Source organism: Hoplias malabaricus, chromosome 13 (assembly GCF_029633855.1).
Source record: "Hoplias malabaricus isolate fHopMal1 chromosome 13, fHopMal1.hap1, whole genome shotgun sequence".
Taxonomy (NCBI): Eukaryota; Metazoa; Chordata; class Actinopteri; order Characiformes; family Erythrinidae; genus Hoplias; species Hoplias malabaricus.
In genome coordinates this window covers 23,320,406-23,462,320 of record NC_089812.1, presented here as the reverse complement: position 1 = coordinate 23,462,320, position 141,915 = coordinate 23,320,406, and the positions used below count along the sequence as shown (strand labels likewise).

General features: G+C 41.6%; 8 protein-coding genes across 19 annotated transcripts in view; 5 read left to right on the top strand and 3 right to left on the bottom strand.

Annotated features, from left to right (window-relative positions):
- Positions 1-41,748, top strand: part of si:dkeyp-72e1.9 (syntaxin-binding protein 4) — a 45,471-nt gene extending 3,723 nt beyond the window's left edge. Inside the window, exons 1-22 of one of the 7 annotated variants that reach the window (XM_066642960.1) lie at positions 7,861-7,979; positions 11,689-11,762; positions 14,818-14,913; positions 21,652-21,721; positions 22,227-22,301; positions 23,825-23,904; positions 25,511-25,634; positions 26,453-26,594; positions 27,997-28,103; positions 28,203-28,344; positions 28,587-28,653; positions 30,324-30,412; positions 32,407-32,503; positions 33,053-33,180; positions 33,935-34,027; positions 35,080-35,145; positions 35,691-35,879; positions 36,699-36,815; positions 37,186-37,235; positions 37,323-37,453; positions 38,412-38,469; positions 38,946-41,748. In XM_066642960.1, the coding sequence (XP_066499057.1) occupies positions 7,933-7,979; positions 11,689-11,762; positions 14,818-14,913; positions 21,652-21,721; positions 22,227-22,301; positions 23,825-23,904; positions 25,511-25,634; positions 26,453-26,594; positions 27,997-28,103; positions 28,203-28,344; positions 28,587-28,653; positions 30,324-30,412; positions 32,407-32,503; positions 33,053-33,180; positions 33,935-34,027; positions 35,080-35,145; positions 35,691-35,879; positions 36,699-36,815; positions 37,186-37,235; positions 37,323-37,453; positions 38,412-38,469; positions 38,946-38,997 (2,094 nt within the window). In that variant the 5' untranslated portion in view covers positions 7,861-7,932 and the 3' untranslated portion in view covers positions 38,998-41,748. Of the gene's footprint in view, positions 1-7,860; positions 7,980-8,225; positions 8,267-8,486; positions 8,608-11,688; positions 11,763-14,817; positions 14,914-21,651; positions 21,722-22,226; positions 22,302-23,824; positions 23,905-25,510; positions 25,635-26,452; positions 26,595-27,996; positions 28,104-28,202; positions 28,345-28,586; positions 28,654-30,320; positions 30,413-32,406; positions 32,504-33,052; positions 33,181-33,934; positions 34,028-35,079; positions 35,146-35,690; positions 35,880-36,698; positions 36,816-37,185; positions 37,236-37,322; positions 37,454-38,411; positions 38,470-38,945 lie in introns of those variants that run through there. The other 6 variants (XM_066642959.1, XM_066642961.1, XM_066642956.1 and 3 more) reach the window with 6 other exon arrangements.
- Positions 41,749-50,355: 8,607 nt separating this feature from the next.
- rrn3 (RRN3 homolog, RNA polymerase I transcription factor) lies at positions 50,356-62,406 on the bottom strand. Its single transcript, XM_066642963.1, has 18 exons — positions 62,111-62,406; positions 60,935-61,059; positions 60,065-60,121; positions 59,893-59,982; positions 59,270-59,399; positions 58,782-58,841; positions 58,452-58,515; positions 58,299-58,368; positions 58,053-58,151; positions 57,456-57,542; positions 57,108-57,237; positions 56,625-56,755; positions 56,288-56,418; positions 55,287-55,471; positions 54,926-55,034; positions 53,604-53,756; positions 52,435-52,519; positions 50,356-52,165 (listed from the first exon to the last, which is right to left on the bottom strand). Exons 2-18 carry the CDS (start codon positions 61,025-61,027, stop codon positions 52,013-52,015), a joined length of 1,827 nt encoding a protein of 608 aa, XP_066499060.1. The 5' UTR covers positions 61,028-61,059; positions 62,111-62,406; the 3' UTR covers positions 50,356-52,012.
- Positions 62,407-68,830: 6,424 nt separating this feature from the next.
- Positions 68,831-71,605, bottom strand: si:dkeyp-72e1.6 (transmembrane protein 238-like). Its single transcript, XM_066642992.1, has one exon. It carries the CDS (start codon positions 71,570-71,572, stop codon positions 71,135-71,137), a length of 438 nt encoding a protein of 145 aa, XP_066499089.1. The 5' UTR covers positions 71,573-71,605; the 3' UTR covers positions 68,831-71,134.
- Positions 71,606-71,794: 189 nt separating this feature from the next.
- mpv17l (MPV17 mitochondrial membrane protein like) lies at positions 71,795-82,000 on the bottom strand. The gene is made up of 5 exons (XM_066642990.1): positions 81,953-82,000; positions 80,405-81,304; positions 78,154-78,224; positions 77,419-77,448; positions 71,795-76,789 (listed from the first exon to the last, which is right to left on the bottom strand). The coding sequence occupies exons 2-5, from the start codon at positions 80,706-80,708 to the stop codon at positions 76,604-76,606; spliced, it is 591 nt and encodes a 196-aa protein (XP_066499087.1). The 5' UTR covers positions 80,709-81,304; positions 81,953-82,000; the 3' UTR covers positions 71,795-76,603.
- Positions 82,001-82,095: 95 nt separating this feature from the next.
- pdxdc1 (pyridoxal-dependent decarboxylase domain containing 1) lies at positions 82,096-104,399 on the top strand. 4 transcript variants are annotated; one of them, XM_066642951.1, is made up of 24 exons: positions 82,096-82,270; positions 84,108-84,178; positions 84,692-84,760; positions 85,333-85,407; positions 85,708-85,854; positions 86,635-86,824; positions 87,404-87,472; positions 87,561-87,639; positions 88,340-88,424; positions 88,521-88,569; positions 88,676-88,777; positions 89,073-89,198; positions 89,387-89,437; positions 90,092-90,136; positions 92,653-92,713; positions 92,932-93,002; positions 93,589-93,694; positions 95,200-95,371; positions 95,612-95,730; positions 96,280-96,401; positions 97,767-97,859; positions 98,128-98,224; positions 98,441-98,539; positions 99,266-104,399. In XM_066642951.1, exons 2-24 carry the CDS (start codon positions 84,108-84,110, stop codon positions 99,484-99,486), a joined length of 2,319 nt encoding a protein of 772 aa, XP_066499048.1. In that variant the 5' UTR covers positions 82,096-82,270; the 3' UTR covers positions 99,487-104,399. The 4 variants fall into 4 exon arrangements, with proteins under 4 accessions (XP_066499048.1, XP_066499047.1, XP_066499051.1 ...); XM_066642950.1 differs by having other exon boundaries at positions 85,705-85,854; XM_066642954.1 differs by lacking the exon at positions 90,092-90,136.
- Positions 104,400-104,553: 154 nt separating this feature from the next.
- Positions 104,554-120,816, top strand: gspt1l (G1 to S phase transition 1, like). 2 transcript variants are annotated; one of them, XM_066642964.1, is made up of 14 exons: positions 104,554-104,986; positions 107,768-107,809; positions 108,727-108,948; positions 112,043-112,076; positions 112,235-112,312; positions 113,188-113,368; positions 114,339-114,493; positions 114,721-114,861; positions 115,561-115,654; positions 115,769-115,849; positions 116,286-116,459; positions 117,392-117,481; positions 118,349-118,517; positions 120,631-120,816. In XM_066642964.1, exons 1-14 carry the CDS (start codon positions 104,806-104,808, stop codon positions 120,681-120,683), a joined length of 1,695 nt encoding a protein of 564 aa, XP_066499061.1. In that variant the 5' UTR covers positions 104,554-104,805; the 3' UTR covers positions 120,684-120,816. The 2 variants fall into 2 exon arrangements, with proteins under 2 accessions (XP_066499061.1, XP_066499062.1); XM_066642965.1 differs by having other exon boundaries at positions 104,556-104,986; positions 108,730-108,948.
- A 1,927-nt stretch (positions 120,817-122,743) lies between these two features.
- Positions 122,744-125,181, top strand: LOC136665383 (phosphoinositide-interacting protein-like). Its single transcript, XM_066642993.1, has 2 exons — positions 122,744-123,336; positions 123,933-125,181. Exon 2 carries the CDS (start codon positions 123,953-123,955, stop codon positions 124,322-124,324), a length of 372 nt encoding a protein of 123 aa, XP_066499090.1. The 5' UTR covers positions 122,744-123,336; positions 123,933-123,952; the 3' UTR covers positions 124,325-125,181.
- Positions 125,182-126,806: 1,625 nt separating this feature from the next.
- On the top strand, positions 126,807-141,606 carry nde1 (nudE neurodevelopment protein 1). 2 transcript variants are annotated; one of them, XM_066642981.1, is made up of 10 exons: positions 126,807-127,006; positions 127,684-127,809; positions 129,098-129,251; positions 131,011-131,159; positions 132,175-132,311; positions 132,427-132,609; positions 133,402-133,487; positions 135,380-135,525; positions 136,360-136,432; positions 136,796-141,606. In XM_066642981.1, the coding sequence occupies exons 2-9, from the start codon at positions 127,724-127,726 to the stop codon at positions 136,406-136,408; spliced, it is 990 nt and encodes a 329-aa protein (XP_066499078.1). In that variant the 5' UTR covers positions 126,807-127,006; positions 127,684-127,723; the 3' UTR covers positions 136,409-136,432; positions 136,796-141,606. The 2 variants fall into 2 exon arrangements, with proteins under 2 accessions (XP_066499078.1, XP_066499077.1); XM_066642980.1 differs by having other exon boundaries at positions 136,360-141,606.
- The last annotated feature ends 309 nt before the right edge of the window (positions 141,607-141,915 follow it).

The following is a 141,915-nucleotide window of genomic DNA, read 5'->3' as shown; positions in this document are numbered from 1 at the left end:
CAGATCACCTTTATTACCATTTTTTACAACTATCCACATGGTAACATGTAATAAACAGCAGTTGTACTGATGGTATTGCACTCTACTAGCAGTAGGGAGACTACGAGAGCCTTTGACATTTAAAACAAGTGCTTTGAATGCACTTTTAAGCTGAAACTCTTTCTGCTCTTTTAAGAAGTTGTTTTTGAACATTGCTGTGATGATTGAATGGCAGTTAGCCACATGACCATCAGTGAGGTGAGGCTCTGATGTTTGACGGTGAGTTCTCGATCACAAACACTGCTCCAACTTGCTCCAAGGACACTATTCCAGTGCTCCACACTCTAGACTTCGGCGGCTTTAAACTCCACAAGCTCAGATTTGGCACTGGGCAATTTTGCACCTTATAAAATATTTGTTCCACCACATTCGCCAAGACAAAATTCAAATGTCACGAATGAAAGTGGTGGCCTTTGTTCAGCATCAGTAATGCTTAAAATACATTCAGTAATATATATCTTCATAATTCTACAGTCCAGCATTTATTGAGCACTTCAGAGTGCAAGGAAAGAAATCTGAACTCTTAATCATTTGGTATTCTGGCTCATAACACCACTTTTGTAATTATGCTTGATACTATCATGGCATGGGCGGCATAGTGGTGCAGCAGGTAGTGCTGCAGTCACACAGCTCCAGGGACCTGGAGGTTGTGGGTTCGATTCCCGCTCCGGGTGACTGTCTGTGAGGAGTTGGTGTGTTCTCCCCGTGTCCGCGTGGGTTTCCTCTGGGTGCTCCGGTTTCCTCCCACAGTCCAAAAATACACGTTGGTAGGTTGATTGGTGACTCCAAAGTGTCTGTGTATGTGTGTGTGAGTGTGTGTTGCCCTGTGAAGGACTGGCACCCCCTCCAGGGTGTATTCCCTGCCTTGCGCCCAATGATTCCAGGTAGGCTCTGGACCCTCCGTGACCCTGAATTGGATAAGTGGTTACAGATAATGAATGAATGAATGAACTATCATGGCATAAGCTACCTTATATTTTATATTTATGAACTGCAGTTTTTGTTTACTGAAACTGTTGGTTACAGTTAGTGGATGTGACATTTATTAATAAATTTTATCGCCCTCTTCAGGTTCAGATGAGTACAGCAGGACTAAACAATTGAGCGGCTGACAATCAATTTTTTTAACAATCAACAGCAGAACAGTTAAAAAGAGGTAATGTTGTGTTTTTGGGTGAAAATGAGACGGTCATTGAAGTATTTATTATGGACGGTCACAGTATTTATTACAATAGACAAATCTTAGTAATTAGAAATGCAGTACAATTACTTCAATAATTCAGACATCTGTGTTTTTACAGAGAGCGTCTTACAGAAAAAGGAGACCACAGGTGTCACCACTACATTATGGGAAAATGTCCCCTTTTAACTTGTTCCTCTTCATACGTTATTCTTCTCTCTGCCTTTGGGGGGCAGTGTGAGGCTCTGAATGGATTTGACTGTAAGCGGGTCATGGCATCTCTCCCAGACCACACACACAGAGTGAGATTAACCCATTTCAGCAGCCCTGGGTGGGCCAGGATGGAAACTGGGCATTTCTCTAAAGCTTTCCCATCAGGACCGTGGTGAATAAAGTGGGTGGGGGCAGGGGGAGGGAGAGGAGAGAGGGGCCGGAGTGGGCGTTCGACTTCGACACTATGCTCCTGTACAGAACTCTGTGCTGTGATTCCTCAGTGTGGCCTGGATTATCCTCTAATCTGATAACAACCCACTGTGCAGATCTGCTGATTAAACTTCTGATGCAATGTGTAGCTGCTATGGCTGGCAGTAGGAAAAAGGACGGCTTGCAGTCTGTGTGTGTTTGTGTTTTGTTATTCAGTTTTTCAATCCTAATTCCCCATTTCAGTTGTGAAAAAGCAGTCTCCATCATCATCAAACTTCCATCATCCAACACACACCCAGCATTTTATTCCCTTCCCACCTCCACCCTTTACAGAGCCTCTATGGAGTGATGATGATGATAATGATGATGATGGTGGTAGAGGACAATGGACTGTTCCTGTCCCTCACGTCCATCTCCACCACCATGTTCTCCAAACCATGGTCAGGCATTAGCCTTGTGTCCACCACCGTTTACCCGTCTTCACTTTCTGTGAGGTGCTTTTAGAGGAGGACGTCTGGTTCCATTCCCCTCCACTGTCCACTGCTCTACGTGAGTGTGAGTGTATGAATGACTGGGTGAGTTTGTGAAACTGTTCACAGGTGTGAGTGTGTGAGTGACTGGGTGAGTGTGTGAAACTGTCCACTGGTGTGAGTGTGTGAGTGACTGGGTGAGTGTGTGAAACTGTTCACAGGTGTGAGTGTGTGAAACTGTCCACTGCTATGAGTGTGTGAGTGACTGGGTGAGTGTGTGAAACTGTCCACTTGTGTGAGTGTGTGAGTGACTGGGTGAGTGTGTGGTGTTCCTGCCTTGCACCCAATGATTCCATATGCTCCAGACCCACTGAGACCCTAAACAGGATGAAGCTATTACAGAAGATTTAATCCATTTGGAGTGTGGACTGAATGATCAGTTTCTCTCCTGGTGCTGGGTGTTGTGTCGAGGATGTCCCCGTCCTGTTCTTTTCTGTGATGACATCACAACCAAACAGAGAGGGCAGCATTAAAAACACAGACAACATATTTACCCAAACACAAATTTGTGTAACACACATATATATACACACACACACACACTTGCCTGCTGATTTCAGGACAGTGCTTTAAAAGTGAATTACCCCCTAGTCTTTATACAAATATTATTTTTACAAGACAAAACAGACATAAAAGAGTGCCATGTCTTTAACGATAAACAGACCGTGGAATTCTGAAGTGAAAGGCTTCCTAAGGAAAGCAGTGTTAAAGGATATCACCTCACAAACATGCAACTTATCCCACACTTCCAGGACTTATCCCATGTTTCCAGCAGCTGGAAATGGATATGTATATACAAAGGAGATTTTTCTGATAAAGTGGCCAGAAGGAAGAGCAAAAATAATAATTTCCAATAATGTGGCCTGTGGGAGGAGCTATAATGGAGGTATTCAGATAAAGTGGCCAGTGGGTGGAGCTATAAAAGACATTTTTGTGATCCAGTAGCCAGTGGGAGGAGCAAAAGAGACAGGTTTCCAATAATGTAGTCAGTGGGAGGAGTTATAAGGACAGTATTTCCAATAAAGTGGCCAGTAGACACTTGTTTTGAGTCTCTGCTTTGAAGTGTGGTGTCTGAAGTGGTCTGGGGGCAGGTTTCTGGTCGGGACACCCTCGGGAAGGTCAGCGCAGATTGTCCTGGGTGTGATGGAAATAATGAGGAACAGAATTATACCATTCTCCTTCAAATTAAAGCCTCCGTTCTCTCTAATCTGTGTTAAATACCGGAACGAGCTCTTGAGGAACGTGGCAGTAATCTGAGTGCTGAGAGACGGCCGGGAGTCCAGGAGATTTACATCACATTAAAGTCCCACCGCAGCTTTACACCAGCCAAGTTTAACACTCATGAATATTTATGAGCTGAGTTCATTTTTATCTGGAGGTGGAATGTTTGTGTTTACTCTTATTCTGTTCATTTCCTTTGATTTGAATGAACTCCACCCTTTTATTAATCCATATAATAAACTGTCTGTCATTTACACACTGACACTGTCATATTCATTCTCCTGGGGTTTACTGAAGAGAATTAGAGAATGATTCAGGAAAAAGTAATTGCTCAGGAACTACGCCGACCGCTTACAGCTGTCTACACATGTTGGACGTCTATAACGTGTTTATTTATTGTCACAATCAGAATAAGACTTTCTTCAAGCACTGTGTCCACACACTGTCCACTTCTCCATCATGTCGTACGTAGTCTACTCTGCTTTTCTGCTTCTCCATCAAATCAGTTTGGTCTTGGCCTTGGAACTGAGTTTTATTTCTCTCGTGGTTCAGAGCGAGCACCAACTCTCCACCTGTAAAATCTCCAGCTGCAGCAGAGATCACATTTGTTTTTATCCGATTCACGACGGCAGCTCGTAAAATTACACCATGGTATTTTGAAGAGGTTCAAATGCTCCTTGGATCAGTGGCTGATGAAAGAATCCAGCAAGAGCTGGATGCTTCAACAAGGAAGAAACATACTCTACTGATCTGTCTGAACTGATGATGGAGATGTGTTCAGTACCAAATAACGACAACAACAACAATGCACAGATATAAGATGAGTAAACAACGTTTAACGTTACCACTGCCATTGTTGTAGTGTCCAGAGCATGTTGTTCCTGTTAGAAATGGGGTTTTGAGACAACACTGGATACATTTCTGGGCGTGGGTTTTAAAGTGGAAAAGTTACCAGGGACGAAATGAGCAGAGTCAAGTTGAGTAGGTACTAGGGTTTAAGGGTTGAGTAGGGTTTAAAAACTCCAGCAACACTGCTGTGTCTGATCCACTCGCACCAGCACAACACACACTAACACACCACCACGTCAGTGTCACTGCAGCGCTGAGAATGATCCACCACCACATCACACCTGCTCCGTAGGGGTCCTGATTACTGATATAGATACAAGGGGCTGGTCATCAATATATGGCTGATATATATTATATATATATAATTATTCATTCATTCATTCATTAGCTGTAACCACTTATCCAGTTCAGGGTCGCAGTGGGTCCAAAGCCTACCTGGAATTTATGTATATATAGTTACTACCTAAAATGTTAATTATTAACAGTCTTTTGGGTCAAACTACAGATTAAAGGGTCTATGTCTATAAATGGGTCTGTGTTTGTGAACCTCTGTGTCCACCTGTTTACGCCAGTGTAGGTCTTTGTGTGTGTGTGTGTGTGTGTGTGTGTGTGTGTGTGTGTGTGTGTGCATTCAGGTGACAGTGAAGATAAAGCAACATGTCAGTCAGGCTGTGTATATGTGTGTGTGTGTGTGTCATCCAGACTGAAACTGGGCCAATGCGAGAGTGTGCAGGGCTGAAACTGAAGTGACATTAACGTGTTATAACAGCTTCTGTCATGTCATAAGTTTAGGAACACGGAGTCTGAACTGGAGTCTAAAGGGCAAATCACCATCTCTCTGCCTTTTTTCAGCACACACACACAGGCTGGGTGTCTCACACACCTCCCGAAAGACAGGTGAACACACAGGTGTGTAGAAAGAAGTGGGGCATTAGAATACTGTTCATTCCAGATAATTATGGACTGACATTAAGATGAAAGTTTTCATTTAAAGCCCTACATGCCACAGCACCCAGCTACTTATCTCACATCCTCGGTTCGCATTGCCCCTCACGATCATTTTGCTCCACACACCAGCTGCACCTGTAGGTCCCACACTGCCTGGTAAACCTCAGGGGTGATTGAGCATTCTCTGTTGCCAGAGAATTTTTAAGACAAACGTTAAGAGATGTTGCATTGGATGCTTTGTTGCCTCAAATGTCCAGTTGCCTCATTTTTACCATTTTAAAAGACTGGACTTTGCTTTGATTTAATTAGATTTTTCAATTAAACAAATAATTTTGTTTTCATTCTTACTGCTTTATTGTCTGTTTCTTTTATTTTAATTTACTTGATCCAGATAATAAACAGATGGCACAGTGGCGCAGCAGGTAGTGTCACAGTCACACAGCTCCAGGGTCCTGGAGGCTGTGCATTCAAGTCCCGCTCCGGGTGACTGTGAGAAGTTTAGTGTGTTCTCCTCGTGTCTGCGTGGATTTCCTCTGGGTGCTCTGGTTTCCTCCAACAGTCCAAAAACACATGCTGATAGGTGAATTGGTGACTCAAAAGTGTCTGTGAGTGTGTGTGAGTGAATGTGTGTTTGTGTGTGTGTGTGTCGCTCTGTGAAGGACTGGCCCCCCCTCCAGGGTGTGTTCCTGCCTTGCCCTCAGTGATTCTGTGTAGGCTCTGGACCCACCGCGACCCTGAAAAAGCGTTTACAGACAATGAATGAAGTCTAGCGGGAGCCCATGAACAAAAATACCAAATCTAACCTTGTGTTGCTTTAAGCTGCTTTCACACTTTACACAACAGTGTGAGCTCAAGTCTGTAGTGTAAGGGAGAAACTGATAACACTAGCCTTATGTGCAGGCTGGAAGGGACTACAGAAACAGATCTGTGCCTGCTTACCACATCCCACTGAAGGATTTTCCAACATGCAGCAGTAAACTTTCCATATTTTGTGTAAAAGGAGTTTCAGTGTTCTCCTCTGAGTGTGCTGAGCTGTCCTGTGGCGCTGAGTTAGCAGCAGTTCTAAAGATAGCAGTGAATCTTTGTAGGAAACACACGCACATCACCCTCCCAGCTTCAGCATCATACGATTGGAGGAGACGCAGTTAATGATATTCAGTATCATTATGTAGGTGTTATGACGTTCTTACACAGTTGTCTGTGATATACTTGCGCAAGTATCAGTTTTGATATGTGTTAATGAATGTATTTTTTAAATTTAAAAGTCTTAACACTTTACATGAATTGCACTTAACTCTAAGTAATTGTGAGTAAACATTTCTATTTATATTTAAATGTAAACATTGTTTACATGTGTTTACCCTCTGCAGTCGGTGCATGTTGCACATTAACTAACTCATGTTTGACAGCCAATTCTCTAAATATCAGAAGGTAAAAATATAGGATATAATATTATATAAATATAATAAAAATGTAAAACAGTAATATAGTAGTAATAAATATTTATTTACATTTACTTACTGTATGAGCACAATAAATTAAATACTATAAAATTACTACTAAATAAAATATAAAAGGTAAATAATATGTTAACCATAAAAATATATGTGATCAAAGTTGCACTACTAATTCTGTAATATTCAGATATTACTGAACGCAGTGGATTTAGTGAGTTTAATGATGAGTGAAGCTGTGTGCTGCAGCTCTGCTGGAGACAGACAATGGCTCTCGGCTAAAAATGGAAACACAGCAAATGGTTTGTGGATTAAATACATTTGGCTCAGGGTGGATTTTGGGTTTCCGGCTTTCGTGCAAATGCTGCTTTCCTCCAAAAAGCTCAATCTGCTGATGATATTCCACCTCAGGAAGACTGCAGGAGGAAGAGACCCTCTGCTACTCCAATATTTACTGTATTATTTACTGTAATTTCAAGTTACACTCAGACACATGTCAGAAAAAAACACCATTAAACTGTTATTAAAAAAGAGTATAGAGTAAGTATATTTAGAGTAGAGTGGTAATAACTGAGTGGTTATTGCGCCCCCATGTGGAACACATTTGACCTTCCAAACATGAGTTAGTGAGTGTGATACATGCAGGAAAAGAGGGAAAACGTGTAAACAATGTTTAACTTTTTTATATGTTAGTGTTTTTTTTATTATTTATTAGAGTTTATTTTATTATTTATAAGTGTTTACACATACAAAATTTAAAAAATACATTAATTAATGTATGTCAGAACTGATTATTTTACAAGGCTACACAGTTTCTCTCTGCACTTTGCAAATAAACTATTCACTTGTGTGTTTCTTTTGTTTCATAACTTTGTTTTATAATTTTGCGTAACAAAAAATACAAGCCCAGGTTTACAAACAATCCCCATAGCAACAGTAGAAGATGATCAGAACATTAAAAACAATAACAATAAATAAATGGGAGAATAGACATTGAATGCAGAAACAAAGAGGTCATTTTAATATGAACTAGGCTGTTTGTTGTTCAGGATAAAATCAGCAGAGATGTAAGAGTGAGAGCTGCAGGGTTGTAGCCATATTGCATAAGGTTTAATCTGGTGGTGTTGGGCTGCTGTGACTGAGAGTTTAGTGTGTGTGTGTGTGTGTGTGTGTGTGCGTGTGTGTGTGTGTGTGTGTGTGTGTGTGTGTGTGTGTGTGGTTATAGTGTGTGTGTGAGTGAAGCTGCAGAAAGGATCAGGAATGCAGGACGTTCACAACAAACTACACCATGCCCACGTTTTCTGTCATGTATAAAGGAGCAGTCATTATAAGCAGGTAAAATATTGTTTATTTCTTATACTTTTAACCCATAATAATATGAAACAGCTTAAATCAACAGCATATTATTTTCTCAGAGTAATTCTTCACTCTTTTCTGTTGTATTCGAACTGTAATAATACGAAGTGGACTTTAAAAATATGAATATGAACTTGGCTAAAATTTCTTATGCAAATGTTTCATTCCACCTTAAATTCCGCAGCTGTTACATTCAGGCGCTTGAAATTTTCGCCATCCGTTCTTATTTCAATTGACCTAAGGTTCCACCTTAAATGGTGAAGCAGGTACATTCTGGTACTCTCATCCAATTGGCGCTTTAAATTTGTTCTAATTCTTCATACCACATTAACATCTGCAGGCGTTAACGTTATTCTGATGTTTAAAGTATTTGGCAGTTTAAAATAATTATTTCGTTCCCCCTTAAATTGAGCTTGGGGTTTCATTCTGGACATTCAAGTTTTCGCCAAGCTTTGTTAGTTCTCCGTTCCACCTTAAATAGAGATTCTTCGCTTGCAGTTTTCGCCAATTATTATTAAATGTGCTACTGCACCTTAAATGGAGGAGCAGGAAAGTGTTCCCCAAAGATTTGTTCTAATTCTAGATTCTACCTTAAATTTTTCAGAAGGTACGTACGGGAAAGTTTCTTGCAGTAGTTTTTTTCCTCATTCCACCTTAAATCATGCAGCAGGTATGTGGATATTAAAACTTTATTTTTCCAGGTTTTCAGCTTTAGTTTTTCGATTTCTCATTTCCACCTTAAATTGTGCAGCAGGTGCATTTCTAGCGCCAGAGAAGGAATGAGAAGCTGGCGAAATAAAGAATAATGAAATTTTAAAAATCAACATAATTAGTAAAATAAAGAATAAATAATAATGTATTATTATTATTATTATTATTATTATTATGCTAAGCTAACATTTGCAGAAACGTGGTTCATGTATCCATACCTTAACTCCCTTTACTCCTGTTCTTCAATGGTCAGGACCCTTACAGGGCAGGTGTGATTTGGTGGTGGATCATTCTCAGAGCTGCAGTGACACTGACATGGTGGTGGTGTGTTAGTGTGTGTTGTGCTGGTACGAGTGGATCAGACACAGCAGTGCTGCTGGAGTTTTTAAACCCTGTGTCCACTCACTGTCCACTCTGTGAGACACTCCTACCTCATTGGTCCACCTTGTAGTTGTAAAGTCAACAGTAGCTCATCTGTCGCTGCACAGTTTGTGCTGGTTGTTCTCTAGTTCTTCAGCAGTGACACAGTATGCTGTCCACAGGACGCCACCCCAGGACACTGAATGTTTTTGGTTGGTGGACTATTCTCGGTCCAGCAGTGACACTGAGGGGTTTAAAAACTCCAGCAGTGCTTCACCCCTTTAGTGTTTCACTTTTTCAATCTTCACTCTTCTCTTTTTCATTTTTAACTTCTTCATTCTTTCACTCCTTCATTTTTCTCTCTCACACTTCACACGTGTATTTCTCCTTCACGCTCCATTCAATCCCCTCTTTTACTCTTTCACTCCTTCTTTTCTTATCCACTCTTGTCTTTCACTTTTCATTAGTGTGTGTGTGTGTGTGTGTTCACTACAACAGATGGGTTGAATGCAGAATCCAGATTGAATTTCAAATTACACTTCATTTCCAAGTCACCAGTCTCTCCACCTGAAGCCCTCCCCAGTACCAGACCCCAGCACACGCGGCCCATGACTGTGAGGAGACTGGCCTTTTCGGAGACTGACTGGAGACGCGTCTGCCCCCCTGGTGTAAATGGATGTGGTTGAAATCTAATCAGAATGTGCTCCACACACAGGTCTCCTGAGACTTCCAGGGCACATGAGGTCTTTGGGACAGTTTCAGAAACCCAGATTAAGTCTAAACCATTGACTGAAGTGTCTGAGGAATTTAGTCTGAGATTAGGCCTAAACTGTGAAGCTGACAGTAGGTTTAAGACCAGAAGTTCATCCAGGGATCTCTTTAAACCCTGTCCACTGCAGCTCGTTCCCACTCAGTTATTGATGGTCATTATTAATTAATTATTCACTCCTTTATCTTTTCTCTCCTGGTCTTTCAATCCTTTCATTCTTCACTTATTTATTCCTTTTTCCTCTTCTCCTACTCTTTCACTCTTTTGCTCCACTCTTTCATTTATCACTTTTTCACTCCTTTATTCCTTCTTTCCTACTCATTCATTCATTATCTGTAACCGCTAATCCAGTTCAGGGTCGCAGTGGGTCCAGAGCCTACCTGGAATCATTGGGCGCAAGGCGGGAATACACCCTGGAGGGGGCACCAGTCCTTCAGAAGGCAACACACACATTCACTCAAACACTCACACCTACGGACACACCTACCAATGTATGTTTTTGGACTGTGGGAGGAAACCGGAGCACCCGGAGGAAACCCACGCGGACACGGGGAGAACACACCAACTCCTCACAGACAGTCACCCGGTGTGGGAATTGAACCCACAACCTCCAGGCCCCTGGAGCTGTGTGACTGCGCCACTGTGCCGCCCTTTCTTTCCTACTCTTTCCCTCCTATTCTCCTCCATAGTTTTCTCATTCTCTCTGTTTCATTCTTTACACTAGTCTTTACACGTTTACTCCTCCCTTATTTCCCCCTTTTGATACTTCACGCCTCCCCTCTATCAAAGATAGATAGATAGATAGACTGATGGATTGATACAGTAGGTGGATAGAATAAAACCCTATAGCACTTTCAGCAAATCAGTTTCTGATTGAACATTTTGAAAATTATGCTTTAAAGGGGACATCTACGATTGTCAGGGAAGGCTGGTCTCTGATTTGTTTATGTTCAGAAGCTCAGTGATTTTAAGATGGAATCGTATATTTGGGGAAGAAAATAGTTGTTTGTACATGGCTGAAGTTTGTACGTTTTAATTTACTCTTTGAAATACCACATAAACTCATTTGCAACTCAAGCTGTTTAGTTTTATAACACTTTCACTCTGTGTTTACTTTCATGCAGTTAGTGCATTCTCCCGAATTTCGAGTCAGTTCCACCTACAACAAAAAATAGATCAGTGTTGCCAACCTAAGGAGCAGGAATAGAGCAATATCATCGTCTCATTATGCTTTTCAGCATTTGGTCTGTTTGTTTTCTAAAATTCTCCAAAAAGAAGTTTTTCTGCCACAAGCAGAGAGAGAGAAACCCTAGCATACCGGAATGAGAAATTTTAAGATTTCTATTTGTCATACACTCTACTGAACTCTACTGACCTCTATTATTTCAGTATTGTTGGGATTGCTGAAACTGACCCCTGGTGTAATCAGTTGTAAATGGTGGTTTGAATGATACTGATCCTGATGCTTATAGTCTAGTGTTTTTCGTTAACAGAGGCATTGATTTGTCCATGTCCTCTAATGAGCTGAAGGGTATTAATCACAAGTTTGTTCCTCTTCACTGCAGTAACAGACTCTTCTCATATGGGAGTATGGAGATTGAGATTGTAACATTTCTGTGAGGATTTGATTGCACCCTGCCACATAATCATCAGTGAGGTCAGGGGCTGGTGTTGATGATTAGTTCTAGATCTCACACACCACTCCAACTCATCCCAGAGGTCTTCCATCACTCCAGAGAACACAGTTCCCCTGCTTTAAAGGGCTTTATACCCCTCACGCCCACACTTGATCTCAACTGTGCGTATCGGACTGAACCTCTCTGTCTTTCTCTCTCTCTCTCTCTGCAGGACACTGATGGGTCCGTACGGAGTTGATCGTGCTGTGCATTCTATGGAGTTTACGGACTGTGAGAATGGGTTAGGTAAGAGCTGTTTTTATTTTCAGACACAATGATGATTTGATTTTAATGGAATAATAAAACTGAATCAGAGCCATTTTTAATTCAGATTAGTTCATAAACCCTTGAGATCAAAAATCAGTTTAGATTCAGAATCCCTGAGAGTCAAACTCAGAATCACCTTGATCCAAATCACTCAAAATCAATCATGGTCAGAATCATTTTACAACTGTCAGACCTGTTTTACAATTAGTTTTAGAATTAGAATCTCTTTAGTGTGAATCAAAATAAGTTTGGATCCAAATCACTGACAGTAAGAGATTAGCTTTTGAGTCGCTTATGGATCAAAATGTCGGTTGAATCATTAATAAGAATCATTTTAAAATCACAGTCAACTCTGAATCGATTCCATAAATACATTTGAATAAGAATCAGAATCACTTTACAATTAGAATCATATACACTTTAGAATCAGAATGACTGAATTCAAACTCACTTTTGAATCAAAATTAGAATCACTATAACATAAGAATACGAAACTTTTCATGAATGATCTTTGACACGGACAGTGTGTACAGGCTGTTTCAGACTTCTATTTTAAAAAAGGACGAGAACATCTTCCACGACAAGGGTGGTTTAAAGTCCTAAAATGTGTGTGTGTTTGTGTGTGTGTGTGTGTGTGTGTGTGTGTACTCTGTAGTGCTGCTAGATAAAAGAATGGGAGCTTATAGAGGACAGGGTTCCAGTGTTGACAGAAAGTGAAGTTATTTCTCGGCTCTGACTCTTAAACCTGCCTCTTTGTTGTGTTTGTTCTCCGCGGCTGTTTTGGAAGAAGCTCTAAGCTTCTTAACGCTGTTCTCCTTTAAAACCAGCTTCACCAGCAACATCTCGCTGCTTTCAGAACGCTTTGATGTGTACACACACACAGGCTAACATCAAAACCCCTTCAACCCGAGTACACACGCATGTGTGTGTAGCGGGGGTGTTAAATTGTACCTGGAGGTGAATGTGCAGAAAGTGTCAGACTATTGTGTTCCTCCACAATGCAGCGAAAGTGTCACCAACACAAACAGAAATAGAGAGCTCAGAAAGGTAACACACACCGAGTCCTCATGCAGAAACTGTTCATCCTAAATGGGACTTATTCTTCCCCTTTTCCACACAACCTTGAAACCCACACACTGTGAAACAAGACGAGCAGTTCTGATTCTGCTCCGCTTCTGCTGTCAAGTGCAGAGACTTTAGAATGACCCCACCCCCTCGCAATGACCCGCATTTATGTGAGAGCGGAAAGACTAAACACAAGTTCAACACAAAACAACACACACAATGTGCACAGAGAAATAAGAGCACTGAATAAAAACAGAAAACGAGAATGGAGAAGAAAAAGAACGAGCGAAAACAGCTAAAAACCATCTTGTTTCTCACTGCTGTGTGCTCTGGTCGGGGTGAACAGCGAGCGGCTCATTATCATTTAAAGGAACAGGCGCTGAAAGTGGGCATTCTGAACAGGGCTGTTTAGACAGGGGGAGTGCACTGCTTTGAGGCTTGTGGGATTTTGATTAAGAACCAGAACTGTGTTGCACTGTGGAGAAGAGAGTATGTCACTTTTAAGTTCAATGCTGACCGAGAATGGCTGTTGGCATGGAACACATTGAGGTCATAATCTGGTTATGGTTTTAATTGTCTTGCTCATACGACCGTCATTCTGTGCGTGCTTGTGTGTGTGTGTGTGAGGGGGTCCACTAATACAACAATTAGACTCTCCCTTGGTTTTTATCCCGAGACTGGGCTGTTATCCATAAGGTTGCCTCATTCAATTACGGTGAACTTTTGTTGAAATCCTAAACCCATTTTAAAGCAAACTGACCAGCAGAGGTCAGATTGAATGGTTTATGTATGGAATCCCTGTTGCTGCGTGTGTTTGTTGGTCATCCTCTAGTTCTTCATCAGTGGACACAGGACACTGTTGGCTGGATGCTTTTGGTCGGGGGACTATTCTCAGTAAAGACACCGATGGGTATGAAACACTCCAGCAGCACTGCTGTGTCTGATCCACTCGCACCAGCACAACACTAACCTCATCAGTGTCACTGAGAATGATCCACCACCAAATCATACCTGCTCTGTGGGGGTCATGTGGGGGTCCTGACCATTGAAGAATAGGGTGAAAGGGCGTAAACAAATTATGCAGAGCAACAGATGGACTACAGTCTGTGATTGACTGTGTGGTCAGTGAGTGTAGACTCATGGAAGCCTGTGACCTCTGTATTTTTCCCAAATCATTCAGCCCTGGATATATATTTGTTTTGTTTTTCTGCTGCTCTATCACTTTAATTCCTCTAATGAAGTTTAATGGCTGATGTATTCAGACGGATTATGTTATTCCCGCGTCACTAATGCTGACTTTAATGCTGGCTGATAGAGATGTGGTAACTGTTATTGAATGTGCTTGTCGTTATTGAAATGACACACCACTGACCTAAATCACTGTTTAGCATTCTGGGTCAGTCTCAGTTCCTGTGAACTCTGTCTGTGACTTCACTGCTCGCGTGCACAGCGCTTTAAAGGAGCTATCAGTCATTTATACCATCAGAACTTAGCAATGAATATGCGTGCAAATGATTATTATTTTTGGGGGTGAAAGATGTCCTTTAGAGGAAATCATTCTTCATTTTTCCTTAACGTGCACTGAAATACATGTTAACTTTTACACTGTGCTGATACAGTCAAACTCATATGAGATTAAGTATCAAACTGCTCTGTCATTTCTATATTTATTTGTTTAGATCCACATCTATGTATTTATTTTTATATTTCTATATTTGTTCCTATTTATTTATTTCCACAATTTTGTTACATTTATTGATTTATACTCTTGTGATTTGATTTAGTCATTTTGTATTTTATTTTGGCAGCTCTCCTTATAGGGGTGACCATGTCTGAAACAGGATTTGTTATAGAAACTGACACATCCAGGCCACTGGGTGTCAGTATAATATCTGTTTCATGTTGTGATGAAGTCGGTGATCGCATCTTTAATGGTGAATGACACACCTGTTATTTTTTTCTCTTGTAGGAATTAAAGTCATCGGAGGAGTGAAGGAGGGCTCAGGGGAGGAGTTTGGCGTGTACGTGAAGAGGATTTTACCAGGTGGTCTTGCCTCCAGCGACGGTAGGATGTTTACTGCTGCTTATATTTAATTCACCTGAAAACTTTAGTCTCCCCCTAAGGAGCACCACAGACCACAATGGGCCTCTCTGGGTGAGTGGGATGCCCCACCACAACTCTCTCATGGTTAGTGCAGTGCCAGCCAATTCGGTTTCCTATTATTGGGTGGTTAGTGCTCTCCTCCAAGCGTGTTGAGCTGTCTAGTGACACTGTGTTAAATTTCACAGGTGTTTCTGATAAAATGGCCAGTGTGTGTAGAGAGGTCAGGCTGAGAAGGACACTGTAATAACCTGTTCAGACTGTTGTGAGATCAGATTATCAAACACTATCTATTTTGGTTTGTTGTTGTGGAAGGTTTAGTCTCTTCTCCTAATGCTGGACTTATTTTCCAGATCCACGTGAACACAGCAGTGAAAATTGCGTAATGACTGGCTAAAGAGTAAATGGTCAGTACTTTTGGTAAACATCCTCTCACAGTGATTACAGACTTTGCAACCAGTGACAAGTCCAAATCTGCTTGGACAGGCCTTTTTTAATCAAATTGCTTTGATCCGTCTGATTGTGTGTGGTTTTTCACTAATGAACAACGAGCAGCAATCGCATTATTGTGTGTTAATGCACTTCTGATGGTCTTAGCTGTGGTAAACAACCAAGATTAGAATCAAAAGAAGCAAAGCCTTACAAAAATGAACTGAATTCAGTCCTGAAATACACCTTGCGTTATATGTGAAGTGTATATTACTCAGAGAAACACAGTTCCACAGCAGTGTTCTCGCCCTTCCTTTAAATGATAATGAGTCTCTCGCTGTTTATCCTGACCCTGAGCGCACAGCAGTGAGGAGCAGAAGCTCTGGTTTTTAGCCGTTTTTCGCTTTGTTCTCTTTCTTCTCCATTCTCCGTTTTTTCTCAATACTCTTATTTCTCTGCGCTCGTTTCATCAGTTTTGTTGCGTTTAACCTCAACCGTGGTTCCAGCGCTGTGATTGGACAGACTCAGACAAGTGGGTGGGGCAGTTCTCTGCACTTGACGTCAGAAACGGAGCAGTTGATGTTTCCAGACATCTCACAAGCCTGAATTCACCCAGTTCTGAAGAATACACTCAGGACTGGACGTCCAGTGTGGGCATATCTGAGAGGAGTCAATGTTTAAATGGTTTGTACATTCATTTATTCATTAATTTCCTTTAAGCACTTCATCCTGAGCGGGTCTAGAGTCTACCCAGAATCACCGGGAGAAAGGCAGAAATGCATCCTGGACAAAGCATCACACATTCACCCAGTCACTCACACCTATGGATAATTTCACTGTTTTGTCTCTTAAAGACAACGTGCTCCTTGTTGTTCTCCCCAACCCCGAGTAGAAGCTGTGTTTTTTTAGCCGTTTTTGCTCTGCTCTCTTTCTTAGTTCTCCTTTTCTCCGTTTTACTCCATACTCTTATTCTCCACGCTCCAGCGCTGTGATTGGACAGACTCAGATGAGGGGGCGGGACAATTCTAAAGTCTCTGCACTTGACGTCAGAAGCGGAGCAGAATCAGAACGACTCGTTTTATCTATGGAATCAGATTTGTGCCAAAAAAAATCGCACAAAAACATTTATCTCAAACATAAAACTTATAACTTGCAAACAAAATATCCAGCTCTGACGTCTGTGCTCCATGACTTTTGCGCGTGCTCTCTCAGTTTTTTGTGTGAGTTCTCTGAGTTTTGTGTGCGAGCTACACAAGTTCTGTGCACAAGCACTCCGAGTTTTGTGCATCTGATCAGTTTTGGCACAAACCTCTCGCATGGTCAGGTTTTCTCAGGGGTGCCTTTGAGTGACAACTGAACATTGTTCACGAGCGAGTATTATTCAGCTTTTGGACTCCGCATGTGCCGAATATCACGCATATGAACGTTTTTGAATAGCTCTCATATAATTTCCCCTTTCCTGATATTTAAACATATAGCACTTTTTTTTGCTGCATACTATGAGAATATTTTTACATTTTATGTCACAATTCACCTGTTCTTGTTTATTAATATTAATGATACTTATTATTATAATAATTATTTATTGTTAATAATGATACATTTTTTTTTATTAATGATTCACATTTTCTCACAAAATGCGAAAATGACAATGGACTTTGCAGAAGTTTAATACAACTTTATTAAATTTGCATTCATTAAAGGAACAGGAACATCTCTCACACTCCGACTTGGTTCTCCGACCTCATGTAACACAAAATGCACATATGAAATTTGTTAAAAAAGATTAACTATGATCATCAAAATAAAAATTGAGCATTTAAAACATAACAGCAGTTGTGGAATAGGTTCAGTACGTTAGTACCTACGAGAGACAAACAAATTTTATTATTTTTTTTGACTGAACTATCTCAATATCTACATTGATATCGTCAGAAGGTATTTCAGCGTTTTAAAACAGTAAATCACAGAGAGTGTTCGTGTTTATATAAAATCTCTCCTGTGTCTCTCCACTGCTGAGCAGCAACATGGAGTACGCATGGGCACTGAGTTGTTACTCAAAAATGCATTAGGCATTATGAAGGCACCCCTGAGAATACCTGCCCTCGCGAGAGGTTTGTATGCAGGTATATTTGGTACAAAACCCCTGAGCACCTGTGACAGTGAGATTTGTAGTTGTAGAAAATAGTCACACACGTGTATCAGTAAATTTGAAGTCACAGAGAAAATCACTTCAGGAGTTACAAACCTGTAAATTTTTTTTCCTCTCCCACAAGTACAGCTTAAACAGTTACACCTTCACACACTCTTCACTGCAGGTGCACAAATCCGGTTCTACACACACAAGTACAAAAATATCATACGCTCACAGTTTTGCTTCGTTTGTAGCGGTATATATGGTGCATAACACATTCGCACACTTGTATAAAACGTGCACATTCGCAAACCAACATATGAATCTGTGCAGTGGGAGTTACACACCTGTAGAAAGCCTGTTCAGAAATATATATATTTTTTAGTTTTTTTGGGGGTGATATTTTTCTTGCACAAACACAAGTCAGTGACTGCACCTGCTCAAATCTGCGGCTACGAGTCTCAAAAGCTGTCTTCTTCGCTCACACGTGACTTCTTCCGCGCCCTCTCACATTTGCACCAAATATACCAGATGTAGTGTGGTGCAGAACTAATCTGTACCTGTAGAACTGGGAGGCGGGCACTGTTTGGGGAATAACCCTTCTGACCAATCAGAGGAGTGCGTTTGTGCGCATGTCCCTTGGCTCCAAATACAAAGGGGAAAAAATCATTATATATTGCTGCTGAAACCTACGACGGGGTTTAAGGGCTAGGGCAAAAAATCAGAATTAATGCACTGAACAAGGGTTTCATACCTTTAGGAAAGAGTTGACTAATAGAATGGGACGTTCTGCAGTAGCCATGCTCAATGCCAAGTGTGGTTTAAAGACCCCAGCACTGGTTTGGTTTGTGGAGCAGTTCAACTGTGCTCTCTGGAGTGACAAGGGCTCCATCCAGTATCTTTGAGATGAGTTTGAGTGGTGTCTGTGATTCAGAACTACTCCAGCATCCGATTTCACTGATGATTTTGTGGCTGAATGCCATCAGATCCCTCTCTGCAGAATCTGGAAAAAGTTTTTTTGTTTTTTAGTTAACACCTGTGAATGTGATGTGTCCCTGTCTTGGACTTAGATGGCCTAAATGTGTCCTGGTCTCAGTTTTGACCCTGACTTGATGTGTCCTTGTCTCACCCTGTGTCCCTGTCTCAATCATTACTTAGACTGTGTTGTACTTGGCCACAAATCCTTAATAAAATAAGACTGCAACATTTTTCAAACCTCAAGTTGAAAAACAGCGAGTTTGATGTTAATGTTAAATAAAGATGAGCTAAAAGGCGGTTTGTTTATTTCAGAGTCGTTCGTCTCACCATGTTTGTGTTTACAGGCGGTAGATAATGTCCCTCACTGTGTTGGAGTCACGTGTGGAGAAGAGCTGAGCTTAAAACTAAAGCTGCAGGAATTATAGCTCGCCATGTGCTCTGTTATCTCCACAGCACTGCAGTTAGTTAGCATGCTACGCTACATTACAGATGTCAACACACTCAAACTGTGCTGTTGCTGTGCAGAAAATCCACTGACCTGTTTTAACTGTGTATTTTATACACTTCTGGTGAAATGTAGCTATTACAGCTGCAAGGCCCTTAGCCTGGGCATAGACCACTGAAGACATTCATCCATCCATTATCTGTAAGCGCTTATCCAGTTCAGGGTCACGGTGGGTCCAGAGCCTACCTGGAATCATGGGCGCAAGGCTTGAACACACCCTGGAGGGGGTGCCAGTCCTTCACACACTCACACCTACAAACACTTTTGAGTTGCCAATCCACCTACCAACCACACAGACACGGAGAGAACACACCAAACTCCTCACAGACAGACAGACAGTCACCTGCAGTGAGAATCGAACCCACAACCTCCAGGTCCCTGGAGCTGTGTGACTGAGACACTACCTGCTGCCCCATTGAAGACATGTCTTTCTTTAGTCAGTGTCATGCCTGTATTAGGAGTTCCTGGCCCACTTAAGGAGCTGTGGGTGTGGCTGGATGTCCATGGAGTTCTGGGTCAGATCTGGATTTCTTTTTGGTGTTTTTTTTTTTTTTTAAACGCTGTTCAAACCCAAGTGTCCACATATTTCCTGATGTTTTGCAAACCAAAACAACCGTGCCAAGACCCCTGTGAGGAGTTTATCTCAGTCTGTTCCCAATGAACCCTGGAGTGGTTCGTTTGTGGTGAGAACGTGATCTGAAATGGATTCGACTGGACATTCTCATGGGGTTTGTGGTGATGCGTTTTTGTGCTTGTCCACTGCTCTGTCCAGGGTGTGTTCCAGCCTTATACCCACTGGTCCTGAGACTCACTGCTGTGCGTTCGGGTTGGGGTGAAAAGCGAGTGGCTCCAACATTGGGGGCAGCCGTAGCCTGGTGGTTAGGGTACTGGGCTCATAACCGGAAGGTCATGACTTAAGTGCCCTTGAGCAAGGCACCTAACCCCCAACTGCTGCCCAGGCGCCGTGGCTAGGGCTGCCCACCGGTCCGAGCATGAGTGTTCACTGCCCCCTAGTGATCACTAGTGTGTGTAAATGTGTGTTTCACTGCAAGGATTTTATATACAACAAGAATGACAGTTATGTGAAATAAAAATGAACAAAAACTGCAATCATGCATTTTTTATTTATCAGAAATCATTAGGACTGTCTCTCAGGAGGCACATAGAGCCAGGGTTAGATACATCATTAGTCTGGATATAGTCTAAGTTCTAAGAAAGACTAGTTGACCTGTTCTGAGTCTGAGAGACTTCCAGTAGGTAGGAGATTTGACTTCGTCTTGAGCTGCTGAGTGATTTATAGGAAGGGTCCCTGGGGTATGATGTCAGCTGTCACTGGGAACCCTCAAAGCTTGCCCCATTTCCAGCTCTGGAACAAGCGCCGTGATGCTGATGTGCTGAGACAGCATCTCACTTAAGAGCTAAGAAAAGCACAGAGCCACAGGTAACAGACACCTGATCCACATCAGGAGAGAAAGGTCTGCATCAGGACCCTCATGTGCCCCTCTGAAGTTTCTACTTACGACTTCAGAGGTCATAAGTACGACATTGTTTGTGTTCAGGTGGGTTTGGTTGAACAGGGTAGGAACAGAGCTTTTTAATCTCGGTTTTAACTCTGGAATAGCCTCCTGTTACTGCCCAGACAGGGTCTCAGTCTTTAAATCGAGACTGAAACCTACCTTTTCACACAAAGTTCTGTTCTGTATAAACCCTCTCTTACTGCCATTGTTACAACGTTTTAGTTAGTTTTATGGCAACCATCATGCAGACTGCTCTCCCTCAAACTTGACATTGTAACAATTGAAGAACCCTTTTTAGAGCCCTATAGAACCCTTCTCTAAAAGGTGCTATATAAAATCATATATAACACATTCTCCATCAATCTGAAGAACTTTTTAATTAAGCAAAATATTCTTCAGGTGTTCATGGTTCTATATAGAACCTTTTCCTTTAATCAAGAACCCTTGTAGAACCATAATTTTTAAGAGTGTATTTTCATACAATATATTTACTTTTATAATAAATTACATTTTAGCTTTTAGTTTCAGGTTTAAGCATCTCACCATTCACAGATGCGAGTCTGGTTTAGAACAAGGTGACCACCACTAGAGTGGGTGGATTTCTTTGTGGCTATTAAGGAGTATTCTCCGCAGCGTAGATCCTCTCTAGCGCCCCCTATGGGCAATTAATGAGTTCTTCTGGAGTTGTTCATCAGACCACATTTTGGAGAAGGCCATTATTATATTCAGAAATAAATTTTAGTGTAATGTAAATTTTTAATCCAGAATTCAAACATTCTCCTGCTCTTTTGTCATTTTATGGTAACTGTTGTGTAGGATTAAAAATGTTAAAGGTCATTTTTAATATGACATAAGAGTTACAATAAAATGACAAAAGAGTGGGAGAAAGTTCAGCTACGATTATACACAAAAAATCATCTTTGTACACCTAATATTACCATGGATCCACTGCAATACTATGATGTTTCTTAGAAAACAGAAAGAAAGGAAGTGTGTGCTGCTGGAATATTCCTCCTCTTTGGTGCTTCAAAGTTGAGTAGAAATGTTTTTGAGAATCCTGAATTTGAAAACGCTGATGTTAGGAGACTGATTTTGTGTCTCCATTTATTCACTTTTCCCTCTTCTTCGTGTTTGTTCAGGACACTTACAGCCGGGAGACCAGATACTGGAGGTTAATGGAGAGAGTCTGATTGGTGTCACGAGTGAAAGGTACATTTTTTTAATGATATTCTAAAGCAGTGATGTTTCAGTGTAGTCTTGACAGTGATACGAGGTTAATTTAATGTAACTTTATCATTTAACAAGTCTACAGAAAGTTTGTTGAATGTCTTACAAGCTTCGAATGTTTGTATTTAGTAGTTAGATACGTGACTTTGTTATGGAAATTCAAACAGAACACTGGAACACATATAGATGTGCTACATAACATTTTCATTAGATAAGCTCATATTAAAATACACTGTGAAACCAGACATTATGAAGTCCTCTAATCTCGTATGTAGTTATTACAACAGATAGACAGCTGCTTAGGAGGCATTGTCAGGAATTGTAAATTATTAATAATATAATACTTTATAAAATATTTATTCAAGATTCAAAGGAGGTGTTACCTTTATATCACACTGAATAATGATGCAGTTTGACATGCGATGGTGTGTTGTTGTTGTTGTTTTTTTTTAATAATCATGGGTGTGTTATTGACTTTTGGTTGTAGAGCGGTGGACATCCTCCGAGCAGCTTCCTCCACCAATCACATGAGACTCCTGGTTGCCCGAGACGAAGAGGCCAGGTACTGATCTAGAGAGAGAGAAAGAGAGAAACAAGAGAGAGAGAGAGAAAGAGAGAAACAAGAGAGAGAGAGAAAGAGAGAGTGGGGAAGGTTAAGCTGGGACTGTGAGGAGATGAGCTCTATGCTTTAATCTGTGTTCTGTTCTTAACCTTGAGTGTGTGCAGAGGATTACTCTCTTCTCTCTCTCTCTCTCTCTCTCTCTCTCTCTCTCTCTCTCTCTCTGTCTCTCTTTCTCCTCTCCTCTCTCCCTCTGAATGAGAAAATCATGTTTTCTTTCCTCTACTTGTCTGTGTGGCCATATGTTTGTGGACTCCTGTTCTCCAGCATGTGTTCTGGAGCATCGGTCAGGAGTGTGTTCCTCTTCGTTGCAGTAACAGTTTGTGCTGAAGGCTTTTACAGTGAGAATTTGATGGCATTCAGAAATATAAAGAGTAGTGAGGTTATATGCTGGTGTTGGCCGATAAGTGCCAGTGCCAACTCGTCTCAAAGGTATTAAATGGAGCTGAATCTCTCCAGAAAACAGAGCTCCACTGTTCCTCAGCTGGGGGATTGGGGTGGGGGTGGGCTTTATACTTCTCTGGCCCACACCTCGCAAACATAGACTCATCTGCAGTTATTACAAATGACATTGTCCAATGCTTTTCTACGGAGATGAAAGGGAACATGTTTAGAAAGAAATCCCTTGTTCAGTGCCTGTTCAAATTAATGTGTGAATCTGGGGCCCACCAACCCACACACAATGAAACAAGACCCCCAGTCAGTTTTCTGTGTGCTGCCTGAATTAGAAAACACAGGATTAAATGAGCCTCCTCATCTGAGTCTGTACAATCACAGCACTGGAGTGTGTAGAATAAGAGCATGGAGTAAAATGGAAAAAAGGAGAACTAAGAAAGTGAGACGAGCGAAAACAGCGTAAAAATACAGCTGCTTCTCCTCGCTCCTCACTGCTGTGCTCTCGGGGTTGGGGAGAACAGCGAGGGGCTCGTTGTCTTTTAAAGGAAGAGACAAAACATTGAAATTATCCATAGGTGTGAGTGACTGGGTGAATGTGTGATGCTTTGTCCAGGATGCGTTTCTGCCTTTCTCCCGGTGATTCTGGGTAGACTCTAGACCCGCTCTAATCAGAATAAAGTGCTTACAGAAAATTAATGAATAAATGAATGAACGAACCATTTAAACATTGGCTCCTCTCAGATATGCCCACACTGGACGTCCAGTCCTGAGTGTATTCTTCAGAACTGGGTGAATTCAGGCTTGTGAGATGTCTAGATATTTTCTGATCGCCTAAATTGATTGATTTGGGTTCCAGATTCCACACAGAGCCGTGATTTTGTGATTATTTTCCGGACCCTGTGAGCGGCTCTTAGGTAACCTAACGGCATTAACTCGGGTTATGTCACTTAAACACAGGGACGCTGTGGATTTGTCAGGCTGTGATTTTGGGAGCTCATCTGTAGGGGGTTTCTCAGGGTTTTGGTTTGTGCTGTTTTTAATGGCATTTTCCCTTTTAATTTGTCCTAAAGGCGGGAATTCCAGGAACTCCTGGAGAAATGCAGCTCCAACGGCAGCACAGGCTCCACCAGGAACTCCCCCATCCAGCACGGTGAGTGCATTATCCATCACCCACTGGAAAACACACTTCACACACGATCAGACAAAACGTTCAAATGACCTCCATGATTCTATATTCACTTTCCATTCTCTCAGCTGCACTGACCAAAGGAGCACTCTGTAGTTCTATAATTACTGACAGTAGTCTGTGTGTTGCTCTGCATACTTTGTTAGCCCCCTTTCCCTCTGTTCTTCAGTGCTCAGGACCCCCACAGAGCAGGTGTGATGTGGTGGTGGATCATTCTCAGTGCTGCAGTGACACTGACGTGGTGGTGGTGTGATAGTGTGTATTGTGCTGGTGTGAGTGGTTCAGACACAGCAGGGCTGCTGGAGTTTTTAAACCGTCAGTGTCACCGCTGGACTGAGAATAGATGAGCCACTGTCTCTGACTTTAGGTATACAAGTGGAGCAATCAGGTAAGGGTGTCTAACAGAATGGACAGTGAGTGGACACAGGGTTTAAAAACTCCAGCAGCACTGCTGTCTCTGATCCACTCATCAGTGTCACTGCAGCACTGAGAATGATCCACCTCCACATCACACCTGTTCTGTGGAGGTCCTAAATATCATTCAGTGCTGTTCTAGGAGACTACCCTGATGTGCATAGTTTATTCAGAGCAGAACTGGAGAACGCTTTTCTAAGGATATGTTCATCATTAGAAATGGCTCCATTTCATATGCATTTACCTAATCTTACCCTAACCATAATATATTGATTTATTCCTGGCACACACACACACTCATTTATGTTGGAGCTTGGTAGCACTTTGTGTGTTGTTAAATGTGTTTGTATGCCAAAAGAAATCTGTAGACTTTAAAGCTTTAATCCTTTAAAGTTGGAAGGGGGAATAAATGGAGCTTTGAAAATGGCTTATGACAGCGCTCTTGTCCATTATGCAATTGCGAACATCTGTTTGAACTGGAGGAAAAGACACTCCGCTGGCTGAAGTGTTTAAGAACGGAGCGCAGGACCGCAGCTTTATCCCCCACTCAGGCAAATCTATTCCCCGCTAAGTATAGAATATTCTAATGATGTAACTCCTCTTAAACAAGTTTGATTTTAACTGTTTCGATTCAGAGGTCACACCGGGATCTCTGCGCCTCTTTTGGCCGTCTAGACTTCACAGGTGTTATTGCCTGGAGCACTGTCTCAGGCAGTGAGTTGAAGTTGATGTTAGAAGCTGAATTAACTGTTGTGTTTATAGGGTTTTAGTCAGTCTCTAAAACTTTTTTGTGGTACGTACCCAGTGTGCAGTGGTCAGTACTGACTAAAAAGCTCACAGAAGAGCTGTCTGCGGTTTTAATCTTGTGGCTAATCAGTGTATATTTCTTCATTTTAAGGAACAGATATTGGTTCATTAAAGTCTGGTGGATTGTGAAATAAAGATTCAGCTAGACACTTTTTATAAGGCTTAAATGCACAATAAACACACACAATTTTCCTCCTAGGACTGAAGGGAGTCCCTTGTTAGCTCCCTACTTAGGGAATAAGGGTTGATGTAAGACATACCCAATGTATGTAATTTAAGTTGCTAGAGTGTTGTATAAGCTACCCATTTCTTATCTCTCTCTGTGTGTGTGTGTGTGTGTGTGTAAAAGCAGGCAGATATTTGGACAGCACGTCTTCAGGGTCCTCGTCCAGATCCCAGAGTCCACTGCTGTTGAGTCCTGCGGGGTCACAGAGCAATTACAACAACACAGGACCATTACTCAGGTCACTCAGGTAACACACAAACATATAAAACGACAAAGGCCTAAGTACAAAACTTATTTTGTACTCAGTGATTAGAAACACTTCCGGTTGTGTTCCCTAAAGGTACATTCTCTTCTTCAGAAGGAGAGGGGGATATGTGTAATCTTTCATTATAGAATTGTGTAAAATAAAATAACAGAATAAAAGCCCTGGAGATTAAATGGGTCGCATGAAATCAATACTACTCCAAAATTCATTCATTTTCTGAAATCGCTTATCCAATTCATGGTCGCGGTGGGTGCAGAGCCTACCCGGAATCACTGGGCGCAAGGCGGGAAAACACCCTGGAGGGGGCGCCAGTCCTTCACGGGGCCACACACACACACACACATTTTTAAATCGCCAATCCACCTACCAATGTGTTTTTGGACTGTGGGAGGAAACCGGAGCACCCGGAGGAAACCCACGCGTACACAGGGAGAACACACCAAACCCCTCACAGACAGTCACCTGGAGCTGGACTCGAATCCACAACATCCAGGTCCCTGGAGCTGTGTGACTGCTACACTAACTTCTGCACCACCGTGCCGCCCTACTCTAAAATGAACAATTAACATAGAATATTGCACAATTATATTCCCTAACTACTGAATATGTTCGGGAGGGTGCCACCACAGTGATAATTTTTTCTGAGAGTGTGGTTGTTAGTTCCTCTCCCTCTTCTAAAGTAACTTTGTCTGGACTAAATAAGTGATCAACAATGACTACAGAGCAGGGAGTGGAGTAATCAAAACCACTCCATTCATATGCTCTGACATCAACATACCTGTGTGTGTGTGTGTTTTCAGTCACCCAGGTGAAGGTGTTATTCAGCTGATCACTATAGCTCGATGCTCCACTCTGGGGATCAGTATCGGAGGTGGCTCCAACAAACCTGACGGCCCAGCGGTGTTCATACAGGAGGTTTTATCAGGAGGAGACTGTCACAGAGTGAGGAATACACACACACACACACACACACACACACACACACACAAACAACCTTGTATATGTGAATTGTGGGGGCATTACATAGACTTCCATTCATTTTGTTAAACTTAGCATTAAGTAAGTACTACTCTGTTAACACTCGTTTTAACCTTAACATATCTTAACCTTAAAATGTAATGATTTACTTTGTGGGGACCAGATGGTGGAGCCCACTTGGAAGAAAATTCCCCATAATGTCAGTGTGTAAGCAGGTTTTGGTCCCCCAAAATGCGATATCCTCCTGGTACACAACCACACACACATTCCTCCAGGATGTCCATTTGCCCCTGCAGTGTTAAGCTGTGGAAGATTCTGTATGTATAAGTCTGTCCACATTGGCTCCACTCCTGGTCAGTTATTTCTGCTCATACAGGACTAGGCTGGTATCTCAACAACAGGGAAACCCACTGGCCCTCCAGAACCTGCTCTTTCCTCACCATGAGCTATGGGTCAGAAATAATCGCACAAGGTGTTTCAAGGTGTTCACGCCACGGGGTTCCAGGAAGGGTTAATCTGTATCACTGCATTACCACAGTGTTAAGTGTTTAACTCACAGGGGGTCTGACGTAAACACAGGGGTCTGATCTCTTGTCCAACCCCTGCTGCTGTTTTGGCTGTGGCCTGGGGGAAGAGCTCTCCTTTGGGAATGTGAATGTTCTTACACTGCTCTAATCTCGACTCAATCAATCACCAGCTCCGCGTCAGCCTGGGGACGTCCTGTCTCCGTCTGGAGGTTGGATTTCCTCCCCATTCCCTTTGAACGAAGTCATAAAATAACCTTGCACAAATCACAAATGTGGGCTTAATGTATCTTCATCAGAATGCCTTCCTCTGTAGAGAGCTGTCGCAGGGTCTGGTCTGCACTGGTCTCAGATCCAGTCCATTGGTCTGTGGATTTGACTGGCTTGGGTTCGCATGCAATCCCTCACGAGTTGATGGTGGTTTCTTGATATAGTAGAGTATGTACAGAGAGGTTGTGCATAGAAAGAAACTAGACTTTATAAAGGAGGAGGTCAATTGCTGATCAATCATGGGGATAATCATCTTTTTTACAGGGTAGCCTTGCCCCTCATTGAAAAGAGTCAGTGAGCTCATCAGAGAAGACCACTCCCGTCCTCCAGCGCAGAGCACCGACCAGATCAAGATTTTATTCTGTTTGAGTTTTTAAGTCTATCTCCGAGCAGAGGTGTGAGTCTGGTCTGTATGAGCTGGAATAACTGGCAGTGTTACAAGACTTTCCAGGGTGGACTTTGGTAGATTGTTCTTTTTCTGCTGTGTTCCAGCCAAAAGTAGTGCTTCTGACGCCATCCCAAACTCTCTCTCTCTCTCTCTCTCTCTCTCTCTCTCTCTCTCTCTCTCTCAGGATGGACGTCTGAGACCTGGAGATCAGCTCATCGCCATCAACAAAGAGTCTCTGATTGGAGTCACATACGAAGAGGCCAAGAACGTTATCAGCAAAGTCAAATTCAGGTGGAGCAACATTTTGTTTGGTGTGTGTGTGTGTGTGTCTGTGTGTGTGTGTGTGTGTTGGTTACATTAAAAACTCTGTGTGTGCTGTGTTGTGTCCAGTCAGGACTCAGTGGTGGAGGTGGCCTTTATTCCTGGGAAAGGCTCGTTCCCGTCCAGCGCCTCGTTACACAGCGGAGTCCAACGAGCTGTGGGCAATGGCATCAGCTCCGGGAGGTTAAAGGTCCACGTCCGGTCTCCTGAGGTCAGTACAACACACATACACAGACACACACACAACTTTGTATCGCAATTGACACACAATTAAATAAACACAGGCAGAAGAAAGCATCCATGGGTTTATAAAAGGCGCTATATAAGTTGGACTTATTATTATTATTATTATTATTATTATTATTATTATTATTAATAATAATAAACGTATTCTGTATAATTTAAATGTATATTGAATAATTCAAGGTAGATACTGGTTTGTTTTTTCCTCAGAGTCGAGCAGATGACCAGGCTCCTTCCTCCTCTCCAGACGTCTGTCCACCGGACATCCACATCTCGGGTACTGTGTTTTATTCTGTTCACACACGTCTATGTGCTGAGTGAGCTCAGCCTCTTTAAGCTGCACCCATTTGTGTAGCGGGTATATTAGGCAGACAGTGTGTATATTATAGTATACTGATTATAGGGACAAAAGTAAATTAAATTCCAAGCTCTGTAGCAGCTGCACATGAGTCTACAGTCACCATGCCCAGTGCCAGGTGTGGGCTAGAAGGGGTTAAACCCCCCCAGCATTGGACTATACTCTGCAGAGAAGTTTGAGCTGCATCTTTGTTTGGAAAAGGTCATTTAGTACAGAGTGTCTGAGTGTGTCTCACTGTCTCTGTGTGTGTGTTATTGAATACTGTGTGTGTGTGTGAGTGCGAGGGACACCTGCTAAATATGCAGTGTCAATCTGAAGGTGGACCTGGAAATGAAATCTGAACCCTCAGTGTCCTCAGAACTACCTCAGTAATAAAACACACACACACACACACACACTCACAAAGCAGAAAGTTTGTTGGCACATGCTCATCAAGCATTTCTTCTGAAGTAAGGTGTGTGTTCTGTTACAGTCTCTTCACTCCTTCATACATATCTGAACATTGTTGTGGGTATTCGATTGTATTCGACCATTAAACATTAGTGATGTCAGGTGCTGATGTTGGAGGACCCTAAACACCACTCTAACTCAACCTAAAGTTTTTAAATGGTGCACCATCTCTTCAGAGAACAGCCACAACCCTGTCAAGGGGGGCTTCATATCCCTCTAGCGCATGTTTGGCATTGGCAATGGTGAGTTTCGGTTCATGGGCAGCTGCTTCAGAGCATCAACACCTATGTCAGCAGTGAGTGACTTTTATACAGTGTTTTTAACCCCAAGAGTTTAGCCCTTAAAGTACCTGCCAAAACTGATGGCACTATGTCTTCAGTTTAGATGCTCGGTTCCATTGCAGTGTTAGAGCTGATGTTTACTGCAGTTGTGACCCTTGTGTCCCTCTTAAATCTCTCTAAGTCTCACAGTGTCTCAGAGCAGCTCCACGAAACAGACTCTAACAACAGGAGCTTAAGGTGCATCTCTGATTAATCTGTGAATTGAAAGTAAACACGTCTGACTTGTCCTTGACCTCGCGGTGGTGGAGGTCACTCTCCTGGCTCTGACCGAGGAGCTATTCGGACATAGTGTCCCAGACATGGAGATTAATTAACTGAGATATCAGTCATCAGCTCAGAGGAGGATGGGAATCATTACAGAGACATTATATAATAAAAGGAGCAGTCAGAAGTTTTTCTTCTGATTTTATTTCATGTCAAAGAACAGTTCTTACACTGACCCCTAGTGGCTTGCGTGTATTTACAGTGGATACTGAATAATTCATAGTAGAGACTGAATAATTAATAGACAATACTGAATAATTCACAGCAGGTAGTGAATTACATAATTTCTATATAATATATTTTAGTTATTTTAGTTATAGTTGTCACTGATTAGTAAATATTCTCTCTCTTTCTCTCTCTCTCTCTCTCTGTCTCTCTCTCTCTCTCTCTCTCTCTCTCTGTGCTCTCTGTGTGTGTGTGTAATCTTTAGTGTACTGATGATGCCATTCAACTGTGTCTCTTTGTGTTTAAGTCCAGGCCAGCGTTAAGTGCAGTTATCTCACTATACTCTGTGTGTGTATGTGTCCTCAGCAGCCTCAAACACACAGAGGAGCTCCACTGTCCCTAAACCCAAAATCTCTCTGGACCCTCACATCCGTCTGAGATCTGAAAAACTGGACCTGGTGAGAACCAACACTCTCTTACACACAAAACCTCACCTCAGCAGGTGGACTGCACAGTAAAATGAACTTAGCAGAACAGAGCACAATTTGGATGCTGCCAGCTGCCAGTTAGTGTAGTAACAGCCCCCACCCCACCAGCATAATTTTCACAGATTCTACTTTATAAACAACAGGATAAACGTCTGGGGCAGTGGAGTTTACATATTATTACACACTCTTACACATTGATGTATGTTGTGTTGGTTATAAACAATTGTAAAGTGCTCACTGTGGCCACTCATCTCACACAGTCTTATTTTATTCTGATATGGCAGAATACATCTTGAGAAAATTCGACCTGTTATACACCAGCAGTGCAGTCAGTGTGGGTTGGTTTACTGACCCAGTGTCTCTTATTCACCCCTTCTTATGACTTTTACACAGAGGAAGAATTACTCCCCCTGGGGGAAGTGTCTGGTAGCTTCAGCAGAGGATCTTTAGCTTGGTTCGGCATCTAGGGATGGCTCAGGTGGACAAATTAAGGAAATGCATTAACTGTATTAATACTTTATTGTGTTAAAATAAAAAAACAAACACATTTATAGTTGTAATGAGGTCTAAGCTTTTTTCACAGTGTGACACCTTTTTTTGGGTGACAGACATTCCCCTACGCCCACATCTTTCTCAGTAAAAGGGTCGGTGTAACTCTGCTATTGTAGCTCTACAGCAGAACTGTCTCCTCACATAATGTCCAGAGAAGCAAATCAGACACAAGCTCCTCATTTAGGAACTGTCTGCGTACTCCTCCCATAACATATAGTACTGATAACTATAGTGAACCTGAGTGGAGAAATCCATTATTATGTTTACCGAGGTAACCCTACTGACTTTTCCGTCCCACCCCCTCCACCTCTGCCACCATTTTTCTCCCTCTTTTCCTCCTTGTCTCACTCTCTTTCTCTCACTCTTTCCCCTCATCTGTTACTCTCCCCCTACCCCCAACCACCCCAAGTTGTGTAGCAGTGGTTTAATCTGATCCTGATCCTGTGGCTGACATTAATCTAGCAGCTCATTAATAGGATTTAGGTGTGGACCCATTCTGAAGCAGGGCACTTGTCAAAGCAGTGCTTCAGTAAAGTAATCGCTCTCTCTTTCTCTTTCTGTCCCTCTTTCTCTCTTTCTCTCTCTCTCTCTCTCTCTCTCTCTCTAATGTACTGAGAGTTCTCCCTGTTTCTTACTCTCTTTCTCTCTGAGAAGTGTCAGTTGTGCTCTACAGGATAAAAGTGTTTGGTCAGTGACTGATGCAGGGTTTTTACTCATACAATATCCCTATTAATAAGGCCCTCATTATCTCCATTCGTTTCTGAAATTGAACTTTGCTGCCCCCCAGTGGAGACAGGGAAACCACCCAATGGCAGCTCTTCATGTTTACAGCAGTGGTTAAATGTTGAGGTCGTTAATTAGGACTGTCTTCCTATTCACTGCAATGAAGCATCGTCTGGGTAGTGAAGAACAGCATCTTCTGGGTAGACTTTATTCAAGATTTTGGTACATTGCTGTGAGGATCTGATGGCATTCAGCCACATAAACCTTAGTGAAAACCATAGCTCTTGTTATTCTTCAGTCATGGTGCTACTTAGTGTTGCAGTGGTCTATGTGTTGACCTATAGTCTAAAGATTACAGGCTTGAATTCAGGGGATGCTTTTGAGCAAGGCACCTAACCCCCAAAATGCTCCCTGGGCACTGATGGTGGCTGCCTGCTGCTCCGGGTGTGTTTGTTCACTGCCCCTAGTATGCTAGTGTGATTGTGTGTATTGTATTCCCATAGACGGGTTAAAAATTGAAAAAAAATGCACACACACAAAATAAGCATATTTCGTTAAGGAACCCAGACCTAAAGCCTACACTAAGGTTATTCAGGATTTGGACTAGGCTTTGTTCTATGTCCAGGAGTCTGACCCTATACTGGACGCTAAATGGAGATATCCCTTTCTGTGTCATTTGTTATTTCCAGGCTCTGTCGTATCTGGGGCTGGATGTGACAGAGGAGAAGAAGATGCAGCTCAGAGAGAGTCTCTCTACAGACCCCCAGGGGACCGTGGCATATGGAGGTAAGGACAGCTTCTGCTCTTCTGGATAGACCTCTGTGAGGATTTGATTGCTTTTAGCCACATAAACGAGTGAGGTCAGGTGCTGATGTTGGAGCTCCAACTTGTCCCATAGGTACTGGATGGAGCTCCTTCAATCCGGAGAACACAGTAGCACTGCTTCACAGCCCAAAGCTTTGGGGGTTTACACCCCTCTTGCACTCGCTTAGCATTGAGCATGGAGTGCTTAGGTTCATAAATAAGAGATCCGCATGCTCTGCAGCATCTAGATGAAGTTATTTACTGATGAGTGTTATTTACTGATGAGTGTTATTTACTCACTCATGTTTAGCAGGCTGACGTTTCCCCACAAAGGGGAGCCATTATTCCTCAAATATCTATTTGTGCTTTGCAACAGTGACACAGTGTATACTTCTTATTATTTGTATGTATTGAACCTGAGAAAAATACTCTACAAATCTGTGTTCCTTAGAAATGGTGGCATATTAAATATGTGATACATTTTTGGTGTGTTTTTCTCTGTAAACTTGTGTGCTTCTGTTTCTGACTCAGATTTTGTGGAGGCAACAAGGAGTGTGTATCATGATAAGCTGGAGGAGGTGGGGCTAGCACAGGGACCCTTCATGTTCTCCTATCACGAAGCAGCAAGTCTGATGGACACCTCCGCCTTCCACTCACCTGTAAGTTCCCTTCTTTGTAAATAACAGGCATGAGGGTTTGGTTGACCCTTGACTGGAGTCGGCTCATTTCTTTCCCAAATAGACAAAGTAACTGTATTATAATCTTTGTTTGACTGAAAATAATGTAGAACCTGACCCCTGCAAGGAACAGTTTTTATGATGATGATCACATATTATTTTTTTCGGTGTAACTCACATGAGACGGCAAAGTTGACCCTGAATGAACCAGCCATATAGAGGCATACAGAGGGACCCCCTTAAAATAGGATTGGAACAGAGTCTCACATCCAGACCACTAGTTGTCAGTGTAACCTGAAGAGAAAGTGTAAACGTAACAAATGATAATGTTTATCCCTGTTTGGAGTTAATTTTTGGTTTCAGAAATGACAAACTGCTTCTTTAAAGGAACACTAAGTAGTATTTTTACCATAAAATTATAGAGTTAGTATTACTGTGATGATCCACTGAGTTGTAATAAGGAGAACAAAGCATCTGTCTTTGCTACTCTGGGCTCAGCACTGCAGAAACTGCAGTGTTTGACTTTTGGAGGAGGGTAGGAGATGAACTCTTTAGGGGATTCTTTAGATGGAGTCTAAGGGTGTTTTTAAAACTCCCCCTCCCACCTTGTTACTTGATTTCAGGACAGTGCTGTAAAAGTGAAATACACTCATGAAGGGACTTTTCAGGTAAAATATAACTTAGTGTTGCTTTAAGTGTGTTTAATTAAAGATGATTGCGTGTTGTGTTGTATCAGACGTACGAGTCAGAGTGCAGCTCCAGCAGTGAAGAGATGGAGCCGTTTCAGTCGGAGGTGAAGCAGCTCCAGTTGCAGATGAAGCAGCTCAAGGTAAACAGCCCCAGTACACCTAGGTCAGCAGTGTTACAGCAGACTATTCTGACCCTCTCTTCAGGAGGGCACTGGTCCTAACCCTGAGATGTCTCAGCCATCCAAGGCCAGGAGTCCTTAAGAACACTCCATGTTGTTTTCAGTATTGTGGTCCCGACTTAGGGCAGCAAGAGAAAAACAGAATGGAGTAGACCGTGTGAGGAGCATGTACTGTGTTAATTTAGCTGATATTACAAGAGAAATGTACAAACAAATACATCACAGCGTATGTAGGAGGTGATGCTTATGTTATGGAGAGTGATCTTTAACTGAACTATAAGATTAGCTGCTATTGAGGTAGTTATTCTTTTTCTAGTTATGAGGTAGTAAGTCTTTTTCTCCTAATGCCCTTTACCTCAGGGACACTAATAAAAGCTCATAAATGTATTGAGACATGCAAATTGCAAACAGGGCGCTCTTCAATGACAGTGTTGTGGTTCTCTTTTGTTCTCCTGTGGATTAACAGATCAACACCAACATTCAGTGTCGTGAGGCCTCTTGATGTTAACGTTATGGCTGTTTACTTAAGGAACAGGTTTAAGTTCATCACCAATGACACTCAGCCCACAGAGAACTGAGCAAAATACAACACTCTCCTCACAGACCACACAATCGAGTCAGCTTTCCATTCCACCTTAAATGGTGCATGTAAATGGCATCTGCTGCGCCATTTAAGGTGGATCTGAGCAGTGTGTGCTCTCCTCCAAAGCGTTGAGCTGCTCAGTGTTGTGTTAGCTGGAGTTTCTAAAAAAGGCAGTGGTTCTGCCTCATGTGTTACTGAGGAAGCACAGGTATCCCACCTTCCTGAGGCCGGGAGCACTATGTGTGATTAGGGGGAGACTAGAGATGAGTGATACTTGGGGAGAAATTTCAGCAAAAACTGGGCATTACCAACAAAAAAAAAAAAGAATGTGTGTTATTTAAGTGTACACACTCTGGGTTTGTTCTGAGTTATTTCTATAAAATGGTGGGTGTTTGGGCAGATGTTTCTCTAAGAACTCTGATGTTCCCAGGGTGTGCTGAAGGACACGGAGTCCAGTAAGAAAACTCTAGAGGAGGAGCTTCAGAAAACCACGGAGGTAAAGCCTTTGTTATTAATGGTGCAACAATAAAAAATTATATGCGTGTGAGTGTGCGTCCCCCACATGGGGGTATCCATATTATAAAAACACTCTTTTTACAAAATAATAATAATAATTATTATTTAATATAATAATATTTATTTGTATAGCACCTTTCGTATATAGCACCATACATAAATACAGCTCAAATTTATTCACTGAAAAGTTTTTAAAATAAAAATGATAAAATATACAAGTGTAAACAGTGTAACCACAATTAAGTCATAATTACAATAATGTAAAAATATAAATGGATAAAAATCATAATTTACAGGTTAAACATATTGTTATAGAGATATAATAATAATAATAATAATAAATAATTAATGAATTTTAATGCAATGTTATGGAGACTAAAATGACCTGAGAGAAAGTTTTTAAGGCTCTGTTTGTTCAGAAATGGCTCTGATGAAACTTTGCTTTTATTGATCCTGAGTATTTCCCAGTGGTAATACTCTTTATTGTGTGTGTGTGTGTGTGTGTGTGTGTGTGTGTGTTTTCAGAAAGCCTCAGCGACGGTGGAGGAGAATAAGTGTCTGAAGAGCCGTCTCCAGGCAGCAGAGGCAGTCCAGAGGCAGAACAACAGTGTGGAGCAGGACTACGAGGAGGTCATCCAGCTGCTGGAGGCAGAAATTAAAGACTTGAAAGACCAGCTCACCGGGAAAAAACACAGGAGCACAGAGGTCACCAAGGTCAGATTGATGCCAACACTGACTCTAACTCAGACTCTAACACTGACTCTGATAAAGTGTACAGTGAGTGTCAGTAGAAAGGGGGTGTTTCTGATAAAGTGGCCAGTGAGTGTGAGTAAAAGAGGGGTGTTTCTGATAAAGTGGCCAGTGAGTGTCAGTAGAAGGGGGTGTTTCTGATAAAGTGGACAGTGAGTGTGAGTAGAAGGGGGGTGTTTCTGATAAAGTGGCCAGTGAGTGTCAGTAGAAGGGGGGTGTTTCTGATAAAGTGGCCAGTGAGTGTCAGTAGAAGGGGGGGTGTTTCTGATAAAGTGGACAGTGAGTGTGAGTAGAAGGGGGTTGTTTCTGATAAAGTGGCCAGTGAGTGTGAGTAGAAAGGAGGTGTTTCTGATAAAGTGGCCAGTGAGTGTGAGTAGAAAGGGGGTGTTTCTGATAAAGTGGCCAGTGAGTGTCAGTAGAAAGGGGGTGTTTCTGATAAAATGGCCAGTGAGTGTCAATAGAAGGGGGGTGTTTCAGATAAAGTGGCCAGTGAGTGTCAGTAGAAAGGGGGTGTTTCTGATAAAATGGCCAGTGAGTGTCAGTAGAGGGGGGTGTTTCTGATAAAGTGGCCAGTGTGAAATCTACTCTACTTGGTCCCTAATGAGTTTTTATTGAGCGTGAAGCTGCCGCTGGCTGTGGAAGACGTGTCTGAGAGCGGGGGCTGTGTTAGCGAGGGTCCGTTTGGAGTCAGAGAATCAGAGACTTGTTGAGCTGTAAATCCTTTTAAAGCTTTAATCCTCAGACGTGTGGAGCAGGTTATTAATGAGTCTCTTCTCACTGCAGGAGGAGATGATGGAGCTGAATAAGAGGCTTTCTATCATCGACAGTCAACTCAGACGCTCAGAAGTGTCCAGGAAAAATCTGGAAATCTCCAACAAGAAGCTGCTGGGGTTTGCTCAGGTGAACTGAAAACACCCGTGTGCTGTGTGCATTCACACATTTATCCATGTAGTCCTTTTCCACTAAAAGAACTCTGGTTCTTGAACGGGTCGCTCTTCACTGCTGTGCGTGCGGGGTTGGGGTGAACAACAAGTGGCTTATTATCATTTAAAGGAACAGGTGCTGAAAGCGGGCGTTCTGAACAGGGCTGTTTAGACAGGGGGAGAACCCTACTGTGGGGCTTGTGGGGTTTAGACCAAAGCAGGTCACAGACGTTTCATTATGAAACAGAACTGTGTTCCACTGTGGAGAAGTGAGTGGGGGTATATCCATTTAATAAATACTGTGAGTGGATCTAAAGGCTGTAAACTTGTCTCTTGTTTTCTAACAGAACGTGCACAAGGTTCTCTCCTCCTCCAGTTTGACTGGGACAGAAAACGGGTGAGTGACTCATGCACAAAACTGACACTACCCTTACACTCTGCTGTCTGCGGTTAGTCTTTGTGAGGTCACTGTCTGCTTTCTCAGGAGCGCGAGGTCATCACCGGCCACTGACAGCCCGGACACGCCCTCTCCAGTCCCTGACTCCGCCCTTCAACTCGCCGCAGAGGCCAAGGAACTGGTGGAAGGAATGTGTTCTCTCTGTGTGGAGGAACACTGTATGTACCCACACACACACAGAGTAACACACCCAAACACACACCTAAAATAGTATGGTACACACACACACAGACCCCTCATGGAGCACAGTACCTACATGCATACATACACACACACACACACACACACACACACATTTATACACAAAAAAAACATCTAAAGAGCACAGTACATACACACACTGAAACACACACATTCTAAGAAACACTGTATTTAAAAACACTAACACACATGCGAACACCTGAAAGTGCATGGTATACACACACACGCACACACACATACCTGAAAATCTTTGTGATTCTCTAGAGCAGCTGCATGTGAGCCTAACGCTGGATTACCAAGTGTCCACATACATTTCACCCCATGGTGCTGTTACTATGGAAGAGGCTGGAGTTCTCAGACGCTCTCAGCTTTATATCAGCGCTGATTAAAGTGAGCGGTGACCTGAAGTGTTCGGACACTCTGACTGGTCCCGCAGATGTTAGGACACGTGGCCAGTGTGTTTTTCAGGACTGAACACACACACACACACCATGTGCATCATTAATACACACTTCGATCTTACATAATATCCCTCCGACTGTACACAGACAAATATTCACATCACACTCACTGCAGTGTGGCAGCTGTAAGTAAGTGACCCCATTGTTTCTACACTCACTGTCCACTCTGTGAGACACTCCTACCTCGCTGGTCCACCTTGTAGATGTAAAGTGACAGTAGCACAGCAGACAGTCGATGCACAGTTTGTGTTGGTCGCCCTCTAGTACTTCACCAGTGACACAGGACACTGTCCACAGGACCCTGCTGGCTGGGTGTTTTTGGTTGTGGACTCTTCTCAGTCCGGTTACATGTCTTTTATCTGTTACATCTGACATTTTTAACACACTTCCTGAATGATTACTGAAAGCCTTGGTTAATTTGTGTGTGTGTGTGTGTATGTTTTTTGTCATGCAGCTGTGCCGAAGCTCTTGGAGGGGTGTGTGTCCGGCTCTTTGGTGGAGTGCACTGTTGAGTAAGTTCCAGAACAAAAACAACACCCAGGACAGTCTGAACTTTTCTGAACTTCATTGGTCCACTTCACATCGCGTCTCAGCGGGCCACCTTCAGAGCACACTCTGCCCTCAGTAGAGCAGTAGGTCGTCCCCGAAGTCCAGGAAGGACCAGAGAACAGGGTTCGCAGATCACAGGGCAGTGTGTGAGATCAGGGTAGACTCACTAATGGGGGGAACTTGAGACAAATAATAATATGGGAAATAATCTGCAAAAACTTGGGGATTTATTAGGGAAAAAATATGCAGTGATAAATTCTGGTGGGCGGAGAAGAAAATGATGATGATGATGATGATGAAATTCTGGTGGGCAGTTTATGTGCATGTCATTTACTCACTCACTCACTCACTCATATTCAACAAAGTGCTCTAAAAATTTTATTGTTTATAAATCCAAGTTGAGATTTTTTGTAACGTAAGTGTGTTTGTGTTTGTGTAGAGTGAACCCCTGGCCCCCTGGAGTCCCCCCGAAAGAGAAGCGCTGTTTGTAAAGTAGAGGACCATCTGGAACAGACAGAGAAACGTCCAGAGACTGTTAGAAAAACACACTTCACACAGAGATGGAGTGTCTGAACGGATCTCTTCCTCCACACACAGGAGAAACGTCCAGTTAGAGGAGGGCTTTACTCGTTCCACCACTTGCTCGTGTTTTAATACATACAATGTATATTTACGTGTTTAACTCAACAGTGTAACGCCACGAGTGTCCAGAAGCAAAGTCAGAACACTGAAGAGGGACGTCACCACTGCGCTTTGGTTCGTAATATTTATTTACTGACTGCAGGTTCATTGGGAAGTCCTTACTTTGCCATCACATGTCCCCTCTCCTTTAAGCCCCATTCACACCTGGTATTAACATGCGTCTCGGATGATCCAATATCAAAGGGACGGACAAAACGCAGAGCTGTTAAATATTTAGATTTCTTGGTGGTATGTTCTGCTTTTCCATCCTCAAAACCATTGGCCGTGTTCTAACTGTGTCTGTGTCATATTTAATAGAAAATCAGTGGAAAAGGAGCTGTACACGAAGGAGTGTTGTGACTTTGCTTCAGTGTAGCTGAGTTTCTGCTTCTCCGTCAGTTCCAGTCATCTGAACTCATGTGAACTCAAGGCAGGACGAGCAGAGTGGAGAACTCACGAGCAGAGCTGGACAATAAACCCCATGCTCTGAGAAGTGCTTTGACGTTTTTGTAGATTTTATACTCTGAGACATTTATTATGACGCCGAAAGTTGTATCGGACACTGACATATCACAACTTACGCATGATGGCCAAAAGTATGTGGAAACCAATTAAAATTAGTTCATATGGAGCTAAATCATAAAGAAAGTATTTGAATCTGAATTTTGAATAGTTTAATTGTTTATCTGAATTCTGTATATTTGAATTTATCTGAAAATGTTGTATTTTAATTATCATTTGATCAACTTGAAACTGGTGAAATATTCAGATGTTAAAGCTTCTGATAAAAGAAAAATCAGACCCATAAATTAATCTCTGTTGACTGGACGACCTCTGGCCTAGATTCATATTTTTTTAAGATTTGAATTTTTATGATCTGATTGTTTTACTACCTGACAAGTTCAGGTTTATCAAATGCCAAATAAATCTAATTCAAATATTAAACACTCAGATGACTATAACTTTAATAATATTTAAAATTCACATTGGGCGGCATGGTGGTTGTGGGTTCAAGTCCTGCTCTGGGTCTGTGAGGAGTTTGGTGTGTTCTCCCATGGTCCCAAAACACATGTTGGTAGGTGGATTGGCGACTCAATAGTGTCCGTAGGTGAGTATGTGAGTGAATGTGCAAGTGGGTGTCGCCCTGTGAAGGATTGGCGCCCCCTCCCGCGTGTTCCTGCCTTGTGCCCAGTGATTCCGGGTAGGCTCCAGAACCACCGCAACCCTTGGATAAGAATTGGATAAGTGGTTACAGACAATGAATGATATATGAATTCATTATAAAATTCACTTTCAGATATTTGCGTCAGAGATTTAACTCCATATTCATTCAGCTGCTTTGAGCTGCACCCAGTGTGGACAGAGATGTAAATGGTATATGCTCTGTAGAAAACTGTCAGATAGGATGGAACTCTTTGGAGCAGCTGCACATGAGTCTGCGCTCACCATGCCCAATGCCAGGTGTGGGCTAGAGTGGTATAAATCCACCCTGCATTGCCTTTGAGGTGAGTTGGAATGATGTCGCTGAGCAGTACCTGACCTCACTCGTTCTTCCATCAGTTCCGCACAGCAATGGCACCCCCTCCAATGTTGCTCTGGTTAGGCTCAGAAATGTTCTGCCCCAAAGCCGTCCTATTAGAATAAAGGCTGTGAAGCACAGAGGAACACTCTCCTGGTGTTGGACAAGGTGTCCACAAACTTTTAACCATGCTCCCACACGTCCTGACCGATACATCGTTTCACCGGTATAACCATCCGATGTTGCTCTACAGATGTTTTTGTATCAGTAAGAATCCTGGCAATAAAAAAATCAGGGTGGATCTTATTCCTTAATTTGGTCATCCTGGACTCCTCTCTTTGACACCCAAGGTTTCATACCTTACACACCTAAGGAACCAATCCCCTCAACTTTGGGCAGGGCTTTCCAGCTGCAGGCAAGTGGTGAAGGGGTGTGTGTAATTTCTTTTAACAGCACTGTACTGAAATCAGTGGGGAGGAGTGGGTGGTTTCCAAGTTACATAGTGCAGTTTCTGCAGAGTACGGAGTAACAAAAACAGGCTCTGTTCTCCCTATTACAGCTCAGTGGAACATCACAATGATTTCAAAACTGATTTTAAGGTAAAAATATTACATATTGTTGCTTTAATGAGTTTATTCGATGACTGGACAAGGATTTTAAAGATTTTGGCATGAGATCAGTGAGTGCACAGAGGAGTCAAGGAGGCAGCAGTTAGAGACATGAGATCCACTCTGAGTGACGTTATTGGACGCTTGAGGATACAGCTCCATTGACTGTGATTGGCCGGTTCTGCCCCTGCCCAGCGGTTTTTACTTTAACAGTGCATTCCTGTGTCAGATTGACTTTGTTGATATTATTAAATGCACTTGCTCTAATAGAACTGATAATATCGTAGTTCTGTAATGTAATAGATTGCATCATATGTGTGGCCTACATATCTTTTAACTTCTTTTGTTCTATTGTTTTTATTAAAGGGAAGAGAATAAAGCACTGAATTCATGTTTTTATTCCAAATTAAATCAGGATTCTTCTTGACCACACTGTCCTCTCATTACAATACCCAGCATGCATTATTAATCTGATATTAAATAAATTAACACGTTCCTCTCACCTTCAAGGTACATCAGAAGTTTGCTTGTTAAAAGAACATTATGTACGACTGTGAGTGTAGTATGCTAACTCACTAATCTCGAACCTCGAAGTGGCTTTTACACGCGACACGTATCAGAAAATAAAAGGTCTCGAATCCAAACTTTTCGTTTTTGTTTGTATCTTTACTATGAACTTAAAATTATACAAAACAAAAGATGAATTCCTGACTTCTAAAGTAAGTAGTGTGACGGTCAAAAGACTGTGTTGCTCCTAGGCTCGAGACTTCTGCCGTCTTCTATGCACCCTCACGTATTTATACTAAACTCAGCAACCAATCAGATTACATCATATTAAAACAATTACATTTCTAAGTTCTTATACTATAAATTTACTTACTATAATGTTGCTTACTATAAATACAACTCAAAATTCTGTTACAAATATTAATTAAATATTGAATCCAAATTTACTATACAATAAACAAAAAATGGCTCTAACATAACCCGGCCCCTAATTGACTAGGCCTTAGCATATCAATTACCAACTTAAACTCAAAACAGAGCCATTTATTTTACACAATTTACATTTACTAGTTTACGCAGGTAAGTCTTTCTATTCTTTCATTCCTCTCCCTGCAATAGACACAATTTAGTAATGGGTCTTTGTACGATGCTGGTCTTCGTCCGAACTTCAGCACTTCGGACTACCCCTCTGGAGTCTGGCATGACTTTTATAATTCTGCCCAACATCCAGGAATTTCGTGGCAGGGATGGATCAGCAACAAGGACAACATCTCCAACTTTGAAGCTTCTCTTCAGCCCAAACCATTTTTGCCTCTCTTGCAAAAGTGGCAAATATTCCTGAGTCCACCTTCTCCAAAAAAGATCCACCATATATTGGATTTGTCTCCAGCGCCGCCTTGCATAGACATCATCTTTAACAAACACACCAGGAGGTATGCTGGGCTGTTTCTTCAATAGCAGCAGATGATTCGGCATCAACGGTTCAAGATCACTGGGATCATCTGTGTTTGTGGTGATAGGCCTCCCATTGATGATGCTTTCAACTTCACACAGAAAGGTCTGTAGTCCTTCATCATCTAACAATTGTTGCCTCACAACCGAATTCAGCACCTTTCTAACTGTACGAATTTGACGCTCCCAGATGCCGCCGTGATGAGATGCAGTAGGAGGGTTGAAAATCCACCGCACTCCTTTCTGCATCATGGCTTCATTGATACGGGACTGGTCCAGTTCTTTCAATGCCTGTCTCAGCTCTCTTTCTGCACCAACCAAATTTGTGCCATTGTCTGAACGAATGACTGACACTTGTCCTCTTCTGGCTTGGAAACGGCGTAGAGCATTAATACACGAATCAGTGTCAAGAGAATGGGCGACTTCTAAATGCACTGCTCTGACTGTCAGACATGTGAAAAGCACTCCATAACGTTTAACTTTGGCACGTCCTCGTCTGATCTCGAAAGGACCAAAATAATCCACACCTGTGTTTGTAAAAGGCGGTTTATCAGGAAGCAGACGGTCTTGTGGCAAGTCTGCCATTTTCTGTTCTCCGACCTTTGCACGCAGTCTTCTGCAGAGGTTGCACTCTGATATCACGGTTCTTGCTGCTGAATTAGCTTTAGGTATCCAATACCGTTGTCTTAATCTTGCCAATACATAATTTCTGCCCCCATGTCCTGTTTCTTTGTGAATGTGATGAAGAATAAGGTGGGCTATTCTGTGTTGTTTGTTCAAAAGGGCAGGATGCTTGGCCTCCTCAGGCATCGCCGATCTATTTAGACGCCCTCCTGCTCTCAACACACCATCTTGTAAATATGGATCCAATTTGAAAATTGTGCTGTTTCTTCTGACATGAGTGCTTCCCTGTTGCAGAATTTTTATTTCTTCAACATAAGTTTGTCTCTGACTGTATTTGATCAGTTCCATTTCAGCTTGGGATAGATCCTCCACTGTAAGCGTCTTCTTTTCTAGATTCTTCTTACACGTGATCATGTATTCTTTAACCATTGATCTGCATTTTTGTGTGTCACGTTCAGACTTCTGTATAGCCTTCTCAAACTCTTTTCTCTTTCTACTTAGATACTGCAACATCTCTTTTAAATGCAAAATCCAGGCGGTTGCTTTCTTCAATTTGTGCCAACTGGAGTAATACTCCACAAATTGGCTTACTAAATCTAGGTTGTCTACCACTGTATTTGTACATGACACAGCGGCTGAAGTCTTCACCTCTTCATCGTGTTCTGACAGGTAAGTAGACTGCTTAGGTTGATCTGGCCACTCATTCTTATTACTCAAGAAACTAGGCCCTTGAAACCAGCTCTTACTTGTCATAAAGCTCTCGATTTTCAATCCTCTTGATGTCTGATCAGCTGGGTTCAGAGAGGTGTTGACGTACTTCCACTGAGCTGATGTAGTGGCCTCTCTAATGAAAGAGACACGATTCGCCACAAATGTCTTGAAACGAAGGGCATCATTTTCAATGTACTTTAGTACTGTCATACTATCTGTCCAGAAAACCGAATCCGTCAGAGGAACTTGAAGTTCTTCTTTCAACATCCGGTCAGCCTTGACTGCAACCGTTGCAGCTGTTAACTCCATTCTTGGAATTGTAACCTGCTTAAGAGGAGCGACTCTGGATTTTCCCATCAAAAAGCAAACATGTTTCTCTTCTCTCTCGTTAGTCAACAGGAGATACGACACAACCCCATATCCATCTTGACTTGCGTCTGAGAAATGGTGGATTTGTACAGTCTTTGTGGGTCCGAATGAATTGAACTTAAAACACCTGCTCACACTAAGTTCTGACAGCTTCTCAAGGTCTGCTAACCATTTCTGCCATATCTGACGTGGCTTCTCTGAAATTTCTTCATCCCAGCCTTTTTTCTCTTTGCAGAGATCTCTCAGAATAAGCTTGACGGGTAGAAGTAATGGCGCTAAAAATCCCATTGGGTCATACACGGAACTAACAACGGATAAGATGCCTCGTCTTGTGCAAGGCTTGTCTGGCAGCTGTATCTTGAATTTGAAACTATCAGAACTTGTGCACCACTGCATGCCTAATGCCCGTTCTACTGGTAGTTCATCATGCTGCAAGTCCAAATCTTTAACTTCAGCTGCTCTTTCATCGACAGGGATGGAGCACAGCAAGGCTCTACTGTTGCTTACCCACTTGGTCAAGTGGAACCCGCCTCTGGCACATAAATTTGTTAGCTCTTTCTTAAGATTAACAGCTTCTTCTTCTGTAGCAACTGATTTTAAACAGTCGTCCACATAGAAGTTTCTAAGAACTGTCTGAATAGTTTCTGGCGAAGTCGTCACATCTGCATCTTGTGCTATTCTTCTTAGTGCATACGATGCACAACTGGGGGATGAGGTGGCTCCAAATAGGTGCACGCACATCCTATACTCTGTCGCTTCTGTACATAAATCGCCACCTGGCCACCAAAGAAAGCGCAACAGATCTGCATCTTCATTTGGAACACGCACCTGGTAGAACATGGATTCAATATCTGCCATTATGGCAACAGGCTCCTGCCTGAACCTAAGCAGCACTCCAATAAGAGTGTTTGTAAGGTCAGGCCCTTGTAGTAGTTTATCGTTTAACGATGTTCCCTGGTAAGTTGCCGCGCAATCGAACACGACCCTCATCTTCCTCTTTTTTGGATGGTACACCCCATGGTGCGGGATGAACCATACTCTGCCGTCACTGCGACTCAGTTGCTCTTCTGGAACCTTTGTGGCATAGCCTTTCTCTAAGATGCTATTCATAAAGTCTTTATACTCCTGAAAGAAGTCTGAATTTCTTCTGAACTTCCTCTTCAAGGAGTTAAGCCTTTGCTCAGCTATACCTCGGTTATATGGCATCTTCACCCCATCATCCTTCAGAGGCAGTTTAATGCAGTAATGACCATCTGTAAGACGTGCAGATGTCGATACAACATGCATAAACTGCTTGTCCTGTTGTGATGGCTCTTTCTTGTCCTCACACCGGCGTTCTGGGAAATCAGCATCATAGTGCTTAATCAGCATGTCCTCAATACTTAACACAGAGATGCAGTTGACAAAGAAACTCTGTCTATCAACATCATCAGATTCCTTCTCTTGACATCTGCTGACTGGTCCGTTGACTACCCAACCTAGAGCAGTCTTCACAGCATATGGTCCATCGTTCTGGCTATTAATTATCTCCCACGGCTCCATAGCCTTATGGGCATTAGCACCGATGAGAAGACCAATCTCCGATTCCAGCTTTGGGAGATGGACTCGTTTCAAGTAAGACCATTTCTCCAAGTCTTTCTTCCGTGGTATATTGGCTCTCTTGGCAGGTATGTATGGGTGTGTATAAACATTGGGCAGCTTGATGTAATCTTGTCCGCCTAAACCACACACCTCTAGATCTTTTAGAACATAACTGCTCACTTTCTGTTCCTGTGACATGGTACGAAGAAGGTACTTCGTCTTTCTAACTCGGATGTTCAACTTCTTCACCAAGTCCTCAGTGCAAAAAGTTGCTGTGCTTCCTTGATCCAAGAATGCATATGTTTTAATAATTTGTGTGCCTTTCTTGTGTTTTACTTGCACAGGTACAATGGGAAGTATACATGCATCATTCCCGACCCCAGTGTGTTCATCTGTTCCACACACTGCAGACACAAGAGCTTTTGTTTCCTCAGCTGTATCATGTGAGCTGTTATCTGCATTGTTCTTCTCTGATGCAGAATTTTCTTTTACCATGTGTAGAATAGCAGGATGCTTAAAGGAACATTCTGAGCATGAGGTCCTTTTTTTACAGTCTTTAGACAAATGACCCGCTGTAAGACACCCAAAACAAAGCCCTTGCGACTTCAGGAACTCAATTTTCTCTTTCAAAGGCTGATATTTTATCGTGTTGCACACATTCAGTGGATGATTCTTCTTACAGTATAAACAGGGACTTTGGAATGCATTGGTTAACTTAACTGCTGGAAGCTTCTTCTCTGATTGTCCTTTAGAGGCGCCCTTGTCAGTATCAGACACACTCACAGCGAAGCTGCTCCTTTTGGACTCACATTTTCTTAAATTGGCCTTCTTCTTTGTGTTTCCCTGATTATCTGAGGTGACATCCAGGATATTTCCAAACAGTGGATCATTAGCAACCTTGGCTTGACGATAAACAAAGTCCACCAGATCAGGAAACATGACTCGTTTATTCCTTCTTTCTTGAATGTCATATGCAAAACTTCTCCATTTTTCTTTCAGCTTGAATGGAAGTTTGGTTAAGATGCACTTCATGTTTGTAGGATTGTTCATCTCTTCCATATAGTCCACATCATTCACTGTGTTACAACATCCAATCAGGAACAGAGCAAAGGTGTTCAATCCCTTCCTGTCCTCAGCCTTTATCTGCGGCCATTCCATTGCCTTCTTGATATAGGCATTGGCAATTGTCATTTTGTCGCCATAGTGACGATCCAGCAATGCTCTGGCTTCTCTATAAGCCCTGTCTGGCCTCATGTGCTCACAACTACGAATGAGATCAAGTGGCTCCCCACTCGTAAATTGTTCTAGGTAATACAACCGATCTTGCTGGCTGTCCGTTTTGCTATCGATGGCATGCTCAAAAGCTCTTATGAAAGATCTATATGTAAGAGGATCTCCAGTGGTATGTCTCTGTGAGGCAGTTGAGAAAGACTTTGTTGCTTGATAAGCATCTCAGTGACCACATTTTGACGCTGCAGCACTTCATACAGGTCATCAGTGGGGCCAGAATTCTGAGCATTATGAGTCGGAAGATTTGATGAATATTTTCTTCTGACTGAAGTAACAACTGCTGCTGCTGCTTTAGGATTAAAGGCAGGCAAAGTTTTACCAGCTTCACGATGTTCATAATCATCATTTTCAATCTTCTCTTTTCTACCAGGCAAATGCCCAGACCCAGATCTGTGCTTTGAGACTGGCTCTAAGATATCATCCATAGACTCATGATCATCTTCAAAATCTTCATAAACCTTTAACTTGGCATTTGAAACTGCAAGCTCGGTTTCAATCTGAAACTGCTCCTTTTTTACTCTCAAGCGCACTTCTTCTTGCTCAAGTTCTTGTTTCATTTTCATAGCTGCTGCTCTTGCCAACAGTGCTTCACGTTCCGCTTTAAGTTTCAACCTGACTGAGCTAGTGCTAGATAGTTGAGATGCTTGGCTTATAACTGAGTTAGCCACAGAAACACTATCATGAGGTCTGACTTCATCTTCTGCATCTTGAGATTCTCTTTCAACATTGGCAACCCATTTATTGGTGTTTTGTATGAAAGCCTTTAATTCTGTATATCTACTTTCATACATCTCCTGATCTACTTTCTGATCATCTTCACTCAACAGCTCACATAATTCTTCATTAAGACGTTTGTACTCTCCAAAGCATCTTTCAAACTTGAACAGAGCTTCCTCTTTTATGATCTCTACATTGCATCCATCTTGCTTCAATGTTTCTATGTCCTTCCTTTGTTTGCTTAACTGTGCCAACTTTCCCTTTCTCTCACCTTTTAGTCTGTTTATCTTCTCATCTATAGCCTTCTCCGTAAGCTTTGTCGCCCTCTTTTGGTCAACAATCGCATCCGCATTCTTTTCTGCCATCTCGTTTCACTCATAAATCTCCACACATAAACGGTGACAATTCCACAAATTTCTCACAGTTTTTAAACTCTTCCAACTAATTTACGAACACTCGTGAAAAGAGTTACTTGATGTGTAGAGTTGTTTGGCGTAAAATTCAATGACTTTCTGATTGGGAAATCCAATAGCATTTACTTTCAATTTCCTCCGTTATTTAGCTTGATAGCTAGTGTCGCTAACGGGCTAATATGATGAGAGAATGTCAGACCTGGCCCAGGGAAAGCTTGCTTCGACCGTCGATATATTCAAGGTACCTCTGTCTTCTTACTGTCTTAGCCCAGTAGTTTAGCTCATGACATTTGGCAAGTCTTTTGACTTTTATGTGAGTGTAGTATGCTAACTCACTAATCTCGAACCTCGAAGTGGCTTTTACACGCGACACGTATCAGAAAATAAAAGGTCTCGAATCCAAACTTTTCGTTTTTGTTTGTATCTTTACTATGAACTTAAAATTATACAAAACAAAAGATGAATTCCTGACTTCTAAAGTAAGTAGTGTGACGGTCAAAAGACTGTGTTGCTCCTAGGCTCGAGACTTCTGCCGTCTTCTATGCACCCTCACGTATTTATACTAAACTAAGCAACCAATCAGATTACATCATATTAAAACAATTACATTTCTAAGTTCTTATACTATAAATTTACTTACTATAATGTTGCTTACTATAAATACAACTCAAAATTCTGTTACAAATATTAATTAAATATTGAATCCAAATTTACTATACAATAAACAAAAAATGGCTCTAACAACGACTTCTTATTTTTGTACCTGAGCTCCCCCTACAGCTGCAGGGTGTAATTTACTTTAACAGATGTGGGTGGTTTCCTATCCTCCTGCGAAATTTACATGGCAATTACAGTGCAATTTCTGCAATGCTGAGCCCGAAGCGGCAACAACAGAGGGCCTATTCTCCATTATAGCTCAGTGGAGCATCACAATGATTTTGAAGCTGTAATTTTAAGGTAAAAATATATATTGTCCCTTTAAATAAGTGACTGCATTTTCTCCACTAACTTTTCTCTATATTATCAAATAGCCTTTATAGTGACACCTAGTGGCATGGATGTGTGATTCAGGGGTGACAGTAGTTTGATTCTTCATCTCATAGTTTTCATTTTACAGAAAATATGAAATAACTTTTATAAATATTATTCCTCATTTCTGGAAGAGAAAATGACTGATAGTAACTTTAACTTCTCTACCACGTGGCATTAGGCTGAGTTAAAATGGAGCTTTAAAGCTGTGGTTTAATGCAGTGCATAGCTTTGCTTTGTGTTGGTGTATTTTGCTCCTCATCAGGAGTGGAGGCTGTTTCAGGTTGTTTAAGGTGGAGACATGTGGAGACATTTCTGAGCTCCTCCGACTCATACACAAAGGCAGGATTTGTCACTCAGATACAGATCCCTGCTTTTAACACAGAGCAAATAAAACGTCAGGGCTTTTCTCTGTGAACCTGTTCTGTACTCAGGCGACCTGGCACAAGTTTGGAAACACATGGGATAGCTTTGTATTTAAAAGTGTCTCATTCATTCATCTTCGGGAAGTGTTTCTTCATGATCAGAGTCGCTGTGGGTCTGGAGTCTACCTGATGGCATACATTGACAACAAAGGGCATCACACACCCACATTGGCGCTGTGCCTGTATCAGGGAAAACGTACCTTCTGTAATGTTTCAATATTATATGACACACTACTACGCGATCAAAACAGAGAGTTCTGGTCCCTGTGCATGGTTTGTTCTCTTGTTCTGAAGGGGACGCAACTACAATAAAATTAAAGGAAATGGGCCCTGTATTACACCATTTTTAATAATGAATTGTGATGGCCCTTAAACCTGTCAGAGGTTAAAACACAGAACACTTGATCATAAAGGTTCACAGGGATCGTTCTTATTAAACGTTATTCTGAGTCCACAGGAGGACAAGGTGTCCCCAGACTTCCCCCAGGTGCAGCGTGTGTTTGTACACTTGTGTAATCCAGACGCAGCCGCAGCAGCTTGAGCTGCACTATGTTTAAACCCTCTCACATCTGCCCACTTCACACTCCATCTGACCTCCGTCTTCACATGACAAAAGTAACCAGGCCCTAAACACACAGTGGAACTTTATTCAAAACCTCAGAAGCCCCACAGCAGTGTTCTCCCTGTGTCTAAACAGCCCGGTTCTTTTAAATGATAACGAGACGCTCGCTGTTCACTCTGACCCCAAGTGCACAAGTGAGGAGCAAGGAGCAGAAGCTTGGGTTTGTAACCCGGGTCCAACGCTGTGATTGGGCAGCCACAGACGAGGAGGCGGGACAATTCTAAAGTCTCTGCACTGCAGAAGCAGAACAGTGTATTTATCCCATGTTTTCTGACTTGGGCAGCACAAAGAAAACCAGACCACAGAAGTTTCATTAAAACCCAGAACCATGTTCCACTGTGTGTGTGTGTGTGTTGGAGGGGGGGGGGGGGGGGTAATGTGTCCCCTTTAAGATTTTAGAAGTTTAATAGTCCCTGTTTTATTTTGATATTTTGACCCATGTGGCACTGACATAAAAAATCCTACACAAAAGAATCATATGAAACCACATTCACAAAGCTTTCCACCACATTTAGGCTCTTATTTGGTTTGAATTTCACATGAAAGGAAAAGCTCACACAGGAATAAAAGTCAGAAAAACCAACCAAACACAGCAAATAAAAGAGGTTCCATTATGACAAGTCTGTATATAACTAATCCTGGAGATGTATCCTTTCAGGATCCAAACACTCATCACGGAGAACAAATATCAGAAATATAACACAGAGGTGAGCAGCTCAAGTGAGGAACACAATCCATTAAGCCACACACATCTGTCTGTGTACCTCGTGTTCTGGAGGCTTGGGAGCTGCTCTTTGAGGAGATTTATATTTTTTGATGTCTGTAAAATCTGTTTTTAGAGTCTGTATCCCTCTTTGGTTACGCTGCAGAGTGTGAACAGAGAGACTTCTGCACGCAAAAGTTCACTTTTGGGTAAAAATAAAAGCAAACTTGCTACATTCTCTTCTGAAAAACACGTGTTGACAGCGCCCCCTCGTGGTTTCCTCCTGTAAGGTGCTGTTCATCGCTATAAAACATTCATATATTACATACACATCTTTTCTCATTTTACACTCAATCAATCAGAACTAATCACTCAGCATCGCTACCTGGTCTTACTAGTTTTTGTGGGTGAATGCTATGAAATCCTCACAACAATCTAGTGTAAACCCACTTCCAGAAAAGTAGAAGCTTAATAAATACCCTCTCTTGAGATGAAAAGTCAGCTGGAGGTTTAGATCATTAACACCACTCCAGCTTGTGCCTAAAGTCCTGGATGGAGCTGCATCAATCCCCAGACCACAGTTCCACAGTCCAGCGCTGGTGGGGGCTCATATGCAGCTGCTCCAAAACTTTTCTAAGTAGATTTACAGGCCGTGTAAGCACACCTGGACCTTTGTGTCAGTCAGACAAAAATTAAAGTTATGAACACTAAGCTGCACTGTGCAAAATGCATATGTGTGAGAGTGTGGTCAGTCTGTCAGAAAGGCCGCTGCAGAAAGGCTACAGGTGGAGATCCCACGCTGCTAGGGCTCCTCAGGTGAGAGTCGAAGGATCCAGGGGTTGCCCCCATCAGTACATCACCTTGAGGAGTCTCTCCATGAAGAAAATCATCCTCATCCTCCACACAACCCTGAGAGAGAGAGAGAGAGAGAGAGAGAGAGAGATATTCATAAAGGTATTCTCTATGTTTGCATGCAGCAGTAGATTGATAATCATTTATTTATCCAACTAATAGTTTAAATGCTTGGGAACATCTGGAAGCCTCCAGCAGGTGCTAGAGGCAGCTGTGAGGGACTGAGACGATTGGAGTTCTCCACTCACCCTGATATCATCGTGACCCTGACACAGATCAAGCGGCCAAGAAGATAAAATAAGATTAAATTATTAAATACTCTTTACCTTTTTAGCATCTTCCTTTGGAGTATCCATCACGCAGTCCGGCTCCTCCCACACCTGGTAGATGGGTTCAAAAAGCTTCCTAGAGCTGAAAACCAAACACAAATATACCTCTCACTGTTTTGGTATTGTTGTTGGTTTAATTCCCATCTCAGGCAGGAACACCACACTGTATCTGATCTGAATTTAAAGTGGACATTAACAGCTGAGAATGTGTTATTTGTATCTACAGGAAAATCTTTTTACAAAGAACAACTTTTTCTTCCAATAATTTCAAAGTTAATCACAAACACTCAAGTTTGCTTGACAGTGGAGGCGAATGGAACCAGATGTTCTCCTGTAAAAGCTCCTCACAGAAAATGAGGACTGCAAACAGTGGGGGCATACGGCTAGCGTCTGACCACAGTTCGGAGAAGGTGGTGGTGTTTAAACCCAGTCCTGGTGGAGACGGATGCGCAGGATTTTGTGAGGTAAACAAACTCATTGTCATCATCATCGCTCCATATAGAGCTCTTTAGATGGGAGGGGGTCACTGCTGGGTTTGTTTTTGGGCGGCACAGTGGCTTAGTGGTTAGCACGTTCGCCTCCCAGTGCTGGGATCTTCTGGGCTTGGTTCAAGCCCCATCTGGGTGGAGTTTCCATGTTCTCCCCGTGTCTGCGTGGGTTTCCTCCGGGGTCTCTGGTTTCCTCCCACAGTCCAAAAACATGGAGGTTGTCTTCTGTCATGGCCTTCCTGGTGTATGAGTGTGTATGTGAATGAATGTCTTTATGTGTGAGTGAATGTGTGTGTGCCCAGATATGGATTGGTGCTCTCTCCTGGGTTAAACCCTAGTGCCTGATGCAGTCCTCCAGTTGGATGGTCGTTCCTGGTCGAGAGTACGCTGTGCGCGTTTGGCTGCCGCTTCTCGCCAGTGTGTGTGGATTGAGTGTTCTGAGCAGTGTGGATTGTAAAGCGTCCTTGGGTATCTAGAAAGGTGCTATATAAGAGTAACAATAGATGTGGAAACGTCTGGTATACCATTCTCCACCACTTTACAGAAAACGGAGCCTCTCTACAATTAACCACTTCACACCAGAACCCTGTCCACCAATGGGTTCACAGCTCAGTCACTGGATTATGGAGAAAAATGAAAACTCATATCTGGCATTGTGAGCACCAGCTGTTCTCTGACCTCTTCAGCAGGTAGGGGTCAAAGGGGAAGAAGGTGTCCAGGGGGTTAGTGTTGGTGGCTATCGAGTCTCCGCCCACTGAGCTCCTGATGATGGGTAACAACTGGCGGTTATTCCTCTCGATGATGGTGTAGCAGAAAACCAGCTGATATTTCCTAAAAGAACAGAAATAAAGAGATGGTCTTATATCAGGCTGTGTGTGTACAAGGAGTCCAAATATGAATACATGTTTCAATCATTAAATAAAACAGGACAGGGTTTATAAGAGTACTCAACAGTATTTTAGCTTACACTCCTGCAGAATAGTTCTCTACTCAGTATTTTCATATTGAGTTTAAAACATATTACTTTTTGAAATAAATCACTGTGTACAAAGTAACCAAGCTACTTATGGTGCTTTTCCACTGCATGGGATCGGTTTGTCTCGACTCTGCTCAACGCAGCTTGGTTTGGCGCGACTCGCTTTAGCTGGTCACTTTTCCACTAGCACAGCTCCCCACAAAACGGAGCTGGTGACGTCACAAAACCCCGTCTCTAACAGGGCAGTTGGTGGTAAAGTCAGGTGCTATTTACTCATTGAGTATTCACATGTTTTTGTTTTTCAGCTCAGCTTCAAGCCCCAGTTCTCACAGATCAGTTTTCCTTGTTGCATATTTGGCTTTCGCTGGACATTTGCGTGAGCAAACGACCCTCTTCATAACAAATCGGGGGAGTGTTACGAACTGCTATTGCGAGTCGGATAAAAACCAATGTGAAAGCTGCTGTGAATTCATAGATTTTACCAGCGCCAGGTTGGTGCTGGAGCTCCGCATTTCATTGTGATTGACAGGTCTCTGACTAATCAGCGCTCTGCAGTGTTTACACGTCATCATTTAGTACCTAGTCAACTCGGTTGGAAGCGTAAGTGAGCAGGGACTAAAAAAGTAGGGAGGGACCAGATTTGACCAGTGGAAAAGCAAAAGAGGTGAGCCGAGTCGTGTAGGTTCCAGTGGAATAGCGCCATAACTAACTGAAGATATCATACTCTGAGGTAGAGCAGACTAAAATGACTTTGGCTGTATGTGACTATGGTAATGTCCAGTCAGAATCCAGTGTCAGAAATTTATGCAGACAAAAATGTGTTTTCACGCTGGCTGTTTTACTGGAGGAGGCACACTGCTGGTTGATGTTAACAAGGTCCTACACATCGTATGGCTCAGTGATGAACTGAAATTGAAACCAAAACTCAGGAGACACACAGGAACCTGGTGTGTGGTGTGAGTAGGTGATGGGGCTATGGATGTGTATGTGTGGTAGGGTGTGTGTGTGTGTGTGTGTGTTTTACCTGGTGATGGCAGCGAACATGTTTGTAACAGCTGGGAGACAGACTTTCAGAGGATTTAACTGACACATCACAATCCGCTCCAGATTCAGACCCTGCAGATACGCCAGACCTAACACACAACAACACAGTTACACAACACACTGCACACTGTGCTACACCTACACAAGAGGACGGTTCAGTATCTACTCTCAATTATTCACAACCTACTGTTAATTATTCACCATCTGCTGTGAATTACTCAGTATCTGCTGTAAGTGTATGCTGCGAAGGTAACAGTGCCCTCTTACAGACTGAGGTTTAAGGGGTTAATGCTGATTACTGATAATCTGTGATGGTTTATGATCATTTTTTAGAGCCAGACCTTTTTTCATGCTTCCCTCCAGAATGGCTCTGTGTCTGAAGATGAGGGTGTAGAAGACGGCTTGGCAGACGGAGTAGAAGGGGCCGTGCAGAGAAACATCGCAGAACCCTTTAGAACCAGAGTCCTGACTGTCTATGTACAGGTGCAGCCATGGAACCAGCAGGTCCAGACACGCTCGCACAGTTCTAGATAAACACATAGACAACCACAATAATACCATCCTCTTAGCCTGAAAAAGCAACCATTTTCTCCATAGATTCTCCTTCACGAAATGAAACAGCTGTTACACTGACACCTAGTGGCCTGATGTATAGGCCACTAGATTCTGTACTAAAGTCCCCCTCGCCATGTGGGGGACCCGCTCTATGGAGCAACAAAGCAAAAGTAAAATGTAAACATTATAAATTATCATTTTCTGTTAGACTGGTGGCACCTATAATTAATGGTTACATTTATAATCAAATGTTTCAAATTCTAAATGTATCATTTCTTAAATACATAATATTATTAATTCATTCATTCATTCGTCTGTAACCGCTTATCCAGTTCAGGGTCACAGTGGATCCGGAGCCTACCCGGAATCACATCCTGGAGGGGGCGCCAGTCCTTCACGGGGTGACACACACTCACACACACCTATGGACACTTGAGTCGCCAATCCACCAACCAATGTGTGTTTTTTGGACTGTGTGAGGAAACCCATGCGGACACAGGGAGAACACACCAAACTCCTCACAGACAGTCACCTGGAGCGGGACTCAAACCCACAACCTCAGGACCCTGGAGCTGTGTGACTGCGACACTATCTCTTGCGCCACCGTGCTACCCAAAATATTACAGATTCATAAAATTTGTTTCAGTTTGTGTTGACCTTTAAAACTTCAAGTTTTCAATCCTGGATGAATCAGTTTAGAGATATTACACTATAAAGCCCCCTAAGCCAACTCCAGCAAGGTTTTAGCCTGAGGCTCAGTGAGGAGAATGAGGGAAGAGGGTCGTACGCGATTGGCAGGAACTTGGCTCTGGCCAGGAAGCTGCCCATGTATCCAGCGGCGGCCTGCCTCATCACAGAGGGCTGAGAGGGGCTCTGCAATAGCTTCCACAGGTGATCCAGAAACGCCTCGGCCAGGCCCTACACAAAACGGGAAAACATTACAAACAACATTAGTTCTGTGTGTTCCCAAGACAAAACAAAGGTAAATACATCCACTCCAGCAATGTCTAACATGCACGTTCACTTTATTTGACTAATAAACAAAAATAAAGAAAGAAACAAAAGAGAGAATGACAACAAAAGACAAAAAAAAAAGTACTCAATTAGCTTCATAATTAACTCACCATGCGGAAGCTGCAGAGGTAGAAGAGGCAGTACTGGACGTGGCAGGAGGCGTGTGTGGGCAGAATGAGTTTGTCAAACACACACACAAGGTCTCTGTACACCCCTTTAGCCCTCTCCACATCTAGAGAACCTGAAACACACAGTTGGCTTAATTCCAGCTTCCTTTCCTTCTTTCTCTTACCTCACTTTCAACAGAGGATGTGAAACACATTGCTAAGATATTTTAACTGGTCAACTGCTAGACTCTGGGCATACAGCACAGTCACCTTTGCGTCACCTTTGAGTCTTCCGTTTCACTTCAAGCTTTTCTATAGAGATGCTCCATCACTGCAGGAAACAGGCTCTAGGCTTTGAGCAGGCTTTGTGCAGCTGCCATATTTTTTTTTCAGGTTACACTGCTGCCCTCTTTATGCAGAAGTAGTGGATTTTTCTCATTTTAACAGGTGTCTACAAGCTTTACAGGGTTCAAAAGGGCTTCTCACCATTAACATGACACATGTCTTTAATGAAGGCCAGCAGGACGACCATCAGTGTGTCCAGTCTCTCTGCGACTGGGTGAACCATCCCTCTATCCACAGTCTGGGAGTCCTTCAGCTCAGAGTCATCATCATCCTGGAAGATAAAGAGAGGGTCAACCTTTATAAAATAAGTCATGATTCAAAGCATACAATTTATATGAAATATTGTCAAAATGATGTGAAATATTTTAGATTTTAATGGATGGAAGGATGGATGAATGAATGTAAATACATTATTTAGCCTTTATGTTTGGACTTTCGGTGGAAATAGAATAATGGAACAGCCCTGTTGTAAACTCTACAGAAACTCACCATGTCGAATAAACAATCCTCCTGAGAGCTCTCATTCTGCTGACCTGAACTTTCCGCTTCCTCGATCTCACAGCGGGGGGCGCTCACCTAGGACAACAACAGCAGTAGTTTAATCAGAATGTCTCTCAGACCTCGGCCCTAATTCAGCAACAACGCACTTAACAGGTGTGTTACAGGAGCGGTCAGTGACCGCTAAAGAGTCGCAAACAAGATTAATGACAGTGTTCATTATTTAAACATGCTCTCTATGAAATACCACTCTTGACAGATGAAGAGTTAAACTGTTCTTTTATCTCTGATTGAAGCTGTTTATTCTCCACAAAGCGGGTCGCCCAAAAGAGAGCGGCCTTAATTTATATTTGTTTTTATATTTGCTTATCCCAATGTTCACATTGTGGAAATTTGTTGTTAGCGCAGGTCTCTTATACATCCAGGCCACTAGGTGTCAGTATAATGGGTGTTTTGAGACATGAAGTAAGATGAGGAAATGAGTGACTGCTCCTTTAAGGAGTGCCGAGGTGCTGCAGAGTGAAAATAAGAAAACATCTAAGAACTAAAATAAAATAAAATACAAGAGTAAAAGGAGAAGAGGCCTACATCCAAAGTGAGCATTTTGCTGATGATGAGCTCCAGCACATCTCTCCTCAGAATGGGAATATACACCACAATCCTCAGCAGATTATGGACATAACACTCCTGTACACACACACACAATGATAAATGGTTTATACAGTGTCAGAAACCACAGAATGAGTTTAATAGACAGAGTAACTTCACAGTGTGAGACCAGTGTGTGATGTTGATGGCCTTCCTTCAGAGTAAAGGAAGAGAGTAAAGATTTACCAGAGCTCTGGAGGATTTCTGCACAAAAGGAAAGTTTTCACTGAGGATGGGCATCAGGAAACGACTGGTCCTGGACACAGACCAAAAGGACAGCTATTGCAGGGTTCGATAAAAATAATCGGCATAAAACCTTCATTTTAAACTGAAACATACGATGGAACGTATCTGGTGATCAGCTGCAGAGCCTGGTGGCATTGGTCGAATATCCTGGGGAGGTCTGAACAAACGAAAAAAGACACAGGCTTACAGAATGGCCATGGAAACACACTTAGGTTTGGGCCATGTCCATGTTTTCTGTAGATTTTCTGAGTGAAAATAAGTAAACACAGCCTCAACTCTCTTGCTGATGACCTAAAAATTTTAATGTTTCAGCTGATTGGTATATTTTCACATCCTACACTTTTAAAAACCAAAAAACAAACATGATGAAGCCTAAAGCAAACAGTAACACCCTTTAAAGTTACAGTAAACTGAGAGACTTACTTTCGTCGTCATCGTCAGAATCCGAAATGTCCACATTTCCTTCCTTGATTCTGATTCTTCCTGAAAGAAGAAATCAATGACTTTAGAACCCATCATATCTTCATGTGTTAAACATCATTCCTGGATTAGGAACCTGCCAGTGGCTATGTTTACACACAAAGAGCTTCTCCAATCTGAAGGAATTCAAACTGATTTACGATTCCGTTTGTGACTGAACCGTTCAACTGTTCCCTCTGTTTAATCATCTGAAATCTCAGTTTACATCCACACTCCAGCTAATCACATCGAACACTCCACACATGTAGGGCACCACTTAACGTAAACACTGCCAGAGGACATGAAGTGCAAAACCTGATGAAGCTGATGTGCAGCTCTTCTGTCTGGAGTTAAATACTCTGATTTAAACAGGAAGAGCTACATTTTAGTGTCACACAGCAGCAAATTAAACCTTTGATCAAAACTGTAGTAGCAGTAAAATAAGAACTGACGGGGAGTGAAGTTGGAGACGATGATTTTGAGACACGGCCGGAGATAGACCGTCTGAGCCGAGATGAGGTTACTAAGAAATGCCAGATATTCCTCCACCACCGCTCCGCTCCGGCCCAGCCACGGCAGCCTCTGAGACAAAACAACAACAGGAGGAGGAAAATTAGGCAGCAAAAGAGTCATCATATTGTAACATTAAGCCACTGTGTGATTACTGAAATTTTGCATGGATTACAACTCCAGTTGTGTACTGTGGACCGTCCAGATTCTTCCGTTCAGATAGTATTAAAGTGATTGTTCATGGCATCGACCAGGTCATTTTGAGTGTGATATTGTGTATTATATGACACACAAACAGCTGTGTGGTCTGTGACTCAGTTTCAACTCAATTGCTGCTCATTCGGACAGTTAATCTGACATCGCTTTCCCCTTAAACAATGAGCAGCGAAGCTGAAATTCAATCCAATCCTGGAGTTTAATCTATGATGACCAAATCAGGATTAAAGGAGATCACAAAAAAAAAAAAAAAAAAAAAAAATCACACACTTTACTTATAAACTTATTCTGATTGATTGGCTCAGCTACAATAACTTTCTAAAGATGATCTGCTGATGATATTTCTTACCAGAACACAGTAAATGAGCTGCTCGTGTTCTTTTCCAAGCTGAGTGACACAGCTTCTGAACTCCTGCAGCCAGTTAATAATCTGACTGTCCTGTAACCACAGGAATCAGAGAAAGTGCATTAAAAAATGGAAATATGCCCTGTGTCCAATATTAAACCTAAATCACACCTACCTTAATATCAGGATCAGCAAGTTGATGCTTGATCAGCTCGTAATCACTCGTATCTCCCTAAAAAGTTAAAAGAAGAAACAATGTTTATTCACTAGAACCTCAGGCCTCAGGGAGTGATGCACTGCACTTTACACGCAACACTATCCTCTTTTTGTGCCATAAATTCAATACATCTAAATACTGTGCTGTAATACATCATAAATCATATTTACACACAGACATTGTGCAAATGTGTGTGTGTGTTTCTTTTTGCTCCTTTCAACTAGGAACTCTCATATCTGTTCTGCTCTTATTATTTTATTCCATGTGTTTATAAATCCCCATAGTTAATATGTTACTGTATTGAATAAAATAAATAGCCTGTGTCTTCTTGTTATTTTAGTGTGCTTCATGTCATACATGTGAGCTTCACTAAGACTATTCACTACAGCTATAGAGTTTATTTAAAAAGAGCAATGTTCCCCTCTTCTCCACAATGGAAAACATTTCTGGTTCTTAATGAAATGTCTGGCGTGCTCTGGTCAAAATACCATAAGCCCCACAGCAGTGTTCTCCCCGTCTAAGCAGCCCTGTTCAGAAAGCTGGCGCTCTCAGCGCCTGTTTCTTTAAATTATAACGTGCCGCTTGCTGTTCACCCCGACACAGAGCACACAGCAGTGAGGAGTGAGGAGGTTTTTAACCGTTTTCACTCTTTCTTTTCATAAGACTTAATGACCACCAGAGCCATCAGAGTACACACCGAATGGAGTTTGTGATGATAAATGACTGAATGTTTGGGGAGGATAAGCAGATATACTAGTTATTTAAAAAAAATCCCTAGGATAAAAATCTACTTGAAAATTTGGTGCAGACAATTTTACCCCAGCTTACCTGTTCCAGTTTGGCCAATGTGTTGACCACACTGCCCCCAAAACGCACAGTTTTCATAGGAGGAGTGATGAGAAAATCCCTCTCCACTTCCATGATGGACCTCTGATACCTTGAAAAATCTACACCTGTGAAAAAACAATCAACATGACATCAGCCCCTTTGTCCTGAGAGCTTTCAGCACTGTAGGTTCCATAATGTAATATGAACATGCACAGACATTTACATATTTAAAACATTAAAGCTGAACTCCACACTTGATCTGAAATGTCTACATTAATAATACTATTGAGATATAAACAAAGTGATGGAGTGGGTTTAGTTTGTTTTGTCAGTCATGGTGAATGGAACCAGACGTCCTCCTCAAAAGCTCCTCAGAGAAAGTTATTGCATTAAACTGTTCTTATGAGACTGCTTAAGTCTTATGACTGTCCTGAGATGTATCTGTTTTTTGTTTTTGTTTTTTTTTAACTAAAACTCGGACACAGGGGGACATGAGTGTCCTAACTACAGCAGCCCGTAAAATTATTTGTTTAAACTTTCCCGCTATTTACCAGCAAATACATTTCTGGATTAAACAAATTAAATGTGTGTGGCTTAACTGAACAATAAATAAACTAAAATATAAAGGCTGTTTTTGTTGTTGTTGAATATATGGCGACGCCATGTTCCATTCAAATCCGGTTTAATGAAACATTGTTCCACAAGTTTCTCTAAAATCAGCAACTTAACACCAAAAACACTCATCGTTACATTGCTTACATTTCAAACAGTGAATTATAAAGTTATCAACAATAAGTGGAATTATGCTTTAATAAAACCATAGTAAATAGACAACGTGATTGTTTTGTTGTCAATGAAGCGGATGTCTGAAAGTTTGTTGAGGCTGAATATGTGACAAGAATATTTTCTTTAAAAGAACATTGTTATGATTTTAAATCCTTAGGAAGTATTTAAAGCATACATTAAAACGGACCAAAAACATTCCCCATTCGTCAACTTTTGATAGCAACTCGCCGTTCCACCTTAAATGTTGCAGTAGCGTTATGTTGGTGGGACTTCAACCGCTAGCATGTAACTGCACCATTTAAGGTGGAACCGTAATTTGCAAACACAGGTCCCTATATTCGGTTAGTCTTTAGGTTATTTACATAAAATAAAACACATGAATAAACTTACCCGAAGAGACTATATTTACCAATGAATTCGTTTATTTAAATAGATTTTAAATCCCACATGTTGAAGATCCACTCTCGCACCATGCTGAACATTACACAAGACAACACAGAGGAGTTCTGAACGCCTCACAGCGCCCCTCATCGATCTGGAGAAACAGCAAACGCCAACTGAGTCGGGACATTCTTGTGAGGACAACTAGTTTAAGTCACTATTTTGAACGGTACTATTTGGGTAGTTTATACTAAAGTAGTTTGTGTACAGCGCAGATTGGCCCTATATTTAACCCTGTCTTGTATATGTAACTCTGGTCACTGAACCTGGTGGGTGTCCATATGTGGAGTCAACATTAATCCCATGAACAAAACGTGCAGGTACCCAGCTGGGCTGATTATAGAGGGTCCCACATGGGTTTGTTGGTGGTAACTCTGACAACTCATTCCAAATTTGGACCGTCACCACTGCTTCATAGCCCAGTGATGGTGGGCTTTATGCCTTGCATTGGGCATGATGACGTATAGAAAGGCTTATAGAATATACTTTTTTTTTTAAACCCACCACTAAAAACGACAGGAAGAGAAAATAAATTAACACAAGGTGGATGGATTGATGGATGGACAGATGCCAACCCTCCTGGAAATCCTTAATGTCTATGTTCTCCTCTTTATCTGACTGTGGGCCTGAGTTCATAGGTTAATTGGGAAGTCTTTTGTGGATGTGGACAGCAGTGTTTTGACAGGTTCTTCTGCATTTCAACACACATTAACAGACCTTTTATTGTGTAACATTAATGGAAAACCCAGCCCGGAACATCAGACAATGGCATCTCCATGGAGCTCTGTAAATGCTTTTGTAGATGCTATTGTTTACTGTGTGACAGAGGTGAACATAAAGGCTCTTATTTTACCATCATTTCTACCAATCTTAATGTAGTGTCTCTCAGTGTTAAATAAATAAAATCCAGCCAACACCGTTATGAGCTATGAAAGTTAAGAGTTTTTATACAACAGCCAGCTATGTGTTGGTTGGGAAACATTCATATATGGAAACCATTTAGTCTGCCCACAGCAGTTTATCAACACCTAAATTGTAAGGAGTGCTTCAGTATGCATTATTTTTAGATCAAGTTGCCGTAAAAGACTGCCAAATAACAACAAATATATTTATTGTGTCTAAGGACTAAAAAGAGATTGTAAAATGGTCATGAAAACATTAACTATGAATATTTTTGGTCCAAAAAATAGAAGATATGGAGAATGCAGGATATGGTCTGCATTTCCAAGATGCAATTGAAAAATTAGTTTAGTTTTGAACTAGTACAAATAAACACAAAAATATAATTAATACCCTTAAAAAATTCGTATTTATAAACAGTATACATACAAATACATTCTGGGCCTGAGAAAACATGTTTAAAAAATGGCACTTGGGTGCTACCTTTGCTGTTGTGGTCACCTGCTTGGCCATTTGACTAATGCGCTAGTTCACTGGTCAGGATCCAGTAAGCAAACTACAGTAACACAAACAGGCACCTTTAAACAGGCTCCAATTTATTCCACTCATTTTACATTTTTCATTGCATTTCTAATTTTTATTTAAGCCTAATTTGCTGCAATTTTGACAGTAAAGCACCTTGAGGAGACATTTTCATGAAGGTGTGTAACATTGCTGTTATAACACTACTGATGTAATAAAATTATACTGTAATATGATAGCACTGTGAAGGACTGGTGCCCCCTCCAGGGTGTATTCCCGCCTTGCACCCAATGATTCCAGGTAGGCTCTGGACCCATCGCGACCCTGAACTGGATAAGCGGTTACAGATAATGAATGAATGAATGAATGTATTATGATAGTATTAGTATTTAGTTTATTTCAGTGTTCAAAATGAATACAGTAAAAATAATTTGCTTAAAAAAGAAAACAATGATAATGATAACGCATGTTCAATTAATAGACATGACATTCAAAACAAAACAAATACAAACCGAAAAGGCATAAGCTCAAGCATTAGCTTATTGTGCCTAACCTTTTGCTTAGCTAATTAACAGTGCATTTACTTCTGTATTTAGATGATACAAAACAACCACAGAAACAAAATCAACATTCCACAATTTTTTAAAAATATAATAATGATCATTCCTTGGTTTTATAAGTGCTTAGCATCTTATTTTTGAGCATTTTTTAAACTGAGCTACACATTTTTTGTTCTTTATCAAAACTATTCCACAAATTAACCCACTTGAAAAATATAGCATTCATTCATCCATCCATCCATCCATCCATTTTCCACTGCTTATCAGAGTCCGGGTCGCGGGTGAAGCAGTCAGAGTAAAGAAACCCAGTGTAAATAATACCATAAGATTTTATTTCGACTGCATTTTGTTATTTATTGTTCTTTTATTTTGACATCGTTAAATCGAAAGTAGTTCGTCAGGCGCGCAGCGGTTCCGAGCGCGGAGATTCGGTTTGGAGAGACACTAATAAAAGAGAGAGAGAAGAGAGAACAGTAAGAGAGAGAAACATTGCCATTCTACAACTGGTCAAGGGCGTACACGGTAAAACAATGCTGCTTTGTTTTGTACTAAACTTTCTTTGATGACACGCATATTGATTTGCGATGTGAAATGTTAATTTGCATAACAATCGTATGTTGTAGTATGAGCTAGCCTGCACTGGGCTGTGGGCACATTAGCACACACTTCCCATATAATGCTGGTTGTTACTCTTTGGGAAATTCTGTTCTGTGATTATTCAATAAGAGTTTATCTTTCACATGGTTGGCTTGTTAAGCTAACAGTGTTTTGTCTAAAACCTGAATCCTTATGCATGGCTATTGCATAGAACAGTATATTTGAATGTGTGGAAATTATCTGACTGTTATGAAAGAATTTATTGAAATATTAATTTCATTTCAGTTTTCACGGTGTTCTATGAAGACGAGTTTGTAAGGAGGAATAAAATAACTTCATTAACATCAGTATGAAGCGTGGACTCAATGATTGACCAGGAAGTAGTTACACCCAGACCTCCCTTTCCCCAGCCACTGTTTCCAGCTCCTCCGTGGGTATACCGAGGTGTTCCTAGGCCTGTTGAGACATGTAGTTTCTCCAGCGTGTTCTTGGTCTTCCCCGGGGCCTCCTCCCTGTTGGACATGCCCGGAACACCTTACCAGGAAGGCGTCCAGGAGGCATCCGGACCAGATGCCCGAACCACCTCAAATGGCTCCTCTTGACATGGAGGAGCAGCGGCTCCACTCCGAGTCTCTCCCGGATGTCCGAGCTCTTAACCCTGTCTCTAAGGGAGAGTCCAGACACCCTGCAGAGCAAACTCATTTCAGCCGCTTGTACCCGCGATCTCATTCTTTCGGTCACTACCCAAAGCTCATGACCATAGGTAGATTGAACAGTAAATAGAGAGCTTTGCTTTTCTGCTCAGCTCTCTCTTCACCACAACGGACCGGTACAGAGCCTGCATTACTGCTGACGCTGCACTGATCTGCCTGTCAATTTCCCGCTCCATCTTTCCCTCACTTGTGAACAAGACCTCGAGGTATTTGAACTCCTCCACTTGAGGCAGGATCTCACTTCCAACCTTGAGAGAGCACTCCACCCTTTTCCGACTGACTACCATGGACTCAGATTTGGAGGTGCTGATTCTCATCCCTACCGCTTCACACTCAGCTGCAAACTGGTCCAGCAAGAGCTGGAGGTCCCGGCCCGATGAAGCCAACAAGACCATATCACCTGCAAAAAGCAGACATGGAATCCTGAGACCACCAAACCAGACACCTTCCACTACTTGCAGAGAAATTCCATAAAAATTATGAACAGAACCAGTGACAACAGGCAGCCCTGACGGAGTCCAACTTTGACATGAAACCAGTACCCCATACTCCCAGAGCACCCCCCACAGAATATCCCGAGGGACACGGTTGAATGCCTTCTCCAGATCCACAAAACACACATAGACTGGTTGAGCAAACTCCCATGCACCCTCCAGGATCCTAGCGAGGGTAAAAAGCTGGTCCTGTGTTCCACGACCGGGGCAGAATTTTTCCTTCTGGATCTGAGGTTCAACTATCAGTTGGACTCTCTTCTCCAGTACCCCCACATAGACCTTACTGGGGAGGCTGAGGAGTGTGATCCCCCTATAGTTCCCCTTCTTAAACAGGGGAACCACCACCCTAGTCTGCAAGTCTAGAGGCACTGCCCCCAATGTCCACACAATGTTGCAAAGACGTGTTAGCCTGGACAGCCCCACAACATCCAGAGCCTTGAGGAACCCGGGGCGGACCTCATCCACCCCTGGGGCCCTACCGCCAAGGAGTTTTCTTACTACCTCAGCCACTTCAGGCCCAGTGATAGACAAGCCCTCCCCGGGATCCCCAAACTCTACTTCCTCTGTGGAAGACGTGCTGGTGGGATTGAGAAGATTCTCAAAATATTCTTTCCACCGCCTAACGACATCCCCAGTGGAGGTCAACTACTCCCCACCCCCACCATATACAATTTTGGTGGAAAACTGCTTTCCCCTCCTGAGTTGCCTGATGGTTTGCCAGAATCTTCTCGGAGCCTACCAAAAGTCGTTTTCTATGTCCTTATCGAACTCCTCCCACACCTGAGTTTTTGCCTCAGCAACAGCCGAAGCCACAAGCCACTTGGCTCTTATCTGCCAGTTGCCTCCGGAGTCCCCTGAACCAACCAGGCTTGATAGGACACTTTCTTCAGCTTGACAGCCTCCCTCACCCAGGGTGTCCACCACTGAGTCTGGGGATTGCCACCACGACAGGCACCGACAACCTTGCAGCCACAGCTCCGTTCAGCTGCCTCAACAATGGAGGTCCGGAACATGGTCCATTCGAACTCAATGTCACCGGTCTCCTCCGGGATGCAGTCGAAGCTCTGCTGGATGTGGGAGATGAAGATCTTTCTGACAGGTTCCTCCCCCAAATGTTCCCTGCCTTGTCTATCCAGCATCCTCCCCCACCATCTGATCCAACTCACCACTAGGTGGTGATCAGTTGACAGCTCAGTACCTCTTCACCCAAGTGTCCAGAACATATGGCCACAGGTCTGATGATACGACTATAAAGTCGATCATCGAAATGTGACCTAGAGTATCCTGATGCCAGGTGTACTTACGGACACCTTTATGCTCGAACATGGTGTTCATTATGGATAAACCGTGACAGGCACAGAAATCCAATAACTGAACACAACTCGGGTTCAGATCAGCGGGGCCGTTCCTCCCAGTCACACCCCTCCAGGTCTCACTGTCATTGCCCATGTGAGTGTTGAAGTCCCCCAACAGAACAATGGAGTCCTCAGAATGGGTACTCTCCAGCACCTCCTCTAGGGTCCCCAGGAAGGCCAGGTACTCTGACCTGCTGTTCGGTGCATAAGCACAAACAACCGTCAGAGCCCTTTCCCCAACCCAGGGAAATTCACCTCTCATCCACTGGGGTAAACCCCAACGTACAGGAGCTAAGCCAGGGGGCTATGAGTGAGCCCGCTCCTACCTTACGCCTCTCACCCTGGGCAACTCCAGAGTGAAAGAGCATCCAGCCCCTCTCAAGGAGATTGGTTGCAGAGCCCATACTGTGTGTTGAGGTGAGCCCAACTATATCTAGCTGGTACCTCTCAACCTTGCGCACCAGCTCAGGCTCTTTTCCCACCAGAGGTTAAATTCCATGTTCCAAGAGCCAGATTCAGTAACAGAGGATCAGAACGCCAGGGTCCTCGCCCTCGGCTGCCAACCGATCCACAATGCACTAGACCCTGATTACTACCTCTCCCACAGGTGGTGCAGGTGGTGAGCCCATGGGAGAGTGGACCCATGTTGCTCCTTCGGGCTGAGCCCGGCCGGACCCAATGAGTAAAAGTCTGACCACCAGGTGCTTGCCAAGGAGCCCCTCCCCCAGACCTGGTTCCAGGGTGGGGCCCCGGTAACCATACTCTGGGCAAGGGAAGCTGTGTCTCTGTTGTTATTCTCTTCATCTGGGTCTTTATGGATCACTCTTTGTCTGGCCCATCACCTAGGACCAATTTGCCTTGGGAGACCCTACCAGGGGCTATTGCCCCCAACAACATAGCTGCTAGGCTCACGCAGGCATGCAAACCCCTCCACCTCGTTAAGGTGGTGAACCAGAGAGGGGAAAATATAAATGTTTTTATATTGTCTTTGCTCTCATACCTGTTGCCCTGATTTCTTATTTGCTCTCTTTAATTTCAAACAATTTCTGAACAGAATTGGAGTAAATTGTATTGGGCTTTGTACTATTTGTGCAGTATTAAAGTTAACTAGATCAGTGGTTCTCAAACTTTTTTATTATTATTATTATTATTTTTCTAACACTTTGTGGATATTAAGTGCCACTGAGCCCACCCCTTCATTAGTTTTCATGATTTTATGTTACTTATTTGTACATATTGAAAATCTGTCACAAACGTAACTCTTGAGCCACGAATATGCTACTCCTCTAATACCAAATCTCTTCAGTTTGTTCAATAATGGGTCATGATCAATTGTATCATATGCCTTTTTAAGTTTATAAATAACCCACAGTATGTTGTAGACTTCCCTTTAACATGCAGCACCTAATACTCCACCAGTCCTTCCTAAATGTATAGGAACAAACACAAGATAAAAGGTCATCCTTTTGTAATATTATTCACTGTCCAGAGGTTGTATTCATTACAGAGACAAGAAAATAGAGGAAGTTTTAACATTTCAGACCAGCCCATAAATCATTCTAAAACACGGATATACAAAAATACCTTTCTTTTTATTCATTATTTTACATATCATCCAAGGTAAGTACTCAGGTTTGACAATTATGTGCAGTGCCTATAAGTATGGGAATACATAACTGTGAAAAACAAATGCACATACACAGCCTGGATTCTGTTATGAGAATACAATGTATATTCACTTCCAGCTTTTCTAGAGGAGGAAACAATATTTTTAACTTAAGTTAACATAACAAGTTAAATAAAAACATCTGAGTGGTTTTGGGCTGGCTCTTCCATTTTACATACATTTACACAAAATGTTAATGGTCACAGGCTTTTCTATATTATTAAACAATTTCTATGCTTTTTAATCAAAAAACAAATAAACAAATAAACAAACAAACAAAAAAACCTGAATCTCAAACAAATGCATATTCATTTTCCTGAAAACATTTGCCTCCATTTTACATGAAAGATATATTGTAAGACATGAAGAAGGTATTGTAGGAGGTAATATATTATTTTTGAACAGATCTTGAACCAGGTCATCAATACTCTATATATAAGTAATTACTATTTTTATTTCTGATTTTCTCAGCCCTGAGTAACACTATTAAAAATAGCTCAAATCACTGTCAAATTAAAGATGCCAACAAAATGTAAACAAATAAGCATAAACTGCAAAAAGACAAAAATAGGTTACATTTAATTGAAAACTAAATTTAAAACATAATGAACAACAAAACAAACTCACTAATTCTAATACAAAATTAGAATTTTCTTAATAGATCCATTTACTTCAGTATTATGTGTGTCATATACTATTTTTTATTTAAATGTTTGGAAAAAAAGCTGTGCTTGTCTAATTAGCATTAAAGCCATTTCCATTAGATTTTTTTCGTAAGGAAATCTTTAGTACAATGGCGTAAATGATTAACAGAATGATAAGGAGTGTAAATAATGTTCTCATTTCTCTGAAGACCAACGTACTTCCTCAATTCCTCAGCCTGGCTGAAGTATAAAAACTATATGTACTATGGAAACAAAATAGCCAAAAATATAAAGTTTATTATTAAACATTGAAATATTAATTATGGAGATATTTAAACAATTTGACTTCATACTGGAATTCTCCGTTCCACCTTAAATATTCCAGCTGCTGCACCGCACGGGAAAATGTGAAAAAAAATAATGTGCTGGAGCACAGAGAACATTACTGTATTAAACACTTAGTAAAAGTATACATTTAAAAATTAAAGATACAGGTTCCTATAAAATAAGTACGACTTAGTTAACAATGTTTACCTAAATTTCGAAATTCCAGATCTGAACTCCCAGTTAAAGTGCATATATGGTTCTTTTTTTTCAATAACCTCCTTAAAACAGATTTTTATGCAAATAAACAAAAATTTGGCTTCGAAATAAGCAGAAGTGTGCATTGTGTAAAAGATATGTGGTTATTTTTTTATGTAATCAAAACTTTGGCAAAGTAGGCTAGCTTCATTTTAGAAATTTACATTCCACCTTAAACCGTTCGGCGGTTAGGATGTAACCTATCGCTACATGTATTAAGGTGGAACACAAAATTTGAAACAGAAATATCAGCTTTCTAATTAACGAGGTAACGCAATTTCAGTCTTAAACTAAAAACGGAAACATGCAACTTTACATTAGTTTTAAAGTAAACCATTAATGTTCTTGGAATAATACAGTTTTACAGTTTAAGGTGGAACGAAAACAAACATAAAGCCAGGTTCAGCTCTGTGATAAACAGCTGATAAATTCAGTGAAACAAGGCCTTTAAAATTAAGGTAAACACATGTTTTTTGAATGTGAATGTTTTTAAACATTGATTACCTTCAATATAACAATTTACGGTAAGTCCATTTGTTATGAACAGATTAGCTACAAACTGGCAGTGGATTTCTGCTGGGTGAAACACAAGCTATGTAAGTCTTAATATAAAAACAAATGCATACATTGGTTTTATTATTTGTTTGTTTTGAGAATATTTGCCTGTGTTTTTCTCAAAATTAAATGCCATTGTCAAGAAGAAAATGGCAGTTTGAATCCAGGGAATCTGATTAGAGTCAGACTAAATTCAGAGGTGAAATTAGTAGAGATTCACAGTCCTAGAAGAAAGGTGTACCCTTTATAACTTGTGGACCATACAGCTGCATTATTTGAAACTTCCAGGGTCAAAAAGAGTGCTCCAGTTCAAATTGGATCCTAATGTGAATCTGTTGAGATGCACAGTCCCAGTATTGAGTTACACACCCCTAAAATAGGTGGATCATACAGCTGCAGTATGTGAACCATCCACAGAGTCACAAACAGTACTCAGGTTCTCATCTGTGTTCATGGCCAAAGTGACTGGAGCTCTGTTTCTCTTTCCTCTTGCGGCTCCAGCGTTGCTGTGGTTCCTCCTCAGAGAAGACCTGATCCTGCTGGAGAACCTCCTCAGGACTCCAGTCAGACCTTTATCCTTCTTTAAAAGGCCCACATCATCCTCCAGCTGCTCGGGGGGAACCTCAATGTTTCCAGTGTACCAAAACACCCACCAAATCAGGCTCAAAAAGATAACAATGGCTCCAGCGTATATCAGAAAGTCATAAAAGAATAAATCTGCGAAGACACCCAACAACAGCACCAGCAAACCCAGGGAGTCAAACACCACAGCCAGCCAAAAGGCCCAGGAACAGCGGCCAAGGCCTCCATACACCTCCTCCATGGTGAAAAACAAGCTTCAGCTTCCTTACGTGCTTCCAAGTAACACTCGGGTGCGTGTGAAAGAAAGTCTGTGTGAGTGTGTGTGCAGGTAAGGGCTCAGGTGAGCAGGAGGGAGTGGCATTTAAAGGGGAATGACACTCATGTTTCAGAATGGCTGCACAGTTCAACGGTTGAGAAACAAGGTCATTCCCAGTAGCCTGACATGAGAAATTCCTTTCAGATTTGTTTAAAATAATGGTGATAAGAACCAAGCATATTAAATGTATTTACTATCAACAAAATCTACATCAACTAGGTTTTTACTGAACCAGTTAAGACACAGGAATGAAGCATTTATTTCAGTGCAAGAATTGACTTTCTCCTCCCACAAATCCAAGGTGGAATGCCCTTGAGCAAGTCACCCAACAACCAGCTGCTCTGGGAGTGTCTGTGTGTGTGTATTCACTGGTCCTAATAACTAGTGTGTGTGTGTGTGTGTGTGTGTGTGTTCACTGCTAAACATGCGATAAATAAAGGGGTCAAATCTTGTTGTACTGCAGTACAATGATGATAAAACAGGTTCACGTTTTACACTCTGTTTGTGGTGTGTCAAGAACCTAAAGGTCAGATCAATATACACAATTTATCTCCCATTTAGATTTTTTTCTGGCCACATTTTACTTCACAAAAATCCCAAATGACTCAAAATTCTGTTTCTTTTTGTTACTGTTCCTTTAAATTTAAGCGAGCCTACCACAAGCCTTAAGTAGTGACTGCACACGGGTAAATTACTCCACCTACTGGGCCATAGAGTGTGTGGAAATAGCTTCAGAAATGTCTGACACACGGCTGCGGGGACTCTGAGTCCTTGGTGGGGTCCTCTTTTCAGGTCACTGTCTGTGTGGAGTGTGGGTTTCCTCCCACTGTCCAAACGCACATGTTGGTAGGTGGAGTGACTGTGTGAAAGTGTCCACAAATGTGAGCGTGGACTAGGTGAGTGTATGGCTCTGGACCCACCCCAACCCTGAATGGGTTGAAGTGTTTACAAAAGACAAATAAATATGAATGATATTTACTCATTTTTAAACCAGTACTTGTAATGTTACATGTTGATTTCTTTTATTTACAGAACAGACAATTCTCTAACCAGCCAATCATTTGATATAATATTAAAATGAAATGAAAACAGGCAAATAAAAATGCAAACTGTTTATTAGTGCAAGTCTATAAAATAATTTTAAAAACACAGTTTAAATTAATTTTTATTCGCTGTTTCTTTATAATCACAACAGTCAGCTATGTAACCTGAAGTAAAGGCAACTGTGATTTTATGAGTTGAACAGTATATAGTGAATGTGTAAAGAGAATCTGAAGTTTCTCCTTCATCATTTCAGAGGGAATAATTAGTTTCTCCTGTATCTGTTTGGCTTTATTCCACTGTTATATCAAATGTACCCATAATCCAATGTGAGTAAGCCATGAACAGGGATGTGAAGAGACTGATTGTTGAGAAACTTGGACTCAAATTTCCTTCCATTGGTGGTGAATGGAACCAGACGTCTCTATGTCTCCAGCCAGCATTTTATTCCCTCTCCACCTCCACCACCTATAGAGTCTCTGGAGTGATGATGATGATGATGGAGAACAGTGGATTCGGCTCACCCATTGTGTGTCCTTCACAGCATTCTGCACGTCCCTCTCCACCAGGACTGGGTTTAAACACCACCACCTTCTCCAAACTATGGTCAGACATCAGCCTTTTGTCCCCCCACCGTTTATTGTCCTCACTTTCTGAGAGGAGCTTTTAGAGGAGGACGTCTGGTTCCATTCACTTCCATTGTCCAAAGCTCAGATTCTGGAAGTTTTTCTAGAAACAAAACACTCTCTATCTTTGTGTTTACATCTCAGCCTGAGGATTATGCAGATTATCGTTTACAGTGATGTAAATGATGAAATAAAAGTAAAAATGGCCTCAGTGCATTTAACGAGTAAAGAAAAAGAATCCAGCTTTGAAGGATTTCCTGCTCTAACACAAACGCCATACCTCATCATTAACCCTTAGATGCCTGCATATATTACAGATTTACAAACATATATCATTACATTTATTGTGCTTGTTTCATTATGGATGAGTAGTGTTTTATAATTTTTCTGTTTGGTTTAAGGTCAGAAAAGCTGTGAAATCTTGATGGATTAGGGCTGAATGATTCAGAGAGGATCATCTAATCTAGATATTTCTGACCTATATTTAAATTATGATTTAAATTTCAGGAATTTTCTATAAATATAGCTCCAGGTCTGTATTTATAGCCAAGACCGAGTAGATCAGCCTTTTATTTTGAGCGCTGAATAAAGAGCGCCAGATGGTCAGTTAGTTGGGGTTGTGGTCTTGTCCACAGTGCATTTTATCAAAATGCGATTTTGATAAAAAACAACATTCATCTTTCAGACTTATAATTAAATGTCTTCTCTTCTGCTTTCAAACACAGACTTGGTCTGGAGTGAAGGGTAAAATGCACACTTTCTCTATTCGTTTTAAAGAGTTACAGGCCAGGAATATTACAGCATGATTTTTAAATATTCACTTGATTACAGTAATTTAGAACAGAAATCATTTCACACAGTGTATTACATTTTAAATGAATATCGATAATGAAACATGGGTCCATTTCAACAATTTCCAGCAACAGAACCAAGAATATTCATGATTTAACCTTCTGTCACTTCAATAATACGAACTAGACCCTTACAAAAAAAAGGTAATGACTACCAGTGTACACCACATTATCAACAAAGAACAAACATCTCCAAACACAAAGTCTCAGAAATGGTAAATATAAATATAAACACATAATGTTGTACGATGTATAAGGTATTTAGGTTCAGTGGCAGTCTAATGAAATGAAAAATAATTCAAGTCAGTGAATGGTTTCTGATCTTTAAAATAACTAAATACACCATAATTCACACAAACATTAACAACACCCAGGAAACAAAGCAGTTTGTGCGTAGCGTCCAAACACTTCTGACAACAGGACAGAGTCTCGTTCAGTAGTGCAACCGCCCTCAACAGGGATCTCGGGGACTCTCAGCCCAAACATAGATGTATTAATTAATAATAATAATTTTCATTACAGAAGCAGAAATGTTTAAATGATTTACAGGAAGCTTCAATACATTAATACAAAACTAAAAGGTGAAATATCAGGCCATTCCTTAGTTTCACACGGGAGCTACGAGGCTAATGTAGCTAACACACAATGGGAGCTTATACTCCACCAATTAGCATCACACAAAGGTCTCAGAGTGCAGAGAGGTTCAGTCCGCTCTGATATTCTTGGTTCTGTGGTTTCTGACACAGTATCACACACTGCTCTTTATAAACATGGTCTAAAGGTTAAAGAAGTCAGCTTGGGACTGAAAGGTCACAGGTTCAGTCCCCTGATCAGGCAGGAAAAATGGGGGAAGAGGAGTGAAGAACTGCACAGTCTTCTCCTTCAACATCCATGGCTGACACACACTTGAACAAGGCGTCTAACCTCCTACTGCCTCCTGGTAACTGAGGTACCTGCCTACTACTCTGTGTGTGCATGTGTGTAGCATCCTGAAGCCTTAGGTTTGTCAGTAGTTTATTCCATGTTCATAGGTAACAGTGTGAGATACCACTGTGTCAGAAACCACCGAACGATTTCAGTAGAAACTGAACGGCTCCACACTGTGAATTAGTTTCTAGCTACATTAGCCAAGTCAAACTTTATTTCTAAAGCACATTTTACAAGAACAGAGTCCTGCCAAAGTCATGTAGCATTTAAAACAACAGAAACAGTAGCCTTGTAGCTCTGGTTTTAAAATAAAAACACGACTCTTGGGAAACAGTAAAAAACTGCATAATTTCATTTGTAGCTGAACTTACTCTTTGAATAGATATGTAAGGTTTTTTAAGGTGATTTTTAAAAGTGCTGAAATGTCAGTGGTTCTCATGTTTTCAGGTGGAGAATTACAGAAATTTAAACTGATTATTTAATCTCTGAAAATAACCTAGTATCTCTTAAAACACTATGTTTCAGGAAAAAGGAACAGAGGGAGTTAATAAAACTAGATTTAATTCTATGTCATTCCGAATGGTTTCTATTGGTCCATTTGTTATGACGTGTTTGACACAGTGTCCTAATTTTATAGAAGCGGCTTGGAATGGGACGGAGAAGCCACTGGGTCGATTCCCTCGATCAGCATGGAAAATGGGGTGGAGGGAGTGAAGGAAATGTACTTATCCACGGCTTAGTGCCCTTGAGAATGGCACCTAACCCCAGTATGTGTTTTCACTACAATTAATCCGTGAAAATGCAGAGGCACAATTTCGTTGCACTTCTGTGCAATGACAATAAAATCCTATTTGTTATTATTATTTTTTTTTTGTCTCAGTGACAGATGGTGTTTTAAATTATTTTAAAAAATGCATTTATAAGGGTTCTCTCAGAACATGTCTTTTCTCACAATTTTTTTTTTTTGCCCAACCTATATTTTCATATATTCATGTATTAAAAGTGCTAATGTTTTTCAGAGCTTTGAAAAGCACAAAGCCTTGAATCTCCAAACAAGGAACAGAAAGATATTCTTAAACTATTGGAATTTAATTTAATTATATAAATACATTAAATAAATATGATTTTGTTCACTTGAGGCTACAACTTGGACAGAGTGGCAGAGTGTCTAACATGGAGATACAGGGTTCTGCACCAGTGATAACTCTGCTGATCATCTACGTTTGATATAAGAGAGTGAAACCCTGGATAATTCGACGTGTGGCTAATCTCTCTTTTCAAAATTCAGAGATAATGTGAAGTGACGTCAAAATGGAGATATAAGGTTTTGTTCTGACAGAGAAGACATGGTCTGTGTTCATCTACAGGTAGCTGCTCACCTGGCTTTAAGGAAGGGGGACTGAACTAAACATTAAACTGCACTGGAGGGGTCAGTGAATTTTGTTTGGAGAGAGAATGCAGTGGACGTAAAGGCACAGCTGTAGTTTGGGGTTCTTTGTGCTGCTGGGGTTTTATTTCTCCTTGTTGGTTTTGCGAGTCAGGAGCTGTTTCTTTGGGGCCAAAATCCAGGCCAGAGCCACAGCTGCAGTCCCATCGCCATTCTGCTGTGAGAAACACAGGAACGTGGCCCAGAGGAATGCGGAACACCCCATAAACGCAGTACGGAGGTAGAGAGGCATCAGCACGAAGTTCAGAAACTGAGCCGAGGAAACAGAGAGGCTCAGAGTGAGTTCACTGTAAACAACAGCTCAGTGAATTATGGAATAGACTTTACAGTATTTAAAAATTATGACAGATAAACATAGCCCTAGCTTTAAATCTGGGTTCAAGGTCAGACAAATATGCTGCATGTGTAAAAATTAAAGGATATTTAAAGTTGTTTTCACTATAAATAAAACCTAAATATTTCTATATAATTAAACATTTTTTTTTTTACTTTGCTCTTTATTTTTCTCTATAAAGTGCATCACACATGAGATTCTTTCATTCATTCATGTATTATCTGTAACCACTTATCCAGTTCAGGGTTGCGGTGCTGCCCATCACACATGAAATGAAAAATGTAATTAATTAGCTGTAATTGCCTGCATGGTCCACAGAATGGGTCCCCCATACAAGGGCAGCCATGTTTAAAATAGTTTAAGCACATAAACATGTTCAGGCCAGCAGGTGTCAGTGTAATGCTTGATTTGATTTTCATTATTTACAGTGTAGTGTTCAGACTCAGCTGAAATATGGGAGAGTATAAAAAGTGTGTTCACGTAGTTTACAAAATGTTTATGACGTGTGTGTGTGTGTATTTTTTACAGAGCGAGGAAAGCAGTACCTGCATAAACGGCCAGTACATGAGTCCAGTCTGAAATTGAAAAACACAGAAAGACAATTAAAACACATAAGCTGAGCAGAGATATGACATATGAGACATTTTCATGACAGTTATATTTTTTTTAAAACTATGAGGTACTTTGATTTACAAAGCTTTTTAAACAATCTGCAAAATCTTTCCAGGAGAAGGAAAAATATTAATATTAATTCTAGACCATTTCTGTTGGTACTTTCTATAAAAATATGTATGACGCTTTAGCATACACCTGTAATCAATCAGCCACTTTTCACCCTGTTCTTCAGCGCTCAGAACCCCCACAGAGCAGGTGTGATGTGGTGGTGGATCATTCTCAGAGCTGCAGTGACACTGACGTCGTGGTGGTGTGTTAATGTATGTTGTGCTGGTACGAGTGGATCAGACACAGCATTGACACCACTGTACCACCTTCTGTCCATTTAAAGAGTAAAGAGCAGCTGTATTTTCACTTTAGCCCAAAATTCATATGTGAAATAATCAGAAAAAATGTATCACAATATCAATAACACTTGGTCATATCGGCTGCCTCTGGGAGCGGTTTGGTGACTGTGTCAGAGCAGGAGAGGAGCAAAACTGGAGCTGCCCTCTGAGTTAAATGAATTACACTGGCTCTGAGCCTGGGCTGCAGCACTGATGTAAAGTAGGTTAATCACTGGGCAGCAGCACTATTCATCTGCTCCTATCGTCTATAGATCCTACCTTATATGTGTTAAAGAATTTCTCCCTCCAGTCCTCAAAGATATCCTTCTTCCCCTCCACAAAACTCACTCCTGAGAAAAGAGAATAGCATCCTCCGTTCAGCTCAAAGAACCAACCACAACTAAGCAGCCAACTATTTTTATAAATGTGGTCAATTATTATTATTATTATTATTATTATTATTATTATTATTATTATTATTATTATGTTTATCTGTTAAATGCAGTTCACGTGATACTCATTAATTATCTGTAAGCACTTATCCAGTCCAGGGTCGCAGTGGGTTGGAAGCCTACCCAGAATCACTGGAGGCAAGGCAGGAACACACCCTGGACCCTGGAGGGAACGCCTGTCCATGGCAGAGTGAGACACACTCACACATTCACTCTTAGACTCACATCTATGGACACTGTACACTGTATTTATGTAAAATGGAATTTAAATTCGTTTCCCAAAATTCCCCATAAGCCACTGTGTGATCTGTAAAGAAAGTGACGGAGAGTGGACTCTTTCCAGTGGAGGTGAATGGAGCCAGGCGTCCCCACGTCTCCAACACACAACCAGCATTTTATTCCCACTCCACCTCCACCAGCACCTCCACTGTCTACATAGTCCCCGTGGAGTGATGATGATAGAGAACAGGACATACTAAATAACTCTCTGTCTCTCACAGTGTCCTGCACATCCCTTTCCACCAGGACTGGGTTTAAACACCATCACCTTCTACATTAGCCTTGTGTCCTCCACCATTTACTGTCCTCACTTTCAGATTTTCAGATTCCTTTCACTTCCACTGTAGTGGAAAAAATTTAATTAAGTAAAATTAAATTTAAAAAAATTAAACTGATGTCCCCACATCGTTTACTGTCCTCACTTTCTGTGAGGGTTTTTTAGAAGAGGACATCTGATTCCTTTCACTTCCACTGTAGTGGAAAAAAAATAATTTAAGTAAAATTAAATTTAAAAAATTAAACTGATGTCCCCACATCGTTTACTGTCCTCACGTTCTGTAAAAAGTGTTTAGAAGAGGACTTCTGGTTCCATTCACCTTCACTGTCCACTGTTGCACTCTGAATCAAACCTGCTCTCCACACTCCACTTTGTTTACATTTTAAACATTTAACTATTTGGAGAAAGTTAAGGGTGTGGTTGCCTGGTATTTCTGGGTTTCAAATGAGGACTCTGAATTCTCTGACCCTAAAGTCTATATGTAAGTGTGTGTGTGTTTATTTCCTATCATTTATACACCTTATAAATTTTGTTTTCACCATTTGGTGTGAAGTCCATTGTGTCAGTGGGACCTCTAAGAACCAGAACTAAGACCCAACAGTGGCCCTTCTTCTGCTGTGATACAGAACAATGTAGCAGAGCTACAAGGAGAAACACAGCCCTGGTCTAGTTCTGAAACCTGACTGATCTCCAGAAAGACTTGATCGTCATCCCCAGAGGGGAGGGGAAAATCAGGTGGACGACTACAACCAGTTTCTCCAGCTCTGCTTAAAGGAATACGCCTGCATTTTCCTTTTCCTGTATCTCATGGTCACTTTCACGGACAAGTTTCCCTGAATTCCCCTGAGAAGAACACAAAACATGTTGACCCAAAACACACTTAAAATGGTGGCTTCTACTGAAAGTGTGTGTGAAGTCAATGAATTTTTGTGTTCTGTATAATACAATAAATAGACAATGAATCAGTGGTAAAGAGCAGGATTTTTAAAAAAGCCAGGGTTAGGATTAAGGTCTAAGAGTTAGGGCTAGGCTCTGTGTATTAGGGTTAAGGTTAGGGTTAGGGTCTAGGAGTCAGAAATATGATGAAGTTTAGAGTTAGGGTTTAAAAGTTTTGGGTGGAGTCTAGCACTCAAAGAATTAAAGACATAAGGTATGTTTTAAGGTTAGAGTTTAAAGCTCAAAGAAAATATTAGGGTTAATGTCTAATGGGCACAGTAAGGATTAGGATGTCATGGTCAGGGCTGAGGTTAATGAATAGGGGTCAGGGTTATGATTTAGATCTATGGTTCTAGAGTTCCAGATTAGGATCTAGGTGTCAGGGCTAAGGTCAGAGAAAGAATTAGGGTTAGAGCCAGGGGTCAAGCATAAGGTTAATGTGTAGGGGTCGACGTTATGATTAAGGTTACAATTAGGGTGTATGAGTTAAAATCAGAGACCATGGTCAAGGTTAAATTTAAAGTCTAGATGTCCCAGCTAGGGTCTAGGGATCAGGGTTAGGGTTAAGACCAAGAGATCATGCCACCTGTGTAGAAGACACTTGTTGCTAGAGGTGATGCAAAGCTCTGGTCCAGAGCCAACTTTCGGAGAACCATTCCCAAAGATCTGCCTGGAAAACGGCGCTCCAGAGCTTGGAGCCAAAAGTAGTTGAAGTTTCCGTGGAAGCTGAGGGCCACAATGGCCACGTTCCTGGTGTGTTTCCAGTCGATGTGCTCGGAGTGAGCCAAACACTGGTGCGCCAGATCCCCTCCTGCAAACAAGCATCCGTACAGGGTCACGTTGGTTATCCAAGGGAAGACTTTTGCCTTCTGGAAAAGGGATTTTCTCATCCTCTTGGGCTATTCTGGCACAATAGGTGCGAGCATGGGCAGGATTAGGTGTAGGTCTTTGACCTCTTCTTACAACAGGTCACATAAGACAATGATGACTTCTTGTGTGTAGGCTTTGTCCCTTACAGTCCATCGACTTTGAATGTAACAAATTAAATTAGTTCCATTAATCCATTTTAAAAGTCATTAGAATTTTATCAGAGAAGGTGTCCTACACTGTCCAGTAGGTAACTTTTCCTGTGATTTTGATAATTCAGATAAGTTTTCTTCCTTTAAACCAGGTCAAAGAGAGGCTGAAGATGTTTTATCCGTGTAGTAGTTAGATAAAAAGCCTCTGGCTGGTCCTCCATCAGCAGTTTCCCGGTGCTTCGTCAGGAGCTCAATAAATCCTGTTTAATCTGCCCGTTTGCCCGAGTTACAGACGTTAAACACCGGATCAGCTGATATTTAAATATTACGGATGGACCTCGCACTGCGAGCAGCGCTGAAACTAATCCGTTCATGTGTTTGTAGATCTAATGTCAGTATGCACATGCGCAGTTCTGGATCTCGCCTGGCCACCTCGGTCTTCAGTTACAGTGAAGAGTATGTACTGCCTATATTAAAGTAAACAAATAACGACATAATGACGAGGACATCAACATTCAACACTATAAACACCACCTGCTTCCTTATTTCTACACTCAGTGAAAAGTTTAAAATTACCTCTTTGTTTCTACACTCACTGTCCACTGGTTTGCCCCACAGGAGCATTTTGTAGTTCTGCAATTAAAGACTGCCGTCTCTTATTTGGTGTAGATGTAAAGTCAGAGACAAAAGCTTGCTGCAGAGTTTGTGTTGGTCATCCTTCTGCAGTGGACACAGGACATTGACAACAGAACGCTGACCACAGGACACTGTCAGCAGAATATTTTTGGTTGGTGGACTATTCTCAGTCCAGCAGTAACACTGGGGTTTAAAATTCCAGCAGCACTGCCGTGTCTGATCCACCACCCGAATCATACCTACACTGTGGGGGTCCTGACCATTGAGGGAAAGAGTGAAAGTGGGCTAAAAGTATGCAGAGCAACAAATGGACTAAAGTCTGTCATTCTAGAACTACAAAGTGCTCCTGTGTGGTCTGTGGAGCTGGTTCGACAGTGAGTGTAAAAATAAAACAGGTTTTAATGTTTTGTCTGCTGTTTATTTGCTGTATTTAATACTCGTTCATTATTTTTATTTTATTATGTTATATTATTATTTACCTGTTTTATCACATTTTATCTTCTTTTTTTTCGAAAAGGTGACTTTAATTCTTTCAGTGAAATGCAAACCGCCGCGGTTGCCATGGTGGCAGGAATGTGAGGCGTGGCCTGGGTGGTGAACGTCAGCGCTGCCAGCGCAGCAGGAAGCTGGAGCTGCACAAACAGACGGAGCCTGCAGACTCTTGCTTTATTCATTTTAATTTATTTTTATTTTATTTTAATGTATTGCTGATCGTTTGATCTGAGACTCGGGACATAAACGGGAAGATTTTCTGTTCTTCAGCTGTCTGCATTCGGAGGAAGAGCTAAAGCTGAAAGGTGAGAGAGTGAGAATGAGACAGCGAGAGAAATTCACCCCTTGCCCCCTACGTAGTGCACTTACGTAGGACGTGAAACGAAGACTTAAACACGTTTAACGCGAATGACGCCTTAAGCCAGGTTAAAAATAATTTCTTACTAAAAAGTATAGTGTTCTGTTTGCCGGTGGAAATCTTCAAGTCGTGACCGACGTAGTACACTTCATAGGGAGCATGGAGGTATTGGAGTCGCGCTCAGAGAGTGACATTGCTCTGAGTGTGATTTACAGTGCTGGAGCTCGTGATTAAAGTCAGCAGTGCGGCCAAAGAGAGAGTTTATGTCCTTTTTCCTGCTATAATCCTTAACTTGTCCCATTTGTGGATGGAAACTCTGATTGGTCATCTTTTGCACTATATGTTTAAAGTTTATAGACACCTGCTCTTCTAACATAAGTAGTCTATCCCCATTTTCCCCTGCAGTTACAGCCTCTACACTTAGGAAACACTATAGGAAACAGTATAGGACACTACAGGAACTATAGGACACTACACTATCGGAAACACTATAGGAAAGTTTTACGCAAAGTGTTGGAACATTCCTGTGAGGATTTGATTGCATTCAGCCATAAGATCATCAGTGAGGTTATTTGCAAATGTTGAGGTACAAGCTCTGGATCACAAACAGCACTCCAACTCATCACAAAAGTGTTGAAAGGATCCCTGTCACTTACGAAAGAACATGATTCTAATGCATGCTTCATGAACCATACTGATTGTAAGCTCATGTGTAGCTACTCTAGGGTGTCCTGTTTGTATACGTGTGTGCTGAGTATCATTGGGTATCAGTGGTAGCAATGGGTGCACATTAATTTAGTGGACATTACATTACATTAGAAGATGGCTGTACAGAAGTTTATAAAAATACAACTAAGTAATCACACACATTTTGAATAAAGTATTGGAATGTCTGTTCCTTTTAAAAGTTACCCTTTTAAAAATAATACATATAATAATACTATAATTATAATACAATAATTATGGTAGTTATGATTTGTCATAATAAAGATATCAGTTCCCAGAAAGCGGAGAGTCACACAGAAAGGACACAAAGAACCTATTTTTACGGAGTGGATCCTGTTTGGTTGTGTTTGTATTTGTATTGAGCCGCTCCCTCACTGTAAATCATCATTTCTGTAGTATCTGCTTCTCAAACACAGACATATGAAACAGCCGTTAAACAACCAGAAAGAACTGCTCCTTTTACAGCTTACATGTCAATAATTATTTTACTTTTTATATCTCCCTGCTGGTCATAGAATGACCCCAAAAACCCTTCTTTTACTGAGTTATAAATGTAGAAATTATTTCAAAGATTAATGTCCCCTAATATTTTATAGTACTTTGGCTGAAAGTGTATAACTTCATACACCTTTATTTTGTGTGGGTGGATCTATGAATATGCAATTAGTCCCCGCCTCTATCTCCACCCAACCCCTGGCTGCTAATCTGGAAAGCTCCACCCCTGAGGTCTGAGGTCTGAATTTGTGGTTCTGAGTTTATACCTATTTATGTGAAAGACCCATACAAGGCATCTAATATTTTTATATATTTGAGCCACTGTTGAAGGGCAATTCCACTCTTTTTTTCCCCCAATTCCCTCATTCGTTTAGTGGTTGAGTTGTAAACAAATGCATTAAGAGTGTTTTAGGTTGAAATTGTTCAAAACCTAACAGTCCTTGCTTTCTGTAAGATTTTAGAGGATGATGTCTGGTTCCATTCACCTCCAATATCTTAGCCCCATGCTTTATTCTTTGTAGTGAATAATCTCAATATGACAGTGTAATAACATGTGATTTCAGATGGACCCTACCCTGGTGGAGATGGGGAGTCATCTCTCTGACGCCATGAAGATCCTGGAGAGTGGACAAATGTAACCTACACAGCACTTTGCAAAAGTCCTAAGATTTAAAGCCTCCAGCTCATTGATTTACCCCCTCAAAAAATACATTGTCTGCTAATTTTGGTGATAGAAATTGATCTAGTTTTCACCTAATTTTAAACTTAAATTGTTTAAATTAAACCCCGAATTAATGTCACAATGAACCTGGATTCATTTAACCCCTTGACTCTTGTTTTAAACTCATGTTAAACATCTGCAATTTCACACAATGTTTAATCATGGATTTAAGCTTTAATCACAGAACTTAATTACAAATTCCTAGACCAACAGATCCTGGATAAACTCTAAACGCTCTTTAACCATTTTTTGGCTTGAACCTAGACTTCTATTCTTGTTATTTAAAAGCTTTAATCTGGAGAACAAATGTCTCTGCCTCATAAAACCCTGAACAACTTTAGAATAAACAGATACAGACACTAGTTCTGTTTCCGAGATGTGTTTATCTAAGTATTGGTGTGTGTGTAAATGTGTGTTTCTCTGCAGTGAGATGGAGCAGGACCCAGGCAGACGGAGGCTGAGCTGGAGAGATATTCCTGGACCCCTGCAGGGAGAGTGAGTCCAGAACCAGAATGAGAATGGAGGGGATTGATAAACAGAGACAGAATGAGAGATAAAACAGAGAAGTGTGACAGCAGTGGGGTAGGGAGGCTGGGAAGGTGATGAGGCTGATGAAGGTCGTGCGATACACGGGGGCAACCGTGGATTAATGGTGGAGTGGACTTGATACCGTTTGATCTATGGCTGAAGTGCCCTTGAGCAAAACATGTGTTTTGTTCACTGCCCTTGATCACTAGTATGAGTGTGTGTTCACTTCCACAGATGGATTAAATGCAGAGGTCAAATTTCCCAAGGGCCATAAAGCACATCACTCACTTTAGAAAGAGAAATAAAGAAGGAGCAGGGAAGTATAAATAGAGAGACAGAGATGAAAGGAGGGAGTGATAAAGGGAGAAGGGACTGATAAAGGGAAGAGAGAAAAGAAATAAGGAAAGGAGAGATAGAGAGTTTAGTCTCTCTCTCAGTGGTGAAGCAGAGAGAGGTCAGTTGTCAATGGTCAGTTTTATTCTAAGCAACTTGTTGAGTTTCTTATAAATATTTCTGTTGTCTGTTTTGTCCTGTTCCAGTGGTCATAACGTGGGGACCATTCTCCAGTTAGTTCAAAACCTCATGCACGATGACGAAGACCAGCAGCTTCCTCGGTAAGTTCATTAATTAATTCATTTATACATTCATTCATTCATTCATTCATTCAGGTGATGGATGAGTGCTCTGTCCAGGGCGTCCTGTCTGTCCTGTCTCTCTCCAGTTTCTGGTAAGCTCTGGACCAACTGCGTCCCTGAACAGAATGAAGTGTTTACACTAAATGAATGAATGAACGAATGAATGAAAGGGGAAAATGACGCAGATTGGCGATGATGGCACAGATTGTACTTGAGTAAATGTAGCAGGTTATTAGCGCCCTCTGTTGATGTGTGATTGTAAATGTGTGTCTCCAGCAGGATGCAGTATGTTGGAGAGCAGGGACACATGGCTCTGCTGGGACACAGTCTGGCCGCCTACATCTCCGTCCTGGACAAAGACAGGCTGAGGAAACTGACCACTCGCATCCTCTCAGACACGACCCTCTGGCTCTGTCGACTCTTCAGGTCAGTGTACAGCCTTCCATTTTGGTCAAGGTTTAGGAACACTTAGCTGATGACTCCTCCCATAACATCCAGTGGAGCCAATCAGACAAAAGCTCCCGGTTCAGGACTTGCCCTCTGATGATTCCTCCCATAACGTCCCGCGGTAACGGATACAGATTGATCCAAACAAACTCTTCTGTGTTAATGGAGTACAGGGCAGGTGCAGCAGCTGGAACCAGCAGCGCCCCCTACAGTTTAGTTCCATTGTAAGTTCTCTCTTCCCCCTGGTGGAGAAACGGGTGGAGACAGACGGTTCAGTGAGGGATGATGATTGGTCGGTGGGTCTGCAATAATCACATGAGGCCTCCTCTAGCCTCCACAGCTTCAGGAATATTTCACATCAGCTTGCATCTGCATATGTTTTGAAAAACTACTTTTGTGACCCCCTGGGACCACAACAAAGCACCACCTAAGTGAGTTGAGACCCTGAGGCTTAATGGTCTGCTCTAAATCAATACACACTTGGTTCCAGCCCTGTGGAGATGTTCAGTAAACTCTATTAAACTTCATTCTGTGGTTTCTGACACTGGACCACACATGGTTCTCTATAGCCAGAGACTACTGACAACACTGACAAGACTGGTTTTAGCTTAGTGACAGACTGCATTGCTTCACTGCATTTGGGATAACAAGAGAAATCCCATTATTTATGTATATGTAAATGAGAAACATGATGCTGTTGGTCCTCCTGCTGTAGCAGAGTCTATATTTGCACTGAACTGAACTCCTTTATTGTTGCAGGTATGAGAACGGCTCGGCGTATTACCATGAGGACGACCGTGAGGGGCTTGTGAAGGTGTGCAGGCTGGTTATTCACACTCGTTATGAGGATTACTCAACAGAGGGTTTCACTGTGCTCAGTGTAAAACAGCCTGTGATCTACCAGAGTGCAACCTGCAGGCCTGGCCTAGGACAGCACCTCTGCAGCCAGGTACACATAGAGTCGTATATCTGTAACCGTGTAACCTTCTTTTTCTTTTCACCATTATTGTCACAGCTCAAAAAGTTACACATCACAGGACATTGTTTTTCCTGAGTTTTTCCATTGAGTTTAAAAATATGGAACAGTCAGAATGTACCGGGAAAAAATGGGAAAAAATGCACTCTGTTTGAAGGAGCATTTTGTCATTTTAACATTAAAAATTAGCCAAAAAATTATGAAACTCTTAATTATTATTTTTTTCTGCAAAAAGCAACTGATGAGAGATGAGTAATAAAAATGCTTTGTTGTCCCTGCATGAAGAAGTTTATGCTTTGTAGAGCAGGTGCCCCACAAAGGGGGTTAAAACAGGCTTAGTGCATCTCTGATCATAGCATAAAGAAGAATTAGTGGAGAAAATCCCTGATTGCACTTTTAATCTTTTTCATCCTGCATATAATTTATCATGAAAACAATGTTTTCATCTCATCCATGTTTTTCAATTTCTCAGTGCCCAGTCTTATTTTTGTGTTTACTGAGTAATGACTAAATGGTTCTGACAGTGTTGTGTTTTATGTTGATGTATTTCAGCTGGGTCTGCCCCTGTCAAGCCTCTGCACTGTGCCCTGTAACACCATGTTCGGATCTCAACACCAGATGGTTGGAGTCTAGTTCTCTAATGTTATTTTTATAAGTGAAAACATAGCTTTTTCTCTGAGCTGTGTTTGTCTGTTTGTTTCTCTCTCAGGACGTGGCTTTGCTGGACAAACTGATCAGAGACGACATGGAGACTGGGAAGCTGCCTTTGATACTAATAGCAAACGCTGGTTAGTGTTATCCAGTCATTGTACGGCATTGCTTCATTTTGGTTCGTTAGATTTGTCTAATCAGAGCTGTTAAAAATTTAAATCCCATTACTCTGATTTGCTTAAAGGGGACATATTTTGAAGAATTCCCTTTTGCACACTAAAGTGCGAATCTGGAGCCCACCCACCCACACACTAGACAAGACCCACCCAATCATTTTTCTGTGTGCTGCCTAAGTTACAAAACATGGGATAAAACGAGCCATTCTGGTTCTGCTCCACTTTTAACGTAAAGTGCAAAGACGATAGAATTGCTCGCCCCCTCGTCTGCATCTGTCCAATCTCAGCGCCGGACCCAACGAGCGCAGAGAAATAAGGGCACTGAGTAAAAAAAGAAAGGAGAAGAAAGAGAACCATGCGAAAACGGCTAAAAACTAGAGCTTCTGCTCCATGCTCTTCACTGCTTTGAAATGTGTTAAGGGACATTTGAAAGCTATTTTAAATAAGAGTGCAATAATTGTGGATTCTATCAGAGACATACCGCGCTACAATGGGGTGTGTGACAGACAACAAAGTCTAAATGTGATACATCCAGGCTGCTAAGTGTCAGTATGACATGTGTTTCATAATGTACAGAAGAATGACTGGAGAAAAACAAATGACTGCTACTTTAACTTAGATAACTAGTTTAAACCTCTCTGTCTGTGTTTATCCCCTGCAGGTACCCCAGGGGCGGGTCACACAGATAAACTGGGCCGTCTGAAGGAGCTGTGCGGGCAGTACAACATCTGGCTGCATGTCGAGGGGTTAGTGTCTGTCCACTCTCATAAATTACGTGTTCTTATGGGTGTTACACTTCTGTGTTTAAATATTAATGACTGTTTGTCTCAATTGTCTCCTAGTGTGAACCTGGCGACGCTGGTGCTCGGTCAGATCTCCTCTACAGTCATTGTAAGCTCCAGGTTTTACATTTTTATTTAGGCAACGGTAAAAAAACGGAGCATGTCAGATGGCGATGGGAAGTTTTACCGTTTTGTGCGTGTGTGTGTGTGTCCAGGCGGCCACTAAGTGTGACAGTATGACTCTAACCCCTGGTCCGTGGCTTGGTCTGCCCGCTGTGCCGGCCGTCACCCTCTACAGACACGAGGACCCTGTGCTGGTCAGTTATCACTTCAGATAATCACCATTATCACACTCTCTCTCTTCCTTTTTCCTCTTTCTCTCAGTTTTTTCCCTCTCTTTTCTCTCTCTCTCTCTCTTTCTTCTTTCTTTCTTCTCTCTCAATTTTTGTTTCTCTCTCTTTTTTCTTTCCTCTTTCTGTTGTTCCTCTTTTCTCTTTTTCTGTTTTCCCTTTCTTCACTGTCCTTTCTCTCTCTCTCTCTCTCTCTCTGTTTTCTGTCTGTCTCACTCACACTCTCTCTCTCTCTCTCTCTCTCTCTCTCTCTCTCTCTCAGTCTCTAGCTGCAGGTTTAACCTCCAGTCAGCCCGTAGAGAAGCTGCGTGCTCTTCCTCTGTGGTTATCACTGCAGTACCTGGGGCATGATGGGATTGTGGAGCGCATAAGACATGCATCTCACCTTGTAAGTTCACATCTCAGATCTCAAATCTCACTTCCTGCTCACTCAATAGTACATATGATTGATTGGTACATAGTGGCTAGTGGGTGGAGCTACAAGAGGGGAGTTTCTGATAAAGTGGCCAGTAGTGGCAGCTACAACATAGAGGTTTTTGTAATGAAGTTGTATCTGTCCGATCTGTCCCTGTCCAGGCTCAGAGGCTCCTGGAGCAGCTAAAGTCTCTGAACTCCATAAAGACATCGGTAAGTGATTAAAAACATTTATACCTTTCAGCAGTTAGTTCACAAAGCCTCTGTGAGAAACACAGCTTTATAGACTCCCTGCCTCCCAGAAGTCCCGGGATTCCACACTGCATGGTATTCACATTTATCAGAAAATAAGAGACTCAGTATTCTCTCAGCTTTACCTTCATCCAAACAGATGGTTGAGCTGTAAGAGAAGGGTTTCTGATAAATTGGCCAGAGGTTGGAGCTGTTAGGGTAGGGTTTAATGACCCCTAATGTGAAGAAGAATTACTGAGAAAAAGAAAAATCGCTTCTTTAAAAACCTGCAAAGATTGAGTGACATCAAAACAATGGCAGGAAGTGGGTGTCTAAACGGCAGTTTAACATAAAAACAACAAAGAAAACAAGGTCTTTAGAAAAGCTAGGTGTCCCCAGACTTCTGAATGGCAGTGGACCTCCACAACCCACTAGAATTCTTATTTTTTTCATTCAATCTGAGAGTTTCTTTCCCAAAAGAACTGTTTAAACATTAACTCCAGAGACAGAAGTGGCACGTTTTGTCGTCTCTGTGTAAGGAACATTTCTGATTGGCTGATGTCTGTAGTTTTGTAATCACTCAGTCTGAGATAAACCTCCTACAAACCAGTCCTCTCTTCCTGTCACCATCATCAGGATGTTCTCCACAATGAGATATCTCTCCTCGAGGCTTTGAGCATGGTAAACAGCAGGCTGTGTGTGTGTGTGTGTGTGTGTGTGTGTGTGTGTGTGTGTGGGTGTTGGCAATAGAGCTGGAAGATAAGGGAAAAATGTGCTAAAATATTTTAGCAAACCATCTAGAAAAAATTGTGTATTCAAGCAGAAAATATTTAACATACCTTTTTATTATTCACCAAACAATTCTATGAACTATTCAGTAAGAATGCTATGAGTTATAGAGTATCAACTATAATTTATTCAGTGTCCACTATAAATGATTTCATGAGACCCTCGATTCAATACAAAATTAATTCATGATATTGTGAATGGTTTGATTATCGTCCAGCTCTGGCTTCTCATGATGACAGTGAGAGAGACAGAGTGAGTGTTTGTGTGTGCGCGTGTGTGTGTTGTGCAGCTATAGTGGTGTGTGTTAGTGAGACCCGGGTGCCGTTGGTTGCAGGGTTTTGGCTCTCGTTCGCGTGTCCCGCCCATCTCCGGCGTTTCTCTTCGGGACGTCCTGGGCTCGCTCATTCTGTCTATTGTAGGTGGGACCCACCCTCTATCTGCCTGCCCTCACACTCCTCTCTCCTTCTCTCCCTCTCACTCCGTCTCTCCACTGCTCTCTGCCTCCCTCACCATGTCCGGCATGAGCACCAAGCTCCTGGAGGAACGTCCTTATAGAGCTCTGATGACTCCTCTGGGTCATCGACTCTGGACCGGACTCTGAGGAAACTGATTGATTCATATCTGAAAGATAAATAAATATGAACAGATGGTTATTGACTTTTTGAAAAAAGATTGAAAGGAAATTTAGATAACAAATCAACTTTTAGGTGGCCCACCTGGGATACCATAACAACTGCATAGCAACTACCCTGAATACTCTAGCAACCATTTTTATATAACGCTAAATAATTATCAAAAGCAATTAAAAGTTTTCTACAAATATTTTCACAATTTGAAAACCAAGGTTACTGAGTTGGTTTAAGTAATTTCCTTTTGTACTTTAAATATAATTAGTTATTTATAACAAGTTTGAGAGTAGGCTGTTAGAAGTCAGTTTATTTTTATATTATATATTTTATATTATACTTTTTAAATTGCCATTTTCCTCTTCTCTCAATTAGAAATGCACAAATTGCTAAATATTTTTATTGGGACATTTAAGCCTCAGCTGGCAACCACTCGGGATACCATACCATACCATACCACTTATAACACTCTAGAAGCCTCTTCGTAACAACCTGGGATACCATTGTTAACACAGAGCAACTACCTGGAATACACTTGAAACCACCTGGGATATGTTTTTGAATAGACTTTATAAGGAATCTCAGCAGGGATTTGAATGTTTATAAACATTTTGCTTGTAGTTTTCCGTATTTTGTTATTATCAAAACATAAGATAAATCAATCCCACCAGGGCTCCCATAGCAAACACATAGCAACTACCTGGAACACCATAGAAATGTATATAAATTGTATATACGTTACTAAAAAAATGTGTATATATATATAGCTGTGCAGCCTGTTTGAAATCAAGTCATGGATCCAGTGAAACCTTTCAGCTCCAGTTCATGGCTTCAGAAGGACAACAATTTGCCCTAACACCATAAATACCATCTAGCTACAACCTATGACATCTTACAACATCACAGAAACAACTTAGCAACCACCTGGGATAAATTAAATATATAAAACAACCAAGAGTTATCTACAGCTGTGTTAAATTTTCAGATGCTGTTTATTTGCATAGTGTGATCATGGACTATTAATTTCTAGCTTATGTTTATACATAGCAACTGCATAGCAATGACCTGGGATGATATTATTATTATTATTATTATTATTATTATTATTATTATTATTATTATAATGACTATTATTAATAATAGATTGGAGTGTAGGATACAGAACTCCACTCATGGATCCAGTGACACATTCCAGCTCCAGTGCATGACCTCAGAGACGTGAGCTCCAGTTTAACTCTTGCACTAAACTCTCTCTCTCTCCATGACATCACACCAGAACGTTTCAGAGCTAAAGCTAAAGCTAAACCCACCCACAAAAAAGAGCTCTGCTTTACTGCATGACATACCCCACCCACTCGGCCCCCGCTCAAAGCCATACTCATATCTCAATGTCAGTAAGGTGTGTTAGATTCCATTTCTCTCTCTCTCTTCTCTTTCTCTGTCTCTTAATGCCCTCTCTCTCTCACACATCATTTTCTGTCTCTCATTGCTCATTTTCTCTCTCTTTCTCTCTCTCTTTCTCACACACACACTCTCTATTTCTCTTTTACATCTTTCTCACTCCCCTTTCTCTCTCATCCTTTTCTGTCTCTCACTGCTCATTCTCTCTTTCTCTCTCTCTTACTCTCTTACATTTTTCTCCATTTTCATCTTTTTCTCTTTCTCTTTGTGTCTCACTGATCATTCTCTATCTCCCACTCCTCTTTCTCTCATTGTCTGTACTCCTTGCGCTCTCTCTCTCTCTCTCTCTCTCTCTCTCTCTCTCTCTCTCTCTGTTTTCAGGTGGAGGATGAGTTGAGTTCTTCTGTGGTGGTGTTCAAGTTCTACCAAGAGAGCAGTTCAGGTGACTTTACTGTGTTTTCACTTGTGGATGGATGGAAGAATGGATGAATGAACAGATGGATGAATGGACAAGCAGATGGATGGATGTCGAAATATATATATAGTTGGAATGGTATGTGTGATCCAGAACTAATCACCAACCCCTGGCCCTCACTGATGTGTATAGGGCTGAATGTCATCAGATACATGTAATGTGTGTTGTGTGATTTGTTTCCTCAGCGTCCAGTGGCGGCTCTGTGGAGGGATATTGTTCCGGAGAGAGAGAGGTGCAGGACTCTCTGAACAGATGGGTAAGAAAATGTCAATAAGACCACTGTCTAGATATTGCACTGCACTGATGTCCACCTCCTTCCTACACTTCATGTCCATCTTATCAGCTCCACTGACCACACAGGAGCACTTTGCAGCTCTCCAGTTACAGACTGTAATACATCTGTTGTTATGTATACTTTGTTGGTTCCCTTTCACCCTTTCACTCAGAGCAGGTATAATGTGTGTGGTGGGACATTCTCAGCACTGTAGTGACACTGACGTGGTGGTGCTGTGTTAGCGTGTGTTGCGCTGGATCAGTGAGTGGATCAGACACAGCAGTGTTTTTAAAGTTTTTAAACCAGTGTCACTGCTGGACTGAGTTCACCAACCAAAAACATCCAGCTGACAGCATTCTGTGTCCACTGATAAAGGACTAGAGGACAACCAACACAAACTGTGTTGCGTAAAGCAGGACTGCGTGTTTGCAGAGCATTGGCCAGGAGTAGGCATTTACGTTTGCGTCCTTGTGTGAAGTATGTTTTGGCCCTAACAGAGTGAACAGTGAGTAGACGCAGTATGGAATTCAGAGGTCAGTCTGAATACTGTATATTTGTGTGTTCTCAGCTCGGGGAGCAGTTATCTGTGCTCGTTTCGAACAGTGGCGTGGACGTGGTGGAACTGGAGGATGAAGGAGTGTGTGTACGCTTTAACCCTTTAATGACTGCTGCAGGTAAGTCTTTATACACACACACATACATGCACACACACACGCGCACACACACAATACGGATGTTTGCATAAGGTGTGGCAGAACTTACAGGAAATGGACAATGAAAATGTGACATGTATTCATACTCTTTAGGTATTTCCCACATTTCCCCCTTTACCGATCATAAAGATGATATCAGTCAGATCCAGAATCTCTATTAAAAATATAAACCCATTCCTGGAAAAGAACAGCAGTAAACTGTAGTCTGCAAACTGCAGTAAAAACAGGAACCTGTGCTGTGTTCATTTTCTTGAAGCTTTCTTTTACATCAAAGTCAAAAGGAAAGGATTTCCAATATTTTCTTTGAACAACTATGTTGTATTTTGTAAATATAAACATATTTAGAATTTGGTGCCTGCATCTTAGATGCAAAATAAGAATGAAGTGTTTATAGAATATTCCAGTTCCTGGTGTGTTCTTCTATAATCAGGAGAATATAAAAGGGTTAAAAGGAGCATCCATCAAAGGGTCAGTCCCTGCCACAGAGAGGGGGCATGGTCACAATTTTGGGCCAAGTTTTTTATCACAAAATCTCACAGAGATTACATCTCTCACCATCTACCCTCCATAACACTGTGGCAGACTCAGGAGCTCCAGAGAAATCTCAGTCCATGTCAGACAAGGCCGGACCCCACTGCTGAATGAGCCTGACTTTCCAGCCCTCAGCCGGCTCTGTAAGAGAAACCGTCATCATACTGTGATAAATATACATGGACTCGGGAGGACTTCCGTAAACCACTGTCACTGAACAAAGTCCACCACTGCATTAAGAAACACAACCGGAGACTCTGCTACACAGGAGAAAGCCGTCTTGTTTTGGGGGGAAGTTGATGTCGAGTTTTCTCTGCCAAAGACAAAGTGGACCATCCAAGCTATTATCAGCGAAAGGTCTAAAATCCTACATTTCTCATGGTCTGGGGAGCATCAGTGACCTGCATCTGTGTAAAAGTATAATTTTGATGTGGAGGTGTATACTGGGATTTTAGAGGGACATATTCTGCCATCAGTGTGACGTCTTTTTCAGGGAAGTCCATGATTGTTTCAGCAGGACGATTCAAGGCCTCATTCTGCATGTGCTCCCACAGCGTATATTCAGAGACACAGAGTGCATGAGTGTGACTGGCCTGCGTCCAGATCTGTCTCCTATGGTCTTCATGAAGAGGAGAATCAGATGACGGCGACCACGGAGTGTTGAGCATTTAGAGTCTTGTATTGAGAGAGTACTTGGCTCACAAATTCCACTAATAAACCTGAAGCACGGAGTCTCCTCAGTTCCCAAATGCTTGAACAGTGTTAGTAATGGAAAGGTGATGGAACTCAGTGAGACCTACTTTTTTGGAGGGAGTTGAGGCATCAGATATGTTTATATTTACAAAATACTGTCATGTTTTTCAGAGACAACATTTGAACTTTTGTTCTTTGTGCATTTGTCTGTTAAATTAAGTGGTATGTGTGTGTGTGTGTAGCGTTAGGAACTCAGGAGTCTGATGTCTCCATGCTGGTGGAGAAGCTGTCTGAGATGGTTCCTGTGCTGAGCTGTACACTGCGTTTTAGGCTGGATTTCAGAGAGGAAGTTCTGCAATACTCTGCTCTGAGATACATAGAGGAACCCAGCTGGGCCGGACTTGGTGCCATCAGGTCAGAAACATACCGCCATGAACCTAATCTACACCACCAGGGTCACTATCACTCTTTTTACCCCTTTAGCCCATGCTTTGCATTGGGCACAGTGACCTTAGACTCATGTCCAGCTGCTCCAGAGTTTGCCACAGTTGCTGAACTTTAAAATATCTGCCTTTACTCATTATAACGTGTGTCTACAAACTTTTTACCTGTGTGTTATATTAAATTCATGAAAGATGTGGTGTATTGCTACAGGTACGAGCCCAGGAGGACAGATCTGGATGAGGGAAAGAGACAGCAGGAGCTGGAGAGGATCAACACTGAGCTGCTGAAGAAACTGAAGGAACTGGACACTGACCTGCAGTTCTCTAGCGGTCAGAATGGGTTTATTGTATTGATTTAACTCCTGTTAATGTTGTACTTGTATACTATATGTCCAGTAGTTTGTAGACACCACTCTTAGTTCAGTTCAGTTTATGCATAGCTTGTATAATCTCAATTGAGTTTAGGCCACCAGGCCCAATGACAAGTGTGTGTAAGAGGGCCAAGAACGGTATAATACACTGTGGAGCGTTGGAACTCTTGTTCTCTGGAGTGAAGGAGTCAAAATCATTGTGATGCTCCACTGAGCTGTAACAGAGAGAACAGAGCCTCTGTCGTTGCTAGTCTGGGCTTAGCGCTGCAGAAACCGCACTATGTAAATTTTGGAGGAGGGTAGGAAACCAACTCCTTTCCTTCCCTCCTGATTTCAGAACAGTGCTGTAAAAGTGAATTACACTGCAACTGTAGGGGGAGTAACCCCCCTACTAACCTTAACCACACTAACCACACACCCCAACATTTACCTTGTTTCCCTGCTGCTTAGTGTCTCTGTATTAACTCATGAGTAAATATATTAAAATCCCTTTATCCTGATGCTGTAGGCCCTGAGTTCAGTGAAGAGAAGAACTGTGTATTTATCGGGATGGCGGTGGAAGATTTGGACCTGGCGGCACTGGCCGAAACCATCGCGTCCCTCGGGAGGGAAATCGAAGAGAGTGGAAAGGTATCGGCCACTCAAAAAGATTTTGATTGTGTTTAATATGATGAAGTTTTCATAGTTCTCTCTGTGATACCTGTGTCAGTTCTTGCTTTACTCAACCCTTCAAAGATTTGGAATCACTGTTTTACAACACTCAGCCCTGCTCATCTCTCACAGAGCATTCTGCATGTGCCAGAGAGACTCACTTTCACTCCTCTGACCGACAGCTGACACTCGGCTTTCACTTTAACTCCAACTGCTCACTGATCACATGCCTCTAACTCTACCTTATTATTTCAGCTCTTAACACATACGTAACATTATGTTTTAGATCATTGTGCATTCACTGCACCTCCATCATTCCTCAGTCCCACATACTGCTGTCTGTTTATATACTGCTCTTTGTTTGTTTGGCTCTGGTGTGGACCAGAGCAGGACAGGTTCCTCTGTTAAGCATTGGTTCCTTTCATTTGTCCTTGCTCATTCTCTGAGGGAGTTATTTCTACTCCTGGTTTATAACTTCTGTTGTCACATGGGGATCCATTTGTGTGCTTGCACTATCCCAGATCCAGGCTTCCGGACCTCGAGAAACTTAAAGCCATCGGCCAGCCTCAGGTGGGATGTGAACTGAGCCTACCGACTGAGAAACTTGGCTCACGTCCCAACCCTTGTTGAGATGACTGCTTATGTTCCTCAGGGTCCAGGAGGCTGGATCTGTGGTCGTGCACAATCGGCTCCTCCCACTGAACCTTATCGAGTTCTACAGGGTCCAGGGCACCCCCTCACTTAAGTTTCCTTCACCAGGATAGCTTCAGAGTTCTTTGGGGGGCTGGAACTTTGGTAGCACAAGCAGACCATTGATATCTCTGTGACAGCTGCAGTTACAAACCACCAAAACACAACAACCATGCATTTTGCAACAGACACTGGCTGTACTGAGTGCCTGTTGGGTGGTAGAAGATTACAGCGATGCTCTGGTGTTTCCCTCTGCATCCTAAAGTTAGCAAACTATTTGTTTTCTCCAAAACTCCAAGGACCACACCATCCCACCTGTCACTGCTCTACTAACAGGTCACCTGGGTGTGTTGCTCGCAGTGACTGTAACAACATACATGGCATACACCACCTTCTCACATCTCTGTCATGGTTTTCAGTGCTGAAATAATCCTGTACTGACCTGGCCAACACCCACACCTGCCACACTGCTGTGCGGCTACTTAAGCTAACACGCCTGCGGTCTGAACATACACATTGGATAAAGTCTGCTTTTGTCGAGATTAGATGTCTTATCTTTTGAGGTTTTCTTGTGACGGTGGGCAGTTACCAATGTGTATTTTGAAAAATGAAGGGAAGAACGATGTGTTCATAAACAGAGTGTGTTTGTTTCAGTTGTTGGAGAATATGACGGAGGTGGTGAGGAAAGGAATCCTGGAGGCTGAACAACAGCTTCAGAAAGCCAACGAGGAGAAGCTCATGGAGGAGGTACACACTCCCCAACACTCACCCAAGCATTTAATTACTTACACACACAGTACCTCATTCACTAACTCACTCAATTAGTCACACACTCACTCAGATTTAGCAGGCTGAAGATTCTCCACAAGGGGGTGCTGCTTTCTGATGAGTTCCATAGCAACAAAAACAGACAAATGTGGTCAGTAAATTTAACTGAATTATATTTTTGTCTCTCTCTGTTCTTTATGTATCTTTCTCTCTCTCTCTCTCTCTCTCTCTCTCTCTCTCTCTGCAGGGAGTGTTGAGGCAGATTCCTTTAGTGAGTTCCGTGATAAACTGGTTCTCTCCCGTTCAGAGTTCTGTTAAAGGCAGAACCTTTAACTTGGCAGCTGGTAAACACACACACACACACACACACACACACACACTCACAGGTTACTATACGCACAACCTGTCATCAGAAATGTGTTTACAGTTCTTTACAAAATGCCATGAAATCTCAAATCGCAATAGATTTGGGAATAATTCAGAATCAATTCACAGATAAATCTTTGTTCCTTTGTGTTATTTACTTGAGCTCAGTCTTATTCACTGATGCTTTTCCACAGGTTCTCTGGACACTACTGATCCCATCTACTCTCTCAAAGCCCAGATGAGTAAAGAGGGGACTTCTGACAGCCCCACAGCTACAGTCAAACGCCTACCAGGTACCAGCCTCATACATTCATTCACACACACTTCTGTTCCCATTAAGTGCATTCTCGCACCTGTCCTGAATAATTGGGTCTGTACCCAGAACGGATTCTGGGCTCGTCAGGGCTCGTTAGGGCTCGTTATCTCTGGTTTGCTTCCACACACAACTCTATCTGAGCCGTTGCTCGATTGTGCAGTTCCACTTCACTGTTCTGTGTGTGGTTTTGCAAAATGGTAGGAAGAGTCTTCGTCTGTCTGCTGTTTTTCATGATTTTACATGAACACAAACACTCAAGCAACGAGGAGCAGTGCTTTTGGGATGTGGTGTATTTCACTGTGCAGGAGACCACGCAAACACTGAGACTTTCTCATGTGAGAAGATTTAATCTGTACAGACAATCATGTTTTTCTCTGCTCTCAGTCCACGCACTCACTCCACAAAGAAGATCTCATTACAGCAAACCAGTCTAGTGAAAGTGAAGTTTTATTATGCATAAGAAAAGGACTTAACACAATGAGTTGAAGTAGTGAAGTTACAGAATAAATACATCAAGTAGCACCAAAAAAAAAGCTCTAGTGTGAAAACGCCACACTAATGTCCAGAAGAGCTGGTCCACCTTCACCTTACACACATGTGTATTTCTTAACACCTAAAGCTACTGGAATAAAAACACTGATACAAAATCAATGTCTACGTTTGATCTTTAACCAAGCTGCTGTTTCTTCTCGACTTTGTTCAGGTCAGAAGTTGTTCCGCCGCTCTGGCGCCAGTTCCGACTCGTTCAGCGAGACCAGCTCAGTGTCTCACCTGGAGGAGCCTTTCAAGGTGCCTGAACACATGCCTGAACACATGGAGCGTGAGCTGGAGGGTTCCCACGATCCTCTCTGTGATGGAGAGAAGTGTCCCTTAGAGCAGCGGGTTCCTGAGGGCCAGGAGGAGGAGCCTGTGTCCATCAGATAGAGATGAGTTCCAGCGGAGAGGTGGAACTAGTCGACACTCTCAGAAAAAAACTGGCACTGGGGTGGTCCCATCAAGGGAAGTGGGACCACCCTCTTACACCGTCTTTGGGAGAAGAACTGGGTCTTAGTCCATTGTTACTGTAGAGTTTAACGTTTTTGTTTTGGGTTTTTACACGTTAAACCAGTATAGATATAACAGGAGGTACAGAAACCTCTAAAGGACACATTTTGATTCTGAGACCACTGTTGGTCCCTTTAATGAAGTACAGTGCTGTTTTTCTGAGAGTGTAAAAACCCCAGAGAGGGCTCTGCCACCTCAATGCCTTGATTCCGGGGTTTAGTTTAATGAAGCAGCTTTAAGTGCAACTAATGCAACACTGGGATTCAATCAGTCTGTGTCCCTTCTCACAGCCATGTCCTCACCACATCACACACTCTGCATGTCTGTGACTCCATTAAAGCAGTACACTGCTGAGGACATGTTGTCATCCTGGAGTCAGTGTCATGCCCATATAAAGAGTTCTGGGTCTGTGCTGGATTACTCTGTGACCGAAATTAATGGGATGTTTGAAAATGATCGCCATTTCCTCCCAGACTTATTTCTCCCTCCAGGATGCCCCGAGAATGTTAATATGTGGAAATGTGAAAACTTACATGCTAACAACCTAAAACTGCTACATGTGTCTGGTTTAGATTTAGATTTACTGGTTTAGATAGACCACAGGATACAGTGGCAGTGACTTTCATGCCCTGTCCACACAGATAGGTTTATATTTGAAAAATTTGTTTGTTTCTTTTTGTCTGGGTTTTGGTCTCCCATCAGAACCAGCATTTTAGGTCACTGAAAACAGAGGTTTTCAAAAATGCTGTCCAAAGTGGAGAATTCTGAAGATGTCATTGTCACTGCTCTTGTGTGGAGGAAAGAAAACCTATTTTCTGTCTGAAACTCAAATACCTCCTCACCACTGATATAGTGAAGTGCATAAATCATTAAACTACACTGTACATCCAGCTAGAACTAGATTTCAGATTCATATAAATATATAAATGATGTTGTATTACAAATATACAATGCACTTTTAAGATAGATTAGATAAGATAAATTAAGATAAACTAGATTCAGTGACTTGTGTAGTGCACTACAGAGGGTGTATGGAGTGATTTGAGATTAAACCACGGTGGTTATGTTTTGTTTTGAGGTCTCTCTTTAAAAGGTACTGCGTCCCCCTACTGGACTAGTACGAGAGTGCAGCCGTTTTCGTATTGGTCTGGATGGGGATATTTTCAAAAAACGAAGAGAGGAAATCTCAGTTTTTAAATATAAACGGATCCATTTGTACAGGGCCTCAGAAATCCCATTCATTTTCTTCAAAGAGAAAAACAGTTCAGACTCAGGGGTCTTTCTATGGGCATGACGTTGTGCAGAGAATGAGGTCACAACTTTGTTGTTGGCTACTCCAGTGTTTTTCAGCCTAATCTCCATTCGCCACAGCTGTAGTATAGAGTCAGTACAGCGCCCTCTACTTGGAACAGAGCAGAATGCAAACAAACTTCTAACTGCAGCCACTGACCTCGACCACTTAATGCTTATGCTAATTATATTGGCAGAAATCTGTATTGATTTGTTGAGACAAATCAAACGGCAAATTTGTATACAATTGGCTCTTCATATCCATGGCTTCGCATTCACAGACTGTCATTTTAAGGTTGAAATAACACCTAATGTTGCTTTAAAATGTGCACAGGTTACACATAAATACCATTTTATGTAATGGACATGAGCATCTGTGGATTTTAGAGTCCATGGGCATAGGCTTTTGTTTAAAATTTGTATAAAATTTGCATTTTATGGATGAGCAAAAACATTTTGAAAATTGAAAGCGACATCAAGTGCCATGCATTGACTGAGGGAGTGAGGATTGTGGATGGATATTACCAGTTCATTTTGACCCCAGGGATACTGAGAGCTGACAGTATTTTATTTTCAGAGAAAGATATGCATTTAGTGTGAAAGATTGGATCAGCTGGTTAACCCCTCTGGCCTTGGCTTGACATTGAGCATTGGGACCTTAGGCTCCAGGGTGTCCTGTTTCGTGCCCTGAGTGTTCCCAGTGAATATGTTTTCTGCTCTTTTCTACGTGCAGGGGCATGTATTGAGTTCTGGGCTGTGGTAACCAAGCGTCTAATACAGCTGCATCAGATGGAGATTGGACTGAAAACCAATGGAGTGTTGCTTTATTTCAATTCCCTATAACACTGCTTCACTGCCAATGTGCATCCTTCCTTCATTCGTTAGACTTTAGTTTAAGTCTGAGTGCTGATGTAACCATTTTGTGTCGACTTTTCTCCCATCCTTTATTTGCATAATGTAAGGGCTGTTGTGATGGTTCCTTTGTGATTTAAAAACTTTTTTAACTCTTCTTTTGCCAAAAAAGAGGTGGTTGGGTGTGTGTGTGTGTCTGAGAGAAGAACGCGATGCTTTGAACCTCATGCAGCTACTACTTCTGATCAGCTGAACGCCTTACTGCACTTTTTGTACAGAAAAGTCTGACTTAAATCAGAAGCGAAGATGAAGCGTTTATTTATTCCACAGATTTTGATTCTAAAGATAATACTGTACGTGTCATTGACAAAACAAAAAGATGATGTAATGTGTCCGTCCTGCACTCATAGCTGTCCCCAAGTCCTTTTTGAATTTGTATGACTTTGCACTCACTGGAATGGATGAATTGGAAATATATTAGGGTGTTGTTTTGCGGTTTATTTTAAATGTTGTTAATGGGGGAAAGCAATGTGTCTAAAAGTTTACGAAGGATTACTGTAGTGCCCTGTGTTCTGTTGTGATTTAATATTGTTTACTGCCTTGATTTTTGTTTCTTGCTCAAATACAAAGCCGTCTTTGAAGATGTATCTGGAATGTACAGGTAAAACACTCGTTTTCAGTGATGTTTCAGATCAGTCTCACCGTTTGCTTCCGTTTGTCAGTGTGTATCCAACTGTAGCTCATTTTTGCACTCACTGAAAAGGGCATCTGAATATTATATGAAGTATCAGCACATCTCCATTTGTGTGTGTGCATTTGAGCAGCTGTTAAAGGGGAAGTCCACCTACTTTACAGAATTTTCTCCATAATTAAATGGGGAAGATGTAAAGAGTGTTCAGAATCAGAGCAGTGGGGTTGAATGGAACCAGATGTCCTCCGCTAAAAGCTCCTCACCTAAAGTGAGAACAGTAAATGGTGGGGAACACATGGCTGATAACTGACCATAGTTTGGAGAGGGTGGTAGAGGTTAAATACATTTCTGGTAAAGAGGGACATGCAGGACAATGTGAGGGACACACATTGATTGAGTTGAGAAGGTCACTGTCCTTCATTACCATCATCTTCATCACTGCATATAGAGCTCTTTAGATGGGTGGAGGTGAAGAGGGAATTAAATGGAGACCCCTGGTTTCATTCACCACCTGTGGAAAAAAAATCCACAGGTTTGTCTACAATCAAACACTGCATACCAAAACACTCTCTATCACTGTGTTTACTGCTCACACACTGGACTATGGAGAATTTGAAAAACTGTTGGGAGTTTCCCTTTAATGGTGATCACACATTGATATTTAACAGGAGGTGTGTTTCTCCATGTTCTTCCTGGATGACTGATGTAAATGCAGAGCAGTCGTTTCTGTTTTTTGGTGCAATAAATGACTGGGGTTTTTCTTGTGGCTGACGAAACAGATTTAGAGCCAAACAGATTAATTTTTCTAATTACATGAGTTCTGTTTTTCTTTTTCCAAAAGCAATCCTGTAACATATAATAAAGATAATGACACTGTAATATATATAAAAAAACTCTCTTACACGTGTCACTGTTTATATCAGAGCCTGTTTAAAACCGGTTTCAACTTTTAAAGAAATTCACTCATGTTTGTAGACACATTTTCCTCCAACAGGTGTTGAAACATCTCTGTGAGGATATGATGGCACATAAACTTCAGTGATACCAGGTGCTGGTGTTGGAAGACTAGTTCTGACACTCCATCTTGTGCCAGAGGTATTGAATGGAGCGCCATCACTCCAGAGAACACAGTTTCAATGCTCCACAGCTCACACTCTGCTCTGGGCAGGATGGCATTAGGCTCATACCTCACATTTCATTTGTCAGTGTGTGAGTACAGTGGGTGGATATGAAACTTTTGGACATTTAGCGTACAGCTGTATTTTCTTCCGTAAGTGCTTAATCCTGTTCAGGGTCGTGGTGGGAGCATAGCCTGCCTAGACACACTGGGTGCAATACAGGAACACACACTGGACAGAGCATCGCACATTTCATAGATGGAGTTTCATACAGACAGGGATTCATTCCTGTCATCCCATAGGTTGGGGCATTCTATAGAGGCTGGGACTAATTGCATATTCATGGATCAGTGCATACTGAATTATGTCTGAAGGTGTAGAGTTCCAGCTAAGCAACTTTTAAGGAGGTTTCTTGTTTGTTTTTTTTTTTTTAAAGAAACAATTTCTACATCTGTATGCTATTAGGGGTTTAACTGATGACCAGAGAGGGACTTTAAGGGCAACACATGAGAAAGCCTTACACTAACTGAGAAGGTTTTTGGGATTATAAATAGTTTTAAAATGTTGGAAATGTACATTCAGTGCGTTTTGATTTAATGGGATCCAAAAGTAAAACTTGGAAAAGTGTTTAATGTACGTGTTTAAGCTACGTTTCACACTTATCCTCATAAAAACAGGACACGTTCCTTTGTGGTTTTGAGGAGTAATTAAAAAGCTATCACTTGTGTGTTTGGCTCCCATCACCTGCTTTGTAAAAAGTACGCAATCTTTAAGTCTCTCCATCATCAAACTCCTCTGAATAACTCTGTTTACGTGTCAATTATTTAATTATTAATTAAAAATAAACCACGTTCCTCTTTAAAAGACTCTTACTTTGTTTGTTGCTTGTTTCGTAAAACGCTTAGCATAGACATGACTTCCTCACAATGAGGAAGTGTAGTTTTTGGCGAAAATTATGCAAGCCAAACCGACTGCAAATAGACTACATTTCCCAGGATGCTGCGCAGCGCCGTTTCTTTTGCTTACAGCGCACACACGAGGGTTTTCACTCGGGAGCGCTGCTGACTCGACTCTCCCTCGGTGTGCGCCCACCTCAAACCGGCCGCGAATTAACTGCGAAAACGGGCCCCGGGAATAGGTTTAACCGCTTGGAATAAAAGGCGGACGTCCGAAGGACCGTGTCAGAGCCTTAGAAAGCACCTCACCCTCGGAATTCTTCATTTTAAAGGGTTAAAGAGGTCCGTTATCATGGATCCGTGTAGGGACGCGGTGGTGGATTCGTGGGAGCTGGCAGAGGATGACGGCCAACTTTCGGACGCTCTCACGGGCCTCAACGTCAACGCCAAGCCGTTCATCCCTAACGTTAACGCCGTGGAGTTCGTGCCGGGCTTCCTCCAGAAGACAAACGCCCAGACCGCCTCCTCGGCCGGTGAGAGCTCTGTTTATTACCTCGCAGCCGGCCATAGGATAGGGCTCGGCACACACGGTAGGCTAGGACAAGCTAAGCATAGCTAAGCGTGAGGTGTCGTTCCGGAGCGAGTCGACTCTTCTAGAGAGCCAGCTCTTTTAGGGATTCGACTCGCATCAAGCGTTTTCCTTTTTCAGTACATATGAACATGAGTATAGAATATAGGAATGTGGAGTTTCAAAATGTTAATTAAAGATTAGGTGTTGATAGGAGGATTAAAACAGATGAATGTCCTTATGTCTTTCCCCAGGCTTTATTATTATGAAGGAGTTTATAATAAAATAAAAATATTCTTGTCTTCAAAATCCCAGAGGAGATCTGGGGGTGTTACTTCTACTTTAAAATTACAGCTTCAAAATCATTGTGATGCTCCACTGAGTTGTAATAGGGAGAATGGAGCCTCTTTCAATACTCAGCACTGCAGAATCTGCCCTGTATAACCTATGGAAACACACACAAACACTAACAAATCTATATACCACCACACACATGCTAACAAGTCTAAAACCCACGCACATGCTAAGAAATTAAACACTACCACACACACACTAACAAGCCCATACAATAACAAGAACCGGATTTACACCAGCATGGTCCTTAATAGTTGGTTTTAAAATGAAAACATTTATAGGCGTAGATTTTGGCCTGTCTTATGAACAGAAAATTAGCACCTCTATTAAACCACGGGTTATTTGGGGTGAATCGACTCCCCGATATGACTCACCGAACAGATTCGATTCACTCGTAAGTTTTAACTTCTACGTTGCGGCTAAGCTAACCGGCTAAATTCACATTGTTTAGCAGCACTGCTAACTTCACCCTTCTCTCTCGTTCCGCCGAATATAAGCCGCATATGAAATATTTTTGTTGATACACTACTTTTAAGATAAAAATACCGCAAGTAAATGCTTTATTTTATGGGTCTGAAAGGTTCTTTTAAGCGCCATAACAGTTAAACCGCCGAATTGAACACGGCGCGGCTGGAGTTGGGCTTCCTTTAAAATAATTCTCCGTTCCACCTTAAAAGGGCAGCGATTGTAACGTAACAGCTGCTACACCATTTAAGGTGGAATGGAAAATTAGAAAAGGAAGCCACCTTGTAATCAGTCTAATCAGTTATCAGTCTTTTTATCAGTATTAAATTGGCACAGATGTCTGGAATCCTCAGTCCTGCAGATGAGGCGATTTTCCTGTTTTATATAACTGTTTTTGTGTCTAAACAGGTATTTGCTTTTAATTCAGAAGTAAACTGCCAAGCTCGTTTGACTGCAGCTATGTTCACTGTATATTATTTGAATACAGTATTAAATCATAAAAATGTGTGTACTTAACCCTTTAGGGTCTAAGGGCTTGTCTTGAGTTATACAGGGGTCTTATAGGTGGGTTCCCTCACCTATAAAATATTATCTTTGTCTCATCCAACTCTTCAGAACAATCTCTGTACAGAGCTCCATTAATACAGAGGGTTGTGGATGGAGATCATTTGCCCTAAAACTGAAAAGCTGAAGTCTGATTTTACAAAACTCTCAATCTCTTTTTGAAAGCAAATTGCCATTTGTGAGTGACCGTCGGTCAGTTTCGCACAGACCGGAGACAGACACAACTCTACAGGTCAGCGGTGAGAGGCAGATCTCAGACATGTGTTTTGTGTATCTTAGCTCCTCTTCACAGCTCTATAACTCAGGATGAGAGGGGTGCAGTATCTTGTGATGAGAAGGAGTGTACAGGACAGGCTCAACAGATTCAAGATGGGTTGGAACCACATTTCTGTGTTGTTTAATCGACATATAACAAAGTCCAGAAAGTCCAGAGGTTTAAATAAAGTTAAAAGGATGAATTTATTGATCTGATACATGACTGTCTTCCTTCTAGTAGAGTTTGGCCCAGCACATCTATCTTTTGTGTTTATAGATCTCATCCCACACATTATACATAATATGAAGTTTTTTCAAAGTTTTGCTATAATTATGAAGTAAAACACACAATTTATTATTACTTTTTATTGAAATGATCTGAGATTAGGTTTTCAGCTTCTGTGGGGGAGGGGGGAAAGACCATGCTAGAATAATTATTGTTTATGGCTCTTATCAGAAAATCTCTGTTCACTGAGATTTTTCTTCACGTTTGGAGCAGGTAAAAACCCCTTGGGCTGAGTTGGGGCTGAAGGGTGGAGACTGATGTCTTGGAGTTCACAGGCTCACCCAGCATCAGGCTCGAGTTTCCTCAACACACTTGTGTTACTCAATGGTTTAATTTTCACAGCCACTGCAACAAAACTAATGATGGAAATGAGCTGATGTGTTTTTATTTTTTGGATATACCTCAGTGTCACTAGCTACAGCTGTTATAAAATTACCTGCAGAATTAATAGATTATATCCACACTTCACATTTTCTTCCAGACTCAAACTTCTTAATAAAGAGCTGATTGTGAACCAGATCTGATGTTCAAAGAGAGCTGTATGTGTATAGGGACTGGTGGGGAATTGAGTTCTCCCAGGTTTCTGGTTGCGCACTACATGTAGGCCTGGGTTTTCACTAAGTTACATTGTGAATAGCGTCTGTTAACAATGCCTCTTCAGCTGGGCTGTGAGTCTTTGTTCCTATAGGATTTATCCTATGAATAAACTCACAAATAGATTAAGTATAAACCAAGCCCTGTAATCACAATTTTGTTTGTCTATTTACAGTGTGTATTTCTGATAAAAGTTGATTTTCTTAAAATGTATTTTCTTTAATCCAGCTCCTGAGGATGATGGCAGTATAGAGGTGTCAGAGCCTGTGGGTAAGCAAATCTGTCATACTTTCTGGTTTTTCATCACACCTGTATCTGTAAAGTCTCAAAAAGCATCAGCAGCTAGTTTTCTGCTCCAAGCGTCTTGAGCTGTTGGTACAGAATCTGCAATTTGTGTTCTCATCTGAGCATTTTGAGCTGATGAAACAGAATCAGCAGATTGTGTTCTCCTTCATGTTGAATGATATAACAGAATTGGCAGTTATGCCGTAACCTCGAGACATGAGTGAGATACAAATTAAGGACTAACGCGTTTTTGTTAAAATTAGTACAGCTGTCTACAATGACTGCCGAAAACATGCACCATATTTGATTGTGGACATGTACCTTATTCTGATGTTCGATAACTAGCCCTGAATATCCAGCTGTATTGGGCAGATATTTGGTTTTATTTTTGTGGTTTGGATATTTTTTTGGGGGGTAAATGTAAGCTATCTGTAAGGAGAGCTGTCTAGGAAACCCACCAATCTGATCGTCAGTATAAAAGTCCCTGTACAAATTTTACCTGCTAAAATTTCCTCTGGTTAACCCAGTCATACACTGTGCTATAAGTGGCACTGTGTATGTACGATTTATCAATAGGAGCCACCTTGTGAGCCGCAGCAAAGCCTCAGGATTTTACAGTGGGCATCGGACATGGATTTCTGTACAACAAAAGACTTTTTTATGCCTCTAGCCATTATCTTCCAAACTTTCAGTTTAGGAAATTGCTCTAAAAGCAAGTGCATTTTTGGAAATGCAGTCCACAGGTGAAAAAAGATAAGACTCCGCCAGTGTTATTTAACTGTATCATAGGTCGTATTATTACATGCTGAATATTATCAGGAAGCCTGCATTAATGTAACAACGGGCAGGATGACCTCAGGCAGGTGTCGTGTAAATAATAGTGTGTGTGTTTGTTGTGTCAGCAGTTCCTCTGGTGGAGAATGGAGATGTGGAGATGGCGGCAGAGGACAGCTGGGAGCAGAAAGGCTGTGAGGCTGAGCCTGGAGGCGGAGGAGAAGAGGAGGACTCCCTCCAGGAGGAGGTGCTAGAGGAGGATGAAGAAGTGCCAACACCTAAAGTAACCCCTGCCCAGCCGAACGCCCCCAAGAAGGAGCACGTCAACGTGGTGTTCATCGGTCATGTCGGTGAGTAGAGTTAGCTGAGATTAAGTGGGACACTCTAAAGCAGCTGCACCCAATGCAGTAGCCCCAGTACCTGACTTCTGTAACTTTTTTTGCCGGAATGTAAGAGAAATGAGTGGTATCCTCCAAGTGTGTTGAACTGTTGAAACAGAACCAGCAGTTAGCGTTCCCCTTTTAAGGATGTTCAGCTGATGTAACTAAATTATCAGGTAGCGTTTTCCTCTGAGAGTGTTGGGGTGATGTAGTAGTAACAGCACTTCGTGTTCTTCTCCAAGCCTGCCGTTTACGTAAGACAATTTACATCAGCTCCTGTTTTTAAAGGAATTCTCCATAATTCTATGAGTTGACCAGTGACCATAATGATTAGGCAAACAGTTAGTATGATGCTAATTCCCGAGATATAACTTCATTTGCTTATTAGCCGAGTTTTATTTTAACCAAGAGCATTTCTTTAAATGCTAAGTTCAGCATTTGATCCACACTGCTCTTTATCATAACCATGGTTGTCATAGTGATGAAGACAGTCATTTTAGTGTCTGAGGTTTGTAGCAAGTAATTTTAACACAATACCAAGTCTCTGCTCAGGCTTGTATTGAGGCCAAGTATAAAAAAAACATGCTCTCGTTTGCCTGGTTCAGACAACACGAAACTACTATTTTACAAATGAAATGGAAGAAATAAAACATCATGTTTAAAGTTGACAAATTGTTCCAATTCTTTATAGTGGAAGAAAGTTCTGGGGTCTTAATGAAACATGTGACCTGCAATTTTAAAAACACCACAAGGATCAAACAACACTGCACAGTACAATGTGTGAATAGCCCTGTTCAGAATGGAGGGTTTCAGCATTGTTGGCTCACTAGAGAGAGCGAGGACAACGTGTCCTGCTCCAGAGTAAAGCTAGCTAAGTGTTTAAAGACAGATGGAACAGTTCGTGGTCATTCTTCCTGTGACTTGTTCTAAACCACAGGGTCTGAAAGCACTGCAGCATAGTGTTCAGTCTCAATACAGCTTGTACCTTTAGGATCAGGTGGCTAAATCAGACTAAATCAGATGTGCTGCCTTCTAATCAGATACTTGTTACTATGCAGTTAGCATTGACTGGCCTTTTTTTTATTTTTTATTTATTTTTTTTTTAAACTGTACCTCTTATGGAAACATTGATGTTATTGTTATAAATAATATCAGTACATTGTCCATCCCTGCCGTAATAATGTTTGACTGACTCTGCTTCACTTATTCTGCTTCTGAAAACAACGCACAAAGGAATTCCAGCAGAATCTGCCAAAATGGAAAGTACGCACTAATGACAGGGTTCCCATGAGCCTTGGAAACAGTTCAGTATGTGTGATTTGCAGAAAAGAAAATAAGTCCTTGAAAGGGTTTTATGAGTCTGTGCGTCTGTCTGTATGGAGGTGGGTTTTGGTGGGTGTAGGATGATCGGAGCACAGAATGGTCATGTTGAATTATCTGTTAGGTGTGTGTGGTTCATGAAAACACTGGCATTAGGGTTTTTCATTCACTCAATAATAATAATAATAATGTTAAAACCAGCTTTTATCCAGAACTTTTCAGGCATGGAGCTGCTCAGGCTGCTGTAAGACACATCAGTTAATAACAACACAAACTTAATGTGGACACTGCAGTGGTTTTAAAGTGCTTTAACTTTTTTCTTTAAAATGAAATGCTCTCAATTTCTTTTATATAGCTTTGTTGATTACATAATGCTTTTATCAACATTACTCAGCAGTGCCACAAAATTTGGACTCCGCCTTTATCGCATCTGAGGCAGCAAAAAAACATACGTGCACACACACGTGTGATCTGTTCCAGTGAACACAGCCATCTTGGCTTCAGTTGACCCTGAAACATACCTGCCACAGGGTACAAACTGAATTATGGCATCCATAGTGTTTATTTTTCTGATTTGCTCTTAATTTTAGCATATTTAGCATAAACACATGATTCTATGGATTTTTGGTGCAGCTGCAGAATTAGATTCAGAATTTCTCCTAAGTCTGTGTTCACATTACCAGGCTGAATTGACTCAAATCTGATTCTTTGCCTTGAGATGTGATACAATCTCAATACAGTCAGTTCCCATCTGAGCAAAAATCAGACTTGATTGAGGCTTGTAATCTGAACAAGGTGTAAGTCAAATTGTTTGGAAAAGTTTGAAGATCACTTTCCTGGTGTTTTTATTAGAAACACAGAGTCTTTTGTGTTTTGTGAATTGTAACCTTTTAACTCCAGACTCCAGAGTCTGTTGAAGGTGATGTTTGCAGTGGAGACGTCACATAATAAGGGCAGGACATTGATGATTAATAGGAACTGTCTGTGTGTGTCACACAATTTAGAAACAATGTGGTGCAGGTCAGAGAGATGGAGTGTGAAATATAATATTTCAGAGTATTTGCCACAAGTAAAAAAACAAATATTTAAAATGTTAACTGCTTGAACAAAATATTTGCTCAGTTTCTAAGTTACTTAATTTTTAATTGTCACCCTTGGCTAGCTCAAAGTAGCCTCAGACGTAGATCTCTATAAAACGTTCAAATATACTGTTGTGAAAAATCTGCAAACATTCTGTTGTGAAATACGCTATATTAATAAAATTTGATTGATTGCTTTAGGGGACATCAAGTACAGAGATTTTAGAATTGCCCCGATACCATGTCTGAGTCCACGTCACGCTGTAGCCACGTTTCTGTGAGAGCGCAAAGATGAGGTTAAATGCATCAAAACGGACAATAGTAGAGAACTAATAGCACTGAATGAAAAAGTTATAAAAATGTTTATATTAATATTGACAAAACCAGTTCAGTGGCTTTTTTATTGATATCGGCATTGTATTTTATTTAAATATGTTGTAAAAGAAATTTTCTCCTTATCGTCCAGCCCTAGTACACGCACAGAAATGTCCTAATTAATTTTCCTATTATTGTTTTCAGTAAAACATGATGTAGCTTTTGTGTATATATTATCATTCGTAGCTCTTATCTAAACCAACATATTCATATCTCTGTGTCCTGGTCTCAACAGTTTAAACCCTGTCTCCTATCTCACCGCTCTGACCTCTTATCTCCTGTGCTTTCAGATGCTGGCAAGTCCACCATTGGAGGACAGATCATGTGAGTGTTCACGCTAGTTCTGCAGTCATGTTTGTTATATTTGTGTAATGTAGCCCAGTAAGTGTGTAATTTGTTTATAATATTTGGAATGTATGTTTTTGTTTAGTTTATTTGCTGTTTGGCTCTGTATTCACAGTAGTTTCTGTTGTCTTGGACAGGTATCTGACGGGAATGGTGGAAAAGCGAACTCTGGAAAAGTACGAGAGGGAGGCCAAGGAGAAGAACAGAGAAACCTGGTAATTTTAATAGTCTGAAGTAGGGTTGGGTGGTAAAAGAAGAAACACCTTTATTGATCCCCTTAGGGAAATTGCGCCTCTTCATTTGACCCATCTTTGTTAGTGAACACACCAACACACACTAGTGAGCAATATTTTACATACGCTATTAGGGCAGCAAACACGCACACAAATCAGGAGCAGGGGGCTGCCCAGCACTTTGGCACCCGGGGAACAGTTTGGGGATTAGGTGTCATGCCACAAGGGCAAACGTTCAAACGTTGCCCCACCAAGGGTAATATTGTGTATTCCGGTAAAGGTAATACTGTATACTGCGGTATTTCAAAATGTGAACCGTACCCACCTCACGGTAATACTGTATACCAGTGTTCAAAAACATTTTTGAGTACAAGATCACCTTTTGAAAAAACAAAATCTACCAGCATAAAGCTTAGGCTGCTTAAAATAACAAAGCTGCATCTGTCCCCATCGCCTCCAATAACATATGACACTGTTTTATTTCATTAATGTGCAACTGAGTTTATGAAAAATATGAATACTGCCCAATCCCTAGTCTGGAGTCTGGTATTTGTTGGGTAACTTCACAGTAAGGCCTGACCTTTTTTTTTTTTTTTTTTTTTTTTTTTTTTTTTTTTTTTTTTTTTTAAAATCATCATGTATGGTCAGCTTGAAATTGGGAGACCTCTTGCAATTTTCAGGAGGAGTAAATGCGCCTCAAACATGGCCTAATGCTCCTGTAGTATGAGCCTGACATAATTCTACTTAAAAACAAAAAAGATTTAAAGGAAGTCTTGCAGTGTTATGGTATTTTTTCCTTACATTGAACATGCAGTTTTTGTGAGCTCACAAATATCAACTGCCTTTATTTTCCTCAGGTACCTCTCTTGGGCTCTTGATACGAACCAAGAAGAGAGAGATAAGGGTAAGACGGTGGAGGTGGGCCGAGCATACTTCGAGACTGAGAAGAAACACTTCACCATCCTGGACGCTCCTGGACATAAAAGCTTCGTCCCAAACATGATTGGGGGTGCGTCACAAGCTGACCTGGCCGTGCTGGTGAGTGACTGATATTTATGATGTTAGTTCAATTTCTACGGCACTGTTCAAGACCCTCTGAGCATTTGTACATAGTTTAGACATTAGGGAGTCACCTCAAACACCAGTATGGTGTAGCCCTGACCTGGACGATGCTTCAACAGGCGACCTAAGCCAGTTTATTGAAGATGAAGACAGTCAGGAGGACAGTGTGTGTGACCACAGGGGCAGATTTACCCAGACATCTGGGTCACATCCTGAGCTGCTGCAGGGTCTCTTGCGATTGGAGAGAAGACCTCAGTTTTACATCTCATCCCAGTGTGGTTTATTCAGTAGTGTTGCTGTCGCTGCACGCAGGCATTGGGAATCCACACAGACCACAGGGACAGCGCCCCCTGTTGGCTGTAGTTAATAGTGTTCAAGTGCTATAGCCATTGATGTTAACTAAAGTTCTACCTTGGTTCTATTGTCGGTGTCATGTCCATATGAGGAAATCTAAGCTAGTTTTTTGATTGAAATTTAGAGGCTTGTGGTTATCTCTATTTCTTCCCTTTCAGTGACACGCTTGCCTGTGAGTCATTACTCAGACTGACCGAGTCACCCTTCTGAGAGATGCTCACGTCTGTAGACTTTTCAGTTGAGACACAAATTTTCTCAGCTTGCTTTTTAGCACTTAGTGCTCCAGAGGTCAGCAGCGGGGGCTTTTTGAATGCAGATGGGTCATAAATCTGCTGGGAAGTTATTAAACACTAACAGATGCTAATTGAATAAGAATTGCACACAGACAGGATTTGCCATGAGAGTTCATGCCCAAATATTCATTACCTACAACTCCACTCTGTTCCAGTGCATCATTAACAGAGCTGTGTATACCACACTGTAATGCATTGTAAATAATAATTTATCTTATGCGACTCAAATGCGCTCACTCATCTCCTTTTGGCTCCTTTCACCTGGATGTCTTATATCTGCTTTGGTCTCTTTTCATCAGGTGATCTCTGCAAGGAAAGGCGAGTTCGAGACGGGATTTGAGAAAGGAGGACAGACGCGAGAGCATGCCATGCTCGCCAAAACCGCTGGCGTAAAACATCTCATCGTCCTGGTCAACAAGATGGATGACCCCACAGTCAACTGGAGCCTGGAGAGGTGAGTTCAAGGATGTGATAAAAAAAGCTAGTGGGATTGTTTAATCTGGTCAATTTTTAAATTCTTAACATAAAATATAATATATTCTAGGCCCTAGACCTTCTCAAAACTAGTGTAAGGCGCCCATCTGACCTCGGTTAACCCCTAAAACTCCTCTCCGTTCAGAGTTACAGATGTAGAAAATATTTCCCAAGGTCACCCTTATGATGTGTTCTGATTATCCGCAGATACGAGGAGTGTAAGGAGAAACTGGTGCCATTTCTGAAGAAGGTGGGTTTCAACCCCAGAAAAGACATTCACTTCATGCCTTGCTCGGGTCTGACTGGGGCAAACTTGAAGGAACCAGCGGAACTGTGCTCCTGGTACACGTACGTATACCACTATTTAATTAACAAATTCACAATCTCTTCAGCTTCTACCCCTTCTATATGGAGCTCAAGGCCCAAACTATATTCATTGCCTTTAGTTACGAAACCTTGGATAATGTTCATTTTTAAGAATAAAGTATATTTTACTTAATTTTAGTTAAATTAAATATGTTAAAATAATGTCTGCATGTTTCACAGAGGTTACTGGGCAGGTTCTGGCAGTGATTCATACTGAATTTAGAATACTTTGTAGTAGTGATTGGAAAAATTAATCAAATGTTTTGAGTTATTCTTGCATACTTAGTAATATATGGTATAATAATTTGAAAAATTTGTGGTAACTACTGAGTAATCCTTAGTATTTACATAGTAATTTCTTAAAAATTCTTAGTATTTCTTAGTAATTTATGGTAGCTACAGAGCACTTACTCAATCATTAGTTATTGAATATATTATATTAGATCCTGAATTTTGTAGTAGTGAATACTTTATATTTGTGATTGAATAATTCATAGATACTAAATAATTAATGGTGGATACTAAGCGATTTATAGCCGGTACTGATCAATTTATATTCGATTCTGTAGATACAGAATAATTAATTGGTGATACTGAATAATTCATAGTGGATAGTGAACAGTTCCTGGTGGATGCTTTATAATTCATCGTAAAATATACTGTGTGTGTGTGTGTTTACAGAGGGTTACCATTCATTCCACATCTGGACAGTTTGCCAAATTTCAACAGATCCAGCGATGGTCCTGTGAGGTTACCCATTGTCGATAAGTACAAGGTTAGATACCACCTTGTCTCCCTGCTCTTCCATTTTTTTGTACTAATTATACTTCAGCGACTAGATTAAATGGTGGCCAGTGTTTAAAGCTTGTCTGTGTGTGTTGCTCTCCAGGACATGGGAACTGTGGTGTTGGGGAAGTTGGAGTCGGGGTCCATCAGTAAAGCCCAGCAGCTCGTAATGATGCCCAACAGGGTGAGAACATCAACACTAGACCTGATATAAATTATATAAATTAGGGTGGATGTTCATAGAAACGTTGAATGTCTTGCACATCCAGAACACAAGTGTCAGTTTAACAACAGTCTAATATGAATATAATATGAAGGAGAATCACTTGAAAAAGTGAGGGCTCTTTTTAAAGTCACACCACCGATTATAAATGAATAAAACAAAGATTGAAATCCTGAATATTCAAGTAATCACTGGTGTTTTAGTAAATAGCATAATCTATTCTGTGCAAATTAGCTTTGCTAAGTGCAGGTAGCGAGGTCTGTGTCCAAGCCGACGTTGTTCGAGAGTATGAATAATGCTGTGGAAAAACTGGTGATCAAATGTTTTACATCTGCTAAACTTTGTCTTTAAATTGAATTAAAGAGAGAAAACTGTGAATCTGAATTTGTGTCTGTAGCACACTGTGGAAGTTCTGAGTCTGCTCTCTGATGATGTGGAGACGGATGATGCTGGACCTGGAGAGAACCTAAAGATTCGTCTGAAAGGAATCGAGGAGGAGGAGATTCTGCCCGGTTTCATCCTCTGTACGGCTGAAAGCCTCTGCCACTCCGGACGCACCTTCGACGCCCAGGTCAGAACCGCAATCACTTTATTTCACAGACAGTTTTACACGTATGTGATATGTAGGGATGCCATGAAGGTGTTATATGTGAAGGTTTCCAGCCCACAATGCTTAACATGGCTCTCTAAATTTTTCTAAATTTATTATTTTAACGTAGCATTTCTTTGCTGTCCAGTTAACTTTTATCTTCCAAATAGTACCTTTACAGGAGAAGGAACAAAAAACTTTAACTTTCAAGTTAATGTAAAAAGATTTAATTATTTAAGTATTTTTGGGGCACTTTTATTGGTTCATTCATCATGAATTTTTTACACAACGTGAGTGACAGTTGCTGTGTTCAAATGATATAGTAAATTAAAAATAGACCAAAATGGAGATACCAGTCCCTGCCTGCGCCTGGTATGAAGGGAGCTGAGTAGGTACTAAATGATGACGTATAAACCCTGCAGAGTGCTGATTGGCCAGAGTGACCTGTCAGTCACCCCGAAATGCAGAGCTCCAGCACAAACTCGTTGCTAGAGAAATCTCAGACGTTACAGCAGCTTTCACATGTTTTTATCCAACTCACAAAGGCAGCATGTAACATTACCCCGAAGGGGTTTAAACGCTTATTGGGTCGATGAAAACTTGCAACAAGTTTCTTGCAACAAGAAAAACGAATCTGTGAAAACTGTGGCGCAGAGCAGTGTTCACTCCAGTAAGCACATGTATACACAACAAGTAAACTGCGTCGACTTACAATGCCATTGGCATTGTTGTTATTTACAAAGCCACCGGTTCCCGTTGGAGATGATGGGGCCTTGCATCATCACCAGTTCCGTTTTGCGGGGGATCTGTGCTAATGGAAAAGCAACTTAAACAATTAATTGTTAAATGATCACTTAGAATGTGTTTTGTGAGTTCTAAGGTCCTGATCTTTTTTTATGGGGTTGGTTTTTCAGATAGTCATCATCGAACACAAATCCATCATCTGTCCGGGCTACAATGCAGTTCTGCACATTCATACTTGCATCGAGGAAGTTCAGATCACGGTAAAACCTCCACCTAACTTTGGGTCTGGCTCTGTTCCAAGTTTATTTGGCTGCATTATTCTTAATTTCTTAAAGTTATATATTAATACTGTCATCTTTTCAGAATATTAAATGATTTAGTTATTAACTCAAGTTTTGTTATTTTTATAATAAAGGGTCATCATTAGCGTCAGGTGAGAAATGTAGCCTCATAGAGTTTGCACATTACGCACACATTATTCACGGGCAGTAAGACCCTGGATGAGGACAGAAAGCCCCCAGATCAGAAGGGTTCTGTTCATATGAGTGGAAAAGAGGAGACTCTCTATTTCTAATATGCTGCTTTTTTCTATTTTGTAGCCAGTTAATATTACACAAAAGTCCTGAACTAAATGGAAGATTTGAGCTGATTGTTTATTCAGACGCTGTGGTAGTTCACATTGACCAGTTTTTTAGTTGAGGGTGGAGGGGTTCTCAAAATTCTGGGGGCTCTGGAGGAATGGGTTTGAGTAACTCCACTGTAGATGTAAGGAATTATTTTACTAAAGTAAAAAAAAATTGGTGGTTATTTATGATATTTACAAATTATACTTGAACTGACACAAAATAAAGAATCAAACTTATTTTGTAATACTTAGAATGAGAGAGTTTCTACTTCAAAGAGTGGATCCCTACAAAGGGGAAGCCATGTTTAAAGTAGATTGAGTACTGAAATCCTGACACTTCCAGGCCACTAGCTGTCCGTGTAAAATGAAGAAGGACCGGGGGAAAACAACAGGTTGCTTCTTTAATTAACCTTCTACAAATGTATGTATTGATGTAATGTGCAAACTTTGACTCATGCAGGTTTTTTTTTGGTTTGTCTCTCTGTCTCTGTGTGTCCTTCAGGCCTTAATCTGCCTGGTAGATAAGAAGAGTGGAGAGAAAAGTAAGACGAGACCTCGCTTCGTTAAACAGGACCAGGTGTGTATCGCCCGCCTCAGAACCGCTGGGACCATCTGCCTTGAGACCTTCAAAGATTTCCCCCAGATGGGACGCTTCACCCTGAGGGACGAAGGTCAGTCTTCTCTACTGGAGCTGGACAACACAAACATCAGTTGTCATAAATAATAATAACGTTTATATGACAATAAAGCTGGCATACTCCAGAGCAGCTCAGTCTGTTGGATTAAAATGAGGAACATAAACACATCAGAGTGGAAGTAAAATATTTTAACGCAGTAGTAGTGGTAAAATACGTCAAAATAAAGGATGTTTAAAATAAAACAAATGGAAACACACTTACACAAAGATATCTGCCAAAAACCATGACAGAGTCCTGGGGCTAGAGTAGTGATCGACCAATATGGGTTTTTTGATAGCCCATGTCGATATTTAGACAGCAGTAGTGGCCGATATGTAAAGCCGATATTCCCATTCTTCAGGCAGTGAATAAACTAGAGACATGATTTATTTTCACAGAAAACCCTTCAAATTTGTAAAAGAAACCATTTAGAGGTCCTAAAATATATAAGAAGTGGTCAAAAGCTTATGAAAACCACAAAAAAATGCTTGTCTTATTTTTGGGAAAAAAAATGTTAGTAACTATAAACTGAATAGTTCGAGTCCCATTTACTTTTTTCTTTTTAAAATTGTCTCCAGGGCTCTACTTTCATCGTGTAAAATTTGGAGTTGATACCTCCTACTGATATGAAGTTATTCAAGCTGGAGCAGACAGTGGACAGATGGCCTCTCCAAGTGTCTGTTTAGACCCCAAGCTCTCCATATTATTACTTTTACTGCAAAAATACAGTGTATATATTTTGTCTAGACCTAATGTCAACATATATTTTTAACATTAATTATTTTTTGAAAATGTGTACTGTGGGTTTTTTTTTTTTTTTTTTTTTTTTGGGGGGGGGAGTACTCTTGACACCCACATGTGGGTTACTCACGAACTGTTTGACAGAGAGACTCAGATTTAGTCTCGTTTTGAAGGGGACTTAGGTAAACGCTGCTGTGGTAACCTTGTATGTGAGCCGCTTGTGGGCCCTTCAGGCTTAGAGAAGCAGCAGTTTTGTCATTAATCAGGAAGAAACCTGAAGTTTGGAATATCTTATTTTTTTGGCTTTAATCACTTAGTCGTACATTTTAACATATATCCTCGTGATTCTGAGAATCTGCCCGTTCGATTGGTGTATATGTACACACTGACTCAAATATTGCGTCGTGTAAAATCTGAAAATCTGTACTGTCAATAATATTTCTTCATAATTTCCAATAACAGCAAAAATACTTATTTATTAGTCAGATTATATATAAAATGATTAAATAAAAAAATCTGTGACTTTAAGCTTTAAATTGGTACATTAACCGTCGACTTTGTACGTGTAGTACTTGAGATATACTGACGGATATAACAATGAGTGATTTTTATTTTTTTATAGGCGCCGCCAACCAATGAGCAAAATAAGAGGCTAAATAACGCTGGGTGTCTAGGTTACAGCTATCAACTCAGTCGTTTATGACAGCTGTCATAATAAATAGTGAGAGCTGAAGAAGAGAAAATAATTCATACAGCTTTCTCTGATGTGACGGCATGCAGCTACAGGTTGGAGGCTTGTACTCCTGTACTTGTGCTCAATGATGTCTACCTGTAAGATGACTAAATGGACGAAAGGGGCGCTCTAACAGCCAGAATGACGGATGCCGATTATATAAAAAAAAAATGCCAAAAATCAGCCGATTAATCAGCTGGCCGATATATCGGTCAATCACTAGGCCAGAGGCTCACTGATGTTACGAGAGTGAAGGCGTCAGTGTGGTTACTCAGCCTCAGTCTTAGGTCCCCCCCACCACACACCAACCAGTAGGTAGAGAAGAGACATGGAGGAGCAGAGCTGGCTTATTGAATATGGGCATGGTGAGGAGGCCAGAGAGAGAGTGACCACAGGGGGCAGATGTAGCCAGACGTTGTGAGAAGGAAATGCCCTAGGGTCTTTAATGACCTCAGAGACTGCTCTGAGCTTTATTGAATCTGCAGGATCTGGTCTTCAGGGGCTGTGATAGCAGACTGTCCTTAAAGCAGTGTGTCAGAATCTGGAATAAATAGTGGACAAGCAGGTGTCACCGTACTTTTACTGTGTTGTGTATATTGTCTGATGGTATTTTTGTGGTTTTTGTTCCTACAGGAAAGACCATTGCCATTGGGAAGGTGTTGAAGCTGGTTCCTGAGAAGGACTGAACACGCCCTGCATGGTTGTTGTGGAACAAGCTGAAGACGGAGGTGGAGAAGTGTGTGTTGCCATAGCAACACGATTCTCACGACTTTCCCGCCTCCAGAAGACCACCGTTTAAAAACAAAACAAAAAAACAAAACTTATTAAAAAATAGAAATGTTTTTAAGCAAATGAAATTAAATCAAAGTTCACACGTGTCAAGCTTTCTCATATTGAGAGCTCAGCGATGCCATGTTGTTTAGGGTTACCCCCTCCTCCCAACCCCACCTTTATGACCTTGCACCCTTTTCCCTCATCACCAGCCTCCCACTCACTCACTCACTCACTCACTCTCACACAGACACACACAAACACACACACAGGCAGCAAGAGACGCCTTTTCCACCTGTTCTGTATTTTTAGTTCTAACATCGTCTCTCCTCCATCAGAGAAGTACAGTGGCAGCCCGAGCTGTAAAGATGCAGACAACCGTTTTGCTTCTGTAACAAAAAACCATGAAATACAATGTTACAAACCATAAAGAAGTTCGAATGACGAACCAGCCGATACCAAAATGTCCATTGTTCGTCGTCTTTCTGCTTCTTTCCACTTTTCAGTTTCTCTTCTCGTGCTCATTGCGCTCCTTTGAAGTGCCGGAGCGTGCTCACATGTTAATAAAGCGACTTCTATGACAATAAAATATTAAATTGGGGAAATTATATTATCAGTGTTGTATGGAGTGAGTTATTTTCATGGTAGTCATTTTGTTTTAGTTCTGATGTGGTGTGTGTTTGTAGTGATGATTGTTGAATGCATTCAAGTGGTGGTGAATGGAATCAGGCATCTCTATGTCTCCAACTCAAATCCAGCATTTTGTACATCCGCCAGCTGTAACATTGCTACATCCTCCTTGTTTCTCCGCTCACTGTCCGTTCTCTCGGCTCCACTGACCACACACACGTTCTGTTAGCTCTGTTTCACACTGCTCTTAAATGGACATGACCCCTGCAGAGCAGGCGTGTCATTCTCAGCAATTCTCAGTATGTCATTTTAATATTACATATTAAAATCTGTTACTGAGTTTTGAAAATATATTTTTGCTATGTTTATCTAAGTATGTGCTTGCTTTTTGGCAAAAAAAAGTCTTGAGTGTTTAAAAAAACGATTGAATCATAAAATCCAAGTAAACCACATACTAAAAACGGAAAGGACACTTTGATGGTCATCTCTTAATCAATCAATGAATCAATGAAGTGTGGTGAGCCGCCCCCCCCCCAAAAAAAAAATAAACAACACACACAGTCAATAGTTTAACTGAATAAAGTGGTCAGTTTAGACTCTAACCTCTTAAATTTGTCAGTTTTATCTTTTATCTTCAAGAACACGCCAGTTCTTTATTTTCACAAAATCACCAACTTCCACCTCGGATACAGACATGTTCGTCTGGGACTGAAACGGCAGAGCAGTGCTATGGAAAATTGTTCCTTGCTGCTGAAATTTTTTTCTTGCCAGTTCTTCAAACAATAAGTCCATGTACTCGTTGTGGAGCAATCACTAAATGTAAATATAAAGTTACATGCCCACTCAAAATCATGGACAGCTTTAGGGCACCACACTCATCCAGTCACTCACTCACCTGTGGACAGTTTCACAATCGCACCCAATCATTCACACACACAGACACAGGAGAACACCCCACTCCTCACAGACAGTGACCCGAGAAGAGGATCCCACCCAGTTATGTGACATCACTGTATTAACGGCAGGAAGTTTGATTGGGTCTGATTAGTTCTAACTGTCTGATTAGGTCTGATAGGATCTGATTAGGTCTGGTTGGATCTGACTGGGTTTGCTTGTGCCTGGTTGGATTTGACTAGATCTGATTAGGTTTGCTTGTATCTGAGTCTGAGTAGGTTTGACTGGGTCTGGTTGGATCTGATTAGGTTTGCTTGTTTCTGATTAGGTCAGACTGGGTCTGGTTGGATTTGACTGGTTCTGATTGGATCTGATTAGGTCTGGTTGGATCTGACTGGGATTGCTTGTGTCTGATTGAGTCTGAGTAGGTCTGGTTTGATCTGACTGGGTTTGCTTGAGTCTGAATAGGTCAGACTGGGTCTGGTTGGATTTGACTGGTTCTGATTGGATCTAATTAGGTCTGGTAGGATCTGACTGGGATTACTTGTGTCTGAGTAGGTCTGGTTGGATCTGACTGGGTTTGCTTGAGTTTGAATAGGTCTGACTGGGTCTGGTTGAATATGACTGGTTCTGATTGGATCTGATCTGATTTGGTCTGTTTTAATCTGATTGGGTCTGACTGATTAGGTCTGGTTGAATCTGATTGGGTCTGATTAGGTTTGGCTGCATCTGATTGGGTCTACCTGGGTCTGGTTGGATCTGACTGGGTCTGATTAGGTCTAACTGGCTTTTCGTCAGAATGCATGTCCTCACTGATCTCTCTGTACTTTCTGATTTATGGCTCTAATCGCCGCTCCCCATCTGAAGCACAAATAGGGCAGCGACACGCTGACCTCACGCCAGATGTGCACAGATGTTTCAGCACAGTCAGCCTGAAGGGCGTGGCTTAACTCATCTGCTTTCATTCCACAAATACACACACTGAGGGGCTTCAGAGACTCAGCAGGATCTCAGCGGACACCCTTTATGGACCAGTGACGCTCAGTAAGTCTCATTTTAAACATCAGCATGGCTGTGGGTGTTTATTCAGGGGTCAGGGGAAGTCAGGGGTTTGGACAGGACCAGAATCCTGGGGGACATCGTCCTTATTTACTGTGTTTACTGAGTTCATTTTGGTGTTGTATTAAATTATAATCAAAACATTGTGAGGTCAGAGATGGACATTCTGGCAAAAAAATAAAATAGAGTGGTCAAAGTGAATGAATAGTTTGTGCTAAATACTGAATGGTTTCATGAACTGACCGGTTACATCAAACTGAATAGTGACACTGTATGGATTGATTGTGTCATACAGAATGGAAATAAAGTACTGACCAATTGTAATGTGACCAGGAATACTGAGTAGAATTCATAGGCACTGACCAGTCGTACTGAATAGAATTTGTTTTCAGTGGTCAGTGGTGCCGAATAGAATTCATATACTTTGACAAGTCGTACTGAATAAAATTTGTATTTACTGACCAGTCGTACTGAACTGTGGTACTAAGGAACTCTGAGGTATAGGGGTTCTTGTCCTGAGTTGGTGTATGAGCTACTGCCCAGGTGTCTGATGTTAACTGAGTGTCTGTGTCCTGTCCCAGCTGCTGGACGGTTCTGCAGCATGTCGGTCGTTCTGAACGAGGAGGAGAGGAAGGCAAGTGTGGAGGAAGCCAGCTCTGTGCCCCTGGATACGTCCTTCAGGATGGCAGTGAGGAGGCGCTGGGACTACTTCCACAAACCTCTGCTGTCCATAGTGGTGGGGGCGGTGGTATTCGGGACGGGAACGGCCTTGTCGCTGCTGTACTTCACTCATGTGGGGAACGTCCCGTACCTGGTGGGACCCCTCTTCCTCTCCATGGGGCTCATGTTCCTGGTCACCGGCCTCGTCTGGATCCCCATCATCAAGCAGAAGATGGTGCACACTGCTATGAGCCAAATGGGCCACGACAGACCCCTCCTGCCCCAGCGGGGGAGCTGTGCCACCATCTCATAAAGATGATTGTGTTCTCTGTTAAGTCTCAGGAACAAGATTCAGCATCTTATATCCTCTCCACCCTCAGCAGTGACCTCCACCCATCTACAGAGCTCCATTTGGAATGATAATGTTGATGATAACAGAGAATATTGAACACTTCAACCCAAAAATGTCTGTCCCCCACAGCGTCCTGTATGTCCCTCTCCAAAGACTTGGTTTAAACACCAACACCTTCTCCAGACGATGGTCTGATATCAGCTGTGTGTCCCCCACCGTTTACTGTCCTCACTTTCTGTGAGGAGATTTTAGAGGAGGACGTGTGGTTCCATTCACCTCCACTGCCCATTATTTAGGGTTCAGTACAAGGTCCACTTCTGTTTTCCAAATATTAGGTGTACATATATGTTTTAAAGAGTTGTTTTGTAACAGTAATGTAGTTCAAAGTTCAAACATTCTCTCACTCTTTTTTCATTTTATGGTAACTGTTCTGTCCTATTTAATATCACAAATATCAACAAAAAATATCTAAAAATATAGTAGCGTTAAAATGGCGAGTGAAGGATTTGGTCACTGTATTTGTTATGAGCTTCATCAGGAAAAAAATGCTGCAAAATCATGCAACAATTGCCATAAAATTAGGGAAAGAATGCCAAAAGAATGGGAGAATATTTGAAAATGTTACTAAAATTGTATGCTACACAAGAATGCTTATTTATTAAACCGACTTATACCATCTACCGACGTTATACCGGTCTCGTAACTAAAGAGGGTTCGTTGTTGTAGCTACAGAAAATTTAGAGCATTATATATATGGTACAATATATATATATACAGTCTATACAGGAGTTGTCCAATATAATGGAAACACCACATTCAATACTCACAATCATAAGCCATTTTATTAGAAATGCCACCCATGTATATGCACTGAATAGGACAGCAGTATTACTATTTAGGTTACTTAATTTAGTATTAGGTCTTAATTCCCTACTTACATTTATAGTTTAACAAATATGGGGGGGAACAAAACACAAACATGATCCATTACATTTGCACAGACTGCATTTGGTGTTTTAATGTTCTGTATTATTATGTGATAAATATACAAAGTAACATGGGATGTTAAAGAGCATATACACAGCTGGTCGCAGAAGAGGATTGTGGGAAGACGGTGCATGTTTAGGAGGATTATGGACTGTGGATGTGTTCTGTATGTTGTGTTATATAAAAATAACCAGTAGCTGGACACTGAGGAAGATCAAAACATGTGTGAGAAGAGGACCGCAGCATATTCTCTGGACGTATGAAATGAGAATATCTCCCATCTGTGTGTGTGTGTGTGTGTGTGTGTGTGTGTGTGTGTGTGTGTGTGTGTGTGTGTGTGTGTGTGTGTGTGTGAGTGAGTGTGTGTGAAATTTATAGCAGCATTGTATGCTTTCTCTTCTATTTAAGCCTATGTCTTTGTGCTTGTGCTTCAGTAAATCCTCTAAAAACAGGATTAACTCGGCTTCAAATGCTTCCTACTGATGTCATCTGAATTAATTCCATCAAGACGCAGTCTCGGTTTCGTGTTCAGACAGAAAAACTGTAACAAACACACCAAAACACCCCATCAGATCTGGGTCAGTTCACCCAAAAACAGCCTTTTATCAGAGGGAAGGGACAAGTGCTCATGGTTAAAAAAGAGTCCACGGTATTAACCCACTTCAGATCCTCATCACTGGTATAAACACACAGTGCAGTGTCCTCATTCACACAACATCAGCTCAGATAACACTCTCTCAGTGTGTCACACACTTTAATATACACTACTGTAGTGTTCAGCAAATTCGGTATCATAATATTTCCAAATATATCACATACACACAGATCAGCCATTACATTAATGACACATCCTTATTTATACACTCAGTACTAAGTCTTCCAAGACTAGTCCATAAGTTGTTCTGCATACTTTGTTAGCCTTTTTCTTAATACCCCCACAGAGCAGGCATGATTTGGGTGGTGCTGAAACCTGCAGGAAAATGTTCCCTGGAGGTTGCGATTTTGAGTAGCCAGTCCAACAACCAACATGTGTTTTTGGACCTTGGGAGGAAACCTGGAGCACCTGGAGGAAACCCACCAGCAGCTGGAGCTGGGTTAATTGAAAATAGTTATCATATATATATATATATATATATATATGGTGTATACTCCCTGTATGTGTGAAACTGTAGACAGATGTGGGTGATTGTGTATGTTCTGTCCTGCTTTGCACATTATGGGTCATGAATGAAGGAATTAATATATGAATGAATGAACACTGTTGCCTAAATCAGCAACAGGATTATGAGTGTGTTGTTAATATATTTTAAAAGTGTAAATGTCTCTACCTTGTGGCCGCTTAGTGTAATAGCACGTGGAACGCCCAAACTCGGCTTGACCAATCAGTGACGCGTTCTGGAAAGCTGTGTCATTACAAACGGACCAATCAGGAGCGAGGACGGAGTCTCAGCGCGTCAGGAGCTCGAGCGGAGCTGCGGAGTTCGGGAGGAGAGCCGAGAGGATACTTTTCCATTGTGTTAAGATTCGCTTTATAAACAGATTTAAAACATACGTTTTTTAAAATAACGATTGTCTATTTATTTTCTTTAAAACCGTGGAACTGGAGCTATAACGGCCTCCAGACTGCAGCCTGGACTTTAACACCGTCAGTTTTGGGTGAGTCATGCCACGAAAACTGAACTTCGCCAGCTTCTCGTTGGAATGTTCCCGTTCCACCTTAAATGCTATTGTAACCGCTGCATGATTTAAGGTGGATCGGAAAGACAGGCTGACGAAGAGTGAATCAACTTTAGCTGCATAGTAACTGAACCTCTTTAACTTGTATTTCAAACATTGTTTAACATAAAAGAAGCTTATTATAATGACTTTAACTTATAATTGATCCTTTAATGAATCTAGGTCAATACACTTACATCAGTTTGGGAAAGTTAGTAGAGCGCTGGTTCTCTTTCTGCTTTCTGTTTTCATAGTTGGCCAGTGTTGTTTTTGATGGAGTGAATGACTGTCCGTTACTTTGCTTATGTCTCAATCACTGAATTATTGGGGAATTTTGAAGAATGGGTGGACTTCCCCTTTTCACACAGCTCACATTATCACTGCCATATCGGTTTGGGTTTTTTTTTGTCAGCAAAGCAGCTGCTCTTTGTGCTAAACAACCATTGTTTATTGATCTCATGATAAATCCATGAAATGTGTGAAGGGTGTTGAGACAGTGAGGATCTACATAGCGCTGGTCAGTCCCCATAGACCTCCTTTAATTCTGAATAGTATTAGCTGTTTCTGATTGGCTTGTTTCTTTAATCCCGATGATGTGAGTTTTTGCTGATGTTCAGGTTTTCTGGGGCAGAGGAACGTCTGCAGCTCTAAACAGAAATGAATGACTCTGACCCTCCGACGTTCTCCTCTGTGGAAGGCGAGAGGGATTACTGGAAGGAACAGGCGGCTAAACACCAAGAGAGGTAATCGGTGGGGTCTCTCTTATGCTGCCGGGCAGAATGGCACCATGTCAGACAGTGAGTGAACAGTCAGTTCTGGAAATTGATGTTGAGAGCAGGAGACATGGTCCTTGTAAGGTTTTGATGAGAAACTGATGAGGCATTTTAAAAAATTCTTCTTCTGTAGCCTGTTGCAGCTATCCTGGTTCCTGCAACTGTCAAACTACTTTAAAAAGTATCAAAAACACACACAAATTGTCCGGTTATGGCTTCGTTGTGCTGCTGACTTGTGTATATTTAAAAAGCTCAGATACACTATCACAGAAAAACGCAAGAAGCATAAGAACATGGAGTATTTAAAGACCGAGCTAAGCAGCAAAGCATCTGAACGGCAAGGAAGCAAGGGCAACAAGGATGAGGGCCACACTGTGATGGAACTAATGTTTTGGTCAGTTTCCAAAACTCTGGTCCTGTGGGGTGTCCCCAGTGTGCGGATGTCAATACCGACCGTCAGTGAGGCTCGTGCCTCCATCAACCTGTCGCGGCTTCAGCAACACATCAACAGCCAGAACGGCTCATTCACTCGCTGCCTGAGATATCCCAATCTCATCCCATCAGTTTCACTCACTTATATTCACTGATCAGCCAAAACATGACCACCTGACTGTCCACTCTCTCACCTCCACTTGTTTTGTGAATGGGCAGACAGACATGGTCATAATGTTATGGCTGGATGGTGTATATATGGTAGTTTTAAAGGAACACCAGGTAGATATTTTTGCTTCTGAGTTGCCCCTTACAGTTGCAGATAGTAGTTCACTTTTACAGCACTGTCCTGAAATCACAGTGGTGGTGGGAGGTGAGTTGTTTCCTACCCTCCTCCAAAAGTTACAAAGCTTGGAGTAGCAACAACTGAGGGTCCGTTCTTCCTCTTACAGCTCAGTGGAGCATCACAATGATTTTGAAGCTGTAATGATATGGTAAAATATTATATATCACAATATAAAATGTTTCAATATCAATGATATGATTTTTAAAACACATATTCAGTATTTCAACATACACTATTTACAGCATCTGTCACTGACTGACGATCATTACAGGGCACTGCCTTCTGTTCAGCACTCAATTTAAAATTTAATTTAAAAATATTACTATAGACAAAGTCAAGAGGTTTATGTTTGATGGTGATGGTCATGTTTCTTATTTGCCATATTGTCCAGCCCTACCTTATATGTTTGTTTTTGTCATGGTAATGAGCCTCTGATTCTGTTGTTATTGTGTGTGTGTGACTGTGTCTCTCTCCTCTCAGGTCAGAGGAACTTCAGGACGAGCTGCAGGAGTTCCAGCAGATGAGTCGTGATTATGAAGTTGAGCTGGAGACAGAGTTGAAACAGTGCGAAGCTCGAAACCGAGATCTCCTGACCTCCAACAACCGGTTGCGCATGGAGCTGGAGAGCTACAAGGTACTGACACCAAGATTTGAGCAGGGATGCGTAAAGGTTAAGTGGACAAACTCCCCCATCTCCTCCCTTTTCTCCACAGTTGAACACAGTTCTGTTTCTCAATGAGACGTTCAAGTCCCCCAGCAGCTTTTCCCTCCCTCTGTCTAAACTGCCCTGTTCAGAACGCATGCTTTCAGCCCCTGATCCTTTAAATTTTAAAGAGCTGCTCGCTGTTCTCCCTGACCCCAAGCACACAGCAGTGAGGATCAAGGAGCAGAAGCCCTGTTTTTTAGCCATTTTCACTCGGTTCTCTTTCTTCTCTGTTTTCTCCAGATTTCATGTTTATTCTCTTATATGAAGTCCTGTGATAATTCAACAGTTTTGGCTTTTCACTTCATTTAAAAAAACAGAAATTGCTTGCAGCATTTGATATCCATGTGCTCTAAAATTATTAGTGTTCCTCTGAGACCTGACTCTCTTGCACAGACAAACAACAATGAATAAAGGATGCTCTGTTGTTAGTGATCCATCGCATGCTCCTCATTTCCTAGTTTTCAAACTATTGCCTCTTGGTCATTGGTCCATTGTCCAAGAAGTCGGATGGAGAGTGACATTTGTACCTAAAACTGTCAAACTACTAAATCAACACTCACACCGATTGCACAGACGCAGAATTATTTTGGAGTACTTTTAATGTCTTGGCATTATCTGTTTGTTTATTTTGTGACGTCTGTGCCCAGTGTGAATTGCCCCCGCATGGATGAATAAAGTGGATTCAATTCAGTTCCATTCGATTTGAGTATGTCTTGGCTAACAGGACAATCCCTGCTGTATCCATGTCCCTAGAGCTGCTCCTTTAAAACTGGGAATGCCACTGGGAATGCTGGTGTGTGTCTCCCTGAATCCACATTTGGATGAAAAGAGTTGTTGTTTTCTGCTCTCTGTCCTTGCAGAAGGAGGAGTAGGTCTCAGCCAGGGTGTGACTCCTGTTTGTCTCTGTGCATGCAGCTGGGTTTTATCTGTATGTTCAGATTTAAATAATTGTACCTCTAGCTGTGAAACGGTCGTGTGAAACATAGTGCTAATAGAAATGGGAGTGTTCCCCGCTGGAGAAGCTGTGTGAATGTGTTTGTGTCTGTGCTTCAGTGCGGGGGGCTGAGGGCGGGGGCACAGTCACACACTCAGAGAACAACAGACCTGATTCAGGACCAGAGAGCAGCTGATGTTCCTCTGCACCAGCGTCTGGAGGATAAGGAACATTCGCTCGCAGTGACGCCCCACAACACGCTCTCATTTTATAGTGCTCTCTGAGGAACAGCTATGTCAAAATATAAGTTTAAGGCAGTGATTTCCAGCTGATAATGTTCTTGAATAAACTACACACAGGAGTGCATGGGCATGTGCGTGTGTGGAGAATAGACCTCTCTCTCCCCCATCACTCTGCCGTCTGCTAGCTGCTGTAACAGAATCGGCAGTTAGTGTTCTTCTTTGAGAAGTTGAGCTGATAAACACAATCAGAGGTTAAGGTTCTCCTCTGAGCATGTTTAACTCACGAATACAATCAGAGGTTAGGGTTTTCCTCTCTGAGCATGAAAAGCTGATTTTGCAGAATTAGCAGATGTTCTCCTCAGAGCGTGTTGAGTTGAAATAACGTTTTGTTTTTTACCTGTGATACTCAAGCCTGTTTTTTTTTTTTTTTTTTTTTTTTTTTTTTTGCTGTTGGTTGGTAGTTTGTGATTTGTTTTGTAGAATAAACGAGACATTTTTGTCTTTTGTGTAGGAGAAGTATGAGGCGCAGCACTCTGAAGCCTGCAGACAGATTTCCACTCTGGAGGGAGACCTCGCAGAGACCACCGCCATTAAAGACCAGCTTCAGAAATACATCAGAGAATTGGAGCAGGCCAACGACGACTTGGAGAGAGCCAAGAGGTGCTTAGAGACCTGAATAAAACTTGGTTCATCGCTGTATGTAGTCTGTCTTGTAGATCTTCAGATTTTCCTGATGGGGGGGAAAAAGGTCCCCCCATTTCCCCAGAAATGGCCGATCTTCCAGGACCTGTCTGGTGTTTTCATGCTGGAGCTATGAGCCTAACATAACCAACACATCATTAACTCACTGTGTTACACAATAGTGGGTTTTCCATCCACTTTTTTAATGCCCCAGATTCACCAAAACACCCAAATCTCACAAAAATGCTGAGGTAAAAACGTTGAGGTACAAAATTGAGTATAGCAAAATGCTTAAATGTGGAAAAGGCAATGGAAAGGGGTTTTCAGAATAAGCCATTACGTTTTGGCTGGTTTATACCTACTGCTCATGTGGCATGGCACATGCTGGAGCCACGAACCCTGCAACTGAACGCTTTTAAGGTACTTTCCCGACTCTCCTTCTTCTTCTCTCTTAGCCTCGCTTTAGGACCTCTGTTTCCATACCAGCACCAGCTGTGCTTCTTATTTTAGAGCATGTGTAAATTACTGCACACTTACACAGTACTGTGTAAAAGTCAGTGTGTATAAAGTATGATTTTGATATAAACGTCTGTAAATATTATTCAGATCAAAGGAAAAACTTACTTAAATCTCTCCTAACTAGAGGTAGATGCTGGAGTTGAGTGATCTATAATAACCCGGAACTGGATTCTCATGCTGTGACACACTGCTGTGAATCAGCAACGAGGGATGTTGGCACACAGCTCAGATCAGCAGCAGCCAATCAGGAGGCTGGAATTTGGTCCATGTTTCCGTCCTGTGCTGTCAGTGGTTTATGACTTGGCAGAATGACACTGGCACATCTGGGGAAATCGGAGCATTGTGTAAAATTAGATTTTAGCTCTTCTTCCAGCTGTTCTGTCTCTCTCTGTCTGTGTCTGTAGAGAGTACCTAGTGCCCTAAACACTGAAGAAGTGCTGCCTTTTCTAAACAGTGTGGTGTTCTTCTCTCTCAGAGCCACAATTATGTCCCTGGAGGATTTCGAGCAGAGGATGAATCACGTAATCGAGAGGAATGCTTTTCTGGAGAGTGAACTGGATGAGAAGGAGAATCTGCTGGAGTCTGTGCAGAGGCTCAAGGACGAGGCCAGAGGTGAGTCAGGGTTAGAGATGTAAACAAAGCGAGGGAGCATGGACTCTGATTTCTTTCCAGTGGTAAGGAATGGAACCAGGTGTCGTCATCGTCATGTTGTGTGTGTGTGTGTTAGACTTGAGGCAGGAGCTGGCGGTTAAACAGAAGCAGGAGCGTAAACCCTCACTGAGCGTGTGTATGGATGGTGAGAAAGCAGAGACCCCGATTCGCACCCCTGTTTCCTCTATGCTGACCACACCTGCAAGACCCCCAGGCTCTGGAAGCGCCTTTAACACACCTCCGTCATCATACAGCCGCAGTGAGTCTCTCTCTCTCTCTCTCTCTCTCTCTCTCACATATTGTTGGGATAATCTGGGAGTGTTAGAGAAGTAATGAGTCGATCCTAAACCCTCCGTTTGAGCTCCTGAGATGATGACTGGCCCTCCAGTATTTTCTGATGTGATTGCTTTTTACGGCTGAAACATGAGCAAGTAAGTGTGAGATGATCTGAGACACATTTCCTCAGTGGATGCACTTCAGCAAATATCAGCCTTCTTAATATCAGAGTGTGGCATGTTGTTGTGTGAGGTATTATAATATTCGCTGACACTGAAGTAGCTGAAGTTCTCTTGAAATGTTACACAGCCCCAGTTTCTGTGTAAAATATACAGTGTGTCTGAGTTTTCCAGCCAGAGTGGCCTACTTTTCGAATATGTACAGGCTGATGTGGGCGGTGCTATTGCAGACACATGGAGATGCTTTAGCATTCACCCTACAGGAACAATGTGGTTAAATGTGTCTCTGACACCCTCCCAATGCAGTTTGAGTGATCAGAATAGTTTCCACAAGATGGACCTCTTTCACACCTGTACTTTGTGCTGGCCACTTTTGACCTGATGACCCAGGATGCTTTTTAATGCCCGGTGTAAACTGGGCCTAAAATGCGATTTGATCAGAGATACCTTCAGTTCTGAACACTGCTGTCTAAGTCAATGACAGCACAGGCAGCAAGGCATCGAGATCACTACCTTCCATTTCAGGCACAGCCCATGTTTTGTGAAGTAAATATGTATTTTTGTTGTGTAATTGTGTGTGTTGTTTGTGTTTACAGTCGAAGGGTTAACCGGGACTCCTCTGACCACATCTGCCCGAATTTCTGCCCTGAACATTGTTGGAGAGTTGCTGAGGAAAGTGGGGGTGAGTGCTTTAATTACATCATACGTGGTTCTTACTTTCTGTCAAAAAAGTTTACACTGGTTTAAAATGCCTGCAGAAAATCACTTGTTTGTTTTATTGCATTTGTAACTCTACAGCTATAACAGCTCTGTTGCTGTGTATTTCTCTGTAACAAGGGAGGCAGGGAAACAAACAGAAAATGAAACCTGTAAACAAAGGAATGAGACCAGGCTAAAGGGAAATGAGAGGGATTATAACAAAACAAAAGATGTGAAGGAAAAACTTTAACATAAATCTCCACACACAATGCCAAGCAAAACAAAAAAAACAGAGACCAGGGGGTGTATATGTGTAAGGCAGAAATGACCGGGAGCACCTGAGAACAGTCGGTAAATATGGTGACTGACCACTCTTGAGGTGGAGCATTGCAGGGGCAGAGCAAGTACAAACAGGAGCAGAGAAACATGGATCAGAAAGAAGAAGGCAAAACAGGCAGAGATAGGGGCAAGATAGGGCTGGACATTAAATTACCAATGTTTAGCCCCAGTTTTTCCAAGTTACCAGGGGATAGACCTGGCATTTAAAGGTACAATAGGGTTTTTTTTTTTTTTTTTTTGGCTTTAGCTTTAGTAGTCAGGAGGTCTCCAGTTGGGTTCCTAGATGTCCGAGGGTCCTAGAGAGCACGGTTGAGCTGGAGCTATAGGGAGGGTAGGATGGCCACGGTCTCCCATCTCTGTTTACATTTACATGGCTGATGTGACACATCAGGGCAGTGTTCGTTCTCCGCCAGTGTCCAGTGTTGTTTGCAGCAGTTTGTTGGAAGGTGTGGGTTGAAGCATGTGTTACCCCCAACCTCTCGAGGCTGGGGGCATTGTGTGTGTGCAATTTTGTGCTTCAGAAAATGTAAACAATTGCAACATCTAGAACAACAAAAACATAATGAAGGGACACAACAGAAACTACAGACTGCACCTTTAATCGATCTGCTCTTGGTGTTCTGTGATTTGTGTTTTCTTGTAATCTTGTGAAATCCCAGGCCCTGATTTTTGCTTGAATTAATATAGTTCAGTTTGTGGTCCTGTGTGTGTGTTGGATGCACCAAGCCAGAAGGCCTCGCCACCTTACTCAGAGAATTAACTCTGAGCACACTGCTGATTTATGCCCTGGCGTGAATAGTTGAGATAGTCAGGTTCATGTTTAAGTTGGTTGTCTTGTCTCTGTTTAGTATTTGGAAGCATTGTTTTCTTTTCTTCTCTCCTGGGTATTGACCAAAGGAGGATGGGATCCACTTTTATGCCTTGGTTTCTGACAGTGATCCTTCTGAGTCTTGGGTTCTCACGACGATCCTTCTGAGTAGGGCTGGATGATACGGCCAGAATTTATATCACAATATAGTTCTTAATTTTGGCCGATACGATATTGATATGAACTGTATAAAATCCACTGAAAAACATACAAGAACAAACAAGAAACATGACATTAATTGGCTTTGTCAATATTAATGTTTTTTAAATTAATTCTAAATTGAGTGTTGAACTGATGACAGCACCCTGTAATGACCATCAGTCAGTGACAAACGTTGTAAGAAATGTATATTGAAATATAGAAAATGTGTTTAAAATATATATATTGAATTTTTGTCCAGCCCTACTTCTGTGTCTTGGTTTCTTTGCAGTTTCAGTGGTTTCTTTGCAGTGATTGTTCCTCAGAGTCTTGGTTCCTCAGAGAAGTTCCTCTGCTTTTTTTTTTTTTTTTTTTTTTTTTTTTAATAATATAAACGGTAAACCATGAGCAGGGAAACCTCAATATTAGACAACCATAGATGGAGTTATATTAGGTAGACAAACTGAAGGAGGGAGTGTGTGGGTGTTTTTTGTGATGTGAAAGGCATATCTTCTGAATATTTGTTTCAGAATTTGGAGTCGAAGCTGGCGTCCTGTCGTGAGCTTCACATACAGGACCGAACGCCGAGCAGGTCTCTGATCTCTCCCAACACTCAGATGCAGTCACGTGACACGATAGAGAACCAGCCCAATGCCAACGGACTCTGCGACAAGGGGTGAGTCTCACGGGTAATGGTGCTGATCTCAGAGTGAATTCCTTCAGGATTTAGGGCCCTCACCGCAAGAGAAATATTTACAATTGAAATGCTGAAGAAAAGCCCCGTGATTGGCTGTTGGCTCACCTCCCTTAAATATCTAGGATGAGGAAGACGGTGGAGAGAATGATGGCTGACCTCTTGCACCCCAATCACTCTTTGTTCAGGGGTTCCCATCTCCCATACACTTTCAAACATGCGTACACACACAAGCACACTCTCTAACTGGGTGCAATATGCATTTTTGATTTATAAAAATGATCATTTATATTTACAATAGGTTCTGTACTTATCCTCATTTGCACATTTTTAAATTACTGCTTGTTGGCTTGTGTACGTTTTACTTATTTAATTTATGTCGCCACACCTGCATCAAAATAAATTACCTATACAGCAGATACTTGGTTAATTTAAGAAAAAAAAAGATTCTGAAATATTCTGATGATTCTGGTTACAGCTGTAGCAACCTTTAAATATTTGAGACTCTCAAAGTGTTGTCATTGGAAAGTCACGAGGTTGGACCCCAGTAATGCAACAGCCATCAGTATTTAGTGGAGGATTGCCCTCCCACCCTTCTATCACTCAGCACAATGTTGATCTAACATTAGAGTTGGGCAGTTGGTGTTCTGCTCCAAGCGTGTTAAGTCCAGTGACAACATTGTGTCGTGGTGGTGGAAGCTTGTCCTGCCTTCACCCTCAGTGTCATGTGATATTTGTGTGTGCAGCAGAAACATTTCAGTAATCTCACTGGTTCCAGGCTTTTCTCTGTCCTGATGCCTTTTTTGTGTTTTACAGGATGGTGAAGCGGTTGGATTTCAGTCAGGGCTCGAAGATGGTGTTGTGAATTGAATCCGTCTCCCACTCGGAGGTGCGTCAGCTCTGAACGGACCATCTCCTGCAAACAGTATTCATATCAAAGTCTTTAATGCACAAAAACGCGTCTGTTCCTATGAACTGATGTGTGGCTTCTGCCTAACTCTCCACCTGGTGGCGCTGCAGTCGGAGGAGTGTTTGGGAACGTTTCCCTGCTTAATTTACTACTGTTAGACAGCACCGATGACTCTTAGCCTTTATCCTGCAATGCAATGTATATATTTACAGCCTATTTTTATACGCTGAGTCTCTCTTTAACACTGGTCTCGAGCTAACACGAGTCTGCTTAGATGTTCTTCTGTCTGGTCATAATGGTTCTGACTTTTTATTCGTATGTTTTTTTGGTGTGTTCCTGCAGATTTATGCCTTTATGATGAGGCCAAAGATGAGGGGAGGCTTTATAAGTGTTTATGAAAGTTCACTGAAGACCAGGGAAAGAGGAAGTGTCCTGAGCTTCTACAGATTAATCACAGCAGTGACAGCGCTGATGCACAGTGGGAGTCCTGTAGTGTTTGCCTAAAAAAAAAAAACTTCTTCAAATTGAACAGAGACCCTGTATGCCAGAAATGAAAATATCTGGAAAAAACATGTTGAAATGTATAGTTTTAAAATTTCCTCGCTGTAACAAAACATTGGCAGAAAAACACATCAGTGTGTTTGACCAGTTGGGGAGACTCATGTATGACATTGACAGACTGAGATAAGATCTTCTGGAGAGACATGTTTGTTTTCCAAATTGGAATATTTTTAGTTTGGAACTGGAATTATATGCAGCAATTAAACACTTCTCTCCCAAATCTTCCTTAAAATGTCTGACACTGAAACCTCATGCAGGACCCTCCTTAGGCTCACACAAAGCAGAGCACGACTTCCTCTAAACTGTGGTCATCAGCGGTGTTCCTGTCCAAGCTGGGATTTGAACCCCAATCTGTTGTTTTAGGGTAGAGATCTTATCCACTATGCTATCCAACCACATGTAATTCCACTGATTTTTTTTAAACTGACAATGACCAAATGCCTCCGCTGTACTTCATGAACAGGTAGAAATGTTTTGTTACTTTCTGCAGGACTGGAAACCTGTAGGACTCATTTAAGGCGGACAAACTATTTGGGAACTGAAGCTGCTGTGTGTTCATGTGCGCTCCTTCGCAAACTCTCAAAATGGCAAAATTTTAAAGGGGTTTATTATGGGAGGAAAAAAAATCTTTTTTTAGTTTATGTAGCTCATTGATGTGAGAATCTGATTCCAGGTAGGCTCTGGACCCACTGCGACCCTAAGCGGTTACAGAGAATGAATGAATGAATGTGAGAATCTGAAGACCACCAACCCACACACTGCGAAACAAGACGACCCAGTCAGTTTTTTGTGTGAGTCATAAAACATGGGACAAAACGAGTCGTTCTGATTCGTTCTCCGCTTTCGACATTAAGTGCCGAGACTTTAGAATCGCCCCGCCCCCTCGTCTGGGTCTGTCCAATCACAGCGCTAGACCCACGTTTATGTGAGTGCGCAAAGACAAGGTTAAACAGCAAAACGGACACAACGAGCGCGGAGAAATTAGAACACTGAGTTAAAATAGAAAATAAGAGGACAGAGAAGAAAGTGAAAATGACCAAAAAAATAAAAAGCGCTTTTTGCTCCTTGCTCCTCATTGCTGGGCACCTTGCGTTTGGAGTAAACAGGCTTGTTCTCAACAGGAAAGGATATTTGACTCTCACAAAACAACCACTTACAGGCTCGCTCCTGCAGTATTCTGTATTAGTGGAAGGAGATTTAGCCACAGACACTGCAGTGATGGACTGAATAAAACAAGGCACAGAAGTGTGTAAGCGAGCATGTTCAGACAGCCAATCAGAATACAGCTGGTGGAATCAGTGGCCTACCAAAGGGACCAGCTGTCTCCTGCAAAAAATAAAAAATACATCACATGAACTGCCTTTAAAGTATATCCAGGTCTCAGTATATGAAGGTCTCAGACTCGACTCACTCTTGTTAGAACAACGTTTCAAAATACTGTCTCTTAACGGCAACAGCGGTCTTTGGAAACCACAATGGCAAAGGTAGCGTTAAGCTGTGTTTACTCATGGTGTATTGGCGTGTTGTTTTTTGGGACTGACAACAGCTCTGTCATCAGTTCAGACAGATCAGTAGAGTTTGTTCCTTCCTTGTTGCGTCGTCCAGCTCTTGCTGAATTCTTTCGTTGGCCACCGATCCAAGGAGAGTTTGAACCTCTTCAAAAGTCTAGTGCTGTGTCCGAAACTGTGCCCTAAACATAGTGGACAATTTTCAGTGCACTCAAACAATCCCACAATGCACTGCAAAGAGTGCAGCACAACCCATGTACAGTAATATATCAGATTACCCATAATCCACTGCGTTGTTTGGTGAAAACCCACATGAAGTAGTGTTTGAAATCATTCAGTTCCCTATAATAGTGCGCTATATAGTGAGTAATATAGGGAATGGTGAATATAGATCCATTTTGGGCACAGGGTAGGGCTATTTGGGTGACTATTGACTTCCTGTATTTGTTAGCAACAGGAGCTTCACAGCTTTTGTTCTAAACTAATGCAGCAAAATTCTGTCTCCAAGCTCTTCTTAGCTGATCAACTGCGTTTGGACTCTACACTCATTTATTGATTCTTCACCAGTATCTTCAACTATCTCTTTAATGTTTTGCCATTCTGGGAACAGCCTGGGTTTTTTTTTTTCAGGGGAGTGTGTATTATATATATGTGTGTGTTATTTTGTTGTCTTTGTGGCTGACCTGGACTTCATTACTGACACGGTAATGACTCCGTTGCCTCATTTGTTTTAAGAATTTACAGCTAACATTTGATTTCAAAGAGGTTTTTCTCTTGTGCTAACACTTTACTGTAGATGTTCGTAAAGCTACATGACTCCTACATGAGGCTTTACGACAACTGACATGCACCTATGTAGACATCTGTGGAGGCTTAGTCCAACAAGAGATTTTCATAAAAACAGCTATTTAACCCTCCTCCAAACCTTATCTAATGCTGTTTCTCCAGTGCTGAGCCCCGAGTAGCAACGACAGAGACTCTGTTCTCCCTGTTACAGCTCAGTGGAGCATCACAATGATTTTTGAAGCTGTAATTTTAAGGTAAAAATACTACCTAGAGTTCCGTTAATGAATGTTTGTGTCTGTGGTTATGAAATCTTTCTGTAGCTTTATAAATATACACCTACAGTAAAGTGTTACCAAAGTGTTTACTTTATTTTTGCCTTCTGTAACATGACCACAATCTTGTGCCTTAATGAACCTGACTGCAGCCAGGTCAGAGGAACAGTCCAGACTTATGTTAACATCACACATCTACACCTTTCCCTCCTCTTTCTCCCAGATGTGTTTGGTCAGCCAGGACGTGGAGGGTGTCTGAGGTTTTACACTGGAGCTACGAAGCTGATGTAGAGAAGCGTGTTCACTATTTAGCATGATGCAGTTTGTGTGCAAAACAAAAGAAACAGTCAATCAATTTTACTACCAAACCATATCAAATATGTTTCATACAGAATCCGACACATCCAGGCCACTAGGGGTCAGCCTACCATTTCTCTCCTGATGTAGAGAAGAATCAGTGGAGACAGTGTCTGGTTGCTATTTTAAAGCAACACTAGGTAATGCTAGGTATTTTGCTCCTGAGCTCCCCCTACAGTTCCAGAGTGTAATTCATTTTTACAGCACTGTCCTGAACCTGAGGATTAGGAAAGTGGAAAGGGTCCTATTCTACCCTCTTCTAAACGTTTTTAGCAACCACAGAGGCCCTGTTTCCTTCTTAAATCTCAGTGGAGCATCACAATGATTTTGAAGCTATCATGCTAAAGTGCTACTTATACTTAAAGCGCTACTTATAAGCTAAAATGCTACTTAGTGTTGCTTTAAGAACTAATTTCCACAGGGTTGTAGCTCCAATGTAAATCTACAGAAGAAAACTTCAGACAACATCTGAACTGATATCATTTCTGGAGGAAAACTTTTGCATCATCAGCTCCAAATGTTCTGAAAACCAAACAATGATATAGAACCAAGGAATGATCCCAAAGTTTTGAGATTTGGCTCTGAATTGAATTGAGGGCAGGATCCAGCCTGTCATTGGCTGCTGAACAGATAATTGATAACTCAAAGCAATAGGTAGTTCCCGCCCACAGAACAATATCCAGACACCTCTATACAGATACAGATCATCTGTGTGACCATGCTGCTTTAACAAAGAGTTTTAATGTTCCAGGCACAATGAAGCTGCTACTGGCAGGCCATGTCACATCTTCAGCAGCCAATGGTTGACTAGATCCCGCCCTCAAGTCAGACTACAACGAGAAAGAGACCGAGAGATTTGTGTGCTACTGAGGAAAAGAGAGGATTGTTTCATAGATTAATTCATTCATTCTCTGGAGGAAACCCACACAGACACAAAAAGGACACACCATGATATTCACAAACAGAGGAGAGGGCACCTCTTTTGGACCCCCAGACCCTTTACTGCCACTAGAAGCCGTCATTTACACATTGATTTCTTGGTAATGGATTTTGCTTTTTTAAAAACGTATTTATTTTTTTAATATCCTCAGAACATTTGTCTCCAATTTGATGTCATAGAAAACTACGTTTGAATAGTGTCTGAAGTCCCGCTTTAACCTCCCCTTCAGTGAAGTTATAGGTGGGAGTTCAGACTAGAGAACCCCTGTCGCTTCTTTCCATCAGCACACACAAACTTTCTGACATGTCAGACATATGACTGCGGCCCTGAAGGGCTTCTGCATTCACCCGCCTGTGTTCCTGAAGCTTCTCAGAGTAAGAGCACTGATCCAGGGTCAGCACTCCTGTTCTGAGGGGTTGTTAAACCGTGGCCTGTCTCTCTGTTTGTTCTCAAGCTCAAGTTTTGAGGAGATTTAACTACTTCAGTGAAGGGTACTCGTGTTTTATGTTAAAATTGGGAGCGTAAAGAGGAAGTGGAGAGGCGCTGTTTTCTACTTTGTTTAGAGGTAGGTACTAACGATGTAGGAGCCGTAGAGGAACTTGGAGCACATAGAGTTTAAGCACGGTCATCTCAGGGGCTTGTGGAAGCAATAACTTCACTAAAGTCGTCCTTGTGGTCCAGATTATTTAGGGGTCTTGGTTTTTGTGTGTGGGTCAAGCTGAAAAATAAACCTGCTGCTGACAACCCCAGCTCTGAGTTTGTGTCTGATTCAAACTGGTGTTTACAGAATACACGAGCAAAAGCTCTCTGTCAGGAGGCCCGTTGTGGGTTCAACATGGGCAGGCTGGGATCTAGGCAGGTGGGTGGGTACATACAGTTGGGAACAGCTCAGATTGATCCTATTTTCAACCCGTCCTGGGCCCATCACTGACTCTGGAGGGCATCTATTCATGGGGTCAGCATGTACAGATGCAGGGAAACGGCATCTAGATGTTTTTAGACAATGAAAAGTCTTCAATCGTTGAAAAACACAAACTG

Excerpts from the sequence above, each read along its gene's own strand:
- rrn3 (XM_066642963.1), bottom strand. The coding sequence starts at position 61,027 with ATGGAAGTGGAGAGGGATTTTCTCATCACTCCTCCTATGAAAACTGTG. Across the intron at positions 56,756-57,107 it reads AGACATGTGTCATGTTAATG|GTTCTCTAGATGTGGAGAGG; the intron begins GTGAGAAGCCCT and ends TGTGTGTTTCAG. Across the intron at positions 52,520-53,603 it reads GACCCCTACCTGCTGAAGAG|CTCTAGGAAGCTTTTTGAAC; the intron begins GTCAGAGAACAG and ends TTTGGTTTTCAG.
- si:dkeyp-72e1.6 (XM_066642992.1), bottom strand. The coding sequence starts at position 71,572 with ATGGAGGAGGTGTATGGAGGCCTTGGCCGCTGTTCCTGGGCCTTTTGG.
- LOC136665383 (XM_066642993.1), top strand. The coding sequence starts at position 123,953 with ATGTCGGTCGTTCTGAACGAGGAGGAGAGGAAGGCAAGTGTGGAGGAA.
- mpv17l (XM_066642990.1), bottom strand. The coding sequence starts at position 80,708 with ATGAGAAAATCCCTTTTCCAGAAGGCAAAAGTCTTCCCTTGGATAACC. Across the intron at positions 78,225-80,404 it reads AACAAGTGTCTTCTACACAG|GAGTGAGTTTTGTGGAGGGG; the intron begins GTGGCATGATCT and ends CTCTTTTCTCAG. Across the intron at positions 77,449-78,153 it reads AATTCTTTAACACATATAAG|ACTGGACTCATGTACTGGCC; the intron begins GTAGGATCTATA and ends TTTCAATTTCAG.
- gspt1l (XM_066642964.1), top strand. The coding sequence starts at position 104,806 with ATGGATCCGTGTAGGGACGCGGTGGTGGATTCGTGGGAGCTGGCAGAG. Across the intron at positions 113,369-114,338 it reads AAGCTGACCTGGCCGTGCTG|GTGATCTCTGCAAGGAAAGG; the intron begins GTGAGTGACTGA and ends TCTTTTCATCAG. Across the intron at positions 115,850-116,285 it reads TCGTAATGATGCCCAACAGG|CACACTGTGGAAGTTCTGAG; the intron begins GTGAGAACATCA and ends TTGTGTCTGTAG.
- pdxdc1 (XM_066642950.1), top strand. The coding sequence starts at position 84,108 with ATGGACCCTACCCTGGTGGAGATGGGGAGTCATCTCTCTGACGCCATG. Across the intron at positions 85,408-85,704 it reads GAAGACCAGCAGCTTCCTCG|CAGGATGCAGTATGTTGGAG; the intron begins GTAAGTTCATTA and ends GTGTGTCTCCAG. Across the intron at positions 89,199-89,386 it reads TAAGACATGCATCTCACCTT|GCTCAGAGGCTCCTGGAGCA; the intron begins GTAAGTTCACAT and ends GTCCCTGTCCAG.
- nde1 (XM_066642981.1), top strand. The coding sequence starts at position 127,724 with ATGAATGACTCTGACCCTCCGACGTTCTCCTCTGTGGAAGGCGAGAGG. Across the intron at positions 132,312-132,426 it reads GCTCAAGGACGAGGCCAGAG|ACTTGAGGCAGGAGCTGGCG; the intron begins GTGAGTCAGGGT and ends TGTGTGTGTTAG. Across the intron at positions 132,610-133,401 it reads TCCGTCATCATACAGCCGCA|TCGAAGGGTTAACCGGGACT; the intron begins GTGAGTCTCTCT and ends TTGTGTTTACAG.